We start from the raw sequence: 144,179 nt of genomic DNA on the forward strand, positions 1-144,179 counted from the left end.
TCATCTTTCTGGGGATGAATGGGTTCAATGATGATCGGCTTGGATTCAGTCACTGGCTCACTGCCATGGTTTCAGCCTCTACTCAGTGATGAAATTTGAGATCTTGGATTAGAGATGATAGGCGTAGACTCATACTTTATTGAAACACTGAAATCATATTCTGATGAGGTCGATCTGGTCAGCCAAACCGCTGCCATTCGCACCACCAGCAATCACACCCAAATCGAGAACCATTGCCCTCCTCCGTGGCTGTAAAGAAACGAGCTCATCCTCAGCATCACCATCACCCAACAACATATGAGGAAAGCCTCGCCTTATACCCAATCCCACAAGTCTCCGACGAAGGACACCTCCACTGACCAGCAGATCAGCCAGAATTCTTAACCCCATCAACTTCTCACCAACGAGACAGGTAAGGCCACAGCTCTCACCCACAGAGGAAGTATACCACTACCAGCTGGAGCCAGATCCAAACTCGAATCAAACTTACCTGTACCAAGACTGAACACGGCAAGCACCAGAAAGAAGAAAATCAGAAAACAACAACGCACCAAAGCAATTGTTTAGATCTAAAAGAAATTATAAATGAAATGAACTTTAATCGTAGCAATTGAAAACAAGGTCAGAGAACTCATAAGCCAACAAGCAAGGCTTTCAATCGTAGCACTGATCATATGAGGAGTTCCACAAGCTGGGCCTCCAGCAACCTGTGACCTTCAAAATCAAAGAGGTTGTATTAACATCAAAGCAAACTGAATACATATATAGAGCAAAGAATCTGATCTGTACAAGAGACTTCCCAAATTTGATATCATACAGCTAAGAACAATAGTTTTACTGCTGAGTTGTCCCAGATCTAGGAGGCGGAGAATACAATACATGGCGGCTACCTCCGTGTTGAATCCACCCACTTCCTCACTAACAACCAAAACAAAGTAATTAAAAAGCAAGGGAAAAGAAGAAACCCATTTAATTTCCAGCACTTAACTCTGTAACTAAAGGGAAGGGGTGAGAGAAGAGAGAGAATAGAGAAGAACGAGAGATGGACTGATGGGTTCAGTGAGTTCAAGGAGAAGGGAAGAAGATGAGAGAATAGATAAGATGAGAAACGAATATCAGGTTATGTTTCCCATTAACCTTAATATAAAATAAAGTAATAAACACCCACTCATGAATAAAAAATGAAAAAATATAAATTCTTTAAAAGCTAGGACCATGTCTTGTACGGGTTTGCAGAAAGAAAATTATAACAATTATAAAATAAAACATACCCACACTTTGTGTTTGTACCTGGGAGAAATGGACACCAACTACTCCAATTTCCACATGTCTTTCAGCTCGTGGCAATACAAATGTGGCTGTTGCCCACATTTGTTGTGGTGATGCATGGAATTAAAAACGTTATTAACCAGATTGCTAGATTATAAGTTGTTGACGATTCCTCCTTTTTGCATGTAGGGCGGTTGGGAATCTTCATTGATCAAGGAACTGCCGACGAACTATCGGTGTGATACTGTGACCTAACCATTGAATTAGTACTTTAAGATTAGACTTGTGTATTCTCAAATCAGATGGACAAAAAAGAGCAGTAGAGAAGAAGAATATTTGTGGTCCAACTGAAAGTCCATGTTATACCACAATCAAATGCACGATCAAAATCAATTAAGATACAAGAATAATCCACGATTACCTAACAGAATGCGATCGCCGAATGCAGAACGTTCCGACTTTTTTCAAAATTAATCTGCCCAAAACGAGGTTGCTTGGAAGTGTCATTTAAAAAAAAAAGTCAACAAAATTATTGGGTCATTTAAAAATGTTAATAAACAGAACTAATGAGTTATTAAAAACAAAGAAGAAAAGCTATGATTAGCATTTACAACAATATCTCAAAGTCAAGTAACATCCCATTGCAGAAGGGATTGTCCCTAATCAACTGATCGAGAGAACTCTCTCCCTAGCGCCGCGAGAGAGCACCAAACCCACCAGATTGTTCCTTGTCCGGCGGCGGCCGTCGATGGAGCCGGCTTCGGCCGCATCGTCGTTTGCTGGCTGCCGGACGGGCACTTCAATGCCCCTGGGCTGAGGTCGGGAGAGGAGGTGGCTATGGCTTTTGGTTTGGCGGCCTGGTTTTGACGGCAAACGTGGGTGCACTTTCTGGGCGTCTGTGGTAGTTCTTCTGTGCAGGGATGGTGCGATCTGGCGGCGGCGTTTCGTGGGCGTCTAGGCGACGGCGCTGCTTGCGGCGATCGGGGCTGGGCGCTGGATCTGCAGTGGCTTGGCGCTCGAGGCGGTGCTGGCTTGTAACGAAGCTTGACGGTGCGGCTCATGGCGGGGCTGGTTCACGGCGGGGATCGTGGCGAGGTTGGTTCGTGGCGGGGTTGCAGAGGCGGCTGCAGACGTGGTGGAAGGGTGACTGGGCTTGGGTCAACCTTGGCTTGCTGGACCTTGAGTTGGGCCCTTCTCTGTTGGGCTGCCCATTGGGCTTTTATTTAGGCTAGGGTTGTTTTAGCCCTAAGCCTTTTCTATGTTTTTAGCTTTGTCTATTTACAATAAGGTTCCGTTTTCAGGGACAGTCTAGGTACCTTTGTGCATTTAGATTTCTGCATTTGGTCTGGTCCTGTCAACTTAATTCTCAGTGGATCTAGGTGTACACCAATTGAGGTCTCTAGGCAGCTAGGTTTATTGGTTAAAGAGTTAGGTTAGAAGGGCCGGATCTTTCTAGCGCCTCTGGCGTAGTACCAAAGAGGGATTCCCGCTATGTCTATGTACTCATTGTACAATGAGTGGGTCTATTTTCTATGTACCATTGTGGGCACTATCACTATCTTCTTGTCTGTCTATAGACGGCAGCGGAAGGGTATGTAATGACCTATTCTGGCTTGTGATGAATATATATTCGCCCTACTGGCTCGATTATTCAAAAAAAAAAACAAAGAAGAAAAGCTAACAATCGGTTGTTTTTTTTTTTTTTTGAATAAAACAAAGAAGAAAAGCTAACAATCGGTTGTTTAACATGGGAAGAAAATAAAAATTAATTTAGTCATTTAATAGGTTATTTTAAACAAATTGTAAAAACTCTATATTTACTATTCATATGGCTAAGGATTTAACAATCATGCTTATTCCCCATATAAACAAGCGCCTTTAGCTTAAGTCTTGTCCTATCTGGACAAAAATTTTGAACCCGCCGGTGATCATTGGTCGTATAATTCACACAATGAACTAATGTCTAACTTCAAAGCTGCATGTAATACTCAAAAATACTATAAAGATTAATTGCAATATGTTATAGAAAGTTATTTCTACCCAAAAGAAATCAAAGATGAAGATTAAGTAATATCCAGACGTACACGTTTAAAGAAAATATTGTACAGCCAGCTAGCACTAGGTATGTTTCGATTTCTTTGACCACTGCCGGAAAACGAGTTATTATGAATGTACTTGTTCTAGAATCAAAAGTAATGACCATTTCCATATTTATCTACTAGGAAAAAAGAAATGAATTCCATCACCAACACAAGAAAAAGTAAATATAAAATCCATAATGGAATATAAAGCAGCTAAGGCTAGTCGACTGAGAAATTCCCGGGCTAGGTACGTAGCATTCCTACTGAGAAATTCGATTTGCATTTACAAAGTACAAACCCAGAACAGAATTATTTTATTAATTTTCAAACCAAAACAAAACAACAAATCACAAGCTCACTACTATATAAAGGCGACAATCTCAGATACACTCACAGCAAATCGCAGCAGCAAGCGATTTCCAGATAGACCAATTATTCTGAGACCAAAACACGAACAAGCCAAGTAGAGAATCAAATCGACATGAAGAAGTGCCCAACTCTACTCCATCTCATTGTTTCATTCCTCTTCATATCCACTTTTCTCTTCTCCCTGACCCACGCCGCCGGCGGCAAATGGGAGCTGCTTCTGAAAAGCGTCGGCATTTCCGCCATGCACATGCAGCTTCTCCACAACGACCGCGTCGTCATGTTCGACCGCACCAACTTCGGAAAATCCAACCTCTCCCTCCCCAACGGCGTCTGCCGCAACAACCCCAACGACACGGCGCTTAAAGTAGACTGCACGGCTCACTCGGCCGAGTACGACGTGGCGTCTAACCAAATTCGTCCCCTGTTCGTGTTCACAGACACGTGGTGCTCCTCGGGATCAGTAAACCCCAGCGGAAGTCTGGTCCAGACGGGAGGTTTCAACGACGGAGAGAGAAGGGTTAGGGTTTTTGATCCGTGTCCTACTTGTGACTGGAAAGAGATCGAGTTCGGGTTAGTCAACCGGAGATGGTACGCCACCAATCATATTCTGCCAGATGGAAAGCAGATAATCGTCGGCGGACGGCGGCAGTTCAACTACGAGTTTTACCCCAAAAGTGAAGGCACAATGAACGCTCACAGTTTGCCTTTTCTTGTCGAGACAAGTGACGGCAATGCCATAGAGAACAATCTCTACCCCTTTGTTTTTCTCAACGTTGACGGCAACCTTTTCATCTTCGCCAACAATAGAGCTATATTATTCGATTATGTTGCCGGTAAAATCGTGAAGACGTACCCAACAATACCCGGTGGAGACCCGAGGTCGTATCCGAGCACCGGTTCAGCGGTGATGTTACCTCTCATGAGTTCAAAAGGTCAGGCTGTGGCAGCTGAGGTTTTAGTCTGCGGTGGAGCTCCCAAAGGCTCTTATGTTAGTGCCCAAGGGGGGACTTTCGTGGAAGCATTGAAGACATGCGCTCGGATCAAAATAACCGACCCGAACCCGCAGTGGCTTGTGGAAGACATGCCTCTAGCTAGAGTCATGGGTGACATGACGTTACTTCCCAACGGTGACGTTTTAATTATCAACGGTGCCGGACTAGGTGCCGCAGGGTGGGAGATCGGGCGGAACCCGGTACTCAACCCGGTTGTTTACAAGCCCGATAATGCGGTCAGGTCACGGTTCGAGCAACAAAACCCTAGTACCATACCACGGATGTACCACTCCACTGCAGTACTGCTACGTGATGGAAGGGTACTTGTTGGAGGTAGTAACCCTCATAATCGTTACGAGTTCTCAAACGTGCTTTTCCCAACCGAACTTGCCTTGGAGGCATTCTCTCCTAATTACTTGGACTCGCAATTCGCAAGTATACGTCCGAGCATCTTATCACCTCGGTCACAAGCTAAGGTTGGTTATGGAAAGAAGCTAGCCATTCAATTTTCGATAACGGGGAAAATAGCACTCAACTCGGTGTCTGTTACGATGGCGTCACCTTCATTTACTACGCATTCGTTCTCGATGAACCATAGGCTAGTGGTTCTTGCTTCCGAAAATGTTAGAGAACTTGGGAACTTGAAGTTTGAAGTTCAGGTTACGACTCCGGCTTCCGGTAATCTTGCACCTTCCGGATATTATCTTGTATATGTGATTCATCAGCAGATTCCAAGTGCGGGCATTTGGGTCAAAATTCAGTAATATAGGTATAGGTACAGTTGCTTTCTCAATTTTCGTTTTTCATCTTTTACATCAATTATTCTTACAGTATTTACAAGTTGTAATTTACTGTAAACGGGATATGATTATGAGTAGTCAATATCGCATTATGCCTGGTTATGACAATTGGGCATCCCCATTTTAACCATCTAATCCCTACTTTTCAAATAAAATATAAATAAATAAAATAAAAAAGTTGTAATTTACTGTATCATGGAAATTGTATACATCACGTGAAGTTGAATAAACTGAATAAAGTCAGTAGGATTAATTCGTTTCCTTCACACTTCTTATCAATAATTTCATGATCGATTTAGATCAAACCTATATATACACGTCTTAATAACTTGAATGATTACGTGAGGTTTTTACATAATGCATGCGAGTTTTACGAATATCGATTAATACTTTCGATTTTGGCAAGAGCGAAACACACATCAAATTCAAATTTGGATTTGGAAAATTCATAAAATGAGTATTGAAAATATAAACTAAAAAGCTTACACTCGTAGAACATGTAAGCATAGTAAAAAAAACTACAATATAAGAGGTTGCTACTTTTTTTTTTTTTTCAGTCGGAAGGAAACTTTAATTAAACGCTAGAATTTGTTACATCCATAGCTAAGGCCATAGCGAGCCCATCAGGGGGATTATCAAGCCAGCCACATTCCCTATTACAATCAACTGCATGAGTAGCTAGTAGATGAGCTACTACATTATTTCTACGAGGGATATAAGAGAATCGTACCCCTTCAAACTCAGATGCCAATCACAAAATCAGTATTAGTTATTGTTGTTAGTTTACCTCTGCTTCTCTTTTACCATCAATAGTAACTGGTGTTGTCGTTCTTACGTAAGCTTATAGACGATCAATCAAAATCCTTGACATAAAATTTGTATTCTTTGACCTTATCATAGAACTTAAAAAACAAAATCTCATGTCCAAGGAAGCTTCCAGGATGGCGATATATATTTTCATTAATATTTCATTAGTCATGAATAAGTGGCTCACTGTCAAAACAATGTCACTTTTTTCTTAGATATTTTTGCCGTCTTTGTATAATTATATTTGTTAGAAAGATCAAAGATGAAGGCTAAGGACTGCAATAGGAGCCACGTACTCTCCCAGAGAATGTAATACTGGGTTTTGGGTTTTGTTGATGTGCTGTTGGATATCTGAACTATAAGAGTTCAATGAAAAAGATAAATTGAATTCTGTGATTAATGAATATTTTCAGATATTCTCAATCTCTTGTATTATTTACTGTTATGATATTTAATGAATATTGATTTTTTTTTTAATGTACCCACATTATCCGTTACTGTATAGCTTTAACTTTGAAATTTAGATAAAAGCTTCAGATTAGGGGTCAAGCTGTTTGGCTGAATCATGCACTGAAGAAAATGGACCTTTACTTTTGGTGTGATCTTGAAACTTTTCTCGTGTGTGTTGTAAACCTCGACTGATTTTGATATTGCTGCATGTGTTGTCGTTCTTACGTAAGCTTATAGACGATCAATCAAAATCCTTGACATAAAATTTGTATTCTTTGACCTTATCATAGAACTTAAAAAACAAAATCTCATGTCCAAGGAAGCTTCCAGGATGGCGATATATATTTTCATTAACATTTCATTAGTCATGAATAAGTGGCTCACTGTCAAAACAATGTCACTTTTTTCTTAGATATTTTTGCCGTCTTTGTATAATTATATTTGTTAGAAAGATCAAAGATGAAGGCTAAGGACTGCAATAGGAGCCACGTACTCTCCCAGAGAATGTAATACTGGGTTTTGGGTTTTGTTGATGTGCTGTTGGATATCTGAACTATAAGAGTTCAATGAAAAAGATAAATTGAATTCTGTGATTAATGAATATTTTCAGATATTCTCAATCTCTTGTATTATTTACTGTTATGATATTTAATGAATATTGATATATTTTTTTTTTTAATGTACCCACATTATCCGTTACTGTATAGCTTTAACTTTGAAATTTAGATAAAAGCTTCAGATTAGGGGTCAAGCTGTATGGCTGAATCATGCACTGAAGAAAATGGACCTTTACTTTTGGTGTGATCTTGAAACTTTTCTAGTGTGTGTTGTAAACCTCGACTGATTTTGATATTGCTGCATGTGTTGAATTGTAGTAACTCAATAAGTGGACCTTTGCTCTTTGTTATCATATACTCATTCCATACTACATGCTAAATTAGCTAGCCTTACAAGAAATCATTGTCCATACTCAACAGTTATTCACAAGTGCCATCAATCATAATGTGCAAGATTCACATGTAAGGACAGATTATACAATCAACTGGTCCTTTTTTTTCCAGCCATGCCTAACATCTCAAATTGCTAGCCCTGACCCCAATCTCAACCTTTTTCTAACTAAATTTCAAAACTTTAAGCTAAGCCAGATTGATAAAATCTTAATTAGTCAATTGATCCCATATGACCCCAAAATTCAAACAATTGTCTAAGCTCAAATTCACAAAGAACCCTGAAATTAAAACTCATCAAAATAAATAATCTATACTTCATCAGCTTCGCAGTCAACAGCTGATGTCGGCGTAGATCCCCAAAGGCGCAACCGGGCATTGTTCGTCGTCATCATCGAGAGAGACTAAAACATTATTTTTGCATCGTGGGTCAAAACTGACAAGAACAAAAATATTAATGTCCTAAATTTTTAATTTTTTCTTTTTTCAATATGAAGTCGAAAAGAAATTGAGCCTTTCCTTATCGATCTGCTAGGGAACTTTCACCCTGAAGAAAAAGGAAAGAGGAGAGACGATTCTACTGACATCATCACCCAACGGTCAAAAAATCGACTTTCCTTATCTGCTAGGAAATTACCCTAATTGCCTTGATGTACCTAGTCCCTCTCTTTTTAGCCTAAAGGATCAAACTCTGTCCACAAGTTAGAAAGAGAAACCCTCAACATTTTCCTATTCTGTCTTTCATCTCATTGATCTATATAAATTCAATTCACCTGCATTGATGAATTCAATAGTGTTAGGGAGGTTACTCCTAATGTAGAACGGATGGCAGCTAGGATTACAGAGCAGCTTGATCGTGAAAATGGCAAAACAGGAGCGACACTGCATATTTGGTGTTCAGTGTCAGAATGCTATACATTTTCGAGAAGGGGACGACGGCGCGCCGGAGTCAAACACATCACTTCAACACGACGTATGGGCTTTTTCGGGCTTCTGAGGTCGTTTCGGGCCTCAAAACTGCATTTTACTATTTTTCCAGCAATTTAGGTTTTCTAGTTAGTTTTGGATTTGTTTTTATTTAATCCGTGAGCTTTTAGGCTTGATTATTAGTTGCCCTAAGGTTTGTTTTCTAGTATTTAAGCAACCTTAAATGGCTGCAGACTGCTATATATCTTTCATATTATTATAAGCAATGAATTAAAAAACGCGCCATGAGGCGCGCCTGAGGCCTAAAAAGCGAAAATCCGCACCTAAATTGAGTCAGCTTCGATGAGAAGGCGACGAGGCTCCTGAGGCGGCGAGCAAGGCGCTAAACGCATAAAAAGCGACGCTTGAGGCGTCGTAGGCGTACGCGCAGTGTTTTTTTTTTTTTGGGGTCTTTTATGAAACGACGTCGTTTTGGTTTCTGAGGTTTAAAGACCTATCTAGGTCGCGACATTGAGCAGCGTACATAATTCGCCTCCCCTTTTCAGCTTTCGCACTTCCAAAGCTGATGCAAATCTCATTTCACTCATTATCTTTCTCAACGATTTGGCTGTAAAGGAGACCAAGGAGTTCGAGTTGCAGACTTGGAGTTCGATTATTGGAGCTTGATTTGCAGCCTTCGAGTTCGATTTGGATTTTGGAGTACGATTGGCAGACTTGGAGTTCGATTTTTAGACTTGGAGTTCGATTTGCAGACTTGGAGTTCGAACTGCAGACTTGAAGAGGTGCTTGCAGAGACACTACTAGCATTTTAAGGTAAGATATCTTGAACGAGAGTTAAAATTCTCTGAAGTCCCCTTTAACTTGAAAGTTGAAACTACTGCAAATTGAGTCTTTTAGCCCATACCAAACCGAAATTTCCGAGTTAAATTCTTTACTTGGCCCATTAATGTGATCCTCAAGTTTGATTGCATGTTTGGAGTTCAACTTGCAGACAAGATTTGGATTTTGGAGTTCGATTTGCAGACTTGGAGTTCGAACTGCAGACTTGAATAGGTGCTTGCAGAGACACTACTAGCATTTTAAGGTAAGATATCTTGAACGAGAGTTAAAATTCTCTGAAGTCCCCTTTAACTTGAACTTGAAACTACTGCAAATTGAGTCTTTTAGCCCATACCAGATTGTTTGAAAGTTTGAATGTTTAGGCTCTGCTTTTTAGAGGCTTTGTGAATATAAGATTGTTGATTGTTAGTTTGTTACAACTATTAAGATTGTTGCTTTGTATCATTGACTTGTATCTGAAGTTCTGAACCATTAAGATTGTTGCTTTGTATCACTGACTGAATGCATATATGTTGGTTGGTTGGTGTTTGAACTTTATTGATCTTTGGTGTTTGAACTTTAAATCCTTGATTTCATTTTATATTGGTAATTTTGTTGAATCATATGCTTCTAGTACTTCATTTATTGTGAGTGAATGACAATTAGTAATGTTCTTTTGGTTGAATCATAATGTGGTATGTATAAGAGTAGAAATTACATGAATATAGGTGATTCATAATGTGGTATGTATAAGAGTAGAAATTACATGAATATAGGTGATTTATACGTAAGGCTTACGCCTTATGCCTCAAGCTGCAAGGCTCTCCCGAAAACGCCTCGGGTACGCCTTCAGCGTTTTAAAACATTGATTATAAGTAAAACTTGAGAGTTTTTTCATCTCTCTGGTGGATTCCAGTTCTATCAATTTCTAGGATTTAAAGGTTGTAAACCCCGTTACTTCCGACTGCTTGAACTCCTCTCTTTTCACTCATGCATCTTTCAGCCAAAAAAAAAAAATTTATAATGGCTCTCATCTATCAAATCATAACTTTGGAGGAACTTGATGGGGGTGTTGTGAAGATGTACATTCCACCCTACCGATGCTGAGTTGGTGGGTAACTATCTCTACAACAAGCTCTTCATGGCCCCAATATATCTCAGGCAATCAGACATTCCCTGAGATTGATATATATTGCCGCCTTGGGAGATATGGAGAATCTGTCAGCCATTCAAGTTTTCACACCAAGATTTTATCTATTTCTTCTCCCGGGCCACGAAGGTGAACCCCAACGGTTCACGCAATATTCGCACAGTTGGCTGTGATGGGGCACATGGAGCGAGACCAAAGCTGCAAAGCCACTTTCAGTGGAATTGAAGAGCCCAATTTTGGGAAAGTAAGAAAGTTTTGATACGAACGAACAAAGACAAAGGCTTTGAGCATCATGCTGCTTGGTTAATGGATGAGTTTACCATTAATTAATCAAGCACCAGCTTGGCTTTGTGTCGACTCAAAATTAACGATGAAGGAGGAGTAGAAAGAAAGAGAGGAAATTTTCTGATGACAATTATGAGAAGAATGACAGAAACAAGTCTTTCAAAAACCAAAGACCTGAACCGAGAAAAGATCAAAACATTTTCATCTGTGAGCAACAGAAGGCAGTGCTTCCTTTACTAGTACTAGTACACAACAATTGTCCTCTTCCTCTCATTATGAAGATGAAGATCAGGTGGTTCGATCAGGTTCACTATGATGATCAGATGGTTCAGGTTCCTCACGATGATCAGGTGGTTCATCAGTTCATGAGCACCTCCTCCCACAATGTGGTGATTATGACCAAGTGTTTCAGGTTCATCATGATAATGAGGTGGTTCTGGAGAACAATCAGCAACTCTTCTTTAGGGATGATGATTGTATGGATGAGAATCTGATGTTCTCTCCCACCATCTTGTTTGATGATAACGATCACATGTTGAATGCTGATCAGCTTATGGATTTTGTGGCTCAATGGTTAGCTGGTGATGAGGAACAACAACAAAATCAACAAGAGCAACAACAACTGGCGCCGCTACAGCAATTGCAAATTAACAAGAGATGTCAAGAGGAGGAACAACTACAACAACATGAGCAGCAGCAACAGCTTCTCATTGATAATGATCTGATGATTTATGGTCAACATGACTTTGATATTCCAGTTGATACTCATACTTACAGTAAGATGAATTTAATGGACTCTACACTGATGAAGATCAGGTGACCGCACTGCTGTGGTGGGACAGAGTGATGATCAAAATCAGTATTCTGACATCTTGTAGTTTCTTTTTTATTCCTAGCTGTAGATTTTTTTTGGTTCTGAAGCTACACATACTGTAAATCAATTTCTTTATCTATCAATGAAATCAAATGGGCTCTGGTTTCTCTCTCCTAAGCTTGATCTTACTCCTAAGCTTGATCTTATAGTGTAGTGTACACATGTACAGATTTACTGTAGCTCTCTTAAAGGTTTTCAAAGCACTTGCAAAAATTATCCTACTCAAATTGATTATAAACTGAAAGAAGGGCCAGATCCGTTCATCTTGCTTTTATTTCCAGACTTCCAGTAGATAAATTTTTACTGTATAGTTCACATTATTTCCCTTCCTTACCAAAGATACCCATAGTAATCCATTCAAGATCTTAAATCCTTTTTCTGCATTTATTCACAATATATAGACGCAGTGCAGCCTAATTAATTTCAGTAATGAGGATATCCCTACAAATGGAAAGCATAGTTTCTGTTATGTGTTCCAAAATATCGAGAGCATCACTACTTCCAGCTTCATTCTTGATATTATTGGTATGTTTCCTGATTTGGCTGTGGTGGTTCATTCCAGTGGCACTGAACATTCTTTATGAATGGAGACTGCTTTGCCAGACCAAACGCACAGGTTGGGCTCCCTCCAGACAAACCATAGCAAAAGCAGTAACATGGCAACGTCTCCTTGGTATTACCTCAAAGAAGTGAGCAAGCCAGTCACGTTTTAACTGGCTATTGTTATCAAGGTTCGACAATCCAATAAGGAGTTTACGACCCTTGACTCCCTCACCATTTCTCAGGTTCATGCCCATGCATAATAAGATCATTCCTCTCATTAGTAGAAAGTATATCCAAGTGTTGTACATAGAAATGGAATCCACCTAAATAGCCCTGCTGGATTTTACTATTTTCTCAATGCCATAAGAATTTGCATTGAAACTACTGAATTTAGCTTTTACACTTGGTAGACTGGGAGCTACTATGCTGCTTCTAACAATTTTCAAAAGTCAGCTGTATCAAAAGATTTAAACTAGCAGTCCACCATTCACAATTTCTTGATTAATAACAGCATTCCCATTAGATTCCAGGCACAAGTTGAGGAACAGAGTTAAAAACTTGCTTTACCACTTTTAGAACGAACGTTGTTGGACCTCATTACTACTAGTAAGGTAGCCGCCTGCCAACAATTCCTTGATTGAACACCAGCTTCCACATCCTCATTCTGCAGAATAGTATATTAAGAACCAGTATGAGAGGAGAGCTTAGCACCTTTAAGAGGTTTTGCACAGCTAAGATCCAGAATTACTGGTTTCCGAATACAAGTATCAGCAACATACGAGTCATCAGTAAACATCAAAGAGTTCTCAATGATAAGACTAGCGTCATGGTCAGAGATACCTTTTGTAGCTGAATACTTGAACGATCACATTGGGGCATCAACAACCTGAGTATGGCCTTTTCTTTATGAAGGACAGTGATCAATACCATGACCATAGCCCTCACAACCAAAGTTAGACCAAATGGTAGGGATCACTGCCCTTCAAGTCCTGAGTATGGCCTATTGATTGTTCAACTTTCAAGTCTTTGGAATTTAAGATGGTTGGTCATCTTATAATCTTCAAGGAAAAGAAGAGGCAACTACGAAATAGATCTTTGTCAAATAGAGACTTCCAATATATCATCTGAATAGTTTTTGGAGAAGATTATATCTTTCTCACTTATTTCAAAAGAAATATTCACATATAACATTGGACATAGTATTGATATCATATAAAGATAAACAGTAAGTCTTGCTGTCAAACTATAATTCGTAACAATTGAACTCTTTGAAGTAGTGTAGAACTCATTACTGATAAAAGTAAGTAGGGTGCTCTGCGTTTGAGGTGCTTCTATGTTCTGAAACATCCTAAAATAGTTGGGTTGAAGTGCTGAATTGAAATAATGACTTCAAAATATAGATTCCCTGGACATCTGATACACTGACCTCCTTCTTTACTCTCCCAACCACGTCTGAATTTCCTCAGCAGCATAGGATACATCCAGCAGATTCAAATTGCTTAATTTGAGACTTTAAGAAACAATAGTAAGGAGTCCAAGTTGCTAGAGTACCACTTACAGAAGCTTGGTTGGATGCCTGCAATATTAATTGACATTCCCCAAATTAATGAAGGTTAAAACTGAATCAAAAACCTCTTTGCCCTTCCATTTCAAAATGACCAAAAGAGTTGCAGCAAAAGTAGTCAAATATTTAGGTGTGTGATTTTCAGCTTCAAGGTTAGAGAACAGCCAATGCTCAAACTGTAAAGAAAGAGGGCAGTGAAGGAGAAATCATACCAAGTTAAGACTATATCTTTAAAAAGATGGTAAAGTGCCTGAGGAAATTATCCTGATACTCCACATAATTTTTACATCTAGGACACACTGGATCAGCAGTTAACTTCCATCAGCATCTATGGATATTAGATAGAATTTTTCCATCTTTAACAACCCATAAGAGGTGAAAATCTTAGGAGGGAGATTAATTTTTCAAATAACATAGTAGCTAAAATTCCATCACGAGCTCAAAGCTTTCTCTTCATCAACAGAGAATACTCTGATTTCAAGGGGCCTATGACGTCAATTTTCTCTTGTTGTTGTTCTTCTTTTTCTCTTCCAAAACAGTCTTCTTTCTCACAACAATAGAGTTAATTTTCATAAACATCCGGTAAGTACTCTTATCCCTTACTGGTGTTCCACTTTTTTCAACTACTTCCCAGAAAACAGTCTTCTTTCTCACAACAATAGACTTAATTTTCATAAACATCCGGTAATTACTCTGATTCCTTACTGGTGTTCCACTTTTTTCAACTACTTCCCAGTGATTCCTCCTTCTGATATTCCTTTAATTTTTTTCAAAAGCAACCTTTGTGACACATTCAATTGAAGCATCCCACCAATCACCAACTTATATATTGTCAAATTTTCTGAGTGTTACTTAAACATTAACAAGCCATATGGTCCATATGATGAACAGTATATCAAATGTACTGTTTCCTTTTCATTTTGGATAAAGATGAGACCCATGGCATGAATGAGCATGCATTAAGTGGTGGCCGATTCTTTTAATAGGTTCCCTGATCTAATCCATTACCCTTAAGACATTGCATCTTAACAGTTCATAAGAAGACAGAAAAACTTATGTCTGGTTTGACAATTAAGAAGTTGCTTATATCAAATGTATGTACAGACAAAATTAGCAACCCATAAATCGAAATTGGTCAATAATCTAAGACAAGTAAATACAACACATGAATCAGTGAGCTCAATCCCAAACAAGATATGTTACTCATATCTATCCACACATGTAAGAAATCATTAATATCACAAGGACCAACTCCTCAGAATGTTAAGATATTATGTCCTGTTAGCTAGGATTTTTCTAACTGCTTTATGTTACGAACAATAAATTTTGAAATCAACATGGAGATGAATACATAACATTACTGTGCTCACTTTTTTATTTTCCTCTCTGATTACCCAGAAACCCCTCTTTTGGGTGGGGGTGACCATTGATATGCTCCTCAAAAGTCACACATGATCATCAATAGAATAAGTTAACAACACAAAGAAGCAGTACTTGCTAATAAAGGGTTGCCACTTGACGTCATAACTTCCATTCAAATTTCTTTTCTAATAAAGGGTCATACCATAAATTAGGATAACCAAAGATTTTCAATCCCCAATTTATAATGAGTTTAAGGTTTCTTCTTGATCTCTCATCAATTAGGTTTTGGACGGTGAAAGCATCTCAACCTGCCTATCAAACAAAATTAGCTTTCCAAGTTAATAACTTGCATATGCAGTTCCTTTAAATGTCATTGGCTTTCGTTAAGCTGTCACTATTCCTCACTTTCACAGTTTATCATTGTTGGCAAACAACCTCCTACTGATTAAAAAAGAAAGCCAATACTGAAAGAGTAACTTGCTTCCACACATTAAATGTAACTGATATGTCCTTCAGCTGTAAAACTCAAAATTCAACAAAAAGCCAATACAATCCAAACTACAACACTAAGATTTAATAAACCTTCACTTACCTGAACAGTTAGCTAATTTGTTTTTGAATCACTACCAAATCACTCAAATGACTATCAACATTTTCTCCTCCAGCTTATTAATTCCTATGGAGTATTAATGCTGGTTTAACCCATGGATCAAGGCCTGATGTATTTGCAAAGAATGGGGTCTAACAGTTGCTTGTTAAGAACTTACTTGTATGGATGGCGTATTAAGATGACCGGCTGGAAGTGGTCTGCCGGGGTTCTTGGCCAAGCTTCATAGTTAATGGGTTGATAACAAAGAATACATCAATAACCACCGTCCCCTTCACGCTCTGAATTCTATTCACCACCATATTCCAAACTCTACAGAAGATTAGAGATTATAAGAAAATAAATGTATTCTGGTTGGTAGCAGTATGAAAATCATTTTCGACAACTCCTGGTCCCTGCTTTCAGGATACAGAAGCCAACTAACAACGAAATTTACATTCAATGAAGGTAGAACATTAACCAACTGAGAACAGTCAAAATATACTAGATCTTAGGTAACAAACTAAAGAACTGAAAAATGTTGTACATAAACATACACACCATGTAGGTCAATTATTAGGAATTTATACACATCAAAGGCTGCACAGTTATTGGTTATTGGTATTCCTTCAAAAGTAAAGATTTATAATTCAACCTAGAGAAGTTAGGGTCAAGAAGTTATTTTAATGTTTGGGGGCCAAAGGACTAGTGTGATAATAGACTGAAGTGAAAAGACTATAAACAATTATTTTTTTGATAACAAAGACATGAACATGCACCAACATAAATATATATGACACATACCATCACGAGAAACTAGTACTTCACAACAAGAAAAAGAAAAAAAAGAAAAATGATGCATTCCGATTGTACTATAGGAAAGAGAGAAATAAACTTCTGTCATGTCAAATGGAGCAATGAATGAGTAAGACTACAACCTGCTGTGTATTACAATCCACACCAGATAGCTAACATCCAAATTCAGATGCGAAGCCTAACAAGCAACAACCCTCTCTGGTCAGTATAACAATAAAAGAGTGAAACAAAAAGAGTGAAAGTAGACAACTATTGGTGATTATGGTGTGTGCATTCAATATTAAATTGAAAAGAACTCAATGAAATTGAAACTTTAAAACCGTCCACAAAAATCTGGCGGTATTCAATGATGATTTTTAGAGAGCTTAAAAAAGTTGGATGGTAATCAAAAAGGATATCACAGATCCATTCTAACACCCAAAGGTTTCCAAGGAAGTCAGATGTGTTTATCTCTATTCAGCTGAGAGACTGACCAGTTTGACAAGCCACATGGTGCATATTATCAAAAGCATTTTAAACCAGTTGAACCCATGGGATAGCCCTCTCCTTTTGATGGGAACCATGACCCCAATTAAAATCCATTAAGTGGTGGCTATTGTTATAATAAATTCTTTTAGCACATGAGTCTCAACATATTGCATCTTGAAAATTCAAAAAAAAAAGAAGGAAACACTTATGGCGGGTATAGTTTTAATCTGACAGTAAAGAAGTTGTGCATATCAAATGTACATAGTACGTTCCATAAATCACAAGACTCAGGTCCACATACAGAATAATATCTAACCGATATATCAATATTGTCTAATACTAGGTAAACTCAATCCAAAACGAAATATATTACTCATTCTTAGCAATCCAAACATCTATTAAAAACTGATTAAAAACCAAGTTTACTCAGAGTGTCACGCTATTGTATAGTGAGCTTGGATTTTGCAGGTGCTAGATGTGCCTAACAACCGATTCTGAAATAATCAAACATGAAAATGCGAATGGGGAAACATAGAACTATTGTACTCCCTTTCTTTCCTCTTTTTTGAATACCCAGAAATCCCCCAAACCTGCTTTTTGCTTATTTGGTCAAACTGGGGCCTCCTGCCGAACTCTACAATCTTAACCGGACCCTAATCTTAAGAGACAGGAAACTCTAGCAAATAGCTAGGTAGGTACTGTTAGGGGGCTCAAACCATTAACGTGCTCGTAAGTAGTTGCACATGACCATGAGTAGAATAAGTAACCAACAAAAAGAGACATTACCTGCTCTTTCCATATCAGCCGTACAGAAAGAAGATAGATTGTCTTCTTATAAGATAGATTGTCTTCTTATAGTTTTCAAATGGGATGCTTGTTGCCACTGCTTCCATCCAACTATGTTCTCATGAAGAAGGGTCATTCAATAGATTAGATCTAACCAAACATTTTCTCTTTTGTCACCCTCTGGACGCTTCCACCCTTGAAGTAACAGTAAGAACATTGGCAATGTGTCAACTGAGGGATAAGAACCTTTGGATCTTTTTTGTTACTATAGCTGTACCAAGATTCATAGGACAATAAGTTAATCAAATCTGTACCAAACTATAAACAGTACAGCTCTAAAAAGAAACAAGAAGTACTAGCCACTATGGAAAGATCCAAAATACTGTATCCTATCTTGCAGTTAAGCATTGCACTTACAACAGAATTTATGTGTCCAATTGTTTCAACTATTAGAGATTTACAACAATTATATGCTAATCCTAAATGCAGAGAAAGTCAGGGAAAATAATGAATTTGATCTTGTCAAGAACATCTGTCTACACTCTACACAGAATCTATGACCTCAATATATAATGGACAAAGTACATTTTTATCAATTGTGCCAAGAGAAAAGTTCAGTACATAATATCTTAGATAGTGGTGATACCATGATGTTATTTAGAATAGCACCTGCTTTCATAGATAAGCCTTGGGGTGGGTATTTTTTTTGGTTTGTGTTTTGGGGGGGGGGGGGGGGGGGGGGGGGTAGTAAGTGACATTTACCACTGAATAATTAATTAGATAATGCTACATATGCCCTAGTGTGCTACTAACCTTTCTTATAGAACTTGAGGATATATGATATTGAACTTTCTATGTGCTTCAAGTGGAGTTTGGAAAGGTACTATCAAGAAGGGACTCTGTTAATCAAATACACTGCACAGTACAGAGCCTCACCCCAGAGATGTATGGGTACATGCTAATAAATGAATAAAAGCGCGAGTCACTTCCAAAAGGTGATGGTTTTTGCATTCTGCCGCACCAATTCGTTGTGGAGAGTGCGAGTGCTAGCATGGAAAATAACAGTACTGTATCCGATTGGACTCTCCTGAAGCATCTTGAGATGCTGACATTCAAAATATGACCTCAATAGATTCCCCAGATATCTGATATAGCTCTTCAGTCAAGGATGCTAAGGTAAAATATATATTCTCTGTTTTTGGGTGACTTTTATCACCAGAAATAAATATATGAACTCCATTATCCACATATAACCAACTGCAACCAGCAGTCTTCTTGACCTCTTTCCCTTTCATCTTCTTCCTTAATCTCCCAACCTCCTTCCAGTTTCCCTCAGCAGCATAGAAATTAGCCAACTGCACATACCGATCACCAGTACCTCCTCCAAGTTCTAGAAGTCTCTCCTCTGCCTCTCTAGCAAGTATTGTATTTCCATTTACCCGACAAGCATTCAGGAATGCCCCCCATACACTGGTATCCAATTCTATACGGATATTTCTTATCAATGCTTTTGCCTTCTCAAGTTGATCAGCCCTGCCATACAAGTCAATCATACATGCATAGTGATCCAGTTCAGGCAATAGGTTATAATCTTTTGTCATGGACCAGAAAAATTGCTCACCCAATTCCACCAAACAAGAGTGACGACAAGCTGAAAGAAGTGCTAAAAATGTGACTGCATCAGGCCTAATACCTCTCTTCAACAGTTCTTTGAAGATTTGGATAGCTTTAGTTTCACAACCATGGTGAGCATAACCAGCTAATATCACATTGTAAACGATTATATCTCTGTCAAAAACACTTTTAAAAATCTTTTCCGCATAAGTAATATTCCCAGATTTTGAGTACATATCAATCAAAGCACTGAACAATTTCTTGTCTCCTTCAATGTTATTCCTCAAGATGTAAGCATGAATCTGCTTCCCAGGGTCCAGGGCAGCTTGAATTGCACAGGCACCAAGCACACTAATGAGAATCAAAGCATCAGGAACAATTACTTCCTTTTCCCTGAACTCGCTCAAAAGCTTAAATACAGCTTCAAATTGTTGTGATTTGAGATATCCAGAAAACAAAGCTGTCCATACAACCATACTCCTTTCAGCCAATGAATCAAAAAGCAACCTTGCTTCTACTAGGTTACCTTGAGAGGCATGACCCGAGATCAATGAAGTGATTGAAAACGAATTTCTAATTCCCATTGCTGCATGAACTGACTTTGCATAACTCATATTTCCACACTTGCAATAGACATCAACAATGCCGCTACTTATAAACGGATTAGAACTCATCGCATTCTTCAACACCCAACCATGGACTTCCTTTCCTAGTCTGAAGTTCCTCAAACCAGAGCAAGCACTCAAAACACTAGCAAAAGTATGCTCATTCCATCGAAATCCATCTTCCGCCATGCGAACAAACAAATTCAGTGCCTCCTCTACAAAACCATTCTGCACATACCCTGAAATCATTGTGTTCCAAGACACAGTATCGTTAATCTCCGGTTCTCTCCAAAAAAGATCAACCGCCATATCCAATTTTCCTTCTCTACAACAGGCTGCCACCATTGCATTCTTCGAAACCGAGTCAACCATCCCTCTATATCCACTAAACACGCGCCAAGCATCACGAAAACACCCGCACTTAGAGTACATATCAATTAAAGAGCTCACCGCAAACCCACTCAGATCATTGGCAGTTCTCACCATACACGAATGCAACTGCTTTCCATAACAAACCACCTCTAACTTGGCACTCAAGTTAAGCATGGTAGTTAGAGTAACCTCATCAACTCTAATCCGATCATCCCGCGACTGCATTTCGGCAAACAACCCAAGCGCACAAGCCTCGTACCCTTCTGTGCTTGTGTAGCCAGAGAGCATAGAGTTGTAAGTGACCAAATCTTTGAAAGAAGCAGAGTCGAATAGGTGCCGGGCTCGTTCCAAGTTGCGTGATCTGATGTGGGTGGAGATTATGGCGTTCCAAGAGTAGACGTTTCGGTGGGGCATTTCGTCGAACAGCTTCTGGGCGTCTTGAATGAGGCCATGTCTGGAGTAACGGTGGATGAGTTGGTTGGAGGTGAAAATGCCCAGTGTTAAACCAGACTTTATGGATTGAACGTGGGAGATGAGAGCCTCTTTCAGAGACTGCATTTACATACAATCGAATTCGGGCCAGGCTAATTCGCTGTGCTTTGAGAAATGGCGTTTATTGAACTTGAAAAGGCGGTAAAATCAGGGGAAGTAAACTTTAAAGGAAGTCGGGTCGTATTTAGTGCGATAGAACTAGAATCTCAAGGTGAGCATTACGACTGAAGTGAGCAACATATAGTCTGATCTATCACTCAACTTCTGGGCCCCCTCATCCTTCTCAATAGTCTGATCAGTAATGCAACTATCTCAATCAACCGGTCACTCCACCTCGTGATCACAAAGTCTGCAAGAACCACTCCCATCACCAAGCCACTGACTAACCCCGCCGCAGCAAATATCCACTCCAATTCAACTCCAGTGCCAAAGCCATTTTCTTCTACTGTTGAAGGTGGAAGTTCAATCCCTTCAGGACGTGCACATTTTTTTGGCAATGGATATCCACACAAACCTGGGTTTCCCTCATATCAAGTGTTTTCGAAGGTACTAAACTGGTTTCCAAGCGGTATACAACCTGTGAGGTTGTTGTGCGAGACACTGAATTGTTCGAGGAATGAAAGCTGCAACAGTTCTTGAGGGATCTCACCTGACAACTTGTTCTGTGAAAGGTCCAAAGCTTCAAGATTTTTTAAGTTTCCCAAGGATGGTGGGATGCCACCAGTTAGAATGTCATTGGAAACATTAAGCGAGCGTAACCCCTTTAGGTTCCCAATAAATTCTGGAATCTTGCCTTCAAATCTATTGCTCGATAGATCAATGGCCATAAAGTCTTCATGAATCCTCGGGAAGTATCTCTCTAAACCTTTATTTGTCAATGTGATTGAGTACACAAATCCGTAAAAATTTGTGATATAAAAATCATCATATCCATTTCCTCGCACACGAATCACCCAAGCAACAAAATTTGTGCTCATATACGCCGACTCACTTAGATTGATACCTCGTCTCATAGAAATTCCAGAGAAAATAAATTCATATGGAAACTGACCAGTAAAATTATTTTGAGACAGGTCAAGGATGCGCAAATTGGGGAAACCAAGACTGCTTTGAGGTCTCTGAATAGCACCGTAGAACCCACTATTCCTCATTGCCAAAACTTTTAACTCTGTAAGAGTCTCCAATCAAATGGGGAAAACATCATCGAACTTATTGCTTGACAGAACAAGAGACTCGAGTGCCAAACAATTCGCCAATGACCTCGGTAATTTCCCCTGTAATTGGTTACGACTAACATCCATCATTACCAAACCGCTTCCGTTGGTGGTGCATACTTGAGGAAGAGTTCCATGAAAATGGTTGTTTCCAACCCTTAAACCTTCAAGACTACTACTCAAGTTTTTGAGACAACGCGGAAGCATGCCACTCAACCTATTATTTGACAAATCAAGGGAACGAAGATAGCTCATATTGCAAATCAATGGTGAAATTTCTCCAGTTAGATTGTTGTTTGAAATGTGATAGATTAACGTGTACTGTGAAGGTACCAACAATGGCCCACTAAGCCTGTTAAATGAAAGATCTAGCCCACGAAGTTTAACCCAGGGAAGGACAGCCTGATGCTGGTTAAAGCCTGAAATGTGGTTATGAGAAATGTCCATGAACAACAAAGACTCTCTGCTTGTGTTCCACATCCATTTCGGTACTTGGCCATGCATATATTCCGTTCCCAGAAAGGTTCAAGAAGATTAATGTATCTTGGTATCTCAGGAAATTTGGGAACTCTCTTATGTTGCATGAACCCAATCCTAGAAGCTCTAACTTTGAAATGTTAGATGCGTTCATAGTTCTGATTTCAGTGATCAATTCCAAGTTGTTATCAGATAGACTTACCCATTTTAGATTTGGCAGCTTAAGAAATTTGAGGAACTACTCCACTGTGCCGCTCAGATTATTACCAGCTAGAATAAGGCTCTTGAGAGTTGCAACATTGGATAATGACTCGGGGATTTCTCCCTGAAATTTATTGAAACTAAGATCTAGATTAGTAAGATTGCCTAGACTAGATGGGATTGGACCAGATAATTGATTTGAACGAAGACGAAGTGCTGCGTGTTTGAGCCCAAAAGTATTTTTGGCAAGATCCTTTAGTGGATTCAGCACAGCGGGCCGATACCTGCGGCCCAAAAATAAGACTATTCGGGTTTGGGTTACAGCTTCACCCATTCCGTGATCCATAAGGAAAACGAAACCTTATTGGAGTCGGGTAGCGAGGATTGAATAGGAAACTTCAACCAATAATCCTTCTGTGGCAAGGAGCAGTCGAAACCCTAGGTATATATACCAAGTTTCAAGGACGAATAAAGGACCTCTCGTATATCAATCAATCCTAGCGATTACAAAGCCTCCCCGGAGCAAACCTTCAACCTTGTTGAAACCCGGTGACCGCCCGCCAGTCCCAGTCTCTCCAAGAGCCGACTGTCAGCATCACCAGATCAACCCGGCGACCGTACTTCCAGTCCCAGTCTCCCCAGGAGCCGACTGCGAGCGCAACCGCCACCGTTACTACCAGCGAAGCAAGAGTAACGCCCTCGCAACCCAGCGAAGCTAAAGTCACGCTTTAGCGTAACCCGTGCTTTCTCCAAACTTCCCAGTGATTGCTCTGCTTAGTCTACAACACTAAGTATCGATTCGGTGACGCGAAGAGATCACACCCAAAGTCCTTATCCGTAAGGCACAAAGTCCTTTCCCGGAAGGCTAGAGAAGAACCTTGTGGCGAGGTTGGTGCTCTCCTCGTCCACAACGCTTGAAGAAGAAGTCAGGTCAAGGGACTACCCCGACGACTGCACCCCACGGTGCTGGCACGCCTGCGCACACGCTCAAAAGAGACAGTTTGCAAGCCAACTGGTTTTTGCGCCAAACATTTTGGCACGCCCAGTGGGACCAACTAGTGTCTTTTCGTGAACGTTAGCCATTGGGAAGTCAAGCGAAAACCCTTACAAAAAGGGCTACGCTAACTGCTCAAAGCATAAGACCTCCAGTTACATACCGCATTCTCGTACGGAGTGTCGTGGTCTTTCTGAAGAACAAGTTATTCAAAGATTCTCTCTCCATTCCGAATCCTCCAATATGTCAGCGGAACAAGGAGAGAATCACCAGACCGCTGCTGAGGGTCAAACTACTACTGCTACTCAGGCCAATGAGCCTGTCACTACCACTCTCTCCAACACAGAGGGGAGTAGAGGAATAGCGGCTTTCGTTGCGAAGCCTATTCCAGAGGGAGCAACAACCGAGGTCGCGCTCGCGATCATGAGGGAAAACGTTGAAAATCATAGCAGGTGGATCGCCGCTGATTTTGAAAGGGAAAACGCGAGGACAAATAAGATTATACTTGAGATACACGAACGTCTTTCCCGACAGTCAGTGGAGACTACAGAACAAATCTCGCAAACAGAGAATGCGCTAAGGGCTCATGCTACAAGTATTGCAGAGAACCAGAACCGGAGCCACCAAGGATTGATAGCGATTATTGAGAACCATACGAAGCAGGCAGCGTCTGATATGGCAAGCCTGCGTAAGGATGGAGAGAATCTCGCAACTGAGGTGGCCATGCAAAGAGCCGAGTTGAACCAAGCTAAAGAAGTGTTGAACAAGACGTTAGGTGATCCTAACGTTATCCTGGGTTCCCTTGGCCAACCATCTGGTTCAGGCAAGTACGTGCCGCCGAATCAGCGAGAGAAAGTTAGCGGCAGCACCACTACACCTCCCACAACAGCTGCTGCTACGCCACAGAAACATAAAGAACAAGCGCTGGTTATTGGCGGTAGTAAAGAAAGGGCTACTTCGTTAGGCGGGCAGACCACCAGACAGCGGCAGCAGACATCGAAAGGTGGCACAGTTCCATCCGACTCCACCGTGTTCGCTCAGTACGACAGCGACGGGGCGGAAAACATATATCAAGAGCTGCCAGGAGGTTATTACGGGATTGACCAAGCTGGTAATCCTGTCAAGATAACAGCTTTGACAAAAGAGATGCCTATGCCGGCAGTGACTTTTCAACAGCCCGCTACAACCCGCGCTGTCCAGATGGGAGAAGAGGCAGCAATTGTGAACCAGGCCATACCCACACAGGCTGCTCGCCACACTATGGCAATACCTCCCCCTCCTCTAGGCCCGGAATATGTTAGACGAGACGAAGTCGAAGAAATGATCAGGATGGCTAACCCGAGAGCCCAAATGGATGGGGTCTATGAGGGACCTTTCCCGCCGCATATAATGCTCGCGCCATTTCCCAGGAGATATAAAAACATCATATTTTCTACTTTTTCAGGGGAAAACACCGAGAACGCAATCACTCATCTGGCCAGGTTCAAAGTGCAATGCGGCCAGTACCAGAATGATGACATCCTCAAGTGCAGGATCTTTGGCACTTCTCTTTCGGGAGCGGCTTTCAGGTGGTTTTCCAAACTCCGACCAGGAACAGTGGCAGATTGGCCCGCAATGGAGAAACTCTTTCGAGAAACTTTTGGAGCCATTGAGCCTGAAGTGGATTTGGCTTCTCTCACCCAGATGGCTCAGCAGCCTACTGAATCCGCCGTTGCATACCTTCAACGCTTCCAGATTCAGAAGGCCAAACTGAATGTGATCCTGCCGGGGAAAGAGTTGATCAAGTTGGCGATCAAGGGTCTAGAGCCTCGACAGCGAAAGAAGCAGCATGGCAGCATGATCCAGTCAATGGGAGAACTCATCATAGAGGTGGGCAGCTTCGAGCATCTCCTTAGGGAAACTGATGCAAGGAAGAATGCTTCCAAGGGGACATATGTACCAGGAAAACATCGCACTGTAGCGGCCCTGAGCTACCAACCGGCTACTTATGACCCCTACTATCCCCACCACAGTGAAGAGTTGAGTCAAGATGATGATGAAGAGGAGGATAATGACGTCGCTGCTTATGAGCTGACAAGGAGAAAGAATCCAGCCTTGAACCAGTTGAAAATTTCCAAAGAACCTGTCAAGCTCAAATCAATGGCCTTCACCAAACCGGAATTCGCGGCATATACATATGATGCCAATAAGGCACACGAAATCCTAGATGAGATGATCAACGCGAAGATGGTAAAGACCGATTTTGGACCATTTCCTCGTCCAGACCAGCTAAAAGGGAAGAAGTACTGCAAATTTCACAACCTGTGGAATCATAATACAGCAGACTGTGTGAAACTCAAAGACCAGATTCAGGTATGGCTTAATAATGGTAGTTTGCAGGTAGAGGCTCCAGTAACAGCGGCAGCGCTCGTAGACCTGAACCCTTTTCCTGACACTGGGGTCAACATGGTCGACGTGAATTGGACTAAGCAGAGTCGGAGGAAACCAACCCTAGAGTTGAATGAAAAGGCGAAAGGAGACCAACCTGACAGGGATGAGCCTCCTGCAAAAAAGAAGTTTGAGCCAGTGAGTAAAGCCTCATCTGTGTTCTTATGCTCGCGATGCCAGGAAGAGTGTGGCATTCAGGTGTCATGCGAGGAGGGCGAGCAGACATTTCGTTTTGGTTCTCTCCCACCTATCAAATGGTCATCGCCATCACAGAACTATCAACCTTCCAGTCCAAGAAAAAACGAGAAACTGGAATCGCCACCATCCCCAAAGGATTCCAATCTCTTCCAGAGGTTGAGAGCGGCCGCGGTTGTTCAGAAATCAGAAGAGAAGGCCGTGATCAAGCGCAAGGACATCTTGACCAAGCCCTACATACCTCCTGCTTCTGCCGCCACGATTAAGGAAGGTCAGTGGTACACAAGGGAAAAGGGGAAGGCAGTGGAAATCAGTCCTTCCAAGAAGTGAAAACTGCAGCGCAGATTTGGAGAAGCCAAGCGCGAGCTAGAGGCTCTGGACCAGGGTCTGATCAAACCTTCGCAGCTGGTCAAATCACCTGAACAGTATCAGAAAGAGATGGAGATATTAGCTGCTAAGCCATTAATAACTCCCCGCAGCTTCCAGAAGCAAGCGAGCTCAGCAAAAGGGGCATCTCAGCCCAGTGTTTTTTGCAGGATTACAGACGAGAGGAGACCTCCGCCAGCTCGAAAGGAGAGTTCGCCGACTAGGCGACCACATGTCAGGCGCAAGTTGTCTCACGGCGACTCAGAGGCCAAATCCTCAGTTTTTGAGAGACTGGGGGGCAAGGACAAAGTTGCCAATACGCTACAGTGGAAACCTAAAAAGGTCCAGAGTGTCGTTGTTACCCCTGAGGTGACTACAACAAGCGACCCAAAGTCCAACTCGCCTGAGCGAGCCACCGGGATACCGGGGCATGAGCAATGTGAGGTAAAAGGCCTTACGGAGGAATCATTGGTAGAGCGGCTGGCTAAGCAATTCAATACTGACGTACCTGTCAAAGAACCCAAGCTGAACCTGCAAGAGGACATGGATGAGACAGTTGTGACCGATACATCTTGCAACATGGTTTACGTACTCCCCGCAAGGTATGCGCTACCAGTCGCCGCGCAGGATTGTGTAGAAACTGAGGAGAATAGCGCCCAACCTTTGCAGATTACATCAGCAATCACAACACCTGTAGAGGAGGCTGTCTTTCTTGAAACAGAAGATGCTAACAGCAAAGAATTCTTCATGAGCTTCACCAGGCCTACACCCGCTATGGTTCAACACATGCGACCTTTGTACATCACAGCGGAGATTGGCGGCACCAAAGTTAGCAAGATTATGGTTGATACCGGAGCTGCTGTGAACGTCATCACTACCAGGACCATGCATTTGCTCGGGATCAAGAAAGAGAAAATCCAGTCTACATCCCTTACACTCAAGAACTTCGCAGGGACTGTGACGAAGACCTTGGGATTACTTTTCTTGCGCATCAAGGTTGGTCCTGCAGAGGGTGTTTATGCTTTCTTTGTAACTGACTGTTATGCAGCCTATAGCGCTATTCTGGGCAGGGATTGGATCCACCGGAGTTATTGTGTTCCATCAACTCTCCATCAGGAACTCATTATGTGGAACAGAGAGACAGATAAGGCTGAGGTGATCAAAGCCGACCCTCGTCCATTTCCAGTTTCCACGAATTATGTAGATGCCAGGTACTACTCGGAGCCTATTACTCCATTGCAAGTCAGTGGCATCGATAACAAGGGCCACCCCACAGGGGTGACGGCCTCTGATTTGGCACAGTGGGGGCTCACGCTCGTAAAAGAAGGCTTGGACAGGCCTGGCCACGCTGTGCCCAAACCATTAAACGATTAATGGATTACAACCTTCCAGAGGAAGGGCTAGAGGCCCTCCACTCGCTGTATGAAAGATTATCTTCGTACTTAGTGGAGAAAGAGGCCTATGATCGAGTCGCAACCTTAGAAACCGTCAATGAAGAGTTCTCTGATCAGGAACAGGAAGAGGAGGTAGAAATTCAGCTCGCTCCGGCAGCGCTGGACGACGCACCCCCTAAGGTCAGAGACCTTACTGAAAAGGTCAATCTTGGAACGACAGAAGAGCCTATGGAAGTGGCTATCAGTGCTTACTTGGAGCCTAGCGAAAAACAGAGGCTTATTGAGTTGTTACTGGAATTCAAAGACTGCTTTGCAAAGAAATATGAAGATATGCCCGGCCTGTCATCGGATTTGGTTTGTCATCAGCTACCAACACTCCCTGACAAGATGCCTGTGAAACAAGAACCGCGAAGAATGAATGCAGAAACCCAAGTTCTTGTCAAAGAGGAAGTTGAGAAAATGCATAAATCAGGCATTATCAGAGTGGCCAAATACAATCAGTGGCTATCTAATATAGTGCCAGTTCGCAAGAAGAATGGTAAGATGAGGGTCTGCGTGGATTACAGAGACCTCAATATCGCTACACCTAAAGATGTTTACCCCATGCCGGTAGCGGATATGTTGGTAGACGCTGTAGCAGGACATGAATTATTGTCCTTTATGGATGGCACCGCCGGGTATCACCAAATTCCGGTCGCGGAGGAGGACAGACATAAAACTGCATTCCGATGTCCTGGATTCGCGGGTGTTTTCGAGTATGTGGTTATGCCTTTTGGGCTGAAGAATGCTGGGGCCACTTATCAGCGAGCCATGAACCTGATCTTCCACGATATCCTTGGAAAAATTTTAGAAGTTTACATCGATGACGTCGTGGTTAAATCAAAAGAGAAAGGGAACCACATCATAGATCTCAGGAGAGTCTTCGAGCGAATGCGCCAACATAAGCTAAAGATGAACCCCGCCAAGTGCGTGTTCGGCGTTCAAGCAGGGGATTTCCTGGGCTTCATTGTACATCAAAGGGGAATTGAGGTCCCTGAGGATAAAGCGAGCGCGGTCATCAATGCGTCCCCTCCACAAACTAAGAAGGAGCTACAACGTTTGCTGGGTAAAATCAACTTCCTGCGACGTTTTATTTCTAACTCTGCAGGTAAGATCCAGCCCTTCTCTCCATTGCTGAAGTTGCAAGGACAGAATGAGTTTGTATGGGAATCTCAGCATCAAGAGGCTTTCGACAAAATCAAGGCCTATTTAGCGAGTCCACCAGTCCTGGTTCCCCCGCGAGCTGGATTTCCGTTAAAGCTATATATTTCAGCGGCTGAAGTCTCTATAGGTAGCTTACTTGCCCAAGACGATGAAGAAGGTGTCGAGCATGCCATTTTTTACCTCAGTAGGACACTTACAGATTGCGAGACAAGGTACTCTCCTATGGAAAAGTTGTGTCTCACGTTGTACTTCTCCGCTTGCAAGTTGCGACATTATATGCTATCCTTTACTACAAGCATCATCGCTCAAACCGACCTGGTTAAGTACATGTTGTCGCGCCTTATTCTAAGGGGCCGCATTGGCAAATGGGTATTAGCTCTATCAGAGTTTTCGTTACAATATGTTCCACAGAAAGCAGTGAAGGGACAAGCTATTGCAGATTTTTTGGCACATCACCCTATGTTGGATATTCCCCCAGTCAAGGAATTAGAGATCGCGATCACCACCGCAACTCGACCAGATTTGGCGCACATCCCAGAATATGCAATATGGTATCAAGCCACTGTCTCACTGCAACCCTGGGTATTATTCTTCGATGGATCAAGAACAGAAACATTAGCAGGAGCCGGAATTGTTCTGGAAAACCCAGCGGGCGATCGTTTCTCCTATTCTTTCCAATTGGAGTTTAAATGCACTAATAACCAGGCAGAGTATGAGGCCCTTATTATTGGCCTGGAAGTCTTACTGGAAATGGGGGTAAGGGACGTTCAGGTACGTGGTGACTCTCTGCTCGTGATAAATCAGCTCCAGGAGAAGTACAGGTGCGTAAGCTGTTTGCTCATGCCATATCTCACCCGCGCCATTGAGCTTCTGGATCAGTTTGATGACGCTGATTTGGAATACATACCCCGCGAGCGCAATTTTGCGGCCAATGAGCTTGCTCAATTGGCTACGGGTATTACACTGAAATATGGGGTTCGCGAGCGCATACTGAAAGTTGAGCGCCGCACGCTGCCTTCATGGCTCGCACGGCCTGACCCGCCCGACGATCCGGTCGTCGCTGTCCTAGAACCTATTGACGTCGATTGGCGAATTCCGTTGATCGCTTACCTCAAGCATCCAGATCTTACGACAGACCGGAAGGTTCGTTTTCTTGCCTTGAACTACTTCCTCAGGGGCGACGACGTGGAGAAGATGGCATGGACTTCAGATGTGTCTATGGCAGAGAGGCAAAACAGCTAATGCGCGAGGTCCATACAGGAGTATGTGGCTCCCATCAAGCGGGCCCTAAGATGCGTTGGCTTATCAGGAGACATGGCTACTATTGGCCTGGCATTTTGAAGGATTGTATTACGTTCGCAAAAGGATGCCAAGATTGCCAGGCACATGGTCCAGTGCAGCACATCCCCAACATTCCCATGCAACCTATTATTAAGCCTTGGCCTGCGCGCGGTTGGGCATTGGACTTGATTGGGATGATTCACCCCCATTCTTCCCTTCAACACAAGTTCATCATCGTGGCCACAGACTTTTTCACCAAATGGGTCGAAGCTGCACCTTTAAAAGAGGCTTCTGGTGCCACCATTCGCCAATTCATTTTCCAGCACATCATCTGCAGGTTTGGTATCCCTGAGGTGCTCGTTTCCGACAGGGGGGCAGCGTTCATGGGCGGTGAGGTCGAGAAACTTGTCAACGAGTTGGGCATCCAGTTCGTCCACAGCACTCCATATTATGCTCAGTCCAACGGTCAAGCGGAAGCCAGTAACAAGATTATTATCACCCTTCTCAAGAAGATGCTTGTTGAAAACCCTCGCCAGTGGCACAGCACGTTGTATGAGACATTATGGGCTTATCGCACTTCCAAGAGGAATCCCACTGCTACAACGCCCTATGCACTCATGTTTGGTCATGACGCAGTTTTACCCTTAGAAATAAACGTTCAATCCTTGCGAGTCCACGATCAGCATCACTTGATAGGCGAAGACTATGTCCAAGCAATGTGGCAAGAGCATGAGGACCTCAGGGAGCAGCGCTTAACGGCTTTGGATAATTTGGTAATGGAAAAACAGCGTGTTGCTCGCGCCTATGACAAGAGGACGCGTGGCCGTAGTTACAAAGAAGGTGACCTTGTTTGGAAGGCTGTTCTTCCCTTTGGTGAGAAGTTGACAGGTCGCGGTAAATGGACCCCGCGATGGGAAGGCCCCTTTGTTGTTCACCGCATTCTGGAGCGCGGGGCCTTTCACCTCAAAGATTTGGACGGTGACATCCATCGCAACCCCATCAACGGACGATTCCTGAAGAAGTATTACCCTAGTGTTTGGGAGTTCGAAGACCCTCCAGATTCCCCTTCTCAGACTGGGGGGCCAACATAGTCTTCGTCAGTTCCCCACATCCTTTTTCCTCAGGCCTTTCTTGTGGCCTTCGCATCCTGTCTTCCATTCACCTACGAACACTATGGGGGGCAACATCCTATATATTCAGGCCTTCATAGAGGCTGTGTATTGTAGCAATACTTTTTGTAGCAATTTATTTTCAAATTTCTTGACAAGATGTGTTAAGAATATATATATATGTAATGGCCTATATATGAGGCCTTATTTTATAACAGTTTCTTTTGCAATAATACTCAGAAACTTTCATTCATAAAGTGGCTTTGCGGCCAGAAGCAATACAAATCGAAACTATTACATTTGCAGGTTACAAGGCCAAAAGTGGCCCACAAATCATAAGAGTTGTTGAAATCTTGAATCTTGCGTTGACAAGGGGGCAGTGCTATGATCAAAAGTTCTCTTCCTCTCCCTCTCTTCACCCACATGTCTTATCTGATCTGAGTTGCAGCTGCTCTCATTTGTACTGAAGATGGAGGGAAGGAAGTAATCCATTACCCTCCGGGATGGAGATGGTCTGCAGGAGAGCGCAACTCACAACCACATCTACCTCTAGGGGAAAAACATAAGTCAGACAGTCTGGCCCTAGAGGTAGGCTGCGAAAGAAGAACGCTCGGCCTTGAGTGGCCGCCCGCTCTTCTCCCGCCTTCTCCACGCGAGAAATCTGAGGAGAGGGATCACTCAAAATCTCTTTCCGCCGCGTCAGGAGCGCCGCGTGTTCTTCAGCCTAACTGAAACCGGAGATTCCTATCCGGATTTCCAGAGACCAAAGACATGCGGATGGACCTGAGATTAGGCCATGAGACCTACTCAGGTATTGAGATTAAGCCATAAGACCTAAGGATTTGGGTTTGAGGCTGAGATCGTAAGGAGAAGATTTCAGGAACAGAAGAAAGAGAAGTAGGGTTTGTGACACTATTACTGGGAAAGCCATATTCGCTTGAGTTTTTTCTTCTCACAAGCACAGGTATTTATAGGACCAGTTTCAGTGGTCTCGACTCTAAGAAGGGCAGTTGAAGTACGTTCAACGCCATCAATAAGAGTATCGATGGAATTGAATGCAAAGATCTCGGAAATGAAGATGATTGAAAGCGCGTGGGAAGCGGGGCGATTTTCAAGGAGATAACCGCTTTGTTTCGAGAATATCTTTTCAAACAGTTTCAACAGCAATAAAGGTGGATTGAACGCTAAACTGCCAGAAAATCTGAACATGTATTTGGGCCAAGAAAGGTGGGCTAAATATTTTAGATATTCATAATAATATTGTTCATACAGATATGGGCCCAATAACGGAATAACTAGGGGCCTAAAAATCTCCGGCCTGCTCGGGTCAAGCGGAGAAAGAGTTCGTCCAGTCGAAAGTTAGCATCCGCAGCAGCTTGAGCGGCTTGTTGGGCTGCCACACGGGCTTGGGCCAGTTCTTGGGACAGCGTCTCGAAGGCAGCGAGGGGTTGTTCCAATTGAGGCTCCGCGTGGGCAAGCATAGCAGTAACCTCGATCAAACGGGCTTGAAAAGAAAGAATCTGGGATCTTAGGTGGTTCCTCTCGAGTGTCAGATCCCTGATGAGATCAGCCTGGTCGCCCAAGTGACCGCGAGCATTGTCAGTTTGATGAGTAAGAGCTTGGTAATGTGTTTCAGTCTGTCTAGCCTGTGCGTTAGCAACTGCCCTCTCGTTAAGCCCTTGTGGGAGATCTCGCAGCAGTCCATCAACCTCTTGGAATTGTTCTTCAGTGACCGCGCCCTCGCGAAGAAGCACCCTCAGATACTCCAAAACTCTCGCGGGCGCATCAGGAATCAGTATATCGGGACCCAAGAGGCGACGGAGACCTTCCCTAGCTTCATCTATAACCCCAGGTGGGGTCACTTCGAGCACGCGAGCTAAACGTTCTAAAGTAGATGGAGTAGGGGGTTCAGCGCCAGGGGCCTCAGGAGGCTCCGCGACGGGTATAGCTTCTGGTACTGGTTCATGAAGTTCTTCAGGTTCCCCAGCTTCAATGACTTGGGGGGCATGGGGGGCAGGTTCTTGGCCAATCACATTAGGAACAGGTTCAGCGGGATCCTCGTTCGCGATTTCTTCTGCTGCTACTTCCGCGTTTGGACCCTAAAAAAGAAAAGATATACTTTCAGAATAACCAAGCCAAAAGGAAAAGATAAACATTTTTGATTAAGAAAGTTACCTCTTCAACTGCTGGCTCGCGGAAACCTACCATTGGCGCTAGAGCAGCTTCACCAAGGATTGGGTCCAGGTCAAGCACCGTCGATGCCAGAAGGGGAATGGGTTCCTCGCGGAAGGTAGGAAGGAGAGACATCCTGTCTTCAGCCTCAGGCGGACCGTCAAGTGTAACTGGTTCTGGAATTACAACCAGCTGCATTTGGTTTGCCGCATTGATCGCAGAGGGAGGGCCATCGTCGGTCTTTTGGGCATTTGTACCAGATACACCCTCGCTGGCAGCAGAGGATCCTTCCCCAATTGGCCTAGAAAGCCTGCGACGAACCTGAAGCAGAGAAACATTATGAGCTATACATAACAAGACAATGCATCAGTGTCTCCGGGAGAGAGGCATTACCAGTCGATCAGCGGTTGGTTCGTCTTCTGCCCATGGGTCAGTTCTGAGCTCAGCGCGACTGCGTTTGCGTGCCAGAGCAGCGGCAATCTGTCAAGATTTAAACAAAGTCAATTAGACGTCGAGGGCTGCTAAAATAACAAAGAAGGTTCTAAAGCGAGAACCCTTACAGTTTGAGGATCGTCATCGTCAGAAGAAGTATCCTTTACTTCAGGCCGGATCAGTACTACTTTTTGCTTAGCGGCCGGACCAGTGGCCGGAGGAACACCTATTGTGCCACTGCCTGAAGGCGGCGCGCGTCCCTGCTATAAATTTAGAGTTAGGAGACAGAGGTGGAGGTGACAAGGGAAACAAAGGGACATATCAAGGCAAGTACCTCTGGAGGTTGCTCGCGAATGACAATACCAGCTTGAACCAAGCGCGGGGCTCGCGCGGGTCGCGGAGCCGGTTCGGGTGGTGGAGGTCTTTCTTCGTCTTCATGAAAGCGAGCGAGTGCTTCAGTATCAGCATCATAAGGGTACCTCAAGTCTTCGAAGATGGCCGCGAAGAGCGCGTCGTCCCTTTGCCTCCAACAGTTGACAGAAACTTCTTCCCACCATTGATCATAATCTTCAGCGGTCCCATCCACGGGGACGATGTTATTAGCCCAGTTTGGGAGGTCGACCAGCGCGAACATGCTTTGCTCTGGCGGAGCCCCATCAGAGGGACCAATTCGTCGCCAGGAGGTATAAAAATTCCAGGCATCATAGAGGGGAAAAGGCACCAGCTGAATAAGACCAAACTGGCGGGCAAAATGGTTGGGGGCATAGAGCTCATAACTGAGTTCATCAGCAGCAAGCCTAATGTCTGAACAAGAGATCGCGCGGCGAAAAGCCAAGCGCGCGCGATCATTATAGTTGGGAGCCCCAGGAAGGAATCCGTTTTGAAGAGGAGCATGGTATCTCCTACTGAGTATTAAATCACAGTATGGCATTTCGTGTAGGAGATACAAGTATGAGAAACATTCAAAATAGGGGGGAGATGTGTACCTCGCATCGCGACAAAACCAATGACCAAGAAGGGCATTAGTCGGTGGTAGGAGTGGAATATCGTCGCGGCGGAAGAATGAAAAATAAGTTTGAATCCAGAAATCAAGAATCCAAAAAGGGCCAGAGATGCTGATCTCAAAGGGATGCATAGTGGCCTGATATAGAGTACGGTAGAGGGCGCCCAACACTGGTTGTCCTAATCCCACGTGGCGGCCATTGTAGAGGGCTGTCGCTAGAAAAGTCCAAGCACCAGTGGGCTTACAGGAAGAAGTACAGAATATGAATTTACAGAGCCAATACTCCAGAAAAGCGATGCCGCCAGTAGCATTGCGCTCCTTGCGATAGAAAAGCAACCACCGCAGGTAAGAGCCGCTATGAGCACCGCGACCAGTTTGGTTCATGGTTGATGCGAAGGTGTCAAAATCGAATTGGCCATGCAGATAGGGCTCGCCATCGATGGGCAGTCTAGTAATGGTGAGGATGTCCAACAAGGTTATACTCATTTGACCAAATCGGAAATCGAAAGTATTGGTAGCAGTATGCCAGAAGCAAAGGAAAGCAGCGAGTGGTGAACGATTCCCACCGCGAGGAAGGCGAAAGCATAAATCGATAGTGTGGGTAATACCTGCTTCGTTCCAGCGAGCCAAATCTCGTGCTCTTACTTCATGATACCAGGAGATCTCCTCTTCGCTAATTTTGGATGGCCAGTGCCCTATTTTTGCCCTATGATTCTGCGCACCCCAACTGCTGAAATCCGCAGGGGTCCTCCGGAGGACTTGAGTGGGTCTACGAATGGGCAGGCTATAGAGAGGGAGAGCGTCAGCAGGAATAGAGTCTCGCGGTGTTGGACCCAGTCCGGCGTGATGATCTGAAAGCCTGAGAAGCAGAGGCCTCTCGACAGAGGTATGGATTCGACAACAGGCACCGATGTTGGCTCCCCAAGTGCGAGCGACATTCTCAGTGAGCTCTTCTTCCTGATCAATAATCACCTTCTTTGGGGGAGCCATTTCTGGGTTTCTGTAAGGCGGGTATGGAACGAGAGATTTCTGGGTTTAGGAGACTGGAAGGGTTTCTGATGTGACAGGTCTCTATTCGGCTGCGGTATTTAAATAAAAGATTTTGTGAGGGAAACGATGCGACGAAAATACGTTTTGCCAAGCGAATAGACGCTACCCTCATTAATGACATCGTTTCGTTCACCAGGCATGTCGTTTTAACCCCCTTCTATCAGTTACATCTTAGTGGGCCTGATATCGGGGCTTGGGGGGCAATGTTTGAGCCCAAAAGTATTTTTGGCAAGATCCTTTAGTGGATTCAGCACAGCGGGCCGATACCTGCGGCCCAAAAATAAGCCTATTCGGGTTTGGGTTACAGCTTCACCCATTCCGTGATCCATAAGGAAAACGAAACCTTATTGGAGTCGGGTAGCGAGGATTGAATAGGAAACTTCAACCAATAATCCTTCTGTGGCAAGGAGCAGTCGAAACCCTAGGTATATATACCAGGTTTCAAGGACGAATAAAGGACCTCTCGCATATCAATCAATCCTAGCGATTACAAAGCCTCCCCGGAGCAAACCTTCAACCTTGTTGAAACCCGGTGACCGCCCGCCAGTCCCAGTCTCTCCAAGAGCCAACTGTCAGCATCACCAAATCAACCCGGCGACCGTACTTCCAGTCCCAGTCTCCCCAGGAGCCGACTGCGAGCGCAACCGCCACCGTTACTACCAGCGAAGCAAGGGTAACGCCCTCGCAACCCACCGAAGCTAAAGTCACGCTTTAGCGCAACCCGTGCTTTCTCCAAACTTCCCAGTGATTGCTCTGCTTAGTCTACAACACTAAGTATCGATTCGGTGACGCGAAGAGATCACACCCAAAGTCCTTATCCGTAAGGCACAAAGTCCTTTCCTGGAAGGCTAGAGAAGAACCTTGTGGCGAGGTTGGTGCTCTCCTCGTCCACAACGCTTGAAGAAGAAGTCAGGTCAAGGGACTACCCCGACGACTGCACCCCACGGTGCTAGCACGCCTGCGCACACGCTCAAAAGAGACAGTTTGCAAGCCAACTGGTTTTTGCGCCAAACACTGCGAGCTGGGTAAGATTTCCAAAAGAACATGGGATACTGCCACTAATTTTGTTCTGTGTAAGTGATACAAATGTGAGTTTGGTAAGATTTGCAAATGAAGCAGGAATTTGGTCTAATTGACTGGTGAGATAGTTGTAGCTTGCAATAAGAACTTTCAAATTTTGTAATTTAAAAATTTTTGTTGGGAATTTGCCAAACAGGTCGCAACCACCAAGGAGGAGATATGCCAAATTTGACAAATTTGCCAAGGTGTTGGGTACTGTGGAGGATATATTAATCGAAGTAAGATGAAGTTTTTCTAGGCCAGTTAAGTTTTGAGCTAGGCTTCTCAACAATTCATTGTTGGAGAACATCCCACCATTTCCAGGCAGATTATCATTGCCAGATAGATCAAGGGACGACAACTTGGTCAGTTGTGAAATTTCAGATGGGACTTGACCAGAAAAATAAGATTGAGAGAGATTGAGATACCTGAGCCTTGGAAAGTTTCTAATGCTAGTAGGAATTTGAGAGTAATTAAAGTCATTATCAGCAAGGTTCAGACTCTGAAGATGAAAAAGACTGAATAAGGTGTTGTTGGGGATGAAAAAGCCATAGAGATAGCTGCTACTAAGATCAAGAGTTCAAGACCAATCACATGACCTGTCTTCACATCACACTCGACTCCATCCCATGAGCAACAACTGATGTTTTGATTCCCTGCTGATTTCCATGAAGAAGTCTTTGGATAAGCACCATCATACCGTGAAGCATACTTTCTAATGACAAAGCTTTGCTTAAATTGCAGCAAGGCAGAGTTCTCGTGTAACGTCCCGAACCAGAATTCACCGGTTTACTTGTCATTTGGACGGTAAACGACCTTTACTTTCACTTTTACTTTCGGTTTAGTACTTTTAGTGGCCCTAAAGGATGACTTTTTGTTTGGGTCAAAATTTGAGAAAAGTTTCTTCACGAAAGTTGTAGAGAATGTTAAACCGAGCGCGTGCATATGTGGTGCGTAAAAATTGGACTTAGTATGAGAAAGTTATGGCCGAAAATGTAAAAGTTACTGTTCATGGTAACAATTTTTATAAAAAGGGGAATTTACTGTGGTAGGTTTCCAAAACCGGAAACCCACCATTTCTCTCTCCTCTCCCCCGACTCTCTCTCTTTCCTTTTCTGTCATTCGGCCTCTCCCCCGATTCCTCACCGTCCGGCCATCAACCGGCGAGCAACCGGCCACCACAGGAGCGCCTCCTTCCTCCCTGCACCCTACCGGCCGTGGGTTGTGGCGATTTGGCCCAGAAACCTCGAATTGAGGCAATATCGTTCCCGGCTACAGTTTGGAGTTTCGCCGATTTCCGGCGATTCCGGCCACCTCCGGTCACCAGACGGACATCGAAGGCCGGGTTTTTGACAAGGATCATTTCCCCTAAGGTCTTGCAGTCCGATTTGCGTTGTGGAGGGAGAATTGATCGAAACCCAATTCTAGGGTTCTTGGAATTCTGGGTTTTCTTCACCGGTTCGATTCGATCATTTAAAGGTAAAATTGTGAGATGTTGTAGTTGAATGAATGGTTGGGTTTGTTGAGTAGAAGCTACTGTCCAAATTTGGTGGCCATCGGAGGTGGTGGCCGCCGGCGCGTGGGCCCCACTCGCCGCCACTGTGGGTGGCGCGTGGGGCTGACATTTAATTCCGGTTTTTAGCCCATTAAATCCTACTAATTGTGTAGAGCTTGTATGTGAAGTTTGGTAATTTTTGGAGGAGTTACGAATTGATTATGAATTTCTGAAATTAAGGGTTTCGAATATCGATTTCCGAGAATCCGACCGTCGGATATCTCTCGGTTCTGCCTTGGAACCTTTAAATTAACGAATTGGTATTAGTGGTATAATTTGGGCTAAATCCGAGGAGAATTGGGAGGTGAAATTATGAGGAGTTGATTTTAGGAATTGTATTAAATTATTGAAGAATTATTCACGGAATATAATTGTGTACAGGACGACGTACCGAGCTATTGCTCGATGACGGAACACGAATGCGTGATCGTCGGAATAGTACTGTGAGTGGACTTTTGTTTTTAAGTAAATGATGCATGCATTTATTTTCCTGAAATAATAATTTATTTATCATTTTATTATCGAGCATAATATTTTGTCTTGGATTATAATTTTGAGATTGTTTTTCCATATAAATTTCGGATACGAATTTATTATGCTCGGAGTTGGATTTACTTGTTTTCGGGAATACGATTAAATTTTTGGAGATTAATTATGAGTTATTCTCAATTATGATTTAAGAAATGGATTTGTGATATATTTCGTGGATACTAAGCTTTTGGTGTTTATATCCGAAGTATTTCCGGAATTTAAAAGTATAATTTTATTCGTCGATTTTAAGATTTTTTTTTTCTGGAATATCATTGGAATTGAGATTTCTCGAGGGAATTATTATATATTATTCATTGCTTCTTCAATTATGTTTTAGAGAATATTTTTGGCGTGTGGGACACGCCGTCGTTTCATTATTATTTTCTCACTTATATATTTTAAGTTTTGGCGTGCGGGGTCACGTCGTTGGATTACATTTTATCTCGTGAGAAATATGGGGAAGCCTTATGGATTTACTGGTTTTTGAATGTTTTTCCTCACCATACTCGGGTCATTCGATTAGGTCTCCTCCTCACTTACTTTGTGTTTGTGAGTGGCAGTTGAGGTAGCTTATTCTCCTCCTCACGTGGGTGGCAGTCGAGGTTATTAGTTCTCCTCCTCGCACAATTTATGTGTGAGTGGCAGTTGAGGGTAGGTAGAGCCTGGGAGGCTCCATTTCCCGTATGGTGATATCTCTTCCCCATATCCTATCATTTCTCGACTAGCGGGGCCTAGTCTGATTTCCGTGTAACCAGCGGGGCTGGTCTTATCCTGTTGAGTATTGGAGTTTCGATTCTTTCTCTCAGTTGTTTGTGACTAGCGGGGCTAGTCGGTTTTTCTTGAGCGGAACTTCTCGTGATTTGTTTTTCTAAACCGTTGCATGCATCGAGAGTTTTTAAGGAAATAAATGGGGAAAGTATAAAATTTCTTTCGTTTAGAATTGTTTTTTTTTTTTTGTTCACTCACACTAACGTGTTTTCAATACTTTTCCCCTGGGCCCTTCGGTTTCAAATGCCCAGTTTGCAGGCGAATTAGTTGAGGTCGGGCGTACACGAAATTGAGGTATAGTCAACAGCATGGCTTTCGCATCTGCCTTTGAATTAGGTTTTCCTCTTATACATTTCTGTTAGAATTGCTCTGATTACCTATGGGATTTATGTTATTCAAGTTGAGATGTGTGTTTTGTGAATTGGATATTGATGTTGATTTGGAGAGCAGGGTGGCTCCAGGAGGATAAGGATGATTTGATTGAGAAGTGTAAATGTTTCCTACAGGTTTGGGTAGCCCATTTTAGGGGAAGTTCCGTCAAATTTTTGGTAGAATTTCTTCTAAGGTGGGCCCCGCAGGGTCACTTCGGATTTCAGGGTGAAATCCGGGGCGGGTCCTGTCATCTCGGCATCATGGCAAGTAGGAGTACATAACTGCAAAGAATCAGCCACCGCAAGATGGAACAACACAAGTTTTGAAAGGATAAAAATGGACGCAAATGCTAAACACAGAGATGATAACCCCATAGTCTACGTTTAGATTGATGAATCTGGTTTGCACTCGGAGAAAATGAAAGGAGGTATTTATAGAACTGTCCTGCTACAAATTATTGAATTAATTAACTAATTGCATCTACTACTGTTTAAGAACAAGTGCATGAGCCCGCCGCGAGAAAAATGCCTAACGTTTTTTCTTCTATGTAGTAATTGAAGTCATGGAAAGAGGAAAGACAGCATCACTGATTGAATGAAACTTTAACCTTTTTGACGAAGACTGGGGTCTTTTGGAGTTGAGTCGCCTCCGGGTGGTTGGGTTTGCCGAATTGTCGTGACAGATATACCCTCGAAGACGACTTCAATGGTCTTGAAAACTAGGCACGCGTTGCACGCCCTTAAACAAACAAATGGCAGTGGATTTATTTACAACCCACTTAACGGTGAGTCCCCATGGAAGCAAGAGCATAGAAGTAACTTGCTGCAGCTGGTAGCTAATAGATGAGTTTTTGTGCAAGTTGTGAATAACGTGCGGTCAGAGCATCTCCAACCGGTGTAGTCAAAAGTAGGGCTGGCTTGAAATGCCAAACCTGCCGAAACCAACCGCAAACCGGCCGAACCGTTGCAATCAGCGTCGAGAGATTTGGTTACCGAAGATATGGTACGGTACTGCCGTACCGAACATATGTTCACGGCTCGGTAGTGGTACAGCAAATTAGAGAGGTTCGGTATTACCGAACCGACCGAAATGGGTTCTTATAATTTTTTAATAATTGTTATTAATAGGATGATATGGATCGTTCATCTCTAGCAGCAATTAATCACAATCGTTGGATCTGAGTGGAGAGTGGGAAAACCTAAGGGGTTGAGGCTCAGACCTCATTCCCGAAAGAAACAGCCGCTCTCTCTCTCTCTCTCTGGACTCCATACTCTTTCTCTCAGAACCCAGCCCCAATTTTTTGATTCTAACCCCAATTATACAAAGATCTTTGCAAATCCAGTCCCAAAAACACAATTTAAGCAAGATGCGAAGCTCACCAACATAGATTTCAGCCTAGATATCCTTTGATTTTCGAAATCCCCAACTCTTTCGAAAACCTAGATTAGTTGCTTGGTTGAAGCGGTTGTTCAGAGGCTTATATGGTGTTCAACTGGTGGTTCAGAGCACAACGAATTAGGTAAAATCTATTATCTATCTCCTTTTAGTCTTGTCTAATTTGTATGATAAAAAGGTAATCTATTAAGTGATTTTGTACAGGCCAAGATGGTGGGAAACGAATAGCTCTGAACTTTGATAGAGTCAAGTAAGTAATCTTCTTCGATGTCTCAATTAGTCTGTTTCATTTTTCGTGAATTGTTGTTGTGGAGTACTAGTTCACTTACTAGAATTTTGATGCTTTCTGGGTCGTTCATGTGTCTCATTAGACACTGAGATATAAATCTTCAACATTTACTATGACTTGATTATATGCTTGCTTATTGTTCTGTGTATATAATCAAACAATCACTTCCAGCTTGCTTATTTAGTTCAACTGGGATCTGTATCATTTGTGCTTTTTACCTGAATATAACTTGTATACCATATGCTGCCAACATGAATGTAACTTACTGTCAACGATTATCGCTGGTCATTGCAAATCAGTTTGTGCAGAAGCATAGAGGAGATCGAGATCTTTGATTAGGTAAGTAAACTTGTATGTGCTTGGTTGTGTTTTAAGTATTTGAACTGTGATTATGTGTAAATGACTTGCTTGTAAAAAGTTAATAATCTGAAAATATTAACTTTGCATATTTATATATTTTCATCAACTTGTTACTATATTGACTTTGCTGTTTTTATTCTTTTTGTGGTTTTTACTTTGAAGGAACTGCTGCACTGAGTTTGGGAGGTGCGAACTCTTCTACAACAACCACTACTTGAAGATTTGGATGTTGCAGACCTCCAATTCAAAGATATAGCTGCTGTGTTTTTTTTGTTAAGTGATAAGAATCATCAAATCACTAGCAGATTTTTGTTCCTTTGAATATTTATAGTTCCTAACTTCAAATAGGTAATATTTAAATAGTTTAGACTTAGAAATCAGTGACATATGATTTGTGAACTTGTAAATTGTAATGTAGAACTGGAACATTATTAACTATAGGAGAAAAGCTGAGAGAAAAACATCAAGTCTAGAACTCACATCTTCATAAGAAAGTGAGGAATAGACTTTGATGAAGAGGTATTTATTCAGAAAAATTGCAGAGAGTTGAGTATTAAGTATTTGGTAAAAACTGCCCAGAAAAAATGGGCTTAAAACAGGCTAGAATGAATAATTGGGCTGAAAAAATACCAATTAGTATTGGGCCCATTCATCTATTTCGGTTGGGCCTGAACCGAAACTAAACCGACCGAAAAGTCGGTAACCGAAAGCTTCGGTACCGACTTGTTTTGGCACGGTAGTGGTATTGAGTTTGAGCATACCGACAGGTTTCGGTCAGTAGACGGCTCAGCCCAAAAAACATGGTAACCGTGCCAAAGCCAGCCCTAGTCAAAAGCCATTTTGGCTTTGGCTTTTTTTTGGGAGCATCTCCAACCAATCACTATGTGTAGTCATTTTGACTTATGAGTCAAAAACTTAGCTATTTTGGCTAAGGAATGAAGAACGAAAGCCAAATGGCTTCAGATGGGGGAGATGTGGGCCCCAACCGCACATGGGATTAATTAGACTCCAGAAGCAACACGCCTAAGGGAGGCTGATGTTGGAGAGGAAAGATCCCACATTGGAAAAGTGACAAATAAAATATAACTTATAAGTGGGTGGCTCTTACCCAATTGTACCGAGGCCTTTTGTGATTAAAACCCAACACCTAACGGGTGGTTAAGTTGGGACAATATCTATACAATGGTGGGTCAGGGGCCACGCTTGTCGCTGTTTAACAACTGACTTCCTTACTCTCGCAAAAAGACAAAACAACTGTGAGAATTGAAGAAACGCGCCTTACACAAAGTAGCCGATAGAGGGGCCCGCTTGTGACAGGAGCTCCATGACTTGATACACATTTACGCAAGCGTACGTATCATTGTCAAGATAGGGAAGTATTATGCCCAAAGTTTATCGTACCACGGGGATTAGTGGCTAACCCACAATCCTTGGGTAATCGGAAATAAAGACACTTAGCAAACAAAGAAAAGAAAAGAAAAATAAATAAATAAAAAGGCTAATCTAAGGCACCAAGCCTTAGCAATGCTCGGCTTTGGTTTTCACCAAAGCCTAATCAAAACTAAGAACCTAGTGGTGGATATGCACAAATGAGTGGAAGAGTTCAATATTTGGGAGTTGTTTTCAACTTAACAAAAAGATAATGAATGTAAAGCAACAAAAAAAAATGAAAAAAAATTAATAAAAGCGTGAACAATATAAATGGGAATGTCGGGTGCTAGGGAGGCTCCTTCACCCAAATTCTATGTGTCGGAAGCTAATCTAATGTAGATGCAAATTTCTACTTTGGCGGTAGTCGTATCCAAGGCGGTTCAAGGCTCAAGGACCGAAATTCCCTTTCATGGTATTCCTACTCCGGTTCAAGGGCCGTAGGAACTCACTTGACATGAATTAGAGCCGGTTCAAGGGTCACTAATTCACATCAAGAGGCGTAGAGATCGAGGAATTAGACTACTAAGCGACCCGCCCGCGCAATCACGCAACGGGTGTAAATCACCATGCTTATAACCCCTCGAATACGAAATTGAAGGTTTCTAGCTTAGGAATTAGAGGGGGTCAAGCCTCTAACTCCGTCCTAGACATGCTCAAAATACACACCCTAGAGTTGACTAGGCTCCTAGACATGCATGTTAACCCAACAATAATTGAAATAAGCATCCATCATATGAAAATTGCATCATTACATTAAATTAAACATCTTTTACACAAAATTTGAGTTAGGGACACAACCCTAATCCCCAACAAGGGAATTACTCACAACTCATACTTATAGACATCAAGATTACAAAATTCAAAGAGAGAAGAGTATAGAAGTGTGGGAGAAAACATGGGTAGCCACAATTAGCTAGAAAGCTAGCATGACTTCCCTTGAATTACAACTCCTACAAATACCTAAAACTTGAATCTTGTAGCTCTTGATAAATCTTTGAAGCTTGTGTGAGAAAATCCTTCAAATCCCTAAAATAAAACTAAAGAAAATATGGAAAATGGAGGAGAAGAGGATGGGAGAAGAGGATGGGAGCAGCCCAAAGGGCTGCCCTGTTTCTTGGTGCGGCGCTGTAGCTCTAGCCTCTAGGGTTCGCCTCCAGATTAGCTGAATGAGGGTATATTTACTATATACTAAAGCTCCTACACTGTTCCTAAGCACTGTTCATCACTGTTCCTAAGCACTGTTCATCACTGTTCACATCTGCCATCGTTCTGCCAGACGCTACCGTCGGTTTCTTCTTTCTTCTACAGCAGTATAACCGTATAACCACGATTGCTCTCTCAATTTGGATCTCCGCCGTGAATCCGACTCTCAGCTCTCCCATATCAATATCGTCGACGAACAGGTAATTCGCGCCTTCAATTGCTCCAAAATCTTCCATCAATTTTCAGTTTTGACATATCTCCATCTGAACTTTTCAGAAAGTGATAGAGATAGATTGAGAGAGAGAGAGAGACGGAGGTTTTCTGTGTCTTTTGGGTCTTCTCACTCTTCTGCGAGAGAGAGAGAGAGAGGAAGTGAAGGCTAATTCCAGGGAGAGGAAGAACAGGAAACAGGAAGAGGAAGAAGAATTTGATACACCAAGTTCATGCTGGGAATATGTGAGAATTGAATTTCAGAATTTGCTTTTTTTTTTTTCTCTGTTTGATGAAAGCTCTGTGGGTTTTGAAGAAGAAAGAAGAACAAGAATATAGGAGCTTGAAATTCTTCACTGATTGGTAAGGTTGGTAATTCAATTCCATTTGTTTCCCATAATTGGAAGAGCTGAAGTTATCTGATTGGTAATATATGAAATTAACAGTTGAAGAAGGTAGATAACTCAGAGAAAAGGAAGAGAGGGACGGGAACAATCGGTTTTTTTATTTTATTTTATTTTTTTTTCAGAATCACAGCTCTATCTGTTTGTGGCTATTTGTATTTTTTTTTTTCGTCGAGTTTTTGGGGTTGCTGTGTTTGTATGGTTTTTGGGATCATTGATTTTCTGATCTAAATGTCTGTGTTCTAGGTGTTGGTGGCTGTGATCTTAATTTCAGAGCCAATTTGGACTCTAGAGCTTGGAATATCATCTGGGTTTTATCTGTTTTGAGTGTTTGAGTGTTTAATTTTGAGATGGGGTGTAATGATCTTCATAGTCTCTGCAAGCCAGATCACTGGGACAGTTAGCAATGAATTTCTTGACTTCTCTGTTGTGTGCAATGTTGGGAGCATATTTTCATTATTTGTTGACTGATTTTGTTCCTCCCATGTTTTTTTTTTTTTATATTATCATTCTGTTCAATCTTCTTTTTCTTTAGAACATACTCAACATACTAAACAAATACCCAAGCTAACAGATGATGCGCCCTGCTCTTGGGGTCTTCTTATGTTTCCTGTGATATCAATAATTCAGATGCTAAAGTGTTTAATCCCAGATACTTAAAGACCCAAAAAAGAATTGATGATACTTCTAATGTGTACAGAACATTTACATTACTTTGTAGTCAACTTTGGCCTTCACTTATTAAAATCTAAATTTGTTTTGTTGATGCAGCTTTGGCATCATCTGTATTTGAAGTTTGATCATGTGTAGCTCATAATTGTTGTATCGAATCGTATATCCCAGTTTCAACTGTACCAATGATAGCACAGTGAAACAAATGTTCAATTGATAGGTCATGCATCGATCTTGGGGCAATCGATGTGGAAAATATTCTGTGTTTCTTCCTACTACTAAAATATGCTTTTGGATACATGTTCAGGTGCATCAATATGTGATGGAAGAGAAATCCTTTTAAAGGTAATTTTGAAAGACATACCATGCTAAGAACTTAACTTTTATAATATTCAGTTATAATATTACCTTTGGTATTTTTTTTAATATTTTTTTTTTATAATATTCAGTTATATGTATCAGTAACTTTAACTTTTCCATACCAGTTATACTCATACATTATAGTATTTAAGTTACTCATATATATACTTATTTGGATTAGATTAGGCTAAGGTTTGATTAGTAAAGCTGATTGTATGTTATGCTCTTGGTTTTGGTGCAGGAAGCTTGCTGATCAGTATACTGTCATTGCAGGTCAGCTGTATTTTTGTTACTGTTTTCAGTTTGTTATTGTGGAGCTCTAATGTTCTTAAATGAATACTATGTAAATGAAGTGGCTGTAGAACATTTGAATTTCGATTCATTGTCCCATTTATTTCTGTGGTTATCTATGGCATCACATATGTTGCACGGTCTGTTTGATTTTGCATTCCATCTTATGAGTATTTTTTTTTTTTAATGTTCAATTTCTTCTGATTCATTCTACTTCCTGTTTTTTTTTTTTTTTTTTAATATCTAATTTTTTTAAATTCATTCTTCTTCCAGATTTGTAGGAGACTATTTTGAGCTACAAATTAAGTGCAATCACAACAGTGAAGTGGTCTGCTCATTATTTTCTTTTAGTAGTAATGAAAGTATGATATGTAAGTATAAATATTGACGTGATACAATGAAATTCAAGAGACTCAACTATAACATACAAATTTGAGACAAAAGAAAACCCGCAGCATCGCGCGGGAGAATAATCTAGTATATACTGGTGGCTGTCTTCATCGAAGAAAAAGGTGGTGGTTAATTAAACCATGGGCTGGGCTTGAATGATGATTGGGTCACTTGGGTCTTCACGAGAGAAAGGAATTCTCTTCGTCATTCCGCTTCTGTCCGGCAATATGGAATGAAATGCATAAGGAGGCACGTGCTGATGGGTTTGGCAAATGAGTGAATAGGTTGATGATTGCCAAATGTCAAGTGGTAATTGACCAATGGGTAATTAACCCATCATCCTTGCATGCTGCACGTTTTGCCAATTAAGCTTAATTAGTTAATTAACCAATTAAGCTTAATTGCTTAATTAAGCTATCCATCATTTTCTTTTTATTTTGCTCCAATTTCGCCTCGTTTTCTTCCGGTTTCAGCAACTCCACTTATTTTCTACAAAATAAATAAAAGTAGATTAATTACATAATAATTGACTTGAGGATTAACTTATTTCTAGTGTTTTAGATACAATTACATGCATAAAGATGCGTGTAATCACTCCAACGGTCATGAAATCAACGGACGTGGAGATTGAAGCTTGATTAATTCTATTTAAAATGAAAGGCCCAGATTAATTTGTTCTAAAAATAAAAAAGTAAATATATATTTACTAATTTCTAATGTGACGGTGGAGAAAATGGCATGGATTAAAATCAACGGTTATTAATAAAGTAATTGTGTTTTACACCAATAAAACCTTAAAAAAATAAAAGAAAATTTTCTAAAAAATCAGAAAAAATTCAATTAATGGCGATATATTATATAAAATAATTATGTATGATATATAAATTCATATTGTAGTTAAATAATTATCTAAAATGATTAATTTATGAAATGACTTTGGTTTTTGACTAAAAATGGTTGGAGACGCAAAATATGAATGAATAGTGATGACACTAGGGGAGTCATATTTTGCAAATAACTATGGCTTTTGACTCCATTGTTGGAGATGCTCTGACAATTGCTAATTAATAAGGCACAATCACAGTTGATTATAGTTGCTAATAAGGCTGCACAGTTATTGGTTATTTACCTTCCTCCAAAAGTAAAGATTTATAATTCACCCTAGAGAAGTTTGGGTCAAGAGATTATTTAAATGTTTGGGGACCAAGAATAGACCGAAGGTCAATTATTTTGTTGATATAACAAAGACATGAACAGATTTGCTCACCTAAGGGATAGTTTTAAGGGACTGTGAGAGACAAATGCATCTCAACCACATGTATTAAATATAAAAGCAGAAATTATAACAACTTAAAACTGTGCATTTATTTTCAGCCGTCAGATTCACTTGTCCCTCATAGTCCCTTAAAAACTGTCCCTTAGGTAAGCAGGCCTTAAGACATGAATATGCACCATCATAAATATATTTGACATATACCATCACGAGGAAGAAATAGGAAAAAAAAAAAAAAAAAAAAAAAAGGTCATCTACCCAAAGCACAAAAATGAGCCAAAATAATCTCACTTACTCCAGCAATAGATTTTTATTCCCAGCTACCCAATTTAGTATTCAATGACAATTTTACCCTCAACCTAATTAATAAATTACAGCACTGTCACTCTCTCATCTCTCTCACTCCAGCACGACCCTTCGCGGGCACCCCTCTCTTTCTCTATATGTAACAAATGGATGAGGGCAAAATAGTCTAAAATAATAAAAAAAAAACTTAATTTGGTATTAGGGAAGACCTTATTAGATTCTTTATGGATAAGTAAGTAGGGTGGTGTAAGGGAAAAAAAATCCTTAGAATTAGAATTAGGGTGGTCAAAATCCCAAAGAAAAATGATGCATTCAGATTATAGAATATGAAAGAGAGAAAGAAACTTCTGTACGTCATGTCAAATGAAAAAAATAAATGAGCAAGACTACAACCTGCTTTGTATTACTATCCAAATTGGCTAATAATAAACATAAAACCTAGTGGTGACTCAGACCATTCAAAGAACCAACTTGACTCAGAGTACCACATTATTGTATAGTGAACCGAACCCTAACTCTAATAGACGGGAAACTCTAGCAAATATCTAGTAGGTACTGTTAGGGGACTCAGACCATTGATGTGCTCGTAAGTAGTTGCACATGATCATGAATAGAATAAGTAACCAACAAAAACAGGCATTATCGGCTCTTTCCATATCAGCTACATGTCCCCAGCTTTACAGAAAGAAGATAGATTGTCTTCTTATAGTGATTGTTTCTGTGGAAAAATTGGGGTGATAAGGACCAACAGAACCACGGAATGATGAGCTGCCATCTTCGAGATCCATACCTGCCATTTTCGAGTTCCATAACTGGCAATCATGAACAGATGTCAGAGGGCTGAAGACGGGGCTTGCCGGCCTTCAACTCTCCGATGCCTGAATCATTTACATATAAGTGGAGAATGGTTGCTTATCTTGAATGAGAAGAGATGCATGTATATATAGTGTAGGTTTGGGGTTGTCATCTTTTTCTTTTCCAATGTGGGCTTAAATGTGGCCTACCCAAGTAGGTGATTTGAAACATATCTGATCTGATAGTGAGTACTTGTGGTGTTTCTACTCAGCGTATAGCGGGTATCAGTAGTGATCAATGCGATGCTTGTTGCCATCGATCGCTCCCATCCAACTATCTTCTAGTGACGAAGGCCATTCAATAGATTAGATTTAACCAAACATTTTCTCTTTTGTCACCCTCTGGACACTTCCACCCTTGAAGGAAATTTGCCAACTGAGGGCATATGAGCCTTTGGATTCTTTTTAGGGTTTTTATCCATCTACCCCATTTCTAGAGATTTTTTTCCCACTTACCCCATTAAATTTTTTTAATTCCCTCTTACCCAAAACACTCTAAAGAGGTCTTCCCTAATACCCCATTAAGTTTTTTTTTTTGTTTTTTAATTTTTTTTAATACCATTTTGCCCTCACATTTTTTTTTCCTGAATAACCTCACCCCTTTGTTATTTGGGGCATTTCATTTTACACCCAAATTTGATTACACCTATTAGATTAAACCCATCCATGATTTTTTTTAATATACACCCAAATCTGTTGATTAGGTTGAATACATAAATAAATTCTCATTAACTGACATAGAAAATAAAACATGTTTTTGTCAAAAAAATGTCTTAATATGCCACAAGCTCTAAACAAATACACTTGATCGATGAACTAGACCCTTGATTGAAGCTCTCGTAATCAATACCTACATCGAGGTTTATATATGATTTCTCTATTTCGTGGTCTATTTTTCTATATAAAAGGTATTTTATATTTTTCATATAAACACTTGAATGGAAAGCAAACATAGGTTAATAACATATTATACAGTTGTTCTATTTGTAAGGTATGTACTAAAAAGGTACCTGATCATTAGAATACATTTTTTTTTTCTAGATAATTTGATTTCAGGTATGTATCTAACATATAGGAGGCTTAGTTTTTGGTTTATACATTCGATTACAGCCTAAATGTTAATAGGTTTTGTATAACATCTCTGTATTAGAATTTATTATTATTTTTTGTATCATACATGTTTGTTAGATTTTCTATTATATTATACCTATGATTGTATAAACAAAAATGTTACACCTATGATTGTGGTGTATATCATTGCGTGTCGATCTCTATTAAGCGTGAACATTTCTATTATTTAAGCCCTACCTACATATACATATTTAGTAGGTACATTAGACATGAATTATTTGAGAGAATGTAAATGGGCAAATTAGATATACATGAAATTAAATAAGAAAAAATATTGATTATAGGCATATAGTCTATATGGAAGGTTTTCTTTTTATTTATTTTTTTATGAATCACTCTATATAGAAGGTTTATTAATGTGATTTGGGTGTAAATTAAAAGAAAAGTTTGTATGGGTGTTTTTTAATAGAAGGTTGAATTTTTGGGTTTATATGTAATTTTCTCTTGTTATTTAGAGAGAGAGAGAGAGAGAATGGAAGAGAGAGAAACTATAGGAGACTTCGCCGAAGCCCGGTCACCGACCGCCGGATTCCGGCAAACTTTCACCGGATTCCGACCAACTTTCGCCGGATTCCGGTCACCGGTCACCGGCCACCGGAATCCGGTCACTGGTCACCGGATTCTGATCACCGGCCGCCACCCACAGGAAAGATTTACTGCCCCAATAGACATCTATTGCCCTCAAATAGAGGGGCAATAGACGTCTATTGCCCTCCAATAGACGTCTACTGCCCCCCAATAGACGTCTATCAGCCATGTATTGCCTCCCAATAGACGCCTATTGCCCTCCAATAGAACTTTCGGTTGCCAGAATATGAACTAATCTCCTAAAATTTAGACAATAAAACTTTGCTTAAAGAAAAAAAACGAAGAGATTAATTATATCAATTTAAAAACGTCTATTGCCCCCAATAGACATTCAAAACTGTGTTTTTTTTTCTTTTTCTTCTGTTCCATTACTTAAAAAAAAAAAAAATGACTGAAACAACAACAAATCGTGGTGACTGTGATTCGATTGCCTAGGAATGTGTAGAGAAGGTCACCACCAGAAAACAAAAAACTGCAATTCAACAACTGACCCTTCCCTATCTGGCCCGCCATCCAACCCAACTCCGGCAGCCCCGTCCTCGAAAATTACGGGTTCGCCCTCCCCAGCCTCACCCACCGCTCCTTCCTTGCTCCGACCCAGACCTGGTCGGGCCCGATCTGGGCCCGTACAGGCAGCTCCCACTCGACCAACCACTTCTCCTGCCTCACCAGCGACTGCGGCAGCAAACTAGAGTGCAACGACGCCGGCGCAGCCCCCACAACTCTTGCCCGGTTCGTCCTCCACCACGGCCCCAACGACAATGGACAGTAGAAGGATGTAATTTCTTAATTAGATTAAGGGCAAAATGGTCATTTGGTGTTAAATTGGGTAGATGGGAACAAAAATATGTTGCTGGGGTAAGTGGGATAACTTTGGCTTATTTTGGTGCTTTGGGTCAAGGACCCTTCTTTTTATTATTGTAGTTGTACCAAGACTTATAGGACATAAAGTTAATGAAATTTGTACGAAACTATAAACAGTACATCTGTGAAAAGAAACAAGAAGTACGTACTAGCCACTATGGGAAGATCCAATATATTGTAACCTATCTTCCATTTAAGCATTGCGCTTACAACAAAATATGTGTCTGATTACCCAATGGGGTTGGTCTAGTGAAAGCATGCTAGGCTGCAAGTGGGGCGGACGCTGCAGGGCCTCTCTCGATAATAGGAGGTCTCTGGTTCGAACCCCAGCTTGTGAAAAATATCTCTTGAGGAAGAGCCATACCCAAGTTACTCTCGGCCCCAGAGTGATAGCTCACTTGGCCACCATTTTAGAATATGTGCCTGATTGTTTTAATTATTTGCGATTTACAATAATTATATGCTAATCCTATCTGTCAAAAATGTCTACACGGAATCTATGATCTTAAAAATGGACAAAATTACATTTTTATCAATTTTGCCGGAAGAAAAGGTCAGTACATAATATCTTAGATAGTGCTGATACCATGATTTTGTTGTATAGAAATAGAAAAAGCAACTGTTAGTAGCCTATAGGATCAAACATTGATTTCATAGATAAGCCTGGGGAGGAATCTGACATTTATCACCGAAGAATTAGATTATCCTACATGTGCCCTAATGTGCTACTAACCATTCTTATGAAAGGTAGAGAGAACTTGAGGATATATGATATTAACTTTCTATGTACCTACATCCAGAAAATGAAGGGTGAGGGCTTCAGTTGTGTTTGGAAATGTATCGTCTGAGATGAGACGTATGTTGCTGATACTTGTATTCGGAAACCAGTAATTCTGGATCTTAACTGTGCAAAATCTCTTAAAGGTGCTAAGCTCTCCTCTCATACGTACCGGTTTTTAATATACTATTTCACAGAATGAGGATGTGGAAGCTGGTGTTCAATCAAGGAATTGTTGGCAGGCTGCTACCTTACTAGTAGTAATAAGGTCCAAGAATATTCGTTCTAGAAGTGGTATAGTAAGTTTTGAACTCTGTTCCTCAACTTGAACCTGGAATCTAATGGGAAAGCTGTTATTAATCAACAAATTGTCAATGCTGGACTGCTAGTTTTAAATCTTTTGATACAGCTGACTTTTGAAAATTGTTAGAAGCAGCAAAGTAGCTACCAGTCTACCAAGTGTAAAAGCTAAATTCAATAGTTTCAATGCAAATTCTTATGGCATTGAGAAAACAGTAAAATCCATGAGGGCTATTTAGGTGGATTCCATTTCTATGTACAACAGTTGGATATACTTTCTACTAATGAGAGGAATGATCCTATTATGCATGGGCATGAACCTGAGAAATGGTGAGGGAGTCAAGGGTCGTAGACTCCTAGTTCTGATATTATTGGATTGTCGAACCATGATAACAATAGCCAGCTCCAGTTAATTAAAACGTGACTGGCTTGCCCACTTCTTTGAGGTAATACCAAGGAGATCGATGTTGCCATGTTACTGCTTTTGCTATGGTTTGTCTGGAGGGAGCACAACCTGTGCGTTTGGTCTGGCAAAGCAGTCTTCGTTCATAAAGAATGGTCAGTGCCACTGGAAAGAACAACCACAACCAAATCAGGAAACTTACCTATAAGATGAAGAATGAAGCTGGAAGTAGTGATGCTCTCGATATTTTGGAACACATAACAGAAACAATGCTTTCCATTTGTAGGGATATCCTCATTACTGAAATTAATTAGGCTGCACTGCGTCTACGTATTGTGAATAAATGCAGAAACAGGATTTAAGATCTTGAATGGATTACTCTAGGTATCTTTGGTATGGAAGGGAAATAATGTGAACTATACAGTAAAAATTTATCTACTGGAAGTCTGGAAATAAAAGCAAGCTAGATGAACTGGCCAGAAGATCCTTCTTTCAGTTTGTAATCAATTTGAGTATGATAATTTTTGCAAGTGCTTTGAAAACCTTTAAGAGAGCTATAGTAAATCTGTACATGCGTGCACTATACTATAAGATCAAGCTTAGGAGAGAGAAACCAGTGCCCATTTGATTTCATTGATAGATAAAGAAATTGATTTACAGTACGTGTAGCTTCAGAACCAAAAAAAAAATCTACAGCTAGGAATAAAAAAGAAACTACAAGAGGTCAGAATACTGATTTTGATCATGACTATATCTATCCCACCACTGCAGTGCGGCCACCTGATCTTCATCAGTGTAGAGTCCATTAAATTTATCTGAATGTAAGTATGGGGTATCAACTGGAATATCAAAGTCATGTTGACCATAAATCATCAGATCATTATCAATGAGAAGCTGTCGCTGCTGCTCATGTTGTTGTAGTTGTTCCTCGATCTTGACACCTCTTGTTAAGTTGCAATTGCTGTTGCGGCGCTAGTTGTTGTTGCTCTCGTTGATTTTGTTGTTGTTCCTCATCACCAGCTAACGATTGAGCAACAAAATTCTTAAGCTGATCAACATTCAACATGTGATCGTTATCATCAAACAAGATGGTGGGAGAGAACATCTGATTCTCATCCATACAATCATCATCACTAAAGAGGAGCTGCGCACTAATAGTTCTCCAGAACCACCTCATTATCATGATGAACCTGAAACACTTGGTCATAATCACCACATTGTGGGAGGAGGTGCTCATGAGCCACCTGATCATCGTGAGGAACCTGAACCTTCTGATCATCATAGTGAACCTGAACCACCTAATCTTCTCATCTTCATAATGAGAGGAAGAGGACAATTGCTGTGTACGAGTACTAGTAAAGGAGACACTGCCTTCTGTTGCTCACAGATGAAATGTTTTGATCTGCCTATACATTGATCAAAATCATCTAGCATTTAAAGCTTGCTGGAAACACTCCAACAGTCATTCCATGGTCAATTGGTGGCTTCAAACCTTAATCTTTTATAACAACTACGAAAAATCTGGCAGTTTATTTTATTTATAACTTGGAAAAGCAAGAAGGAAAATGACATTAAGTCAACCATTTAGGAATTTCTTAATCTATCATCAATTAGGTTTTGGACGTGCTTATCAAATAAAATCACTTTAAAAGTTGCATATGCTGCATTGGCAGTTCCTAATTAACGACATTCTCCCACAAGTATGGTTAAAACTTCTTTGATTACAACCTTTACAAGCTGAAATTATTGGCGATCAAGAAACAAAGCCAATCACAACAGAGTAACTTGCTTCCAAACTAATATCACCTTAATTAGCTATAAAAGCCAAACCAGACCACTACATTCAGGTTCCTTCACTAACCTCTTGTAAAGGTTAAGCAACATCTTGTCCTTAAGTTCATTTTTCCTGTAATTAATTGCTGTGGAGTAATAATGACGATTTAACCCATGGATCAAGGCCTGAAGAGTGGAGATTACAGAAGATGTAAAAAAGCAGTAGCTTTAAAGAATGTACCTAAGTTAACAGATAAATTTTACTGTTTAGTAGCTGCATACATCAAGATTAACATAGATGCACAACATGAACTTATACAACTTTTCTTAGCCACTCCCATCACCCCTGGCTTTGGCAATAATGGGATTGCAAATGTTCTCTAGCCGTTTCGTCTGATCCCTATATTCGTCAAATTTAGCAAGCTGGTTTTCATTGAGCCACCGTTTTGCCTGTTTAATCGCATTCCCAATTTTCTTCTTGTCCACGAGCTCGAGCTTTGGGAGATGAGAAACTGTGTTCCTCATGTCATTTGCATAGTTTTCCAATGCCATTTTAGCCTCCACTTTATTTTTGAATTCCTCATCCTCTAACTTGTACTTCTCTGCCTCCTTGACCATCTTCTCAATTTCCCACTTGGATAACCTGTAATTGTCTCTTGTGATTGTCATCATTTTCTGCTGCCTTGTTTTTTTGTCCCTGGCAGAGACAATCAAAATTCCGTTGGCATCAATCTCAAAGCAAACAAGGATTTCAGGCACACCCCTTGCAGCTAGTTGGAGGCCTGAGAGCACAAATTGACCCAACAATTTGTTTTCTTGAGCTATTATTCTTTCACCCTCATATACCTTAGTCAATACTTCTTTCTGATGATTACAGACGGTTGTGCCGATCTTTACTTTTTTGGTCGGAATGGTAGTGTTTCTTGGGATGACAATAACCATATCTCCTGCATCACGCTCATAACCAAGGGAAAGCGGAGTGACATCCAATAAGAGCAAGTCTTGAACCTTCTCAATGGAACCGTTCAAAATTGTAGCTTGTATGGCCGCGCCATATGCAATTGCTTCATCAGGATTGATGCTCTTACAAAGCTCCTTACCGTTAAAGAAGTCCTGTATTACTTCTTGTACCTTTGGAATTCTAGTAGATCCACCAACAAGAACAACATCATCAACAATGCTTTTATCCATTTGAGCATCCGTCAAACACTTTTCGACACACTCCAAACACTTTGTAAAAAGATCCAGGTTGAGCTCCTCAAATTTTGCTCTGGTTATTTTAGAAACAAAGTCAATACCATCACATAAAGAATCGATCTCGATGGTGGTTTGAGCAGTTGAAGAAAGAAGTCTCTTTGCTCTCTCACAAGATGTTCTCAACCTTCTCAATGCTTTGGGGTTATTGCAAATATCAGTTTGGTGCTTCCTCTCAAACTCTTGTACAAGATAGTTCACCATTCTATTGTCGAAATCTTCTCCCCCAAGGTGGGTATCTCCAGCAGTAGATTTCACCTCAAAAATTCCCTCTTCAATTTTGACAAGGGACACATCGAAAGTACCACCACCTAGATCGATAACAAGAACATTCTTCCCACCAAGAGTGCTGTCCTTTTTGTCCAAGCCATATGCAATTGCAGCGGCTGTAGGCTCATTGATGATACGCATAACATTCATCCCGGCAATAACACCAGCATCCTTTGTGGCTTGGCGTTGAGAGTCACTAAAGTAGGCTGGAACAGTAACAACAACATTCTTTATAGTTGTTCCGAGGTAGGCCTCTGCTATTTCACGCATCTTAACAAGAACCATTGAAGATATCTCCTCAGGAACAAATCGCTTTTCTTCATTCTTGTAATTGACCATAATTATTGGCTTATCCCCAGGACCACGACGTACCTTGAAAGGCCATAGCTTCATGTCACTCTTAACTGAAGCATCACTGAATTTCCTGCCGATCAATCGCTTTGCATCTAAAAATATTAAGTTGAAAAATATATTAAGAGAGGTATATCAGGAAGAATATATATATGCATGGATGGCCTGAAAACATATTAATTCTAGCTTTGAACAACTGAATGAGATGACGTTGATAATGTTAGGAGAATAGTTATTAGTAAGTATGAAGATAAACGTACCAAAAATAGTGTTGATGGGGTTCATAGAAGCCTGGTTCTTGGCAGCATCACCAATCAAACGCCCGGTGTTGGTAAAAGCAACACATGACGGCGTCGTTCTGTTTCCTTGATCATTGGCTATGATCTCAACACGATCATGTTGCCAAACACCAACGCATGAGTAAGTTGTTCCAAGGTCGATACCGATAGCTGGACCCTCACCTCTTGCAGCCAATGCCATTGATTTTACAACAAAATAGAAAGAGAAAGAACTGATGATGGGATTTAAGCTATATGGGACGGATTGTTACAATACATATAAGTGAATCAGTGATCCTTGATATAAGGATTGGACAGTCTTTATAGTAAATCTAATTAATCCTTGTTTAACTAGAACAAAGAAACCCTAATATTGACATATTAGAAGATCGATTTCCTTAATTTTGTCCTTGTTTAACAGCACAAAGGAATCCTTGTTTGAAAAGAAAAAGAGAAAGAGGGCCACGTGGACAGGTGATTTCCTCCCACATGGGGGTTGAGATAAGGGTGTGCGCCGACTGCCATTGGTTAGTGTTAGACACATTGGCCGACAAAACCTCAAGTACTTGAGTTGAATAGTATTTGGGGTAAGTTTGGTACGATACTACTGCTGCTCCTTCTTCGAAGGAGTCAGTGATGTTTACCAAAAATATATGTGAAGCTGTAAATAGGAGCTCCAATTGGGTAAAAATACTATAATTAATATAAAAAAAAAAAAAAAAAAGGAAGGAGTTGCCCTTTGGTTTGTTTGTTTTTTTTTTTTCATACATATATCTCAACCAGCCGCTGTTTCTCTTCTCCGAGACCAAGAGCAAGAACAAGAACAAGACAAGAAGAAGAAAGTAGTAGAGGCAACTATGGATCTCCATCTCTCCATCTCTCATTCTCATTCTCGGCTCAATTGCCTGCGTCCTGAGTTTAGTTTTCTGTATGGGAATTTGTTTGTATTACAAGAAGAAGAAGAAGAAGAAGAAGAAGAAGAAGCAGCAGCGAGATCTTGGTGCTGTGATTGCCGATCTCTTTCACTAGATAAGGTATAATTACTTTTTTGTTATTGAAATGGACAAGAACTCAACAAATATGTAGGATTCATATGGTTTTAATTGTTGTAAAGATATATTTCAATTTCCTGAGCTGCCTCCGAGTCTGCTGCTCCTTGGTGCATCATATGGTTTTTTATTTGTATCTTCTGTTAGCAGACAAGGAATTAAGGTTTTGATTTTCTTCAAATTTTGATTTCTCAGATCGATCCGCTGCAACTCTCAATAGATCAAAACATGTGTGCTGTGAAGGTTCAACAAATATAAAATTCATGTGAAACAAGTGGTGACATAATCTTTTCTGGAAAGGTTTTTGTCAATGTTTGCCGGAATTCTCAGAGTGCAGATTCTAAGGACTTGAGTCTTATCTTCCTGATTGCACAAGTGTATCCGTGCAAGATATTGTTTCCTTTGCTCCATATTGATGAATGTCTCAAGCAATACTTGTTGAAGCATGATGTGAAGATATTTCAGAGTTTGGCAAAAGCAGGTGTCAGACTTGGAAAAGAGCTGATATGCAAAGAGTCAACTGTCACTCGGGGCTTCTTTGGTGGGAAAGTACTTCTGTTAGTCACAGCATGGATGAGGCTACACTTTATCAAGATTTGCATATCACACGTTTCGTTGATAAATCTTCAGAGAAGGTAATGTACTATTTTCACTTGCTCTTGTTGATATGGCTCTGGTGGAGGTGACAAAAATTGTGAGGGAAATAGTTTCTTTGAGATGCTTGTAGTCAAGTGCAGGTAAGGGAATTCTTTGTGTTGTTTGTGTGAAAAATGATAATTCAATTGAATATTTGAAATTGGCATTAGAAAAGGAAAAAGGGGACTAGGTTATTGTTTGAAATGTTAATGGTGAAAAGTCTTTAGTATGGAATCAGGATCTTCCTGAACGTGTAGCTGAATTACAAACTAGTTGGCATAGTTAGTTATACGCGTATAATTGAAGAAAAACTTCAGTAAGGCGTATTGTAATTGTAGGCTTGGTTTTTTTTTCACGTATTATTGAGTTCGACCTTTTTAAACACGTTTTATACGCGTATTCATTTTATACGGAGTAAAAATACTTGGAAGATAAAAAAAACCTAAAGTGATGGTTAGTTAAAACGCATATAAAACTTCAATATGCGTATAATTAAAAAAAAAAAAAAAAAACTCAGTATGTCGTATTGTAATTCAAGTGCCTGATTACATTATGCTTGGGTATCTTTTTTTTCACGCTTTGTCATATATCATAAATGATATAAAATAAAAGCAAGAGTTGAGAGTAGATTATTAGTTATTTTGTTACAAAAATAGTGTCTTATATATCCCTATATTTGAACTTGTTTTTTCTACTACTTGCTGAATTATACACGTATAATTTAAACTTATAAATTTGCCGTATCGCATTTTTTTTTTACTGAATATTTGACCGTATCGTTAGATCAGGTAAATCGAATAATACACGTACATTTTTTTCCCGAATTATATGCATCCCCTTTTTTACTAACTATGCTAGTTGGTCTATTATTTATAAGGGCTTCATTTATTCACTGGCAAGCACACTTAAAAATAACATGACCAACCATTTTGTGGTCTATGGTTTCTAAGTTTTTTCTTGTATGGATGAGAAACACACACACACACAACTCCAAACACACCCTATGGGTGTGGATAATTACTTGGGAAGTTATTCTATAGAATGTGGACAAAATTGCTGCACATATTTTGCTTTTGATTTTTGATTTTTTTTGGTTAATTTTCTTTTGTTTTTCTTTTATTTGTGAATTGACCATTTTGTCTTTCTCAAATACTTCAGTTCAAATGTTTTTTAATATTTGAGGGATATTTTAGTAAAATTTTTCTGCTTTGGCTGACAAACTCTCTTCTCTTAATAATAGTACACACACACACACAGAGGAATTTGTGCAGTGGCACATTAATTTTGCAAGCATACGTTGATGGTATTCGGAAACTGTCAATTTAAATTGCACAGCCTAAGTGTGTCCCGTCTCTTTTAATGACGTCCATAGTAAATAGTTACAGCAAATAGTAGAGGCAACTATGGATCTCCATCCCTCATTCTCATTCTCGGCTCAATTGCCTGCGTCCTGAGTTTAGTTTTCTGTATCGGAGTTTGTTTGTATTATAAGAACTCTTCTTGGTGCTGTGATTGCCGATCTCTTTCATCTGATAAGTTATATTTACTTTTTTGTTATTGAAATGGAGAAGAATTATGTTAGGAATACAAATAGTAGGATTCATATGGTTTTAATTGTTGTAAAGATATATTTCAATTTCCTGAGCTGTCTCCGAGTCTGCTGCTCCTTTGTGCATCATACAGTTTTAATTTGTATCCTCTGTTTGCAGACAAGGAATTATGGTTTTGATTTTCTTCATATTTTGATCTCTCAGATTGATCCACTTCAACTTTCAATTCTGTGAAGGTGTATATGACAGATATGATACACTTCATAATATCGGAATTTGTACTGCTCTGGTGTGTCAATATTGCAAGTTAGGTCAACTAGATGAGGTGACAAGGTTATTATGTGATGTGATCAAGCTTTGTTTTAGTCCACCTATCACTGACAATGGCTTCTTGAATGGTAATATTGGTGAAGAAAACTTGTCTGCTGTTGATAGATCCGAGAAAATGCAAGTGAATTCTGAAACGGTGCTGGAGGAAATATGGACAGATGGAAATCATGAGGTGCTGCTGAAATTGTGGTAGAACAAGCGAGAGACAAGGAGCGGAATGTGGAATTCATTACTAAAAGTACGCAATTTTTGGCAAATGTAATGGAGTGCAGGATTCATCACACTAAAGCTAAGGATTTGGTTATTGGTGTCTACACTGTTAAATCATGATGGAATGATCACAGAGAACAAGCTATGTATTTCAGATTTTGTTACTGGACAAGAGAGACGTATTCTTGCTTGGGTGAATTTGATTAAGATATTATGTGAACTACTTACTCAAGTTTCTCTAATATGTGAATGTTACAGAGACTTTACGAGGTTCAACAAATATAAAATTCATGTGAAACAAGTGGTGACATAATCTTTTCAGGAAAGGTTTTTGACAATGCTTGCCGGAGTTCTCAGAGTGCAGATTCTAAGGAATTGAGTCTTATCTTCCTGATTGCACATGTGTATCCATGCAAGATATTGTTTCCTTTGCTCCATATTGATGAATGTCTCAAGCAATACTTGTTGAAGCATGATGTGAAGATATTTCAGAGTTTGGCAAAAGCAGGTGTCAGACTTGGAAAAGAGCTGATATGCAAAGAGTCAACTATCACTCTGGGCTTCTTTGGTGGGAAAGTACTTCTGTTAGTCACAGCATGGATGAGGCTACACTTTTATCAAGATTTGCATATCACACGTTTCGTTGATAAAGCTTCAAAGAAGGTAATGTACTATTTTCACTTGCTCTTGTTGATATGGCTCTGGTGGAGGTGACAGAAATTGTGAGGGAAACAGTTTCTTTGAGATGCTAGTAGAGTTTATTAAGTGCAGGTAAGGGAATTCTTTGTGTTGTTTCTGTGAAAAATGATAATTCAATTGAATACTTGAAATTGGCATTAGAGAAGGAAAAAGGAGACTAGGTTATTGTTTAAAATGTTAATGGTGAAAAGTCTTTAGTATGGAATCAGTATCTTCCTGAACATGCAGCCGAATTACAAACTAGTAGTTGGTCTATTATTTATAAGGGCTTCATTGATTCACTGGCAAGCATACTTGAAAATAACATTACCAACCATTTTGTGGTCTATGCTTTCTAAATTTTTTCTTGTATGGATGAGAAACATATCTATACAATACATAGGAATTTGTGTAGTGGCACATTAATTTTGCGAGCATATGTTGATGGTATGTCGGAAACTGTCAATTCAAATTGCACAGCCTAAGTGTGTCTCCTCTCTTTTAATGACGTCCATAGTAAATAATTACATCAACCTTATACTAGCCTCTTGGCAGTCACCACGAGTCAATCAGTTTTTTCTTTTTGTTCTAGTTGAAGGAATTTGTTTGTGTAGTTCAATTAGTATCGATCAGTCTGTTCAGTATTTGACGAGTATAAAATCACTGATTCTTTTGTTAGTTGTTTTAGCTTTCACCTTTGATTTGTTTTAGTACTTCTCTTTCTTGACATGAATTATTTTTGTCCCTTCAGTTTGGTTTATTAACCATTAAAGCCGGAACAAAGAGGATAGATAACATATATGTGGGAAAGAAGGTGCAATCTTCCTCAAAGCTGGGGAGCTTTTGCCGACCACTATTCGTCGGCATAAGTTGCTGAGTGATAAAGTTGGACTTGCCCCGGTGTTGAAGATGAAAGGCTTGGGCTGTCCGTATCTGAATCCAAATTCAAAATCCGAGGAGCACAATTCCACGAGGTAAAATGAGAAAAACACTTACTCTGATGAAAGTAGTATAACTAATAAGTTGTAAATGATAGATGTACGAAATTTACTCGTTACCTTTGTTCACCAAATTTCGCATATGATCTACATACTTAGGTAAATAAATTTCACACATAAATCGGTTATCGATGTGCTTGTGCCTAATGTAGTCACCTTTGTTCACCAAATTTCGCATATGATCTACATACTTAGGTAAATAAATTTCACACATAAATCGGTTATCGATGTGCTTGTGCCTAATGTAGTCACATTAATTTTCAGACTAAATATACAAAACAAATCCATTTAGATGAGACGAAACATATATGTGCATAGCATTACACCAATATATACTTTGCGTTACAAGATTAAACCATAGTTGCGTTACTTTTTGTAAATTTAGATGAAATTTTGTGACATTTATGCAATTAGAAATAAAACCCGGGTAGTTCCTAACATTTAATTTTTGTGTGAGAGGGGAGGGGCCATATATAAATAGGTGAGTCTGGATTAGGGTTTTTACCAAACCTTTCATTTCTGAGCACACACACACAGAGACTGAGAGCAGTGAAGAATGGGCAAGACTAAGATGATGATGAAGGGACCAGTGATGTACTCCGCACCAAGTAACATCCGCAGCCGGCTTGACGACAAGGCCACTCGGAAGTTTCTGAGTAAACTGTATCGAGCCATCAAGAAGTTCATGGAGAATCCACCTAGGTATGGCTGAGGCAATCATGTAGCACCTTGGGACTACTTTGAGTTAAAATAAGTAGACTATGTGGATTTTGGTTTATTGTAATCTCTGCACCTGCTATTGCTATTATATTAAGACTATATTCTGCGTGTGATGATGATTGTTCTATTTTTATTATCTTGTTTATTTTTTGATTTGATGATCCCCAGATCTTGGCCCCATTAGTTTAATTTATACCAATATATGCTCCCACTAGCTATTAGAGGGTTTGCTCCCACTGGCTATATTTTTGGGTCTGGCGTGATGTTGCTAGAAGGGTTTTGATTTTTGAAGCGTGGGTTGAGTCTTGTGCTGCCTGTGGCAAACCCTCTTGATTCATGTGTATTGTTGTGGGAAATTTGTGCTTGCTAGGAAGGTGTTTGATGAAATGCCTAGGAGAGACGTCGTGTCGGGTTGTGGGTAGCTTAGGTTTGGGGATCTGAATATGGCACATGTGGTGTTTGATGTAATGCCTAAGAGAGACGCCGTGCCGTGTCATGCCGTGGGTATGGTAGGTTTGGGGATTTGAATGTGGCACATATGGTGTTTGATGTAATGTCTGAGAGGAATGTGGTTTCTTGGATAGCCATGCTTGGTGGGTATTGGAAGGGAGGGGAGGGAAGCCGGGCTGTGCTCATGCCATCAATCTAAATCACTTCGCTGCCCACGTATGGGCAGCACTTCCTAGCCATTTCTTCTCTCTGTAACACCTTATAACCCATCTCTTCTTCCCCATAGTTCTAATTCCCCATCATACCGACCGACTCGAGAGAGTGAAAGCTCACAGGAGGTTGGAGGTGGGTGCTCGGGAACGACCACGGTGGTCATCGAACAAGATCGAGGAGGGAATGGAGGAGAAGAGCTATTGCTGCCAAGATATACTCTCTACTCACAGCTCAGGGTAGCTACTAGCTTCAAGTATAATGACAACAGCGAGGTCTTTAATGCTTTTGTGTTAAAGCTGGTTGGGTCCTTGAAGAAGATGCCACTACTGTGTGAAGAAGTGGAATGCAGAACTGATGGGGAAGAAGAGGAATGGTTGTGTTAAAAACCAAAAACTTCGTCCGTGTTGTTGTGTTTTGGGGAGACACATGATGAGGGATTGGTTAGCAAGTGCTGCCTATTATCCCTTTTCGTAGTCTTTTTTTTTTTTTTTTTTTTTTTTTGAGGTAAAAGAGGTCAGCCTTTATTGAGAATTTGGAAAATTACATATGATAACGTTCAGCTGCAATAGCAGCTAATAAGAAGGAAGGAGGAGAAAAATAAAAACATTCATGTACTAGAGAACTAGCATGCGCAGCCATTAGGTGTGCAACCTTGTTGGCATCTCTTCTAGTGTGAGTAATCTGCAAATTGGGATTTGAAGCCAATATGGAGTTCAGATCCTCATAGATACGGCCCAGCAAGGAAGTATTAGGCCCTTCGGAGTTGCATAATTGTCGTTGCACCATCTCAGAATCAGTCTCTATTACAGCAGGTAACAAATTCTTATCTAAAGCAAACTCAATTGCCATCTTACATGCCAAAACCTCTGCATGTTCTGGCGAAATTAATCCAGACAAAGGACGCCCACCACCAGCAACCATACTGCCATATTCATCACGAACCACAAACCCAGCACTTCCCATTCGTGAGACATGGTGAAAAGAACCATCCACATTTATTTTCAACAAGCCAGATGAGAGAGCTTTCCATCGAGCAATTCTAGAACGACCACTCGCTTGAGTAATCGGTCTGGTATTATGAAATTGAAACTCATGCAATCTTGCAGTAGACTTAAGAAGCACATCAATAGCATGGCACCTTTTATTGTCCCAAACTCTGCTATTTCTCTCCTTCCAAATTCCCCACAATAGATAGATAAATTCCCCCAAATGCAGTAACGAAAGGTCATGGACACATAAACTTAACCAATGCAACAAATCACAAGATATTGCATAAGAACTTAAACATACTTGGGCCAACACTCCTTTACTTTGGAGAGCCTGCCTTGTAAAAGAGCAATCACGAGTAATATGTAGTGTAGTCTCAACTGCACTATCACACAAAACACATACCTGTGACTCCAACACCACCCTTTTAGAAATGAGTCTTTCCATGGATGGGAGAATGTTATGGCACACTTTCCACATGTAAATCTTCGCCGAATTAGGAATCTTCACTTTCCACAATTTTTTCCAAAAATCAGTGTTAACTGATACACTGATAGCTCAAAAGGTACACAAGAAGGAGAATGAGAGAAGGAGAACCTGTAAGCCGTTTTAACTGAATATTTTCCATCTCTTTCCAATTTCCAGACCAGTCTATCATCCACCCTTCTCAAACTTAGAGGCACACTTAAAATGGCCTCCACTTCTTCTGAAGAAAACAATCTAACAATCATATCATAATTCCAATCACCATTAGTAGTACGCAAATCAGAAACCTGAGACACTTCAGCAAGACCTGCTGCAGTCTCATGAGGCCTACCTCTAGACAAGCTTGGCAACCAATTATCATTCCAAATATTGACCTCTGTCCCAGAACCAATCTGCCAATATGTGCTTTGCTTCAATAGATCCCTTGTAGAGAAAATACTCCTCCAAAAATATGAAGGAAAAGAATGATTGTCTGCCAACCAAAATGAGCTTGTAGGGTAATATTTTGCCTTAAAAATTCGAGCAACTAGAGAAGTAGGGTTAGAAATTACCCTCCAAGCTTGTTTAGCAAGCATCGCCGAATTAAAGCTAGCCAAACTGCGAAACCCTAGTCCCCCTTCTTATGTTAGAGAGATTTGTGTAACTGAAGATCTGTGCAATCAAAACTGATCATCAGTTTTGACTCTTTGTATTTATATCATTGAATAGTGTTTATAGCTGATTGTAACAGTAGTGTAACAGTCAATTAGCTTAGCTATATAATTGTACATTGTAATCAGATTGATTCAATACAGAAAACACATTTTCTACATGGTATCAGAGTTTAGGTTGCTTACCTCTTTCGATCCGATTCCTCTTCCTTCAGTCCTTCTTCCTAATCAGCGCCTCCCCTCCCTCATGGCCACCACCACTGCTTCTTCCTCCTCTCCCAACACTTCCAGCTTTATCAAACTCACTGAAACCAACTATCGAGTTTGGCTTCGGCAAATCAAACCTTACCTCAATGGCAATGATCTCTGGTGCTATGTTGACGGTTCCAAACCTGCTCCCCCATCTACCATCATGTCCACCCCCTCTGATGGCCAACCGGCTGTCTCTATCCCCAACCCAGCCTACACCAAATGGTTCAAAGAAGACCAAATCATCGTCAGCACCCTCACCACCACTCTCACTGAAAATATTGCTCAGCTGACCATTGGTTTCGAAACATCCAAGGACATCTGGGATTGTCTTCAGCGCCATTTTTCCCAAAAATCTGTTGCCAGTGCCTCTACCCTCAAAATGCAGCTTCTGGATCTCCAGAAAGGCAACCAATCAGTTGATGCATATCTCCGCCAAGCCAAGACCATTGCTGATTCTTTAATCTCCATCAACAAGCCTGTCTCTGATGAGGACTTGGTTATTGCTACTCTCCACGGCCTTGGACCTGATTATGGCATGCTCCGCACTGCACTCACCCAAAACCCACCTCTCCCTGACTTCTCTGAGCTCCGAGCTCGCATCCTATCCTTTGAAGCACAGCAGATTGGTCCATCTGCCACTGGAATAGCCACTGCGCTCTTCCATCATACCGCTCCTTCCCCACGCCGTGACCACCGCTCCTCGGCCCCTCGTCCTTCTCACTCCGGCGGCCGGTACTCCACAGGCCGGAATCGCCGCAGCGGTGCGCGTCCGCCATTTCCCCAGCAGCAGCAGTTTGTGTCACACCCCTTTCCACAGCACCAGCAGCAGTTCACGACCCAACCTGGCCCCTTTTCTTCCCCTGCATGGGCCGCACGTCCTGGGCCTCCTGGGCTTCTTGGCCCGGCTCCTCAATGGTGCCCTAATTGCCACTCCAACCAACATGGGCTCCCTCAATGCCCACACCGATTCCCTGGCCCAAGTACTGCTGCTCCGTTTGCTGGAGTCCACTATGCAGTTGAACCCACTTGGTACCCGGATACAGGCGCCACTCATCACATGACTGCCATGCCTGTTCATAATCCTCAAGCCTATGGGGGGCCTCATAATGTTTATATGGGTAATGGGGACTCAATGCCCGTTTCCCATACCGGTAATCTTCCCTTGTCATTAGGATCTTCCAAATTCACTTTACACAATGTCTTTCAAATTCCATCCATTCGTAAAAATCTTCTCTCTGTAGCTCGTTTCACTAAGGACAACCTAGTTTTCTTTCTTTTTGCTCCAGATTTTTATCAAATCTATTGCTTACGTACTGGTCGTCTCTTGTTTCAGGGCCCTTGTAAAGATGGTCTCTATCCGCTTACTCTGTCACCCGTCTCCGCAACTCCACAAGCCCTTGCCTCCGTTCACTCCTCCATTTGGCACAATCGTTTGGGCCATCCCTCTTCCAATGTCTTAGCTCGTCTAGGTTCAGCAATTGGTTCCAAATTATCTTTTCGTTCCTTTTGTAGAGATTGTGCACTTAGCAAATCTCATCAATTACCTTTTAATTCCAATAACGATTCTGTTAATTTTCCTTTTCATATTATTCATAGTGATGTTTGGGCTTCCTCTACTCTTTCTGTTAGTGGCTTCAAGTATTACGTTCTTTTCACAGATGAATTCTCGCGTTACACTTGGATTTACCCCATGCGTCGCAAAAATGAAGTCCTTTCTCATTTTCAAACCCTGGTAACCATGATTCAAAATCTTTTTCACCATACCATAAAGTTTCTTCAGAGTGACAATGGGACTGAGTATGTTAATAATGCCTTCTCTCTTTATTGTAAATCCTTGGGAATTCAACAGAGATTTTCTTGTCCACATACACCACAACAGAATGGACTTGCTGAACGCAAACATCGCCACATTGCCACAATGACTCGTAGTCTTCTCCTTACCTCCAGTGCTCCCCATAATCTTTGGGTCGAAGCAGTCTTGACCTCGGTTTATCTCATTAATCTTCTTCCCACTCCCACTCTCAATTGGGATACCCCCCACACCTGTCTTTATGGTAGTCCGCCTTCCTACTCGTCTCTAAGGGTGTTTGGTTGCTCTTGTTTTCCTCATCTTGGGTCTTATGTCTCTGATAAACTCTCCAGTCGTAGTATCGAGTGTGTGTTTTTGGGTTACAGTCCTCAACACAAAGGTTACCGTTGCCTCGATCCAACACGTGGTCGTGTCTATGTCTCTAGGCATGTTATTTTTAACGAAACTGTTTTTCCCTACAAGAATTTGCAGGTACCATCAGTTTCTGACCCTGGCTCATTGGAATTCACCCTCTTGACCAGCCCGGGTATTCATCACTCTCAGCCCAACACTCCTGGCCCAAATCCAGTTGATGAGCTGATCCCTTCTTCTGCTGTCATCCACGACATCACGAGTTCTCCACCTCCTTCCTCTATAGTTGACCTTGTCGGCCAAAACCCAGCAACCAGCGCGCCTCCGCCATCCGCGGCCGCTCCGTCGTCGCCTCAGGCGCCCAGCCCTGCTCCGGCGCCCGCCCACACCTCCATCCGGACCTACCAGCGCCGCCGACCCATGAATCCAGATCCACCTCCTTCTGCTCCACCGACCCATCCGGACCTACCAGCTCCCCCGGCGTCACCACCTGCTTCGGCGGCTACCCCTCCGCCACCAGACCACCCAGCTCCACCACCGCATCACCCAGCTCCACCACCGGATCCTCCCCGGCGAACCCGTCTTCAAAATGGCATTGTTCAGCCTCGCATACGAACAGATGGTACGGTAAAATATCTCATCTCTCGTGCACTCCTCACTGCTGTTGAATCTGCAGAACCTACATGCTACTCTCAGGCCTCCAAACATGAGGTCTGGCGTGCAGCAATGGTTGAAGAGATCAATGCTTTGCTGAAGAACAATACCTGGACTCTCGTCCCCCCATCTCCATCCCAGAACCTAGTTGGCTGTAAATGGGTGTTCCGTGTTAAACACAATCCGGATGGTACAGTTGAACGTCACAAAGCTAGACTTGTGGCCAAAGGATTTCATCAGCACCAAGGTATTGACTACGATGAAACTTTTAGCCCTGTGATTAAACCTGCCACTATTCGTGTTGTGCTCTGCCTTGCTGTGTCTAGAGGCTGGTCCCTCCGTCAATTAGACGTTAAAAATGCCTTTCTTCATGGCTTTCTTAAAGAAGATGTGTATATGACTCAACCCCCAGGCTTCGTTGATCCTGCACAGCCGTCCCATGTCTGCAAGCTCAACAAGTCACTCTATGGTCTCAAGCAGGCTCCGCGTGCGTGGTTTCACCGTATGTCCTCCTTCTTGCTCTCCGTTGGGTTTGTACAGAGTTTGGCTGATTCTTCTTTGTTCATTTTCCATTTTGGACCTCATACTATTTATTTCCTCCTTTATGTGGATGATATTGTGGTCACTGGTAGTGATGATAGCCTTCTCCAGAGCTTTATTGATGCCTTGGGACTTGGCTTTGACATCAAGGACCTTGGCACTCTCCACTACTTTCTCGGTTTACAAGTTACAGCTCAAAACCAAGGCATTCATGTTAGTCAATTCAAATATGCTTATGATCTCCTTGTGAAGCATGATATGTTGCTTAGTCAACCTGTTAGCACACCGTTGTCCGCCAAGTCCATTCTCACTGCTCATGAAGGCGATCCCCTTCCCAATCCCTCTGCCTTCCGGGAAATTGTTGGCTCTTTGCAGTATTTGACCATCACTAGACCTGACATTGCTTTTCCTGTCAATTCCATCTCCCAGTTCATGAGTCACCCACGCACCCACCATTTGGTTGCTGCCACGCGCATCCTTCGCTACATCAAGGGCACCCTTGATCATGGCTTGTATTTCGGTCCTCAGCGCCAACCTGCTTACCTTGCTGCCTATGCTGATGCTGATTGGGCTGGTTGTCCAGATTCCCGTCGTTCAACATCTGGCTACCTTGTATATCTGGGCACCAACTTGGTCTCTTGGTGTTCTAAAAAGCAGCCCACTATTGCTCGTTCCAGCGCCGAGTCTGAGTATCGTTCCCTTTCCCATGCCAGTGCTGAGTCCACGTGGTTAGCTTTCTTACTCTATGAACTTGGTGCTCGTATTCAATTCCCCATCCTCCTGCATTGTGATAACCTTAGTGCTACATACATGGCCTCTAATCCGGTGTTTCATGCCCGCACTAAGCATATTGAACTTGATTATCACTTTGTTCGTGAGAAAGTCGCCCTTGGCAGCCATCGTGTTTGTTTTATTCCATCCGTTGACCAGCCGGCAGATCTTCTGACCAAACCTCTTCATAAGCGTCGTCATGCTTATCTTACTGGCAAACTTGTTCGCGCAGGCCCGTCCAGTTTGAGGGAGGGTGTTAGAGAGATTTGTGTAACTGAAGATCTGTGCAATCAAAACTGATCATCAGTTTTGACTCTTTGTATTTATATCATTGAATAGTGTTTATAGCTGATTGTAACAGTAGTGTAACAGTCAATTAGCTTAGCTATATAATTGTACATTGTAATCCGATTGATTCAATACAGAAAACACATTTTCTACACTTTCGGATTACACAAAGCATTCCATGTTTTCCAATGAATCTTTCTTTTATCCATTGTAGATCCCCACCAAAACCGAGCACAAAGTTGTTCCAAATCTTCACAGAAATTCTTTGTCAATTGGAAGACACTCATAGCATAGGTAGGTAACGCTTGAGCTACTACCCTGATCAAAATGTCCTTTCCTACACCACTAAGCAGCTTCCCTTGCCAATTAGATAGCTTCTTAGCCAAATTTTCCTTAATGTACTGAAAGGTTGCAGTTTTCTTTCTCCCTACATAAGTAGGTAATCCCAAGTATTTTTCATGGGAGGCAACTACTTCTACTCCCAACAAACTGGATATTTCTTCTTGTATAGCAGAGTCCACATTTTTACTGAATACCACTGAACTTTTGTCAAAGTTAACCAATTGTCCTGAGGCTCTCCCGTAAGTTTCAAGAACTTCTTGAATCTGGTAACAATCTTCCAAAGAAGCTTGAGCATATAACATACTATCATCGGCGAATAAAAGATGATTTACAGAAGGGGCTCCATCACAAACCTTAATACCTTGGAGCAAGCCTAACTCTTGTTTCTGGCGCAATAAAGCAGAGAAACCTTCTGCTCCAATTAAGAATAAATATGGAGACAAAGGATCCGCTTGTCTCAGTCCCCTGCTAGGAATCACAAGCCCCCGAGGCTTTCCACGGACTAAGAATGAATACCGGACAGTACTAATACATTGCATCACCAAATCAATCCATGAATGAGCAAAGCCAAACCTATCTAGAACTTTTCTCAAAAAGCTCCATTCCATGCGATCATAAGCCTTGCTTAGATCCAACTTCAAGGCCATAAAACCTTCATTACCCTCCCTCTTATTATGAACAAAGTGAGCAGTTTCATTAGCCACAAGGATATTGTCAGTAATCAATCTGCCGGGAACAAAAGCACTTTGATATGGAGAAATCACCTCTGGTAAGATTAGCTTTAATCTGTTGGCTATCACCTTAGAACAAATCTTGTAAATAACATTGCATAACGCAATAGGCCTCAGATCTGACATATTTTCCGGATTATCTACTTTGGGAATTAAGCAGATATGAGTAAAATTAATTTCACGAAGAAGTTGACCTGAATGGAGAAAACTCTGAACTGCTTCAGTAATGTCTGCACTAATAGTGTCCCAATAATGCTGAAAAAAGAGCGGAGGCATGCCATCCAGTCCTGGGGATTTGGTGGGATACATTTGAAACAAGGCAGTCCTCACCTCCTCCTGTGTATAATTAGCACACAATTATACATTCATTGCCTGTGTTACACATGGCTGTATAGCTGCTAAAGTGTCGTTCACTGCCTCAACATCAATATTCGAAGCTGTAAACATCTTTCGAAAATAAGTAGAGATAACTTGTTCCAGACCTGCGTCGTCATCACACCAATTCCCATTCTCGTCATAGAGGCCATGAATGAAGTTTTTCCTCTTTCTATTAGCAGCCTTTCGATGAAAAAAGCTTGTGTTCCTATCCCCCTCCTTCAACCATGTCACTTTGGACCGTTGCTTCCAAAAGGATTCTTCTTGTGAAAGAAGCCTCTGCAACTTGCTCATCAGCTCTTTCTTTTCATTCTGCACCTCCACCGACACAGGAACATCTAGTAACTCCTCAAGACGAGCACGCACTCCCAACATCTGTTGTTGCCTAGTCCTAAAGGTTCTCTTCTGCCAATCATCAAGTTGTATCCTTGTGAATTCAATCTTCTTGGTTGCACAGTACATAGGACTTCCAGCCACGTCTGTCGCCCATGCTTGCTTCACAACCTCGTCACAATCATTATGCTAAAGCCAGTAAGCTTCGAATTTGAACCGGTGCACTCGTTGTCTTTTGGCCAAAGGAACAGAGCTGGCTTGTAAGAGTATCGGTACATGGTCAGAATCACTGGGCGCTAGATGACGCACTCGTGCATGCCCGTAAATATCCCACCAACAGGGTGTACAAACTGCACGATCTAACCGGAGTTGTGTGTCAGAATTCCACCATGTAGACATAGCACCCTGAAACCCTAAATCAAGAAGGTCACCATATCCAAGAGCTTCGCGAAATCCACGCATCTGTTGTTCCGATCGAAGCAGACCATCAATCTTTTCTCCATTATTCAGGATTTCATTGAAATCCCCAATAACAGCCCAAGGTAGAGAATCGAGATCACGTAAATCCCTTAGCAGTTGCCATGACTGATCCCTTTCTATCGTCCTAGCATACCCATAGAATCCCGTTAGCCTCCAACGAGGATCTCCAGGACCTCCTACGATCTCCAAATCGATGTGATGCGCAGAGAAAGTCAAAACCTTCGCTTGTACATCATCATTCCAGAACATCACCAAACCTCCTGATAGACCATCACTCAACACCTCCTTTGAGTGTGGAAATCCAACAGCCCGGTGCAATTCACGGAAATCAGCAAGAGTGCTGATCTTCGTCTCACAAAGAAAAATAATTTGAGGATGATTCTGGGAAATTAAATCCTTCAGCGCCCTCTTTGTCATGTCATTGCAGATCCCTCGGCAATTCCAACTAAGTATCTCCATATCCATGGTAGATCAGATCTTGCTTTCTAGAACCCTAGAAAGTAAACCCTAGCAGAGGAGGCTAGGTCAAAGTTTTTTTTTAAAACAGGTTCCTTTTTCGTAGTCCTGAATAAGCCTGTGTTTGGTGCTTAAATGCCGAATATCAAACTAGTTCTTATAGCACGAACTTGATGTATAATGCCCTCTTTCAAAGATTGCCTTCACATACGATTTAGGACAAGAATTTCCTGTGCTTTGAGCCTTCGAGAATGGCAAACTTTCAAAACGTTTTGGCACAGAATACGCACTTTTATACTTTCCAATTTCATATTTTCGCCAAACGATTCATCTACGTGACATTAGTGTATTAATATATGATATCAAGTAGATTAATTTCATATAGAGATAGACTAGCTCTACATCTCTAAATTATGAAAATTAAACATAATGTGCCTACCGAAGACCTATATTCTCCTTGCAACAAACCCTGGCAATTTCGAACAAAGCCACTACAGATGACACCTTTGAGCCTTTATGGAGGTTCAACAAATTAAGAGCATGAGGTCATCTAATGAAATTAGATGGAGAATGCGAACTGAGCTTAATTTTCTAATTTCTCAGTAAGACTTGTAGATCCTCCCTAATCCAATTGCAACAATAGCAAACAAACTGAGACATGAAATACGAACTTCAAGTACAATAAACCGTCACGAAGATGCATCTTTCATGCATGTACCAATTTGGCTAAAACCTTACAACTCCAGACTGTTTCAACGATATAGAAACTTGGTAGTGAAGGTTCGATTATGCAAACTTGCTTACTAAACTCTAGAACACCACAGTATCAAGCATTGTGCCCAAGGTCTGGACAATGTTTGAGGACATTAAGTTGGAGACATGCTCTTCGAGGTGCTTCTTAGCATCTTGTCTTCCCACATTTGCAATTGCAAGCTTCTCTGGTGGCAGCTCATCCTCCTCCTGCACTGCCTTGTTGTATTTAACAGCTAGATTTAACATCTCCTGCAAAACCCAAATGACGAAAGAATCACTAACTTTAAACCGATGTAGCATTTACCCATGCATTAATCAAAATCAGCTAGCATTTAAAGCTTGCTGGAAACACTCCAACAGTCATTCTAGTGAAGCAGGAGATGACACATGATTAAAACCTCATCTATATATTTTTTTTTAATAACAAAAATGAAAAATCTGGCAGTTTATTTTATTTATTACTTGGACAAGCAACCATGCAAACGACACTAAGTAGACCACTCTTCTTATTCTATCATCAATTAGCTTTTGGACAGTGAAAACATCTCAACCTGCCCATCGAATAAAATCGCTTTTTATAGTTGCATATGCTGCATAGGCAGTTCCTAATGAGCATTCTCCCACAAAAATGGTTATGAAAGGTTGTCGAGCCCATGGGAGGACCTAAAAGTGCTTTTATTATAAGCTGACACCTACTCCTCACCTTTCCAAGTAAACATTATCGGCAAATAACTAATCAAGAAAGAAAGCCAATGCCGACAGAGTAAATTGATTCCAAACTAATATGACCTTAGCTATAAAAAGCCATTACCTGAACTGTTTGCTCATTTGTTTTTGAATGAGTGTCAAATCGCTTTAGTGTCAGCCCATCTGTCCATTTCTTCTTGTGAAGGTTAAGCAACATTTTCTCCTCGAGTTCATTCTTCCGATAATTAATTGCTATGGAGTAATAATGACGATTTAACCCATGGATCAAGGCCTGAAGAGAGAACATTACAGAAGACATCAAAATGCTGTAGCTTTAAAAAATGTGATCTAAAAGTTGCTTGTCAACAACTCACTTGAATTGATGGCTTATTTAGATGCCCGAGATTGGATGTGGTCTGCCGTGGTTCTTGGCCAAGCATCATAGTTTGTGGGTTGATAAGGCGGAATGCATCAATGACTACCTTCCCCTTCACGCTCTGAATTGGATCCACCACTACAGCTACAGCCCGTTGATTCAAAGCTTCAAAGCTCTACAGAAGATTAAAGGGTATAAGAAAAGTATAATGTAATATGTAGGTAGCAGTATGAAAATCATCCGAGACAACTCAAGGCCCCCTCTTCTCGGGATACGTTAACCAACCAACTATTAACAATCATAGTCAATGAAGGTCAAGCATTAAACCCATCAAGAAGGGTCAAAATAGACTTCATCTTCGGTAACAAACACATGAACGAAAGAATGTTGAACACAAATATACACACCATCTAGAAACAAATAGGAAATTTAGATACATACATCAAAGGCTGCATAGTTAGCAGTGACTGTCCTTCATTCAAAAGTAAAGATTTACAACTCAACCTATATTGTTTTGGGTCTCAAGGTTTTCTAATTTGGGGGCCAAAGGAGAAGACTATATAATAGCTGAAGCCAAAGAACTATGAACATCAATTATATTCTTGTTAACAAAGACATCACAGGAACCAACATGATTACATATGACATATACCATCAGGAGAAATTAATAGTTCAGAAAAACAAAACAAAAAAAAAAAATGACCCATTCTTACAGATTCTTCCATATCAAAAAGAAAAATAAACTTCTGTCGTATTAAATGAAATAAAAGATGAGTTAAATTACAACCTGCTGGGTATTAATGTCCACACCGGATAGCCAACATCCAAATCCAGGATGCGAATGGTACCACCCAACTACCATCTCTGGTCTGCAGTGCCAACAAAAAGAATGTTAACTAAAATGGGGCAGAAGTGCACAATATGGTCATTATATCAACAAAATTGCAAAACACAGAATGAAAGGAAACAATTATCGGTAATTACCGAATGAAAAGATTCAATGAAATTGATACTTTCAAGCCGTGCATGCAAGTTGCTGGTATTCAATTATGACACTAACAGAACTTATAAAAGTTACATGCTATCCAAAAAAAAAAGAATAATAATAACAACAGCCCAAGATTTCTATATGCGTCATCAGACATGTTTTACTCTCCACCTGAGACGGCTAATTTGTGAGATGGGAAGATTAACAAAACCGGCTCCACTCAATTCAGCAGAACCTGTTTCTCTCTAACTGAGTTCCAAACCAATAATTGCAGTACTCTCTCCCAGGTAAATCCTCTCATATTGTTCAATCTCAATTCATAATTCTGAGGTCTAGATATTTATAATTTACTTTCTACAATACCACATCGAGGCGCTACCCTATTTTGCGTTAATGGTTTCTGTTGCAAGTGTTGTGCTAGGTTCCATCCAAATTAAACAAGAGGTTGAAGAATAATCAGGGGAGATAGATTATGAAATGACAGCCACCAATTGAGCAATCTATTGGATGCCGGCCTGATTCATTAAAAAGAATGGGAAGGCCCATGCTTTGCTCCCATGTCATCTGGGGTTCGAACTGCCTAAACAAACTACCTATCTAACTGCTCAAGATTGTAGGGTTCGGCAGAAGGCCCCAGTTTCTAAACCAGGTCTGCAATGCAGCCATGTGCAATTGCTGTGTATCAAATAAACAAAAGAAAATGCTATCATGCTTCTATGGGGACCCTTTATCTATTTAGGATTTTGGGAAGGTCAATATGATAATAGAATGCTAGCCTATTCAGCTAGGAGCTATTGAGGCTGCATCTACTTGAAAGGCCTATAATAGATCCAGGGCTTGTGGCATCTCCTCCTGAAGGCCTATCCTGTCCAGTTGAGCAGGTGATGATTGCAGAACATCCTCATCAACAGTGCCATAGGAAGTACGGGCAGAGGGAAAGGAAGAATAGGAGTGTCTAGGTGGTGAAGGTGACTACAACATGAATGGACAACTTGCAAAACTCTATGTTGACACCATGTAGGTTACTGGGATAATTACAAAAGTTCTTTGCGCTCTTCATGAACTTGCAAAATTTCATTGAGTGATGACTACAAAGTTCAATCAAATTTAGATTTCACAACTTTCTTCTCAAGCCGTGGAGTCTTGGAGAATGCATCAATTCCCACTAATAAGAGTTTCATACGAGAAAGAGATGCAACATGATGTTGTGCATGCAGTAAAATTCACGTTAATCGGATTCCATACGGGACAGATATAACATAAGTTCTGCATGCATAAATGAAACAAACACTGTATGCATGCACAGAGACTTATGCTCTTATCTTTTTTCAATAAGAAACAATCTTTATTCACAAACCAAAGAAAATACAACACAGAAGACAAGGAGTCAAATGGACTGACAAAAGAAGAAGAACAAGGAAGACAAACAAACAGCAATTCCAATTATAAAGAATGGCCTGAAAAGAGTAATCTCTAAACTCTGAAAAGAAAAATGCCCAAAGAGATGTCCATAAACAAACTCTAGACCATAGTTGATTCACATCCTCACCCCCATCTTCCACAGAAACTCTATGCTCTTATGTGTGCCTCCTACTATAAAGTGACAGAGTTTTGCATCATCGTATGTCACCTCATGGCTGCACTTTTGGGTTTACCTCAAGTTATTTAAACTAGAAACTTAGCACAAGCAGCCTGGCATGAGCATATACAAATGCTACATAAATTTATTTTTGTATTGATGGCTCGAGTGTTTTGTATCTACTAGAATGAATGAATTTTGAAATTACTATATTCCAAGAGGTAACAACAGGAGAAAATGGTTGTTTCTCAAATCTTGTGCTGCCTCCAGTACACATGAGATATGTGAGATTTCAGCTTCTTTTGTTTCCTATCGATACTGCAGCTTCTAAGCATACTATGGTTGCTGTATCATATAGAACAGAGTTCCACATTATGCAGCCTATGTTTATCAGCATAAGAATAAAGGAAAGATCGATGATTTTGTAGCAGATGAATTCATATATCTACCCTTGCTTTTAGCAAACTCAATCGCACAAGATCCTTAAAGGACTTGTCTAATTTGCCGCAAGCAATCTGAATGTCACATATGCACCATCCACAAATCACACATAACTATGTCTTAAAATTTGGAAAAACAATGCTAGTTGTAAAAACTCATCTTCCACAATTCAAAGTGAAAGAAGACATACCGTCCGGTCTGCTTAAGCATATCAAGCATATTAGTCTGGAAGACATGATCGACGGCTTCGACACTGACACCAGTACCACTCTGCGGCATCGCAAAGACGTCAACAACACGAACAGTGTATTCATCCACAAACTCTCCCAGCATCAATCCCATGACCTCCATAGGAACCCCAGCTCTTCCTATTAAGTATCCAAATCCAAACGAACTAGTGAGAAAAACTAACCTAAATGAGCCAACAATAACATGTATCGGCATATTTCGATGAACATAGGAGCCTAGTTTAGGGTTTTTTGAAGTCCGTGCATGAATCCGAAGTTGAAAAATCAATAAAGCGTAGAGTTACCGTGCTTGAGCATTTTGAGGAGCGCCAAGGAGGAGATGTAGACCTGCTCGGAGGAATCGAGGGTGGGGGAATCGGGCGGCGGGTGGCCCAAAGCTCCTCCGGCACCGGCGAACATTCTCTGCAGCCTCTCCATACCTGACATGCTATGCTCTCGCTCTTTCTCTCTCTGTTTCAGTTTGCGTGCTTGGTGTGTTTCCTATCAGATCGTAAATTAGAACTCTGGGGTATTTCAATTCAATACTCGCTGACGTGGGTGCCTTTTATGTAATACGGTGTCGTTTTACATGCGAAAGCATTACAAATTTCTTTTTGCTTGGTTTTTTAGCAAAATTTCATTGATGATAATGTAACATTGCAAAAAGATTACTGGACCTTAAATTATGCAAAATACGACAAACTTAGAAGTACATTTGAATGACATGCAGATTCGGAAGAAAAGTAAAGAACTATTGTGAATGTAATCTCTATAATTCAATTTCGCATTTTGTAGCTAAATTTTTAAGGGTCACATTCTTTTTGTTGGATATAGTGCAGATACCATGAACATTTTCAACTTTCAAAGATTGAAATGGCAACCTGGAATCCAGTGAGACCCAAAAAAGGATTCTATTAGAGTTCAAAAGAAACCCTACTTCACATGATGAAGAATATATCCATAGTCCATACACGGACCGTATAATTATGGCAACCTCTTGTAATGAAGCTCAAGGCCAACTTTAGTGCCTATAGCAGTTTCCAAACAAAAACGCAAAGATCAACACCACAAGTTTCTGTAAAAAGCTCGTAAAAATTAAAACTTGGAGCCTTTCATGGAGCTTCAAATTTAGAAGCACATCCATGAAATATAGACAAAAGGAGATTCAGTGAGTTCTCCAGTTCCATTACAAGCATTAGCCATGCTTGGATGCTCCGTCTTCCAACTCAACAATAGTAAACAACTACCCTATGCAATTTTATTATTCAGACAGAAATTTACATTTACAACGGATGTAGAGGTTCAATAACTGGCATGAAAAGAAAAATCTCAATTCCACCGTTTCACAGCATTGATTGATGGAATACAACTTCAGCAGCTGAGTATACCGACCTTGCATCATCTGCATAGAAAAGAATAGCACAACAATCAGTACATCCAGCACTAGGCCTGTAGGGCTTGTCTTAGGTGAGTAAAATGTGTTACTGACTTGATGCTAAATACATAAGAGCAAAACAATAAGTTTTTTTTTTTTTTTTTTTTTTTAAATAAGGGCCGGTGCGGCTGCCCTCAAGCCTTGATTAGTGAAACAGCGGAATACATGGGGGGGGGGACATGAGACCTAAACCCCAAATAAATGACATAGAGAGAACATCCTGAGATAATGACAGGAGCCTCAACTACAAACATGTATCCAGAAACAATAAGTATTTAAATACCGTTGAAATATGGGTACATAAAATTGGTTCGACTTATGTAAATGAGACATAAAGTTGTGTGCTCACTGGTTTGATGATAACTTGAAATTCTACAATAAGGGATTGAGCTATTAAGTAAAGTGTACAGATAGTAGGGCGAAAATGACTCCAACCTATTTTCATACTCGTTCTATTTCCTTTTTATCAATTATTTACTAGTACGTATCAATTTATCTTTCTTTTTGCAAAATAAATATTCAAATGCAAACCTGCAATTGCAGCCAAATTAAATGCGGAAGGGACATTGGTCTTTGACTCAACTGCAGCTTTGGAAGCTGCAATACCAACTGCTACACTTTGCATGATATCTAAGCCCGCACAAAGAGAAGAAATTGTTCCCCCAACCAGACAATCACCAGCCCCTGTAAGCCTAACCACTGATGCAGGAAGCGCAGGAAAATGCACAGCAAACAGAAAAGAGCTTCTCTCAGAATCCTGAAGACTCGAAAATGGTTTTGGAGGACAACTTGCAGTCATAGTATTGAAAAATATTTCATTCGGGTTACATGGTTTGATTCCATCGCAACCAACTCTCATCAAGTTCGGCCCTCCTTTAGAGCATAAGAACACTCCATCTGAACCAAGTGTCACAATAACTATTTTGATGCCATTCTCTAGCAGAACCCAAATGGCAGGTTTCAGCATATGAAACAACTTTTCGTTTGAACGTTTACTTGTGCTACTTTCCCTTTCAATTGGACAAAACACATTACCACCAGATAAAGTATTTGCCATAGCAACAAGTTCATCTTCATTGGGAGAAGCAAAACTTATCTGTACAGAAACTCAGTATGTTAGCTGCAGAAGGAAGGAAAAGAAAAACGAAAAGACCATATATATAGGTATTCAGCTAAAACAAAAGAAAACTATGAGCACCAGCATTCGGAATAATAACTACTCTTAATTGTTATAGTTACAGTAGTGTCTTTATTAAAAGTAGTGTTGCACGTGTAATAAAAGATGCCGAGAAATTTAACCCATATAACCCAGAACCCCAAAATCAGAAACCTCTGTAATAGTCATGTGAAAAAAGGTGCAAGAGCAAAACACTCACATACTTGACAACTGAATTGATTCTTCTTGATTTTTCTACCGAAACCGGCTCAAACCACACAGGAATTTTAGATTCTGCTGCCACTGTAAAAAACTAAATAAATAAATAGATAAGAAAAAGAAAAATGTAAAACTAAGTCTAGAACTCAATGACATATATATTTAATATGAGAGAGAGAGAGAGAGAGAGATCTATATTAAAATGCAAGAATTACATTGGCAAGAAGACCTTAGAGCAGAAGGGTTCAAGTTTGCATCAACCATGACCACTGTAGCAGAACGTATATTGCATCTGAACCGCTCAATCCACTCAGGTGTTAGAAATTTTTCCTGTGTCAAGCCATCATGTAAGCAAATAATGGTTCTAAAGATTTCATTCTGCTTTGTTTAAGTTTTTAATTTCAACCCACTCTCATAAAAAAAGAAACACCATTACTTCTATCACAGACTTACAATAGATTCTACACTTGCAACAGCAGTTGCCAACTCCCCACTGGTATCAAGTACGCTACAAACAACAGCAGTCTCGATATTTTGGTGCTTCCAAATTCCTACTCCATACATAATCACATGTAAATAAACTAATATGAACAATAAACCATGTTTTCAACCATTGGAAGATGAGGGAAAGGAATACTTTAGGAGATACAATTAAAACAGAATATTCATGCCAGAGAGCCGATGTCTACAAATCAGTGTTTTCGAAATTACTCCCAACCATAATCACAACTAATAGACACTCCTGCAAACATGTTTTAAACCATTTGAAGATGAAGGAAAGAAATAAAGTTCAATGGTAGAGTATATCTGACATACATTAATATACATACATCAGAATGTTTTGGGGGATATCAATTAAAAAATGAAGCTTCAATACAAATAAGGCCCCCTGTAGGCAATGTCAAAAAAGAAATGTTTTCTCAGCCTTACGAAGACTTTTAAGTTTTAAGTATTCTCCTATTGAAATCGGGCGATGTACATGTAATCCAGAATCACATGATTGTCGAGATTAGGGCTTTAATTTGGCGGGTTCTCAAGAACATCACATGCAATCCAGAATCCAAAAACATTATCCCTAAGATTTACTACTCTTCATGAATTATTTTATCACTTCAATCAGTATACTTTTTATTGGTATTTTCAACAGAATACACAGGTTATAGAAAGTTTTATATTCTTTGGAAATATCATAGTTGGATGACTAAATCATTTACACTGGACACCCAAATTAATAACTCTGCTAGGGCAACAAACAGAATTTACAAGATGCTAACCCAACCATGAGACATCCAAGCTGCCAGCATTTCTCTTAAAACAGTAAACTATAATGATTCAATAGGACTCAGGAAGCAATAAATAAGTAAATCTCAATCAGTTTGGTACTTGAACAGATTTAGACATATGTAAAAAGTTATTGAGTTGGCTCTCACCTTACAAATATTGTCAAACTTTGTTCAAATATAAATAAATATAATAACTGACCTTCGGTTGATAGCCCAGCAGACTCCCAGTGCTCCAATAATAAGTTTCCTAGTTACAAATAAACAGAATCTGTCAGTTTCACTTCTACAAATACTTTAGATTAACATATTTGAAAAAGAGTCGGAACGTACTGGTTAAGCCTGTCTGAGTTAGAGATGTTATTTAATCCGTGAAATAAGGTTTATGGGAGACATTTATACAAAATTCACAATCAGGTCCCGATTTTCACCTTAGTACAAGTAGCTATATGCATTTCTACATGATTTTTGTCAGACAGATATAATGGACTGATAAAGGCATGTAGGATTTATATGCATAGAATATGTAGTTCTTTGTAATTTACAAGGATGATTACAATGAGGGCTCCAACTCAGATACATCACTTCTCAGTTTACCGGAAACCTCGCATCCATGCATTTTGATTAACCAAACAAGTTAAGTCATAAAAGTAATGCAGCCCTAAATGCAACCTTTCATATTTGATAATTAAGCATCCAAATAGTTGTTGTACTCATATATGAGAAACAAAACTTTTAGTAGCATAAAGAAGGAAAATACACAATAGGGGACAAGGTGTCCACTGACAATCTAAAAAACTTAAAAGGAAAACAACTAAGAAAAAGAAAAAAAGAAAAAAAGGGGTTTTAATTGAAAAGAACCAGGAACACATTAAGCTGGACTACAATAGCCTTCCCATCTGATAATATAGCAAGGGAAGAGCAATCTCTGAATTATATACACATGCCCAAAAGCGACGCCAGATATCTACCATCCCACAAGTGATCCACCTCTGACTCCTAGCTCCTCCCTCAAAGTCCTATTTCTTCACACCACCAAAAAGTTACCAACACAGCACATCCATCCCTCTAGCACCATTCCCCTCTTCCTCCTCCAAATAACTTATACCTCTCACACTAAAACCTGCAACAGGCTGGAATATCCCATCTTACATTAGCATCCATACATAATTTCTACCAAAAGGCCATTGCAATGGGGAGATGAAGGTGAATATGAACTGCAATTTCAGCAGCCTTTTTACACATCACACACCAATAGCGACACCAAGAAGGTCATCTCCTCTGAACCATATCATAAGTATGTATCCTCCCCTGAGCAATGATACCAGCTAGAGCTCAGACCTTAGGAGAAGAGTTATCCATTAATTACTTTAAATACCACAATATATGTACGCTCCAACTTCCGCACTCTTCAAACCAGCCTAGATGTAATGCATTATATCTTCTAAGTGAACAAGTAAGAAGAAGGATTTGACAAATAGCAATGAAGGCATTCTGAAATGCAAAAAAAAAAAAAAAAAATCTGTATAAACGAGAAAAACGGTCAGATAAGGCTGTTTCCCCCACCACACTGTTCCCAAACCCTCACTTATCCCCATTTCCCATCCCCATCAATTTTCATGTAGTCTATAGTTCTATACTTACTTTTGATGACAGCCTACCAGCGGACATCTATCTCTTCACAGAGACGTCGCAGCCATTTCCAAAGCAAAGCTTCTTTCTTCTTTCATTAACTAGTGAGACCACATAAGCACTTGAATAAATGATCCTTTTCACCACTAACACCCCTTCCAACCAGAAATTCCTCATTACACATTCTATCCAGATAATTATTATGAAGTCACAAGCTCCTATTTCGATGATGAGACCATCTTGACTCTTGAAGAGGTCAGAATACTATTGATTGTAATGCTAAATGCAGAAAGGTCACAAAATCACCTGCCATGTCAAGCCCCAAGGCACTAATCATGAAGGGTTTTGCTCCCAGCTTGGCCATGCACTCGGCAACATTCCTTGCCACCCCTCCTAATACATAGCTCACCTGGATAGACAATTACGATAAGTATCAACTATCAAGTAATTATTCATCATTTCAAGAACTCACTGGCTCCGGGTTCCTATAATTTCATCATTTAAAAACACCCGAACAAGTGCAGTGAAAGTAACGCTTAGGTCAATTTATATTCTAAAGGAATTAGAGATTCAACAAACTGGAATCTCACATACCAATCAACTAACAACAATGATAGCAATGCTGGATATACTATTTGGAATCTCCAATTTGACATAAAAATCAAAACTTCGTATAATGGAAAAAATTCATCAAAATAAAAAAAAGTAGTGGAGAAGTGAATACCTTGCCTGGAGTAGTGGTTCTGGGATTTGCAGGGAAAGAAGGAGTGGCATGAATGTCCAACACCATACCCCCTATCACCACTGGCTCTGCCTCTTCATGCTTCAATCCCCCATTACTTGATAACACCACCTTGCAGTCACCAATTTATCAATTTCAAAATTTTAGATTGACGAGTACAACAAACAGAGACTGTGAATGAATCAAATATCGATTCAACTGTGAGTAGTTTACCTTTTGAAGGCCATGATTGGATTGAATTGGCAGAAGGAGGTGGCGGGTAATTGAATCCAATCGCCTCTGTGCACTGCTCTCCATTACCGTTGTTTAGCAAGTAGGACTACTGAAGACCGTCTTTGAAAAACCCGCTTCCTTTGTAATCACAGTTTTCAGGTTTGGGCTTTGACCCGGCCTGTTTGTATTGTTTCCTGCCCACTTTTCATAAATTATTCATGACCCAAAAGAGAGGGAAGAAAAAAAGAAAAAAGAGTCGTTTGACAATCCATGAGTGTTCATGATACCAAGTTTTCTGTGGCATTCCGTAGGGGTGGTCCTACAGTGCCATGATCTCGAACCAACGAGAAACCAACACGTCACATAGGACATCCTGATAACTAGTCAACTCGAAACTGCAAGACCTTTTAAGTTATTGGTTTGTAAGAATCACTTTAAAGACAATAGAAATGTAGCAGCTCAGAAATATAAATTTAAAAAAAAAAAAAAGGGAATTAAAATGGGCTAAGGACTTTGAGCCCACAATCGGAGCCCCATTTTGAAATGCGGCTCTCTAAACTACTACAAACATGAGAGATGCGCCCTATTCAACTTAGGACCTCCACAATTGGAGAGAGGAGGTAATATTGAACATTTGAACCAGTTAGCGCAATCCACGAATGTCAAATGACATTTCTTTTTTCCTTTCAAAATAAGTGGCTTTTTTAAAAAAATTAAATAATAAAAAATTAATGTTAGAACAAAACTTAAAAATAATAATGGTAGGAGAAGTGATCATGCGGAAAATTAAGAGCTCAGAGTGACTTAGAGCAACTCCAACAGCTTCCCCATATTTTGATTTTTCTCTACTTTAGGGAAAAATGAGCATCTTTCGCTCCAACAGATTCCCTATAACTATCCTTATTTTAGAGTAAGTGAGGAAAAAGAAAACCAAATTCTTTATATATATAGCAATCTCTAAAATTTTAAGAAATAATATGGAGATTTTAGAGATTGCTGTAAAATAGGGAATCTGTTGGAGTTTGAGAAGAAAAAGATGCTAAAGTTTTGACTTTTACTTCCCTATTATACAAAAATTATAGGGAAGCTGTTGGAGTTGCTCTTATGCCCCAACTTTAGATAGGTGGGATTGTGCCCTAACCGACCACCAACATTTTCAAGCGAACTCAAGTATACATTAGGAGGTCAAATTGGTCAGGTAATTAAACACTTGATCAGTTTCTAATTTGCTTAATTCAACTAGTGCAAACACTAACTTAGATATCCGAGAGTTTTATTAAGGCATCCTGGCCCCTCTCATCTCTACCAATGGTACGTTGCAATTCAAGCTTTCATTTACAGATGCTCAAGGCACAACATCGACCAGAATCTCAATAGTGTTGCATTTGGAGACGGCATTTGTCATTTTTCTTGTCCTTGCATGTGGCGATCATCTTTAGTTAGTTGAAGAACCAATTTCTGGTTGTAGATGTTACGACAGCAATGGAGGTCATACTTGAAGGATTTTGCCACAGTGATTGATCTCAACGACATTCTGCTGCTAGATAAAAACCTAGATTCACTTTCACGCTTATCTTCCTCGTCTGCATTTGTGGTGCACAATGGGTGTGAAGTCGTGGCTTTAGCGAGTAGCGACTCAGGAGATGATGGTGGTGATTGTGTGTTGTAAACAGTTTGTAGCGGGGACGTTCCTACTTCCAGCATAGTGAGGGGTTTTTGCGGTGGTGAATGGATGGGGCCTTTGATTTGGATTGAGGAAGGTCCCCTCCCCCCAAATGGTTTTATCACAATAGACTAGGAAAACTACTTATCTGTTTTGATTCCATTCAGAGCGTCGATAGCAACAAATGAATAATGAAAATACGTCAATAACTCCCTTCATCAGTCATCACTTTGTGTACAACATGAAAAATATAGATGCTTTGGAGTAAGATACTTAAACATTATACATTAATGATCAGAAGATGGGCCAAAAAACAGAAATGATCACTCAAACTCAAAAGAACGTCCATTTTGTCTTTGATCATTTAGGTAGCAAATATACCTAAAAACTAGTTAATTTTGTCTATTGCGGTTGCACAACCCTAATTTGACCTATTTATTTATTAATTAGTTGTGTTCAATGTTGTATGTGTGACTGTCGTACAATTCATCGAAAGATTAAGGACTTATATTCTATTTCATTCTTTCACTCAAAAGCTTGTCCAAATCAATAACTGAATTACTCAAACTACAGCAAGTCGACGTCCGATAACGAAATATAGTGGTGAGTAGTCAGTAGTTACTGATTTCTCTTCGATCTTCTCAAAGTGTTCCAGAGTTGATAGAAGACGAAGTTTCAATGCACGTTTGCAGGACCAAGATGCCCATGCAGTGCCAATTTTTCAAACTCTCACAAGCACGTGGCCGACCTAAAGAAAATTATTGAAGAAAAATATGCACGTATTTGGACCCGGGTTTGGAAAAGACACCCAGTTCTTTCTTGACCACTCTTAATTACAAGCACCACTGCACCAGGAATAGCCATGTAATCTGGTTAACAGCCAAAACCTGCCAGAACTGAGATGTTTCGATTCTATTGGTCATTTAACTTGACAAACTAGTTGAAGGAGATGGGGACTTGAATTTGGTCAAGTTTGACATGATTTATCGATCAGTCTCTGAAAGATTGAGTTTGAGCTTCATACGTTGTTGCTTGCTTGCTGCTGTTGTTATTGCTATATTTTATTTCTGTGTTGTTTTCATGTATAAATATGCTATTGAAGGAATGAGATGTGATAATTAACTACTAGATCTTTTGTAATTAACTGCCAGCTGATCTTTTGTAATTAACTCCTCAGCTTTGTTTGAAAATTCGGGATCGATGCGTACATCTTCGTCCCTAATTAATGCAAGTGTGTCTATCAGTGATGATACGCAAGTTTTAATAACAACTTAAAAAATGTTTAAGTGAAAAGAACCAGGAACACGTTAAGCTGAACTACAACCACTTTCCTATCCAATAATATAGCAGGGGAAAAGCTATCTCTGAATTTTAGACAAACACATGCCCATAGCAACGTCCGATGGCAATATAAGGGACCCCAATTCGGGCTCAATTAATTAATAATTCAATTCCCACATTGGAAATTGGGACACAAGTCTCATATTGGATACTTGGTCAATAAAACAATCTAAGACCCACATTGGACACTTGGTAACAATCCAATCAGAATATTCCGATGGCAATATAAGGGACCCCAATTCGGGCCCAAGACAATTGGAGACGCAATTGGAGAGGGACTCGCTCTGATACCATGTTAAATAGCGACAAGCATGGCCCGTGGCCCACCATTATACCTATACTGTCCCAACTTAACCACCTGTTTTTAATTACAAAATGTCTCAGTACAATTGGGTGTGATCTACCCACTTATAAGTTATATTTTATTTGTCACTTTTCCAATATATAGGATCTTTCTTCTCCAACAACTCATCCCCATCTCCCATTCCCATCAATAATCATGTAGTCTATACTTTTGCTGACAGCCTAGCAGTGGACATCTATCTCTTCACGAAGATACCGCAGCCATTTAAGCAAAGCTTCTTTCTTCTTTCATTAACTAGTAAGACCACATAAGCACTTGACCAAATGATCCTTTTTGCCTCCACCACCCCTTCCCATCAGAAATTCCTCATTACACTTTCAATCCAAATAATTATTATGAATTTCACAAGCTCCTATTTTCATTATGATACCTCTTGAAGAGGTTGCAATACTATTGATTGTGATAAATGCAAGAAGGTCACAAAATCACCTGCCATGTCAAGCCCCAAAGGCACTAATCATGAAGGGCTTTGCTCCCAGCTTGGACATGCACTCGGCAACATTCCTTGCCACCCCTCCTAATACATAGCTCACCTGGATAGACAATCGCGATAAGTATCAACTATCAAGTAATTATTCATCATTTCAAGAACTCACTGGCTCCGGATTCCTATAATTTCATCAATTAAAAACACTCAAACAAAGTGGAATGAAAGTAACAACTTTCCATAAGCGTATATCGGTCAATTTATGGGGTCGTCTTGGGTACCTTGGTGTTTGTCATACCCTTATTTTTTTTATTTTTTTTACTTTTAGTAAATTAATATAGTGGAAACCTACTGAACTGATCAACATGTTACCCAATTAAATATCGACATGTGTCATTTTTAAAAATAAAATTTACCATATTAACAACACACTCTTTCTTGATATGTAACATTGTTAAAAATCATGTAACAAGTATTGTCAAAATAATAAATTACACATAGTTGAACTACAATTACGACTTATGACAACAGTTGTTGTGGTCATTGTAATTAAGTGGTCAAAGATGTAAATATCATATTTGGACAACTTTTATCAAATTTAGAACCTTGATTATCAAGTGGAGAAGCTCCTTACAATACTGAGTTGTTACATATCTTTTGGTCTAATTTTAATTTAACCATTTTCACAACACAAATGTTGTCGGAATTGTAAAATGGTTGGTAATCTTGTAAATGGTATAGTTTTTGAAGTAATTACTACAATCAGAACAAAAGTTACCGCTTTTACACCAATAGTTGCGAGTTATGGTAAAATATGTAGTCATTGAGTAATTATTCCATTAATGATAAAAATATAAAGATTTACCACTTTGACAACAAATTTGTTGTTGCACTTGTTAAATTGTCCATAAATTAGTACATTAGTTTAGGTTGAGTAATTACTATAAATAGGACAAAAGTTACCGCTTTTACATCAATTGTTGTGATTGTGGTAAAATGTGTAGTCATTGTAGAAATAATTTCATTAATGATAAAAACATAAAGATTTATCACTCTGACAACAAATTTGTTGTCATACTTGTTAAATTGTCTATAAATTAGTACATTAGTTTAGGTGGAGTAATTACTACAAATAGAACAAAAGTTACCGTTTTTACATCAAGTGTTGTGGGTTGTGATAAAATGTGTAGTCATTGTAGTAATAATTTCACTAATGATAAAAACATAAAGATTCATACATGTTTTATTTTATATAATATTTACCACTTTGAGGACTCATGTAACCACTTTGAGGACACATGTGGTAATTAGAAAAAAAATCCGCATTAAAGTAAATAAGGTCTTCGTTAGAGAAAAGTAGGTTCTCATTTGAGTAATTAAGTCCTAAAAGTGGTAATTGTAATAGGTTCTCATTAGAGTAAAGTAGATTCTCATTTGAGTAAATAAGTCCTAAAGTAGGTTCTCATTTGACTACATTTAAAACAAATATTATTTATTTTTACACTAATTGTTGTCATTGTCGTAAAATGCATGTAAAAAGAATTATTTTTGGTTAAGGAAACTACTAATGATATAATTAATTGGTAATAAAGATTACTTAACTAATACTAATTTTTTTTTTTTTGAACAAGTGCCGGTGCGGCTGCCCTCAAGCCTTCATATATGAAACCAAACTTAATAAGGAAAAAATGTAATTTTCAATTGTGTAATTGTCCATTAATAACAAGCATTAATTCACTAATAATAAAATTAATTAGTAATATAGATTATTTAACTAAAAGTAATTCGGTGAACCTAGGATAGAAGGTTCTTTTAATTTTTTTTATAAAAGGAAAAATCATAATTGTCAATTGTCAACTGATAATCAAACATTAATTGGCTTTATTGTTTTCACTATCTTTATTGTTTTCAATTCAATTAGTAGTTTGTGTTACCAAAAAAATTAGAAAGGCTAAGGGCTAAACAAGTTACCAATTTGTTAAATATTTTGAACCATTGGATATATTACTAATCTAATGGTCCAAAATATTTAACAAAATGAGGGTATGGCAAACACCAAGGTACCCAAGAATTCTCTGTCAAGTTATAGTCTAAAGGAATTTTAGCACAAGAACTTCTGCACTGGCTTGAAATAATTCAACAAACTGGAATCTCAAATACCAATCAACTTACAACAAAGATGGCAATGCTGGATATTCTATCTGGAACCTCCAAATTGACATAAAAATACAAACTTTATATAATGGAAAAAATTCATCAAAATAAAAAAGTAGTGGAGAAGTGAATACCTTGCCTGGAGTAGTGGTTCTGGGATTAGCAGGAAAAGGAGTGGCATGAATGTCCAATACCATACCCCCTTAATCAGTTAATTACAGGTTCAATCTATATATAATTTTTTTTTTTTTGCAGCTATCTATAATCTGTATATAGATTGAATCTGTAATTAACTGATTAAGGATGTTGAAAGTATCTACCGAAGCCCCAACCTGTATATATATATATATATATATATATTTTTGCAGCTTTCAACATCCTTAATCAGTTAATTACAAGTTCAATCTATAACCAAACAGAAGAGACTTTTCTTTTACCTACAATGGAATTTTTTTTCCCTCTTTTTTTTTCTCTTTCTCTACAAACGTCGCATCTTTAGATGCATTAATTGGAAGTCAGAAGTTGCAAGTTGATATGTTGATGTATACGCTTTTACAATTGTTGCATCGCAATCCTGGTTCTATTGTTCTGTGCTCGAATGTTTATTGTTTAAAGTTTTACTGTTTCACATATGACAAAAAAGAAAAAATTATATGTCTATCTATGGGATAGTTAGGCACCAAAATTTTTTTCGTCTGGGGCATCAAAAATCTCAAGACCAACACTGCTTGAAGGATTTTGCCAGAGTGATTGATCTCAACAACATTTTGCTCCTAGATGCGATAATACGTACGATTAAAAAACCTAGATTCACTTTAACGCTTATTTTTCTCGTCTGCATTTGTGGTGCACAATGGGTGTGATGCCGTGGCTCTAGCGACTCAGGAGATGATGGCGGTGATTGTGTGTTCTAAACGGTTTGTGGCGGGGACTTTTTCCTGCATAGCGAGGGGTTTTTGCGGTGGTGAATGGATGGGGCCTTTGATTTGGATTGAGGAAGGTCCCGTCCCCCCAAATGGTTTTTTCACAATAGACTAGGAAAACTACTTATCTGTTTTGATTCCATTCAGGGCGTCGATAACAACAAATGAATAATGAAAATACGTCAATAACTCTCTTCATCAATCAGTCATCACTTTGTGTACAACATGAAGAATATAGATGCTTTGGAGTAAGATACTTAAAAATTAAACATATATTAATTATCAGAAGATGGGCAAAAAAACAGAAATGATCACTCAAACTCAAGAGGACGTCCATTTTGTCTTTGATCATTTAGGTACCAAATATACCTAAAAATTAGTTAATTTTGTCTATTGAGGTTGCCCGACCCTAATTTGACCTATTTATTTATTAGTTGTGTTCAATGTTATATGTACGATTATGTCGGACAACATACAACAAAAGATTAAGGACCAATCTATTTCTTTCTTTCACTCAAAAGTAAGTCCAAATCAATAACTGAATTACTCAAACTACGGCAAGTCGACGTCCGATAACGAAATATAGTGCTGAGTACGTTGTAAGTAGTTACAGATTCCTCTTCTGCAAAAAGTGTTCCAGAGTTCAAATAAGAAGACGAATTTTCAATGCACGTTTGCAGGACCAAGAGGCAATGCAGTGCCAATTTTTCAAACTCTTACAAGAACGTGGCCGACCTAAAGAAAATTATTGAAGAAAAAAATGCACGTATTTGGACCCAGGTTTGGAAAAGACACCCAGTTCTTTCCTTGACCACTCTTAATTACAAGCACCAGGAATAGCCAAGTAATCTGGTTAACAGCCAAAAACTGCCAGAACTGAGATGTTTCGATTCTATTGGTCATTTAACTTGACAAACTAGTTGCTGTCTTGGAATGAAGTTTAATTAAGCATATAATAAATAAAGCTGAAGGAGATGGGGACTTGAATTTGGTCAAGTTTAACATGATTTATCGATCGGTCTCTGAAAGATGAGTTTGAGCTCTGTACGTTGTTGCTTAATTGCTGCTGTTGTTATTGCTATATTTTATTTCTGCGTTGTTTTCATGTATAACTATGATATTGAAGGAATGAGATGTGATAATTAACTACTAGTTGTTTTGTAATTAACTACTCAGCTTTGTTTGAAAATTCGGGATCGATACGTACGTCTTCATACTAATTAATGCATGTGTGTCTATCTGTGATAGGCAAGTTTTATCATAACTTTTTGTTGTTTCTATTAATATCTATTGTTGATGGAGTGAACTAAAAATAGCCTAACTCTCGTTTGGGCAACGAGAGAGATCCGTTGGTTTTGATACTTAAATCCTGAAAACAGCCTTCGTAGTTATTTCCAAGAATTCATATGATGCAAAAAGAAATATAAGACAGATAAAATTGTACTAATAATATCGCATAGCTTCTAACGAAAACTATTAAAATGAGGACTTCATGAAATTTTTTTAATCTATAGTTGTGAGATCCATTTTTCAATCACATTCCACAAATCAACCGTTAGATGTTTAAATATTCATGAGTAAATCATTTATGTAAATTTCAACCAAATTAAAAATCATTAAGACATTTATAATCGTGATTTATCATTTTATGAACAAGAAAGTTTTATGTTTGACAAATTTGATTCGTCTATTTATTTGATCTAGTCGATACCTTAATGATTAGTAATTTAGAAGAAAATTTTCAGAAGTGATTTAGTACTTATGCATACATAAACATTTAAAGATTGATTTGCCCAAATATAATTGAAAAGTGGGTCTCACAGTCATTAATTAGAAAGTTCACATAAAGTCTTCATTTTAAAGATCCTCATTGGACACCCTCCCTAATAATATAGAGAATCACAAGCAACAAAGTATAGATGGATACAACACAAGTTAAAGTCTAATATCTCGATAATTCAGCTGGCTAAAAAATCTTAAATAAACCAATTCAGTGTCCCGCCTAAAAAATAGAGGAGTGAAATTCACACTCTAATTTGTAATCCACATTCCATCTTTCTTTGAATCAAATTAGCTCACCACAACACTTGGTGGTGGTCCACCACTCGATAGGATTATGCCATGCGTAATGCACTATAATTATTATTATTATTATTATTATTATTTTGAATAGGAATTGATTTCATTAGTAATCAAGTCATGAAAACATGCCAGAATCTAACAATCTAACATAACTTACATAAGAAAATCTGAAAGAAAAAAAAACCGGATAACTTATTTAAGCCAAGCTAAACTAATTAAAGTCTAAAGGGGCGCTCGCTGGAAAGCAAACCTAAAACAAGCAAGAACAACCTCGCTTTCCTAAGGAAAAATCATTCATCTAGTCTAATCTGCCAACACGCAATTGTGGTACAAATAACAACTAAAAACATCTTAGAAAAACTCATAGAAATTACTCTAACTTTAGAAGGTGTAGGTACAATTCATGTACATGTCGTGTTGGCATTCCCATACAAAGTTGTGACAAAATCCCTTTACTGATCTCGGAGAATCACAGGTAAATGCATCTGCATATGCATGGGATTGCAACGTGTGTTGCAATCCCCGAGTCAGCAGTCAGTTTTATGTACGGAGTCCGATTTTGGAAAGTAGGTTTTAGGTTTTATGTATTTATGTCTTTAAAAGATTTTTCTGAGTGTTAAAATCGTGGTGTTGATGCCCTAAGGTTTTTAGGACTTGTCTATTCCTAATTGATTTTCCTTAAGATTTGTTGAATTTCTTATATGGAAAGTTTCTTTCATAATTAAATGAGAATTATGTTAGAATCTTTAGGTCAGAGGTTTTTGCCGTTGGTACTGAATATATTTGAGAAATTTACACGGCAGAATGGTGGATATCTAGAGAGGCAAGAATATTGATAGAGTCTTGCATGTTTACTTGAGTTTGAGTCTTCACAAAGTGTCAATACGCTTGGTCCATGTATAAGTGTTATTGATCATGCTTTCATATGCATAAAAACTCTCTTGAGATCAGTAGAGAGATTGTGAAGAAAGAAGAGCAAGGTTTTGTGATCGTTCAAGTGAAGGAGTTCAAGAAGATAGACAAACTTTGTGTTAACTTTTGTCTAAACATTGTAGCCGAGCTAGTGCTATTCAAGTTTGTAAAAGAACGTATCCTTTTGAATAAGATGATTCTTATTTTGGGTTCTCAAGAGTAAGAGCCCCGCAGTGTTTTTAATCTCATATTTGAGGTTTTCACTGCGTAACCAAAATCTGGTGTTCTGTGTGTTATTTTAGTTTCTGCTGCCCAGTAAGGATTGATCCATAGCTTGCAATCCCCGTTTTCCAGAAAACAGTTTCTATCCTTGTATTTTCAGAAGGCTTGTAACCAGATGTCTAATAGCAGAGAGATTTAAGAAAATGCTAATAGATTAGCATGGCTTGCTAGGTGCTCTTATATTAATGAGTTTTGGTTAGCTGAGAGTCCTGCTATTATTCAGGATCTTCTCTACAAGGATTTTTGTCATGCTTCTAGTGATGCCCGGAGTATAGGTTCTTTGTCCCCTCCGCGGCCTACTGATGTTTCTATTCATGATTAATAATATTGTGTAGGTGTCTTCCCCTACCAAAAAAAAAAAAAAAAAAATGCTAGCCCCATCCCTTTAGGGTTGGAGCCAACACCGTACTCAGCCTCTTCAGGAGCCAACAACCTCGGCATCAAGTTGGTCTTGCTCTTCTTTTCCATTGCAGTAGACTCCTATAGCCCAAGCCTGAACTCAAGCCTAAGTCCCAAAGCCCAAGCACTCCTCAGTCCAAGTTTGAGCTTAGGCCCAATGACCCAAGCCCAAACCCGATCAGAAGGGGGAAGCCTAACCCTCTGATGTCGGGCCGCCTCACCTGCAGCCAGGTCCCGCGGCTTCCACCCTTCCATCAAGCGTCAATCAATTATCCAAGTCGAATCCGGCAGAAAACTGACTATTCCTCAACTTGCACGATCTGCCCTCGACTTATCACACCTTATAGGCAAAGGAATCTGACCGAAGCACACTGTTTGATCAGCAATCGACGTCGACTGCCTGTTTTGACCTTGATTCGTGCGCCAAAAATCAATACTAGGCCAAGACACCTCGTCCCGATCTTTGTCTCCTCTACGCCGCGTTGAGCCTTGGCTCCCAACGTTGCACGACTTTCGACAAAGTCTCGTCGGTGCCTAACAACAGACGGCAAACAGAAGATTTTCCACCGCTGCTTTCCACTCAAAACCCTAAGGCTCTGCTTGTCTCTTTGATATAACTATGGTTTACTATAATTAATTTAATAATTAAAAAAATTATCAGTAAAGAGAAAAATAATATAACAAATATTTTTTTATATTTTACTTCCCTCTTATCAACACTCATCATCTTCTTCTTCCTTAGCTTTGTCTTCTTCTTCTTCTTCTTCTTCTTAAGAGATACGCAAGTGAGAGAACTCTCTCTCTCTCTAGAGATAGAGAGAGAGCAAAATGGCCCAAGTGAGCAAAATTTGTAGCAACAGATCTCAAAGCTTCAATCATCTACTCCATGTTTCCGAACCCCAAATACCCCAAATCATAAAATCCAATCTCGTTGAAGTCACAATTAGGTTCATTGAGTTCTTTGAGTTTGAAGCTAAAAAATGGGTTTGCGGGCAATTGCGCAGTTGATAAAGTTAAGGTTGTTTTCCTTATCCTATCATATTATGCTTATTATTGATTTGGTGAGGTTGGAGATTGAAGGTTTGGATATCGCTGGCGGCGTCAAGGTAGTGAATGGCTGATTCCAAGAGCTAGTCGTCGACAAAGATGGTGGTTAAGATCGATATGTTTTGCGACGGTGGGGAATTTGGGTGGGGGTTGTGGTGTTTGGAAAATAACAATTAGATTTGGCTGTGAGCAGCCTTGAGATGGTTGAAGAGAGTAAGAAGATGTGTAGGGAAGAGATGAAGAGAGTAAGGACTAGATTTGCCAATGAGACTGTTTGGGGAAAAGAGAGAACAAAGATGGAATAGAGAAAGGGATCTACAATTAATTAAAAAATGTTTTAGGGAATCGATATTTGAGAGAGAAATTGTTGTGCTTTCATTGATAATAGGGGCCTCTTTATATAGAGGATTATAAGGCATAGAATCATAGTTGTACAAGGAAATGTAATCATACATTGATTGGATATCTCTAAGCTTCTCCGAGATTATCTCTAATTCTAACCCTATTTCAACTAGAGCAAGTAACCTCGAGTTTGGGCCAAACACAAATTATGGATTTACTTGAACAAAAAACATATTTTTATTATTATATTATTGTGTAAGTTTGATAAAAATTTGAAACTTGATAAAAGGTAACTATGGTTAACTTATTTCACATGTGTTAGTATCTGAGAGGATGGTGATACCACCACCCAAGTATTGGTGGTGAGAAAATTCAATTCCTCATTCTTTTTTTGATCAAAATTCTCATAAAAAAGACAAAATTTAAATTTGTAAAGATAAAATTTAAGTTACCAAAAAAGGAAATATGGAGTGTGGATTGTAAAAATAAGCAGTGTGCATTTCACTCCCCAAAAAATAAGTAATCCTCCACCTAAAATTATTCTCTTTATTATTTTTAAAGCAAGAATCATAGATCAATATTTCAGTTCATATGGGATGCGACAAAAATTTCAAATTCAGAGCTGAAAAACACATAAAAGGTGAGTCTAATTAAATTTGAACCCCAAAATTTGTCGACCTTGAACCCACATCCAGAGTTCCAGACTCATAGAGGACTCAAACCGAATCCAGTTAAAGCATGTAACCTAAATCTATATCAAGTTACAACCTGGATGTTACAAAAATCTCAAATTCAAAGCCGAAAAACACACAAAAAGTTAGTCTTATTAGATTTGAGCCCCAGATTTTGTCGACCTTGATCCCACATCCAGATTCATAGAGGACTCAAAGTTGAATCCAATTAGAGCCTATAACCTAAATCTAGATCCAGTTACAACCCAAATGCCAGACTAGAATGTCAAATGGGCACTTATCTCAGTTCCAAATTTAGACCTAGATATGCCAAGATTGACGTCATCAAAATGCTGCTCCGATCCCCTAGATCAAGTGAGGACCGTTAGTAGCCGAAAACCACAACCAACAGAAGGATAATCATGCATGCCAATGAAATCTAACAATCAAAGGATCGAGAGAATCCTGTCATGTAAACACGAGGAAGACCGACGATTGAAGTTGTCAGTTGGGTTCGCCAAACAAAAATGTCAGGGAGAATTTTCTTGTCGCAAGGGGATGCTCATATTCAAGTTAGTGAATTTGATTTATCTTACTCCGACAATTTCATTCGATTCTGTTATGTTATATACAACATAGAGTGAATTTTCTTCATTTTAAGAAAATCCTAAGCTGTGCTCCCTAAGCTGCGCTTCCAAGCTACTATAGCCACCATTGATAGTGCCTTACGCCCTGCCCCGCCGCCGTATCACTGCCTCTCTCCTCATTCTCCTTCATCTTTGTGTTTAAATGGCTTCTCTTGTGGAAGTTACTACATGCTTCCAGGCGTATCTTGCACTTGCAGGAGATGATGTGATTGATATCATGATGTTGTCGCGTGGAAGAACTAGACAGAATTTTCAAGCCTACCTGTTGGGACGATCCCTCTCACCCAAGCTTGTTGAGATCAATGACCTTCGTCATCATTTTCATAGGATTTTGGTGCTGGAAAAAAACTTCAAAATTCAAGAGAGATCAAATTCCATTGTCCTCTTCTCTTTTGATCACTGTGGTGATATGCGCAAAGTATTTACAGAAGTGCCTTGGAATTATGCTCAGGCTCCAATGGTGTTAATGGAGTATGATGGTGTGACACCAATTGAAAAGATCCTTCTGAACCTGCTCTACTATCTCTACTATTGGGTACGTATCACTCATATCCCTCCTGCTTATGAGAAAAAATAAATTATTATGGATATTGCTACTGTGGCTAGTCATTCCCTTGAACTAGATGGAAAATTCATTAACAACAAAGGTGAGATTGGGGTTAGCCATGACATTCTCAAACCAATTTTTTTGAAAACAAGAATGTCTAAAAACTAATGTTGGGGTTGAAGAAGTGATTTGCTATCACTTTGACAACCTCTTTGGAAGATGCAAGGATTGCGTATGGGTCTTCCATCCTACTGTTTTGTGTACTGCTGATACAAAAAAAATTAAAAAATTAAAAAATTAAATTAAAATTAAAAAAATAAAATTTGGTGCAAACTCATGTACCAATAATTGATTTTCTGAATAGAAATTTTCTGGTTGATGGCATGCATTTACTTTTAAATCCTTTATTCCAACTGCTGTTGTTGTATCACCTTTTGTGAATCTGAAATACACAGAGGTTCGTAAGGCCAAAAGATTTATTGTGCTTTGTGATCCTAAAAAAGACAAGACAATGTGGTTTAGCTATTGTGCCTATTGAAGAACAGATGTCTGGCAACAGAGGTAGACGTACCCCTACCCGTTCACCTCAAAAGGTGCAAACCCCAGTTCAGATTGTTGAAAACAAGGGACAAATGACTCAACCAAAGAAGCTCAAGATGCCTGCATTGACCACCACATTTACTGCAAAATCTTTGGGGCTTCATGAAGTACCAGGTCGGATAATGGTGCCAGTTGAAGTTGTAGAGGCAAAAAAGAAAAGAGGGCGTCCTCTTGGATCCCGAAATAAAAATCCCTCAAAGACCAAGAATGACAAGGAAGCTATTCCACCACTGAGTCTAACGTATTCCCCAAGTTCTTCTAGCCCTACTAATAAGGGCAAGGGGAAAGAGATTGAGTAATTTAGTAAGTTTGTTTTGGCTTGCATGCTAAATTTTTCCTATGTTTTACACTAAATATTTGAACCTCCTAGCGCACCACAATTGCGTGCATTGGCAAAAGGAGTTTCAAGTCACAAGGTATTTTGAGTAAACTTAGTTTTATGTTTAGTTTTTTGCAAGCTCTTTAAATAATTGAGCAAGATTTGTAACCGTGAATGGTACTAGGTGTCCTTTTGGACAGTTTGTATGTGCTGTTATGCTCTTCTTCAATAGAATCTCTTTGAATTAAAAAATACAGCATAGAGTTTAATTTTCATTTATATATATATATAATTATATATATACAGATCCTATCCAGAGTGGAGGTCCGCTTTGAAATTAAAGTGTGAACTTCAAGTTTTGGATCGCTTTTCGGTCGCATATCCACATCTCGACCGTCCAGTTTTTAGGTACTAATGTATAGATCGTCTATGCAAATTTTCAGCTAAATTGATGACCGTTAAGGCATTGATAACAGCCTTAAAGCTAGTACGGTTCAGGTTGGACAGATTCAGTCCGTCGATTGGTTTAAGCGAGTTAGATACCTTAACGATCATCAATTTGGCTGAAAATTTACAGGGACGATCTATACACTAGTACCTAAAAACTGAACGGTCGAGATGTGAATATGCGACCAAAAACTAGAAGTTCACTCTGTAATTTCAAAGCGGAACTCCGCTCTGGATATGATCATATTTTATATATATATATATATATATCATTGTTCTTTAAGATGATCAATTTGATATATCAATCATATAATATGATTTACTTGAATATATTTTATTAGACGACATAATTAACCATTGATCTTTTCCTTACGATCCGTGTTTCTGACACATATGCTACTTCATTGTAAGAATCGATCACCATAACAGAACATTAGTAGTTCTATATATTATCATGCAATCAAAGAATCTCACAAGTCACAACACCGCGTACCATGTTTATAAATTTATTAGGCTTCGTTATTTAAAAACAGGTGAATCGTCGTGACATGATGACTAGATTAATCTTAAAGTTTGAAATTATCGATCACGAGAAGGCAGTAAGGTGATGATCAGATCAATCACACGTACTATAATCTCAATATAAAATAACTAGAGAATAATGGACCAAGCAAATTGTATAATTAAGCCACATAACCCTATTTGATGCGTAACTCACATGCAGTGCTACTGTCGTATCTGTCTGTCCAAGATTGAAACTAGTTAATTATTACGTATTCTTAAATTTTATTCTTCCTACAAATTTTTTCACCTAACTTGTGAAATCATGCATTCTTGTTGTTTGTTCGTTATAATGGTAACGAACAAACAACAAAGAGATCGATCGACTTTGTGCTTGATAATCCTTAATGAACCTATTTTGCATCATACTAAGCTTGGTTAGGAGCCATCCAATGTTAGGTTTTCCATTCTATTTGCAACACAGAGACTGTAGGTGTTTGGTTGTCCTACCTCCTTTCATCTTAGATTTACTACGAATCAAGTATTCTTTGTCGATCGTCAAAAATGGGTTTGTTGGAGTTTTTGTGCGTTGCAATTTAATTTTCTGGTTGCTGTTCTTGCGTGTCTCTTTGATCGAGTTTATTCTTTAGGTGCATTGCCTTGGCAATTTCAGTTGCTGGGGGTGTTTGGTTTTTTCTGCTCACTCAACCATTTTTAATTTGGCTTCCTTGCTAATTTAAGAAGTCAAACCCTTTGTCCGTCTCTTGATTTATCTGATGCTTATTTATTAATAAAAAAGGGATAGGGGGTGGGTTGCTGGCTGTGATAGTCGCCTTCATTGTTATGTGAATGATTTGCGTCTCTGTAGACTATTACTATGTTGCATATATAATTATTATAATTATCACTATTTGAATTAAAACAAAAGAGAAACGTTGCCAAATAAGATCAAGCAACATTGAATTAGAACAATATTGAATTCGATTACTTGTACCACAAGCTAAACAACTATTTTCTCAATTAGTAATTAAACTGTGGCAATGTCCAAATCATTCCTGCAATTGTAGCATGCAAAATTACAATTCATCAAAAAAGATAAAGAGCTCATTTGGGCGAGAGTTAAGGGGAGAGAGATTGAGAGACTTTTGAAGACTGATAGTGGGAAGGCTAGTTATAGACTTTATAGAGTAGGTTAAAATTTCCTCCTGTACTCTTATTATTATTATTATTATTTTGGTTTCTAATTGTGTGTTGGATCACGTTAGTCCCATGAGTATAACCATGGTAAAATCCGAATTTTTACTATCAAGGTATCAGTAAAGTCATTATGTCTCAAAGACATTCATCAAATGCATTGTCCTCTCTTTTAGAGATGGTCTTTACAAATAGCCAAATGGAAGTCAAATTGCATATTCACTTTGTATTAGAAATAGCAGAAAAAATAACATAAAACAAATAGTTTTTGTTAGAAATTCAGAACAATAGATTCGTTGAATCTCATTATTATTGTACGTTCTGTCAATACATTTGAATATATATATATACGCTGTAATTGCAGTATGCATCGGTGATTGTATAATTTGTATTCTACTAGCTAGGGCCAAGTATTTGCGATCACAGAGATCCAAAAATTGCAAGTGGCTGATGAGAATTTAGCTTCTTGTGAGTTGTAAGTTGTAACTAATCATTTCATCTATGAATTTGGACAATAGAACTGTACAATCGGAGGCAGCATGATATTGATGTAATTAGTCTTTTCAATTATATGCAACTAAGAAGTTTAGTTCGTGTGTCCACATATCAAGAAAGTTCAAAAAGAAAAAGTTGAATTGTCATTTTCGTAAGAGAAATTCTTGCGTAGGGGCACCCGCACTACGTGGCGGTGCAGCCCTCCAATCAGAAGAAAGAAATTTTTTTCTATTTTCCGAAACTACCCCTGATTTTAATGTGAAATACCTAAAATACCCCGATTCTTGAACACTGATTGGGCCGCCGCACTGCCACGTGGTGCAGGTGCCGTACGAAAGTCTCTCTCTTTTCGTAAACCTTTGGTAACCAATAGTTTAGGGTATCTAATATAATAATGACTAATTAATCAAACTCGGTGACGAAAAGGCCAAAAAGGGTGGAAGATTAATCAAAGTCGCACGTTTTGGGGCCAAAAGATATGATCTGTCAAATTCAACCAAGTGGCTCAAGATTTTCAAATTATTGACACAAATGAGTCAAACAAATCGATCATTTAATATTTCTGGACCCAAAGAAAATTCAATCTTCTTCCTTTGGATTACGATCCTTACCTAGCAGCTGGTGGTAGCTCAAGTCTCGCAGTCATCTCAGAATGCAGAAAAATCTTCCAGCATGACGATGGCGATGATCCATTTTATTTTGTCTTTCAAACTCGGCTAATAGCTAGCTCCAGAATCATCCTATGTTTTTATCTTCTTGATGATTATTTTAGAAGATTATTAAACTTATGGTCAAATAAACATAGTTATCTTCTTGAAGTTGTGGCTTTGGTCATATGGTGGACTTGGATGAGTCAAATAAGTGTGCATGTGTATTACTGTGTACGTGTACCCAGAATCCAATTGTTGCGGGATTTCAGAAGTATTATTGTGATGAATGTTCTTTTTAAATGTAGCTTGAAAGGAAATGCACCTCGAATAAGTTACCATGAATACAATACTAAGAAGCTTAATTATTTGCCCTTATGTGATAGCTACGTTGCCCAACGGTAATTTGTGGCAGAAAATTAGTATGGCCGATGTAGTTTTGTAGGGTTTCGATCAACTCTGGTCCCAATAGTAGCAACTTGTAGTTATAATGCATGAATGATACACATTATGAGAGATATGCAATCCAAAGATATGTACAGAATTCCAAGAGAGAGATATGAATAAGACTCTGAAAATACCTGATAATAAAGTTACTCTAATAATACTTCTACAAAATACTCATCTATACACCTTACTCACTAGACTAGCCTTTTCATATAGGCCTACACTAGAAAATGTCATACGTATAACAAATACAATTGACATGAATATTAGAACGTTACAATAACCTACGACCTTTTTTTTTTTTTTTTTCTTTTTTTCCCTTCTGTTTTTAGAACGTTACAATAACCTACGACCTATGAAAGCATTAACTTTCACAATTATTCTTATCATAATTCTCACCATTATATTCATCATAACTCTCAACACAATTCTAAATTAATTTTATTTCTAACATCCTCCTTTAATTTTATTTTCAAGTACTCCTTCATTCAGCTCGCAACGTGCAGTTGTTGAGCCATCACATCTTGCCACAATTCTTTAAACTAAGAGAAGAAACTTCAACTTGCCCAAATCCAAACAAAAACAAATCAATGAAATGTTCAGTTCCAAAACAGATGGGGGCAGAGAATGCAGAAGAGAGAGTAAACGAGCCTAAGGTCTGCAAAAGATTCCCAAGATTTTGATATATCAACTAGCCCCTCATTGTTGACTACTTTTTTTTTTTTGGAGAAGACCTCTTTGTTGACTACTTACCCATCAAAAATGGAGAAGGAAAATCGATCCATGAGGTCTCCATCCCCTTTTGTCGTTTTGTCTCTCGTTGACTATCTTGACTTAATTGAACATCTGACTTCTGAGGTTCATGAATTTCGTGACCAAATATTTCGTTGCTTAGAGAATGTGTATGGAATTTGGAGCTGGAGATTTACGTAGTCGACTAGAATGTAACAAATTAAGCATATAAAAATACATATAACTGCTAACAACTCTAGTCGAATGTGTTTAGAGTGTGACAATTTGGATTTTGGAGTGCTCATTTTGATGACTGGAAATGATCTCGACTTTCGTAGAGTTTTAATTTGGTTTGTTTTCTAAGACTTAAAAAACTGTACGGACTATAATTTTGTTGCATCGATATTAATACATTTTTGTATATCAGTTTCACATAATAATATTACTATCTTAGAGCAAGTGCACCGGTCTGGTTTTGACCGGGCAAAAGCATGGAATGATGATGTGGTGACCGGGCATGGTGATTTCCAGTCCTCCACCGGGCTGCTTTTACCCAGCCAAAACTTGGCTTGGGATGACCGAGGGGAAGAAAAAGGGCAAAGCCCTGACTAATTTCTTGACCAGTCGAAGGAGAAGCCCAGCTGCCACGTTGGAAGGGGAGAGAACATGGCTGACGTCACAGAGCCTAGGTTGCTTCGATCTCGGCCTGGGTTGCTTCGATCTCGACCTAGGGGCAGCGTCTGGGCGGTTTGACGCCACAGAGCGGCCGGACGAGGTGAGGCGACTTCGGGGGTGGCCGGGTCCTTGGCCGGAGGAAGACGGAGGCCGGAGAAAAATTCGGGTCGGGTCGGACGAAACCCGCCAGTTCTGGGGGCGCGCGAGAGAGAGAGACCGGAGGGGGAGGGGGGGAAATGAAAATAAGAAAAATTTTCGTCCTTTGAAATAAAAAAAGAATTTTTTTTTTCTATTTATAGAAAATTTTCAGATTTCAAAAATTCATAATAAATTCATACAAACTCCGATTTTTGCATTCCACATATGCACGAACTCGTATCGACGATCTCTATAACTTTTATGAAGGAAGTTTTCCCAAATTATGTATGTGTAAAAAGTCGATTTTCGAGACCCCCCTAAAATTATATAATAATGAACAGTGTTGACCGGGCAAGAAAAACAACGGGTGTAAACCCATGTCCAGTGGCAGTGAATAGTAACTTGACTAGTCGAATTCTCGTCTTCTCGACTTTGCCTTTTCTTGACTACGGGTGCACTTGCTCTTATAGCCCCCTGGACAAAACTAATCTACCTCTTTCGCTCTTTCTAATTCAAAATATTGAGGGGGTGCAACATGATAATTAGAATAATTTAATTGGATGATGAATAAATTTTTTTTTTTTTTAGTTAAAAAAATAGTATATTCATCACAAGCCAGAATAGGCCCGTTACATACCCTTCCGCTGTCATTTAAGGGCATAGACAGTCAAGAAGCTAGTGGTAGTACCCACAAGTGGTACGTACATATAGTCCTACTCATTATACATTCACATACGTAGAGATAGCGGATATCCTCCTTCAGTACTACTCCAGAGACGCTAAAGAGACATTGGGTGCACATCAGTGCTTAGGTTCCTAAATACAAGGAATTTATTGTAAAATACAAAGCTAAAACATAGTAAAGACCTAGGGCAACAAACCCCAGCCCAAAATAGTAGGCCCAAGAGCATCCAAAGGAATAGTCCAACTTCAGAGCCCATTAAGCTGGCCTGGCCCCAGCCCATCTTCCCCGACGACATGTCGTACGCCACAAATCCAGCGCTCCTGACGACCCGCTCTGCCACGACCGTGTCGCTCCGATTGACGCCTCCGCGACCTCTCACCGCTTCGACCCAAACCACCGCGCCCTATGCCGCCACAGCGCACGCCAGAATCAAGCCGACACAGCTCACGCTGCCCGGAATCCCGCCGGTCTTTATCAGTACAACTACACCGCCGGTTGAGATGTGGCCAGAAAACCGAAGGCCAAGCCATCTGGAAACTCTCCGGAGCGCAACCACCCATGGATGATCCTCGGACTCAGATTGAATGCCCGTCCGGCAGCAAATCCCAGACAAAGGCGAGGCCGAAGGCCAGCACCGATCAGGGCGCTGCCGAACGAGATCTATTGATGCGGAAAAGACAATTAAAATTGGCATCTAAATTGTGATTCAATATTTATGACAATTAAATTGGCATCTAAAATATATAGATCCTCTCTAGAAAGCCTCAATCAAAATATATATATATATATATATATATATATATATATATATATATATTATATATCCTATCCAGAGCGACGCCTCGCTCTAAAATTAAAGTACGCTTTTAGAGTTTATGGTCACTTTTCAGTCGCATATTTACATCTCGACGTTTAGTTTTTAGGTACTAATGTATAAATCATCTCTGCAAAATTTCAGCCAAATTGATGGTCGTTAAGGCATTAATATCTGCCTTAAAGCTAGTACTGTTTAGGTTGGACAGATTCAATTCGTCCATTGGTTTAAGCGAGTTAGATACCTTAAAGATCATCAATTTGGCTGAAATTTTGCAGAGATAATATATACATTAATACCTAAAAACTGAATGGTCGAGATGTGGATATGAGACCGAAAAGTGATCCTAAACTCTAACCTCGCACTTTAATTTCAGTTTAATTTCAGAGCGAGGCCTCGCTCTGGATAAATATTACACACACACACACACACACACACACACACACACACACACATATATATATATATATATATATATATATATATATATATATATATATATATATATATATGTTTCCAAGTTCAAAGATCACATAACAAAAGAACCAAGAATATATCTTATAGGAAACCCTAAAACTCTCTCTCTCTCTCTCTCTCTCTCTCTCTCTCTCTCTCTCTCTCTCGCCTCTCTCGAGAAACTAAGGCTGAGGCAGCGTAGAAACTCCACCTCTCATCCGGTGGCACTCCGACTGGCAGCAGTGTGAGCAGTGTGACCTTGGTCGCGTTGCTGTCATGACGTTGATGTCGGACGGGTAATGAGTTATATGGCTGGGCCCTTGGGTTGGCTCTGCTCAGAGGCTGGATGTGGCTCTAGCTGGCATGGTTTCTGTTTTCGTTGCTCTGAGGCAGTGATGGATGGGAGTACTCATTTTCGATTCAGAGACAGGCGTGCGCGAGCGGGGCTGTTTCCAAGTAGCGGAGGCGGTGCAGCGGCGTCTGCTCGTTTGGCGGTGTCAAGGTGGAGCCCTCCTTTTGATGGCGGTGATGGTGATTGACGGTGGTGCTTCTGACGAATCTGCACGAAGAGTGAAGCAGGGCTGCGTTGGGGCTATTTTGTTCATTGGGCCTCGAGCTGTCCTTAATTTGCCCAAAATAGTTAGACTTTTTTTCTTTCTGTTATTTCTTTTGTTTGGGAAACCCTTTATTTTTAGATTTTGTCTAGTCACAATAAGTTTCCTTGGATTAGGAACCTAGGCACTTGTGTGCACTCTAGCTATCTCTAGCGCATCCAGCGTAGTACTAATAGAGGATATGCACTACCTCTACGTATTTGATTGTATAATGAGTATGTTTATTTCTATGTACCACCGTGGGTACTACCACTATTTTCTTGTTCTGTCTATAAATAGCAGCGGAATGGTATATAACGGTCTATTCTAGCTTGTGATGAATATATTATTTCGCCCATTAGCTGGATTTAAAAAATAAAAAAAAATACGCTAAGATCGAGATGGATGGTGAGTTAAAATTCCCCAGCAATCCCATTCTAAGTCATATCGTTTGTCTTACAACCACCAACCTTAAAGTCATTAACTACGTCGCTCGCTCGTTAATCTTTGTATGATATTTTTATCTGATTTCAAATGTTTGATCAATTGATACATGAAAACTGGTTGTAGGAATGACAGTTCTTAGGTTCAATTTAGGCCTCATCAACGGGCCGGGCCGAGCCCGGCCCATTAGTAGCGGGCTTGGGCCGGGCCGGACTTTATTGTAAATTGAAGGATCCAAGCCCATCCATTTAATGCGGGCCTCGCGGGCTTTTTCGGGCTAGGCCGGGCTAAGCCTTGCGGGCTTTTTTGGGGCGGGCCTTGCAGGCTTTATTTACAAATAAATCTTTAAAGATAATATTTTTTATAAACTTATATTTATATATCATACACTCCAAAGAGAAACCTCTATCAACTTAAATAAAATAGGAAACCCGACCGTTGGATGAGATTATTATAATAAATTATGAGCGTGGTTAAAAATTTAGCCAATTTCACCATATTTTCGAATCCGATCGAATTAGTCAACCGTCGTCACTTATTTGTTTTCTTAGTTGACCGATGGCATGACGACGCGAAACGTGTTTATTTTTTCACATCACGTCTGTAAATATTCCATCTATGGATGTGCGTAGACATAAGATAAAAATTTCAATTTTAATTACAAAGAAGTTTGCCTATATCAATTTGCCTCCAAAAGTTGTATGACTTGTATATTGCATTTAAATTGTTGAGGTTCATTCTAAAGCAACCATGAAGTGAAAAATGAATTTAGAGAAATCAACCGCTCGATTGAGAGATTGTAATGTTTTATGGTGATTGTAAAAAATTCAGCTAATTTGATTCTCGTTTCGAATTCGATCAACTAGGTCAAATTTAGTTACTCTTATAAACCTATATTTATATATCATACACTCCAAAGATAAACCTCTATAAATTCAAATAAAATGAAAAAACCGACCGGTGGATGTGATTATTACAATAAATTATGAGTGTGGTAAAAAATTTAGCCAATTTCATCATATTTTCGAATCCGATCGAATTGGTCAACCGTTGTCACTTGTATGTCTTCTTGGTTGACCGATGACATAACGACCGCGAAACGTGCTTATTTTTTCACATCACGTATGTAAATATTCAGTCAATGGATGTGTGTGGACATAACATAAAATTTTCAATTTTAATTACAAATACGTTGGCCTATACCAATTTGCCTCCTAAAGTTGTATGACTTATACATTGCATTTAAATTGTTGAGGTCCATTCTAAAGCAACCATGAAGTGGAAGATGAATTTGGAGAAACCAACCGCTTGATGGAGATATTTTAATGTTTTATGGTGGTTGTAAAAAATCCAGCCAATTTAGTTCTCGTTTCGAATTCGATCAACTAAGTCAAACTTAGTTACTCTTATAAACCTATATTTATATTTATTATTTCAAAAAAAAAAAAACCTATATTTATATATCATACACTCCAAAGAGCAACCTCTATAAATTCAAATAAAATGAAAAAACCGACCGGTGGATGTGATTATTACAATAAATTATGAGTGTGGTAAAAAATTTAGCCAATTTCACCATATTTTCGAATCCGATCGAATTGGTCAACTGTTGTCACTTGTATGTCTTATTGGTTGACCGATGACATGACGACCGCGAAACGTGCTTATTTTTTCACATCACGTATATAAATATTCAGTCAATGGATGTGCATGGACATAAGATAAAAATTTAAATTTTAATTACAAATACGTTGGCCTATATCAATTTGCCTCCTAAAGTTGTAAGACTTATACATTGCATTTAAATTGTTGAGGTCCATTATAAAGCAACCATAGAGTGGAAGATAAATTTGGAGAAACCAACCGCTCGATGGAGAGATTGTAATGTTTTATAGTGGTTGTAAAAAATCCAGTCAATTTAGTTCTCGTTTCGAATTCGATCAACTAGGTCAAACTTAGTTACTCTTATAAACCTATATTTATATATCATACACTCCAAAGAGCAACCTCTATAAATTCAAATAAAATGAAAAAACCGACCGTTAGATGTGATTATTATAATAAATTACGAGTGTGGTAAAAAAAATTGCCAATTTCACCATATTTTCGAATCCGATCGAATTGGTCAACCGTTGTCACTTATTTTTTAGAATATATATGCACATATTCTATATAAAAGTATGAGAACTTCCACACACACACACATATATATATATGTGTGTGTGTGTGTGTGTGTGTGTGTTTATATATATATATATATAAACACACACTATATATATAAACACACACACACACAGATATATATATATATATATATATATATATATATATATATATATATAAAATAGTTTACGGGCTTTTACGGGCCGGGCCTAGCAGGCTTTTGACGGGCCGGGCCGGGTTTTTGCGGGCTTTTTGGCCGGCCTCCATCGGCCCACCGAGGCTGGCTTTTGCGGGCTTTTTAACAGGCCGGCGGGCCTCCATCGGCCCACTTGATCCGCGGGCTTTTTGATGAGGCCTAGTTCAAATTTAGGGTCAACATACTCGTTTACCTCATTTGTGCTAAGCAAATGTTTGCTGTTCATATTCATAATCGAAATTGTTTACTGTATTGAAAATCAATCAAAACGAAGATTATTTGTATTGCTATCTAGTTATATTCAAGAATGACTTTCAGAACAATTAATGAAGAACATAATGTTGAGATATCTAATTTGATGGATTTTTTTGGCAGAGATATCTTTAGATAATGTTGTAATATGAACCAATTCCATTCTGAAAGTGTTATATGAGGATTAATCGTAAATCACAAGTGTATACGAAGAGCTTAATATATGTATATGTCTTCACTACTTTACTGCGTACCCTTTTTGAAGTGACCCCTGGTATTTCTTATGTACGTAATTAGCGGAGATTATAAAGAGATTAAAACCGTGATGTTAAAAGCAAAAGCCAAAATTAGGGGGATTCATGCATGCATATTTGTCGTTAAGCTATAAATCAGAGACAAATATATCTTGTCATGTGACTGCCAGGCACAAAAGCCAATTTGCATCAGTATTAGCTGTTAAATTGGTTTACATGATAATCATTATTCAATACCAAGCAGCCTACGAGCTATATATATATATATATATATATCATATCCAGAGCGGAGCTCCGCTTTGAAAATTAACGTGTGAAGTTCGAGTTTTGGGTAATTTTTTTGTCGCATATCCACCTCTCGACCGTTCAGTTTTTAGGTACTAGTGTATAGATCGTCTCTGTAAATTTTCAGCCAAAATGATAATCGTTAAGACATTGATAATTGCCTTAAAGCTTGTACGGTTAAGGCATTGATAATTGCCTTAGACAAGGGTTCTAATTGTGTTTTTTGTTTTTGTTTATTCACCTTCAGTAAACTATATATATATAGCTAGGGCAAAAAGCCGGTCCATTAAGTTTTGATCTCGTGCCGGTGGTGTTAAACGACTATGACAATTGCTCCAATCGATACTATTGTTCGTCTGGACGATTTCAGTTCACATCTTTGGCTTCCCGACGAGCTTCCTCACCTTGCCCGCCTGTCATTCTCATTTCATCGGCGAGTCATTGGATTCGGTTTTGGATGTTGGACTGGTTAGAGTTTGTGTGCATGGACTTGGCTATGAATAACAAGGTGACGATCTAATGCCGATTCTAGTTGACTCCGGTGGTGGCGGGTATCAACTTCAAGTTTGAGAAGCTAATTGATTGTTGTTAATTTAGCCTCTGGGTTGCTCAACCATGTTGGGCGCTTTCAGCCCTTGACAGACTCTGCATTATATATAGTGCTACCGAAGACTAATCCTAGCAAAACCATGTCACCACTCCACTTTTTATATGCGCCCTACAATATTTTAGATGATTGATATTGACACTTCATTTAATGAGTCACACTAAATATGAAATGAAAGTTTCAATCCCCATCAAAGAACTCAATTTTAACAAGAAAGCAAAAATGTCTATTTATGCTTTATTGTTAAATTAAATTTGATCTCGACTATGAATCGAAGGTAATAGAATTGTAACCAAATCGTACTTGCATTCTTTTGCAGAGCTCCAAAGAATCCGGAGTGCCCTAAGTCGAGGTTTTGAGAACTTCTGCTCGTTTGGCTCTCGGGATCGGTGAGGGTTTGTCACGCCGCTATTAGGCCGTTGCTAGACGGGTGTTGAACGCTATTTGCTCGGGGAGTTCAGAGGGAGAGGCTTCTGGCTCAAGGTGTTGGACGGGGCCTGGGTGAGTTTCTAGACCAAATCACTGGGTGTGGTCGCGTTGTGCAGGGATGGCGGGTTTCGCTTATGGGCTTTGTAGATCTCGGCAGCGTGATTCTGATGGTTTGAGCGACAGCATAGTTCTGAGGAGCTGTGCGGCAGTGAAGATTTGGAGGATCCAGGCGGCGGCTTTTGATTCTGGAGGGGTGCACGGCGAGGCCAAGTGATGGGCGTTGTAAGCTGGGTCGGGCCAGCACGACTTGATTGAGCATGGGTCGGCGCGGCAAGCTACAGCGGATTGGTGGTGGGAGCGGACAGCGCTGCACGGGCATACTTACGAGGGAGATGAAAGTTTGGGCCTGCTCCAAATCCTGCTGGGCCTTGTGTTTTTGGGTTTCTTCTCTTTGGGTTACCCTATCGGGCCTTTAATTGGGCTAGGGCTTTGGCCCTTGGTCCAAACCTATGTTTTTGACAATTTGTCTAATCATAATAATTTCCTTGTATTAGGATCTAGATCTCTAGCGCTTCTGGCGTAATACCAATGGAGGATCCCGCTACCTCTACGTATTTGGATGTATAATAAGTACTACTGTGGGTATTACCACTATCTTCTTGTCTGTCTATAAATAGCAGTGGAAGGGTATGTAACGGTCTATTTTGGCTTGTGATGAATATATTATTTCGCCCGCAGAGCTTGATTCAAAAAAAAAAAAAATCAAAGGCTAATGTATTAATAAAATCGTAGACTTACAAGAATTTTTTTCCCTATTCTATTATCTTTGAGATGCTTTAATAACTTTCATTTTTCGATAAAAAATTGAGAAGTTTTAAATACACACCCCTAATTACTTAATACACATTCCTTACTCAATACACTTACCATTTAATTTCTCATTCTAATATTTTACTAAATACACAACCCAAATTACCCAAAATATCCTTAAACTAAAAAACCTTGAAATACTCTATTATTTAACTACATTAAGGCTACTATTTAATTTGATTGGTATATATAATTGACCATATTAATTACTTGTGTTAGTTATCGAGAAATCCATAAGGATTCATTATTGTTCCTTCAAATAGATGCTTAGAAATATGTTTTGTATTATTTGAGTTCTTATCCACCAAACACCCTTTTTTTTTAAAAGACCAAACACCCTATTAATCAAGTATAAAATTTTGAGTCAAACATTCAACCAAAATTGTATCAGTAGTTTCTCCACAATGGCGGAGCTATGAAGTTGTCATTGGATGGTCAAACAAATTAACAATTACAAAGTTTTATACTTGTGATGTTTTATATTAAATAATAAATTGACTAATCATAACTTTTAGAAAGAAAAAAAAAAGAACTAAAAAGTGGGAGTAAAGCGATATGTTTTAAAAACCAATGACATTAAATATTTTGAAATTCTAAATTATATGGTCTCTCACCCCATTTAATTACAATTTATTTAAGGAAAATTTAAATTAGATGGTTTCTAACTTTATTCTTGTTTTGAATGAGGATGTCATGTATAGAAATTCATTGTGTTTTATAATTATAGAATAATATATGGAAGATATGATTATTATTATTTTTCTTCTAATACATAGATGTCTATTTTTGTCATTTAATCTACCTATAAAATCTGATTTAAAATATAAAATAATAAGGATGTGTATTAAGTAGTTTGGGGTGTGTATTTAAAATTTCTCTAAAAAATTACACAACTATTTTTTTTTTTGAGCATGCACGTGTCAAAATTTTAGTTATTATGTACATGTGTATTGAAAGACTTTAAGATGAATAATAAGTTCTAAAAATAGAGGAAGAATCCAACTTCGAGTACAATCATAACTCTTATTTTGATCACGGAGAGCAATTCCAACAACTTAACTATAGTTTTCTGTATTATATATAGGAAAGCGAAAATCAAAATCTACATAACTTTTCTGCTTCAACTCCAATAGATTTCTTATTTTACAGTCTTCATAATTTTTTCCTGTAAATTTAGGAAATTTTATTTTCTCTTTCATCAATATCCCTAAAATGAGGATAGGTATATGAAATTTGTTGGAGCGAAAATGATTCATATTTATGAAGAAAAATCATAAATATGGAGAAGCTATTAGAGCTGCTCTGATATGCCACATTTACCTGGTCTAAATACACTAAAAGTTGTATTTATCTCTCCAACGCAAAGAATAATCACATAATGCATTATTGATGGAGTATCATAGTATAGTATTTCTTTTTTGGTCGTATATATACACACACTAAATAATCAAATAGCGTCGGCTAGCTGGCGCATGAAGATGAAGTTGCAGCTGTGATACCTTGTATATTGTACGCTCACGAGCAGTGCTCAATTAGTCGATAGCTTAGCTTAAATCAGATTAATTTATCTAAGTTTGTTACAACCAATTAATCTACGCCTGCTGTGAAAACTGAACCCATTGGTCCACTTGAATGATGTAAGATTAAGACTCTTACGGTCCACTGTTACGAGTCGTGGTGGCACTACCTGATGTGACCAGTATTTTGGGGTCTATATATACCCACACTCCTAATAGCTTAGCTCTAACCCAGCACTACTACTCCACAGTTATTTCATCCTCCTCAAATTAATCACCACATAACCAAATCTCTCCCTATAGCTCCGAGTCCATCTCCAGTTTATTAACGAGATGGCTGACCGGAGAGCTGAAGAAAATGTCGTCTCCGGCCAACCCATCCAGAAAACCATTGCGGATTTCGATCCCGCTCCCAAACCCAAGAGAAACAAGTACGCTTTTGCTTGTGCTATGTTGGCTTCCATGACTTCTATCCTACTCGGTTATGGTAAGTAATCGTTTATGTTTCTTTCATTTTGAAATATGATATTCGGGGAGGAGAGACTTGAACTCGAGATATCTTCAGAACTGTGTTGTCTTTATATAGATACACACATACACGCACATACATATGCATGTGGTGGTTAAGTTTTTTGTGTTATCTATAGATATTGGGGTAATGAGTGGAGCGGCGATCTACATCAAAGACGACCTCCATGTCTCCGACGTGCAGATCGAAGTTCTAGTAGGAATTCTGAATCTCTACTGCCTCATCGGCTCCGCCGCCGCCGGCAGGACGTCCGACTGGATTGGACGTCGGTATACCATAGTCCTCGCCGGAGCCATCTTCTTCGCCGGAGCTCTTCTCATGGGCTTCGCCACCAACTACTCCTTCCTCATGTTCGGGAGGTTTGTTGCCGGAGTCGGCGTTGGTTATGCCCTCATGATTGCTCCTGTCTACACCGCCGAAGTTTCTCCGGCGTCGTCTCGTGGTTTCCTCACGTCTTTCCCTGAGGTAGGTTTGTTCGTTTGTTTAGTTAAATCAAAATCTTTGAAGCACTTATCAAGAAAGCTTTAGAATATGCTCTTGGATTTTACCCAACAAAGCACCAAAGTCCAAAGGCAACACCATCCTTTCTCTGAGTTTTGGTCTTTTGGATATGGTTGGAACTTTTCTGACAATATTGAAAAACCGTTTATTTTCAAGTCACCACTTTTGTTCTCCTCTTTTTTTTTTTTATCAAAATGAAATTTATCAAACTCAATCAAGAGAGTACAAATCAGGCCAATAAACTCTCCTTTTGGCCTCTAAAACAATTAATTTGCTTTTAACAAATCATATAACCATCTTCAATAAGTTCCTTTCCAGACCATGAGCTACTTGGTTAGTTTTTTTGCGCACGTGCTTCCAAGTCACAAATTCAAACTCCCGCAACAGAGATCGGACTCCATCCAAAACATTATGTAAAGAATTTATAGTTGTTGGCTAACATATTTCGTAAGCAATTGAATATTATGTATAAAACTTTTTTGGATTTGTTTTACAAATTTATCTACACATCATTATGGCCCATTTTACTTGTAAATTGCCTCACATCATTTAATAAATAAATTTGATATACAAATTCAGAATACTTATCAAATTCTTATTGGTCGAGTTGAGTTTGTTGTCTTGTTTTTTTTGCTTTTTCTGTATAACTCGTTTTTTTTTTTTTTTTTTTGAGGCAAACTCGTTTTTTTTTTTTTAAAAGCGTTTAGAGTTGCTCGATCTATGCCCACGAAGTTGGGAAAAACTTTTTGGGTATCATACTTACCTAATTTTTTTTTTTATGCTTTCATCTCTAATAAAGTACTCTTTTTTTTTCTTTTTGAGAACATAATAAAGTACTAACCGATGTTTGGTTGTTTGAAACTTTGAGCAGGTGTTTATCAATGCCGGAATCTTATTGGGGTACATATCCAACTGGGCATTCTCCAAGCTCGCACTTAACCTAGGCTGGCGTCTCATGCTCGGCGTCGGTGCAATACCCTCCGTCTTCCTCGCCCTCGGCGTCTTAGCCATGCCGGAATCCCCTCGCTGGCTCGTCATGCAGGGCCGCCTCGGCGACGCCAAGAGAGTCCTCGACCGAACTTCAGACTCCATGGAAGAGTCCAAACTCCGACTCGCCGACATCAAAGAAGCCGCCGGAATCCCCGAGCACTGCAACGAGGACGTCGTTCAAGTCCCAAAACGCAGCCACGGTGAAGACGTCTGGAAAGAGCTCATACTCCGCCCGACCCCCGCCATCCGTCACATTCTCATCGCCGCCGTCGGTATACACTTCTTCCAACAAGCCTCAGGCATCGACGCCGTCGTTTTGTACAGCCCGAGAATCTTCAAAAAGGCCGGAATCAAGGCCAAGGACAAACTCCTCCTCGCCACCATAGCCGTCGGATCCGTCAAGACAGTCTTCATCCTCGTCGCAACGTTTCATCTGGACAGGATAGGACGCCGTCCTTTGCTTCTTACCAGCGTAGCAGGGATGATAGCCTCACTCGGTTGTCTCGGTTTCAGCCTCACCATCATCGACCACAGCGACGAGAAGATCATGTGGGCCCTTGTTCTCTCCATCACCATGGTCTTATTCTACGTCGCGTTCTTCTCCATCGGAATGGGCCCCATCACTTGGGTCTACAGCTCCGAGATCTTCCCGTTAAAGCTACGAGCTCAGGGGTGTAGTATTGGAGTCGCCGTCAACAGAGTCGTCAGTGGGATAATCTCAATGACTTTTATATCCCTGTACGAGGCCATAACTATTGGCGGAGCCTTCTTTCTTTTCGCCGGAATTGCGGCGGTTGGCTGGGTGTTCTTCTATACAATGCTACCGGAGACACGAGGGAGAACCCTTGAAGATATGGAAGTCCTTTTTGGGAAGTTCCACAAGTGGAAAGAGGCCAATGCCCTGCTCAAAAACAAGCAGGTGGATCCTAATAGTAATGGAAACGACACCGCCAGCGGCGGTCAGGTTCAATTAGGAACAAAAGGGCAAGATTAGGGTTGGTGATGGCAATATATATATAGTAGAGAAGAAGAAGCTCAACCCATAGTCTGAAAATTTTTGTATGCGTGCGGATTATATATAACCGGCACATACAAAAGCTTATCAGAAGGCAAATGGTATAAGAATGGTTGATGGCTCGGCCCTTTCAAGGAGAAAAATCAAATGCAATGAAGAAAACAAAGTTTTATATGTGTATTCATTGTACAAGGTTGTGCTTGACATTTGCTTACCATTTGTAGGTTTTTTATTTTTTCCTCTTTTGGTGACTCGTGAGACTGTATCTCAGAAACTAGCAATAATAGTAGTCATGAATGAATTATCATGAATGTGTCTTCAGATCATGAATGAATTATCAATTTTTAACTAGTAACCAAAAAAAAAAAAAACAAATTATCAATTTCTTAACTAATGTCTCTAAGATCTGGACAAAAATTTGTATCGACCTAAATATTTGACAACGCGATTATATGACACCAAATTGAGTGTTTATTATACCTCTGAACCCAAAAGTACAATTATGGATACCGTTTGTGATAAAAGTTCTTAATAGGGTGTTTCTAAATGTACCCAGCAAATCAATTTTACATGAAAAGATAGTTGTATCCTCATACCAAAATGACATTAAAAGTCATGGTAAACTAAGATAATAACTTATAGTTGAAACTCTTTTTTTATTTGTACCCAGCAGTTCACGTTGTTACGTTGTTTCTTCCAGCAAAACTTCAAATCCAAATTTCACTTATTATTATAATTGTCTCATCTTTGCTATAAAGTTGTGAGTGCAATTATGATTTAGGAAGTGGCGATGACGACGAAGATCGGCTCAAATAGACAGCTAGCAGCTAAGGATTAAAAGATCGAAAACATGAGTCAGGTCGTAGCAGCACCAACGGGAGCAATAGCAGCAATTATTTGGGAGGAGGAGCGGCAGATCAGTTTGGGGACACGACGTGCACTGAGGTGTTTGTTGAAGGATTGGCTTGGGAGACCCAGAAGGAGACCATGAAGAGATACTTTGAGCAGTTTGGTGACATCTTGGAGGTTGTTGTCATCACTGACAAAGCCACCAGCAGATCCCAAGCTTACGGATTTAAGCGTATATACACCATATCCTTCTCTTCCATTCATCCATCTCTTCTTCAATTCTTTTATTTTGATCTTGTTATCAGGTGCATTTTTTTTTGGTAAATATTAGATACATGATTTCATAATTGTTTTTTGCCAGATCTTGATGAAACAAATACATGATTATATTTAATTGATTATGATATTAATTTGGTTAGTTTGTACCAGTAGCTATTTCGATGATGTTTATACATATGATGACAATATATATGTGTGGGTAACCTTTCGGGAAGCGGAAGCAGCGATGAAAGCTAGCTTGTGTCGAGGCAGCCCCAAAAACTTAATATAGGCTTTGGTAGTTGGCCACCAAACTAAATAGGAAGAGCGAAGGAGGTAGCGATGACGATGAAGTCTAAAATGGAGAAATTCTTGAGTTTGGGACTGGGTATATATGCATCCTTGTTACAAGATCAGTGTTAAGTAGGTTAATATAAACCATCTCAGAAGAAGGAAGTAAGTATTTGCTGGGTGTGATAAGTTTTTGCTAGGGGTAAAAATAAGGATATTATTGGAAAAGTTGATGGGTGTAGTTAGAGATTCTATGATTTTGTTGGGTGTAAAAGATATGCTGGGTATACTTAGATATTTGCTGAGTACATTTAGAAAGACTCTCTTAATAAGTCATTAACTGTACGTATAATTTTGGTCTAGAAAATAAAGAAATAGTGAGGCAATGTTAATATTTGCATTCAAAACATTCTAAGGGGGGTGTATTGTATTTGGATTTGTGCAGACTTTTTTTAAATGACAGACTTTTTGAAAAGTCCACAGATTCTTTAAAAAGTTGATAGACTGTTATGGATTTCTTAAAACCATTGATTTTAGCAACAGACTTTTATTGATTCATGAAAATCTATATACTTTATTATGAATGACTTCTACAGATTTCCTAGGATGTACAAAATATAAAAATAAAAAAAAAACAAAAACAAAAAAAATAATAAATAAATAAAACAAATGCAGCCCAAACACAAAACAAAATAATAACTTGTTGTCTCTTCAATGCTTCAGTATCTTCTAATAGAAATTGACTCAAATAAATGATTGTTAGTCTGTCTAGCGAGTTTGTTCTCATTCCTAATCTCCCAACAACATAAATATACAATATAGATCACTTGATGTTTATGATTAATTCTCATCAATTTTGTTTTTGCCGATTAACATATATTGTAGCAATATTGGTCAATGTCTTGATCTATAATCAATCAATTGAAATTCAATTGTTCAACCTTTTTTTGAACCATAATATAAATTCAAATTAATGAGAATAATTAATTAATAAGATAAAATTTAGTATGGTTCAAGGTCTTAGGGTTAGACCACAATATTTGAGTTTTAGGGTTTCATAAATCATTTTTATTGCTATTAGGGTTCGAAGTATCACAATTGAAAAAAAAAAAACAAACAAACAAACAAAAGCAAAAATCACATTCAACAACTACAATGAACATGTTGGGTATCAAAAAAGGTTGATATCATAAAAGATTAGAGAAAAGACAAAAAATTAAGAAAGAGAGATGATGAAGGACAAACTTCTTCGTGCGTAGAGAGAAGAACTTTGATAGACTTTTTTTTTTGAAGAGGAAACTTTGATAGACTTTTTGAAATCTTTGGTCTGGAGATTGGAAAATTATTGGAGTTTGGTATGTATAGTTAACACTACAAAGTCCATGATTATCCATGATTTTCTAATTCCATAAGTATGAATGATATTTTGAATACCTCTGTACTTTGATTCATTTTAAAAAATCCTAATTGAATACCCCTAGATTTTGGTGGAATTCATAAAGTCTTTAAAAATCCTAATTGAATACCTCAAGACTTTCATGGACTGTTAAAAGTCTATATTGAATACACCCAGACTTTTAAATTCCATAGATTTCTTTAAAAGTTCCACTAATTTCATATACAATACACCCCCCTAAAGAACCAAATACAACGATCCAATAATTGGGAAGGGAAGGCTGTGATGAATGAAAGGCTCCTGTCCATGAATGAAAGGGGACCTGCATTTAATAGTGCCATTCATGCTTTTGTCCATGATAGTTCCTTTAATGTTGATGGCGATTATTAACTCACTGTCAGTTTGGGTCTTTTTTCTTTTTCTATTTATTTTTGTGATAGAGAAAACACACTTCATTAATCTTACCTCTTAAAATTGGTGGTCCATTTCTGGTTTCTGGTGCAAATATTGCCTCAATTTGGTAATTTGGTTGCTTAAAAATGACCTCACAATTTTCACATCACATATCATTTTGTTATGTCCTTTTCCCTTTCCTTATTTATGTAAACTAAAATCTTATACTCTCGAATTTCGATCTGGATTCCATGCATAAACCATGTCCTTCATTAATTATTGGACTGCAGCTACCTTAAAAAGGAAATGCTCATTTCATTTTTGTTGCACTCAATAAATCTCGATGCTACATTCATATTTTTGGGTTTAAGTGATCCTTCACAATCCTTCAATGCGAGCTTTCTGACGAGTCTTAATTACCTTGATCAATAGTTCTTGATCGGAAATTGGCTATCTACAAACTGGCCAAACTTGTTTGTTTTTACCTTTTTAATTGCGGTGAAGAGAGAACCAACAAACTGTACGCAAAGTACTTATGCCGCATTAAAAAAGACTTTCCAAACAACCTTGAGGTGTTACACATGAAACTCAAAGGCTATTGTTTGCTGTTGTGGTAAGATGTGCTGCAGATTAGCCCTAGAGTGAGGATTTGCGCGCCACCAAAGGATAGAGAGAGCTCTTGATATCTTTTTACATACGGAGTAGCTATTATGGCTTGATGAGATGATTAAATAGTGCACATTTTTGGGAAATTTTCATCAACTTCACAATTCACATATAAATCAGCTTCAATTTATGTACTTTCAATTAAAGAAGATGTCAATGTTTAACATATTTAGAGCATCTTTAGCAATGCTAGCCATTTTTGAGTCAAATTTTAGCCAAAATAGCTAAAAAGTTATTTTAGCTAGCCACTTTAGAAATACGTCTGTATCAATGCTCTCTATTTTAGCTAATTTTGAATTTATATTACTTTTTAAATGAAGATTAAATAGTTTAAATGTATTTATAATTTATATAAAATAACTCAAAATGAATGTTTTAAATTATAGAGAGTCTCATCTCGCTCTTTGTATTTAGGAGCGAGATAGCTAAAAGTTATAATGGAGAGCCACTTAGGAGTCTGGTGCAACTGCTAAAATAAATAAAAAGCTAAACATGCTCTCTAAAATAGCTAAGGAGCTAAAATAGAGAGTCTGCTAAAGATGCTCTTAGCATATACATGAGGTAAAGTAGAGAAAATACAAGATAGAATATTCTGATTTGCTAAGCATCACTAAATCGATATATCCCACACGAACTCAAAAGATATTAGGTAATTTAGGTTCATAAGGAAACTAGAAAGTACCAACAACTTGACAACTTGTCAACTTGTAATACTTGCTTGTATATTATATAATAATCACATTATTAGATGAAACAAATCAAAATCATATCTTCCCAAAAAAGAAAAGAAAAAACATTATTAATCAGATAGAACATGTCTTTGTCTTTAACATATTGATTTATGTCTGAGAATCTGACAACTCCCTAAGTTAAAGATCCAGTGAGATCACACCTTTCTTGGTACCTATGTTTAACTATTTAATTAAGGACAATATTAGCTACATATTGGCCAATTGGGTGAGGCTCAAGTTGGGTCAGGGGTTCGCTATCCTTTCACGAATGCATGCATTTCATTGAACATCACCTTCATGAAAATGACCACAACCCTCTCCATTAATTTCATAAAAAAGAGTTTGAGTACGGTGGGGGGAGTGGGCTGGTTTGGTCTGGTCATGTTTTTCAAGAGTTGGGATGTAAATTTGTGGGGACTGGTGAGATTTTGGACGTTTGTGTAGTGTCATTTGTCATGGAATTTTTCGTGTTTGTACTCATTGTAGGATACTTTGAGTGTATATATAAAACTCTTAAGGCTGTTGATCATGAAATTTGTGGTCACTATTATTGTTTTAAGGGTTTTTATCCATTTACCCCATTTCTAGGGATTTTTTTCCCACTAACCCCATTGAGTTTTTTTAATTCTCTCTTACCCAATACACTCTAAGGGAGTCTTCCCTAATACCCCATTAAGATTTTTTTGTTGTTTTTAATTTTTTTTTAATACCATTTTACCCTTCACCCCTTATTTACTTAGAGAGAAAGAGAGAGAGAGAGAAAATAGAAGAGAGAGAAACTATAGGAAACTTCGCCGGAGCCCGTCACCGGCCGCCGGAATCCGTCACCGGCCGCCGGAATCCCGTCACTGGCCGCCGGATTCCGGCCAACTTTCGCCGGATTCCGGTCACCGGTCGCCGGAATCCGGCCAACTTTCGCCGGAATCCAGTCACCGGCTGCCGCCCACCGGAATTTGTTGAAAATCTCACCGGAAAGTTTTTTTGCCCCCAATAGACATCTATTGCCCCCTAATAGAGGGGCAATAGACGTCTATTGCCCCCTAATAGAGGGGCGGCAATAGACGTCTATTGCCCCCCAATAGAACTTTCGTTTGCCGGAATGAAAATTAATCTTGCTAAAATTAGACAAATAAAACTTTAATTAACGAAAAAAAAATAAGAGATTACATCAATTTAAAACATCTATTGCCCCGCAATAGACGTCTATTGCCCCCCAATAGTCGTCTATTGTCCCCCAATAGACATTCAAATTTTTTTTTTCTTTCACTGTCCCGTTACTTAAAAAAAAAAAAAAAAAACTGATTGGGCACCCAGAAAATGATCTGGGCACCCAATCTTCTTCTTCCCCAATTGACCGGAACCCTCTCTTCTTGCTGCACCAAATCCCCCAGTCTATCGAAAACCATACTCTTCGTTTCAGCCTCACCTTCTAAAGCACCGGACGTTCGTCCACGACTCCTCCTCTAGCGCTGAAAGGATCGAATTGGAGACGAGGCCTGAATCGAATTCGATTTGGCTGGTCACTGAAACAAATCTGAACTCGCCGGAGCCCGAGGCTGAAATGACGGCGGCTGGTGGTTCTGCAAAACGGAGCTGAGGCCCTCGCTGGATCGGGTCTTCGGGTCGAGCGGTGGAGATCGATCTCATCGAAGCCGGTGATGACCTCCTCAACGATGTCTCGAGTCGGACAGATCCCTGCCGCCGTTCTGCAAATCCTCCGGTCCAAATCAGACGGCGTCGAACAGTGTAGAGCCATGGGTCTTCTGCGTCGTCTCCGTGGTTGAATTAGTCGCCGTCCAGGAAGAATAGATCTCCATGTCACCGTGAAACTTTCTCCGGTGAAGGTGGTCGGTGATCTGTACGTGATTATGGAGAGAGAGAGAGAGAGAGAGAGATGAGAGAATGGCATAAAATGAAGTTGTTTAATTAGACTGAGGGTATATTTGTCATTGTACTCTGAATTGGGTTAGTGAGAATAAAAATCTCTTGCTGGGGTAAATGGGAAAAATTTGGCTCATTTTGGTGCTTTTGGGCAAGGACCCTTGTTTTAATATCAATGGTTGAATTTAAAATACTTAAAATTTTTGCATTAATTCAAGCTATTGATATTAAATCTAAAGAAAAGCAACTAAAAATTCTTAATCACTTGGTGACCAAGTAAATAGTGCCCATTAATTGTGACCTTGTATGAATCCAAGAGGCGAAATTGCACCTCGTATAGGCAATATATAAGGACACAAATGAGTTTTGGAAAAACTATTCTATAAAATTCAAAGTGTAAAACAGTGTTTTCTTTTCGTTGTTTTCTCTCATCTGGCGGCACAGCAACTAGATCTGTAGGTGGACTGATTTTGGAGTGGATCGACCTAAAATTCGAATCCGTTTAGTAACAACAAAATTCAACCAGACCAAACCCAATCCCTTAATCCGGCGAATCGTTAATAGCTCAATCCAAATATCCAGCGGATTAACGGATTACCGGTCCACTGGTCCGATTCGTTTATTATAATGAATATTCTTAATTTTTAAATAATAATATTAAATCTTTTATTATGATACTTCATAAAACTTTAATGAAGAAGTAAACACAATATTGTATTTATAAAAAATATAATATTGAACAATATAAAAAGTCAAGGTTCTAAAAAACGCTAGGTGCTAGTCAGGCGGTGGCCTAGAGATTAGCACCTAGGGTACAAGGCAGAGACTTGTGAGGCCCCGAAAACTTTATTTAATTTTTGGAGATAATTTTTCACCAATAAGATTTTTCGCAATGTGATTCAAGTGAAGGAATTGATTTTGGAAATTTTTTGGTGTTGAGATCACAATTTGGGCAGAAGTTCTTCCAATTGGGCCTAAAGGGTTACCAAAATTAATCGAGACAAAGAGGTTTATCAAAGTTGATCAAGAGTCTAATTGGGTTTAAGTAAATTGATTTTTGGGCCTACGACAAAGTCGAGAAATAACTAAGTGAGTATCCAACGAAAAACGAATAAAAGAAAAGTTACGAGCCCAAAACCCGAAAGTAATCAGCTAGGAGAGTTTCGTAATTCGTCGTAAGAGCAAAATGGGTATTTCACGCACATAAGTACAAATAGGAAGTAGGGTGAGAAAACCCTAGAACCCTCCCCAAAACTCTCTCTTCCTCTCACCCGGCCGCGTCCCTTATCTCTTTCTTTCTCTCTCTCCCTTTCGCTCTTCTTCCTGCCTTGGCCGGAAAACACCATTTCCGGCCACCACAAAACGTCACCGCCACCACCAATCGACGCATCACCTAAACCCGATCGAAACCTGAGCCTCACAGTTGACATGCACAGCCTACAGCCACTGTACACGAACATCACAGTCGCGACATCACTGATCTTCAGACATTTCTTCAGCTTACCGCCGTCACCAGCGCCTTTAGCCTGAGCTGATTGTCGAGGTCTTGAAGCTTCACTGACAACCCGACATAGGGTGACGCCGTACGTGCCATCGCCGGAGATGCCGAGTTTGTGCTTCTCCGTTCTCCAACCTCCAGTCCAAATTGAATCAAACCATCACCATAAATGGAGTCAGCGCCTCTCCCTTGACCAAAACCCCATGGCCCCGACCTTCGACATCGATCACAGTGGCCGCATGCACTGCACCTGCCGCCGCTGGCGCTTGAGCCACCACAGCTTCGCCGCTCATGGATGCTGGATTTCCAGACAGTTTCGAATAGGTAATTATCGTACCATCTTTTGGTTAAAACCCCGAATTTCGATGTGGATTGAGAAACCTTAATCTAGTGCCGTTTGATTTGAGAATTGAGGTTTGAGGAGTTTTGCATTTTGGAGGACTTTAGGTCTGTGAAGTTCGGAAATTTGGAGTTTTGGAAGAGAGGAGCTGCTGGGTCAGTTAAGTTGATATTAAGGAATGGTAAGAAACTTGAGACTTTGTTTTGGATATAAATTAGTTGAGGGTTGATATTAATTATGTTATGCTGCTAGGAATTTGAAAGGCTAGTGCTGATAGAGTAACCGATTCAAAGTAGCAAAAATGGATTCATCCTTTTTAGAAAAGAAGAAGTACAGTAAGGGTCTGGCTATCTGTTTTGCCATGTAATTTTTGTACTTGGTGGAGTTGTGGCTTTGTGGATTACTTGAGATGAAATTGGTTGAATGTATGGACAGAGATGGTTTTGTCAATTAAAAAGTTGTATCTGGTTTTGGAAATGTCATTTTGCTGACGAGTTTAATTTGGTGGTAATTGAGAATTAAAACTCGATGTGTTGAATGAAGTCAAAGAGATTAAGTAATCACAATTTTTTGAGAAAAAGATAATGAAAATGGTGAATTTTATTTGATTGAGTTAAATTAGGATATTGGATTAAAGTTCATGAAACAATTTACAAATTGGAGTACTCAAGTGTTGCCATATCCCGGACCAAAACGAGATCATTCGGGAATGGTAATTAACATTCACTTATTTACGGTAGAAATGCTAAGTAATGGAGTCAAATAGATTGACCCGGACCGTAAGGAAGAAAGAGGTATGATCACCATATCCCGAATAACCTTACTATGTTAAGTGGATTATTTGGGAATGGATACCATTATTTATTGGCTAAAGAATAAATTGGTAACCTATAAAGGATTTGAACAATGTGAATTATGAATCGATTACTTATCGGATTTAGTTTTTGGTAAAGGGACTCGAGCGTGTGCACTTGGATTTGGACAAAGGATCGAAAGTAAAGGAACAAATCCAAATGTGGATGAGCAGTCTAATTCCATGTAGGGTGAGCCGTCCCTATCTTGTTAGTGGCTTTCTTGTGTGTGTATATGCTTATAAATTATTATATTGCCTGGAAAAATGTTTATGGATGCCATAGTCGATGCCTCGATGACTCTTATTGCATTAATTATTAATTGTCGAAAGTGAATGAAAACCGAGGCTAGACATTGCTTGTTATGATGAGATTGATATGATTGTTGTGACCTGAGAGTGATAAGAGCGATACTTCCTACGATGTCGAAACCGTGAACCTCCGGAGGGGCGATATGACCATATGTTGTGTCGAGTTAGTGTCACCTTAGTAGTGTACGTAGGAAATCAACAGTGACGTCATATGGCATTGGGCCAGTAAATGGACACTCTCGCTGCCCATAGCCGGTAAGAAAAGTGAATGAATGATATTGATGGATTTGGTTATGATCGGCAGTTGACCTAGTTTGCCTGGGATCGGAAACCAGGGTTTCGGTCACAAGTGAGTTGGAAATCCTGCAGGTGAGTATCTCTGAGCTTAGGTTGCTTTAGCATACTGCATATGATTTATAAAAGAGAATAAATATTTGTGGTTGCCTTTTTTTAAAGTATTTTCGATAAACGTGCACAATATTACGTAGTAAATATTTTTGATTATTATTATTTTCAAACCTAGCATGGTACGGTTGGCCTTATTGGGCAAGCGAGGACGAAAGCTCACCCCTACAACAGTGTGCAGGTTTCGAGCATGTGGTCGAGGAGCGTGCAAAGGAGGCATATGGTCCGTCTTGGTGTATTTCTCTTCAATTTTATCAAACTAAGGTTTTGGTCCTCTTATCGGACTTTGAAGTCGCTTATTTATTTACTCATTTATTTACTTCCACTAGTTCTTTAAATCTGAGAGACCCGTAATCTCTGGGATGCGTCTCTCATACTTGTAGTCACTTAAGGAATTGTCGAAAGTTGGGTCTCGTTTGTGAGCCCAAAGTTCATAGCTACTTTAAATTTCATTTTTGAAAATATGTTGTTGGGTTGCTATAATGGTTTTCTCAAAGGAAAAATGTTTTGTAAACCAACAACCTAAACCCAAAAGGCCTTGTGGTTTTGGGTGAATGGGTTATCGGGATGTCATTCTTGACATGTCGGTTTCTCATTGGCTCGGGATTGCGGCTCTGTGGGATTCCACCTATGGGATGTTGGTATCAGAGCTCTAGGTTCCGAAGTACGTACTCTTGAAATTGTTTTAACAAAAATAGCAATCCTTTTCAAATGGTTCAAGTGTCGAATTTGGTCGAGCAAAATGCTTGGTTACCTTGGACATTCAAAACAAAGAAAAAAAATGTTTTGGCAAAAAAATGTTTTCGACCACTCCTTTTTATTTTACTCTTTTCAGATGATACCTTTAGGCCTCATTTCACTTGCAAATATTTTTCTTTGCGGCTACTTTCGAGTTGTTCAAAGAATTATCATTGGATTTGAAAAGTAAAGATAACTTTGAGATTCCTTGAAAAATTATTTAGTTTGTCTCTTTGTGGTGCTTTAAAGTGTTGTTCAAATTTTAATTTGCCAATGCCGCCATGATGCCAACCGACCACAAATGCTCCAGAGGTAGTAAGTAAGAATATTAGATAAAGTATTGGGTGGTGAATTGGGGTTTGAGCACTAACGAGTTAGTAAAGTTATTTTGGATGAAGTGGTACCTGAAAAGGTAAGTAACACTATACCACAAAGTTAATCAGACAACTGTCGAACGACTGTTGTCTGAATGAAAAACCTGTTGTTGTCTAGTAGCCTGATGTCTGATTGACCTCGTTCAGACAACTGTCGATAACAGTTGTCTGTTGCTCAGTCACACAACACATATAAGCCAAAATTTGTTGTCTGAATTTACCCAAAATCTAATGCGTGTTAACTTAGACAACTGCTTGTTATTTTGGTGTTGAGTGAAATGAACCTCAGACTACAGATACTTTTTTCCCTGTTGTCTGAAATATATTTAAGATAACAGTTTGAGAGATGTAAGTGTTGTCTGAATGCGTATGAGATAACAATGTGCCGGAAGAATCTGTTGTCTGAAATGAACCTCAGACTACATACTTTTTTCTCCTGTTGTCTGAAATTTATTTAAGATAACAGTTTTCGAGATGCATGTGTTGTCTGAATGCGTATGAGATAACAAGGTGCCGGAAGAATCTGTTGTCTGAAATGAACCTCAGACTACAGATACTTTTTTCCCCTGTTGTCTGAAATTTATTTAAGATAACAGTTTGCGAGATGTAAGTGTTGTCTGAATGTGTATGAGATAACAATATGCCAGAAGAATCTGTTGTCTGAAATGAACCTCAGACATCAGTGATAGTGTGGTCATGTCGTTGCAAGGAATTGCACACAATATGTCCTTTAGTAAAACTGTTGTGTGAATGTTCCTAAGACAATAGGTATTATGTGTGTAAATTTATGTGTTGTCTGATGATACTGTACTACCATATTTAATAGCCTTATATATGTTGTTTGAATTGAATAAGCACTACAAGTACTGATTTTGGAAATAGGCAAATATGAAACACAAATTAGTTCAAATGTCATTTACTATAGCACATCATTATCATACATTGCCAAAACACACCGAAACTAGAAATAGAGTACCCAATTGTTAAAGTATTTCTTACATATCAATTCAAAGTACTAGCTACTGATCCTGTCCAACCAAAACATAACCACAAACTTTGAACTAGGTTTCCAAGAAGTACCAACACAAATCTTACATATATGTTTTAACCACAAACTTTGCCCACTCAGTTCTGACCACATCGATATCCTCCTGGGAATATGCTGCTTTACTTCTTCTCTCCCACTGAAACAAAATGGTTTGTACTTAGTAGTTGACATAATTCCTAAAAAGAATCTAAAGAACTCAATTGTGCAACAACAATGAATCTATGCATATATATATATACAAGCAACTCTAACCAGCCAATAAAACAAGATTCTATAGAACTTCTAATCAATACACAGGTAATTGACATGAAGAGATATCATATATATCTATACTGTATCAAGGCCAAGATACATGGACTAAATATAAGAACATTAATTGCCAGTGAGCAATCAACAACCAAAACTATATATACATATCCACCAGAATACATGCAAAATCACAGTAACCCATATTTCAATAACCATAATCCAAGTGACCTCAACTAGTTTTACTTACCTTGCTGAAAATGTCCAAGGTTAGAGAAGGTGGGGTGGGAGGCTAGAGAAGGAATAAGCAGAAAGATCAAAGGCTGGCTTTAACTGAATTTGAATCCGCCATGGAAATCGAAAAAGTCCACTAGATCCAACGATCTAACACTACTAGAATGTTTGTTGTGTCAAACACAGAGACAAAAAGCATTTAAGCACTATGCCAAAAAATGCTTCAGACGACAGACCATATCTGTCGTCTGATGAAGTAAAAATCTGTTGTCTAAGTGGCTGCCGTCTCTAAGCCATTCAGACGACAGATATTCTCCGTTGTTTATAATCTACTCAGACGACAGATTCAGTTTAAGTTCTGTCGTCTGAAGTACCTAATATTGAAGAATCGGAGTCTATCTGTCGTCTGAAACACTATACCACTACATATTAATGTTGTCTGAAGTAGTATTCAATCTCATTTTTCTGTTGTTTGTTTGCACTTTCAACCATTGTTTTAGTTATGTTCTGTTGTTTGAAGTTGGTAGAAACAACATATCAACACCTACTTCTGTTGTCTGAAAGCAATTTGACCTCTACTTTTCTGTTGTTTGAACGTGCTAGAAACAACATATCAACACCTAGTTCTGTTGTCTGAGAGCTATTTGAACTCTACTTTTCTGTTGTTTGAGCGTGATAGAAACAACATATCAACACCTACTTCTGTTGTCTGAGAGCTATTTGAACTCTACTTTTCTGTTGTTTGAGCGTGATAGAAACAACATATCAACACCTACTTCTGTTGTCTGAGAGCTATTTGAACTCTACTTTTCTGTTGTTTGAACGTGATAGAAACAACATATCAACACCTACTTCTGTTGTCTGAGAGCTATTTGAACTCTACTTTTCTGTTGTTTGAACGTGATAGAAACAACATATCAACACCTACTTCTGTTGTCTGAGAGCTATTTGAACTCTACTTTGCTGTTGTTTGAACGTGATAGAAACAACATATCAATCACCTACTTCTGTTGTTTGAGAGCTCTTTGAACTCTACTTTTCTGTTGTTTGAACTTGATAGAAACAACAGATGATCATTTGTTTATGTTGTTTCTATTTTCTTGATACAACATAAACCTGCATATATCTGTTGCCTTTCAACCATTTCAACTATATCAGTCATTTACAATCATCAAAACCATAAAATTGGACTAAAATCTGCATTGAAAATGATGGCTACGTTTCATTAATTGCATCAACATCATCCAAAATACAATCCATAGTTCCAAATCTAAACCTAGCCAACAGTTACATAATGATCAAGAGAACCAAAAAACCATCTCATCGATCTCATCATTTACCTAATATTGCACTAAGTCAAAAACGACCTATAAGGTCAAGAAAGAGTAGCTAGGCAAAGCAACTGCATGCATAATTTAGGTTCATCAACACTTTCCATCAGTTATATATAAATGCACAAAAGCAGTTGCTGGTGCTACTCATCTACCTTAAACAGAACCAAAGTTAGAACTTCATAACATGATTTGCCCATTCAGCTCGAACCACATCAATATCCTTCTGTGTGTAAGCAAGATTTGATTTCCTTTCCCACTGAAACAAGCAAATGCAGCAAGTTATTATGATGCAAATGCAGCAAGTCCATTATAACTTGGTAGCAAACCTGAAATATGCCTATAATATGAACCTTATCATGTTGCATTTGCTTCTCAAAGTTACTTGCAGCAAGTCCAGTACCTTATTATGTTGCATTTGCTTCTCAAAGTTACTTGCAGCAAGTCCAGTAAATCAACCTTATTATGCCTATACTGGACTTGCTGCATTTGCTTCTCAAATTTACTGGACATAATAAGGTTCAGTAACTTTCAGTAACTGAAATATATATGCCTATATGCAGTTGATCATTCTTACCTTGGTAGCAAACTCCAAGTTCTTGTCCTCCACAATTTCTTTCATATAACGCATGACAAAATAACCACAAGTCTTAGAATCAGTTTGCTCCGGAATACCCTGAAAATAATAAATTAAGATTAACCATATGAGGAAGTACGACTTAATGGAGACTATAAAAATTCCAACCAACTTACAGCAAGATTCTTCCATTGGATTATTTTCCTTCCTTTCCTACCCTTTTGGGCATTGAAGATTTTAATAGAGCTTGAAAATGATGATCACAAAAATTATAATTAGCAAGCAGCAAGTTCAGTACATGAAGAAACAACATCAACTAATCAATATGGTAAAAAAAAAAATTGGGAAGTAGACTTACTTGTCGACAATACTTTTCCATTCACCAGCACAAAGTCGCCTTTTTAGCGGATCCATGAAATGCACGGCTTCTTCATCCGGGTTCACCACCGACAACATCCAATGAGCACTATAGAAAAAGATGTAAAAATTATTTTTTGATAAGTCCATTACATCTATACATAGAAGCTATCAACAAGCAATATAACATGCCTAACATTGTAGTAATACTGATTACATACCCTGAGTTATATGGAACCAAAAATATTTGCCCCGGTTTCCCTAACATGTACCGATTTGACATAGACCGTGCCCGTTCAGTGGGATTTCCACACCCAATTATACCGGTGTGTGCAGGGTCCATAAAGCCAACCATATCAAGCATCTTAGACTTCTTCAGGACTCCATAAATGTAGCTACAAATAATATTGCAATATTAAAGGGCTAAATAAAAAAAAAGGCTTCTGATTATGAAGATCAAGCAGAGTATAGTCAATTACTGAAGATAAGAATAAGGTAATTGAAAACTGATATGTACCTCATGTAAAAAACAATGACTCCTCCAGATACTTCCAGCATGTTAGCCATGTTATAGATATCCCTTCTAAAGATGACGGCTTTCCTAGAATGGCCGAAAATTTCCCCACCAAATGTTGTGTGGATTGTGGCGCCATCCATCAATTCAGTCTTGGCCCACATACACAAGTCCTTTACTGGTAATGGCAGATTCGTCGGCAAGTTTTCCAGGTCTTCATTGTCATCATCAAATGAATCTCTGATTCTCTTCTTCGGATTAGCACGCTTTGTTATCTAATTTTGTAACGATAAGACTACATGTTATCAACCCTTTCCAATATTAACATATACTATATATATGAAACAAATTTGCATATTAATTGAACATGAATAAATAAAAGAAGAAGATGGACTATAAATGAATTAAGAATGAGTTACTTTCTGCTCAATGGGTTTAGGGGGTGCCTCTGGTGCAGGGATAACAACTAGCTTTCTTGGCCAAGCAACACAAGTCCCAATGGCGTCTCCGACAGTGACTATGTCAGCATCCTTCACTGGAAATGGTAGCAAGGCATCATGCACAATGGTTCCAATGACTGAGACACGCACATTGTCCTCTCCCAATGGAACCCCATGGATCTTCTGATTGCCTTCCTCAACATTAACTTGAATGACAGTACCATAAGCTTTTTGATGGAATTCCCACAGTGGTATCATCTTCACGGAGCATACGTTCTGAGCAAAACTCTATAGCCTCTTCAACAATATAATTCTCAGCAATACACCCCTCAGGAAAATGGCGACTTCTCACATACCCTTTGAACACTTTCATGTACCTCTCAAATGGGTACATCCATCGAAGAAACACCGGACCACATAACTCTACTTCTCTAACAAGATGAACTGTTAAATGAATCATTACATCGAAAAACGAAGGTGGGAAGAACTTTTCAAGCAAGCAAACTGTATCAATAAGGTCAGCTTGCATCTGTTGAAGTTTTGAAACATCTATCACCTTACTACAAATTGCCTTGAAGAATAGGCAGAACCGAATAATAGCATACCTAACTGGCTTTTCTAAAATTGATCTTAATGCCACAGGGAGAAGAATCTGCATAATAGTGTGGCAATCATGTGATTTAAGACCAACGAGTCTCAAATCTTCCATTGAAACCAGATTCCTTATGTTTGAGCAAAAGCGCACAGGAACCGTCATGTTGAAAAAGGAAGAGCATAATATTTTCTTCTCATCTAGCAGCAAGTTCCAACTCGCCAAAGGCAACTTTGCCCTTTTCGGACCAGGTGTAGGCTTCAAATCAGTTCTGATGCCCATATCAACCATGTCCAAACGAGAAGCAGCTCCATCCTTGGTCTTCCCGGGAATGTTCAATACGGTTCCAAGAATAGCATCGCAACAATTCTTCTCAATGTGCATCACATCGAGAATGTGTCTCACTGGAAGATGTTTCCAGTAATCAAGTTCAAAGAAAACCGATTTTTTTTTCCAGCAAGGTCTGTTTTTCGCTTCAACACCCTTGTGAGGGGGACAAGGTTTTTTTTTTCCCAAATGGTATGTTCAGACCTTCAACTCTTGACAACATCTCCTCTCCACTTAATGGTGAAGGAGCGACATCTTCCTCTATGGTATTGTCAAAAGCTGCAGCCTGCCTTCGATATGGATGATGTCTTGGCAAAAATCTGCGATGTCTCATGAATGCCATTTTGTTACTATGCTTCAACCTGTATGGTCGGGTTTCATCAACACAAACTGGACAAGCATTGTATCCTTTGGTAATGCTGCCCGAGAGGTTCCCATATGCGGGAAAGTCGTTAATAGTCCAAAATAGGACTGCCTTCAGTTTGAAGGACTCTCCTCTAAGGGCATCATACACTTCAACCCCAACCCACAGTAGTTTCAAATCATCTATCAAAGGCTGCAAATAAACGTCAATATCATTTCCCGGCTGTTTGGGTCCAGATATTAACAATGTTAACATCATGTGCTTCCTCTTCATGCATAGCCAAGGAGGAAGGTTATATGTAACAAGAATAACAGGCCAGCAAGAGTATCGGCTACTTAATGAACTGTGGGGATTAAACCCATCTGAGGAAAGGGCTAGCCTAAGGTTCCTCGGTTCGCTACCAAATTCTGGCCACTTTGTGTCAACTAACTTCCAAGTCGGGGAATCTGCTGGATGCCTCATCATTCCATCTGTTTTCCTATCATTGGCATGCCAAGTCAAATCCTTAGCTGTCTTGGTCGATTGGAACATCCGTTTGAATCTCGGGATTGGTGGGAAGTACCACAAGACCTTCCCAGGCACCCCTTCCTTATTAGTATTATCTCTACCCAGTTTCCAACGTGATTCACCACAGGTTGGACAACTTGTTGCTTCTGCATGCTGCCCTCTATAAAGGATGCAATCATTTGGACAAGCATGAATCCTTTCATAGCCCATGCCCAATGCAGCAAGTGTTTTCTTAGCCTCATATATAGACCCAGGTACCTCATTCCCTTCAGGCAGCAACATGCCAATCATGATTAGCATGTCAGAATGACAAGAGTCTGTCATTCCGTGTTTTGCCTTCAAATTGAACGTTTGTATCAAACCATTTAACTTTGTAGTCTTAGTACAACCCGGATACAAAGGCTTATCTCCATCCTCTACAAACCTAAGAAACTCATTCGAGTCACTCGAAATCTCATCATCTTCATCCCCTATCCCAAAATCAGTACCCATATCTACTGTTTCGGATTCACCTAATATATCGGCATTCATGGCAGAAGGTTCTCCATGCCATTTCCATTGCTTATATCTAACATCAATACCATTAAAGTATATATGGTCCTTGATCACTCCAACAGAAAATTCATCATTGTTACAACACTTCAAACAAGGACAGCATATTTTTGATATGTCGCGTGCATTTGCTAAAGCGAACTTAAGAAAGTCTTCAAGTCCTATCTTAAACTTCAATGATCTTCTATCAGCATGCATCCATGATTTATCCATCTTATATATAAACACATTATACAATTAGGAACTATATTATCACCTAGGATCAGAAAGCTTAAAAACGTACATATCACTATTAAACAACTTCACCACACACACACATACACACACATATATATATATATATATATACACACAGAGATACATGAAGCAACATTAATTCATAAACATACAGCAGAGCTTAATTAACATTCGAATGTAGCTACTCCATGACAAACATGAGCATCAATATAACAGAAAATTCCAATAACTCGTGAACCTAACTCTAGGAGAAAATAGTTCATTCCATGAAAAAAATTCAATTCTATAACACAAAATGAAACATTGTAACCAGAACTATAAAATTCCAAAAATTCATGTGCTTCTAGAACAGAAAGTTCACAAAAATAAAATGAAGAATGAACTATGTGATGATTATAAATGCTTACCTCAATTTGTTTAAGTCAGAGCTAAGCCAATCATCCGCTTCCAATGCTTGCCTAATGAGCCTAACTCCAAGCTTTCACTACATAGCACCCACAGCAAAAAAAAAAAAAAAAAAAAAACATGATCAGCAGTATGTAGTATAGAACAAGTTCAGATTGCACAAATAGAACACGACAAAAAATGAACTGGATGTAACAGAATAGCTTAAGGGAAAGATATATTTCTATTTGGATATGCGTATGAAAGGGAGAGCCAACTAGAAAGTGCTGAAAGTGCTTTTTTTATCAGAAAACAGAATGCTGAAGCATGCAAGTCTGCAAAATGATTTAAGTGCAAACCAAATGAAATGAAGCTCAACAATAACTGATGAAAGTGTATTTCATGAAATAACTTGAAAGGCAGTTCATCTATGTACTTTTACAATATGACTGCTTCATGAATTTGAATCAAATCCATTGTTCATGGTATTCAAGTAAAATTAGTTTGCACTCTGTCAATACTAAAACTTAAAAATCATAATCTCACATAAATGAAAAACACTCAAGTCTCACCAAGAAAGATAAAATGTCGTGCTATAATCTTCAAGTTATACTGATTCATTCACTTCACCAATTAAAACTAAATTGGGTGAACCATGCATGCAGAAGGATGTTACGACAGAAAAGTAAACAAAAACTAACGATCAATTCCAGTTATTCAATAAAAGGTTCACTTACATTGGCTGCTTCACCCCAGATCAAACAGTACATGGAAACAAACAGTAGCTTTTTCTCCTTCCTAACTGACTGCAAACTGCACAAAATTGATTGATTCCATTAGTCACTAACTCACTATCATCAATCACCATCATTTAATAAACAAGAAAATATCAATTTATCATCGGAAGAGTGAAGTAAGAAAGGATATATATGAAATCAGATCTAGAAGTCCATACTTGCTCCAAACTGGCTGAATGCACAAGTAGTTACACCACTTTATATAGTTGTCTAGGGACTTTAAAAATATATTTTGCACCGCAGCCTCATCCAATATCTGCGCAATACAAGGACACAAGTCACAATTTGTGATAAATAAATTAAATCTTACAACAAGTCTTCAATAACACATGGCACTGTAATGAAATAACTAGAAACCTCATGAAGAGGTCCAATAAGTTCTTATGGAGACTGTTGAAGTAAAATAAGATGTGTACTTTTGTTTAACCACCTTTAACGATATGAATATCATATTAAGATAGAAATTTCATTTTATGTAAACCCCCACTGAGGCCAGCACGTCAAAGACAAACTTGTCCACAAAATTTCTTGTCTTTTCCAAATTATAAAGTGCAGTATTATCATGTCATGTGTCTGAAATACATGAAGAGCTTCTTATAGATATCACTTTCGCATAGGTACCAGACGAGTAGGTAGATATAATTCATTATATTCAAGTTTAAATGATGTATATGCCATTAAAATCATGGATAGCTAGCATCAAAAATAAGATTTACAAAAGATCCCCACCCCATCCTTTACTTCCAATAACACTAAACTCAAGACAAAACATATATTCATTGGCAACACAACAATGCCGCCCCATCATGTACTTCTCAGTTAACTATCTCAATTAGCATGGAATATTGATGAGAGACTTACAGGTTCAGTTTCTTCAGGAATGCGAGGACGAGTTCAAGGTCAGCAGAGCCTCGGGGCTGTCGGAGGAGGAAGTCGAGAAGCGTCGGGCGGTGTACGGATGGAACGAACTGGAGAAGCACGAGGATTAGTCGATCCTGAAGCTCCTGATGGATCAGCTCAGCGACACGCTCGTCCGGGTTCTGTTGTTCGCGGCGGTTCTCTCCTTCGTTCTCACATGGTACCGATCTGTTGGTCGTCTGGGATCGGAGATCGCTCTGATCTGGGTTGGTCGTCTGAGATCGGAGATCGCTCTGATCTGGGTTGGTCGTCTGAGATCGGAGATCGCTCTGATCTGTTGGTCGTCTGGGATCGGAGATCGCTCTGATCTGTTGACGATTTGGGGTCTAGCTCTGATCTGGGTTCGCTCCAATCTGTTGCTCAATTGGGTTCTAGGTCGACTGCTGGAGGAGAAGGGTTCTAGGTCGACTGCTCGAGGAGAAGAAAAGAGGCGTCTATTTTTTTAACTAAGTGTTATTAGAGAACTCGGGGTATCTAGCGCTAGGTCATTTAGTTCAGCCAGTTTTTTTTAACCAAGTTTTAGTTCAGCCAAAAATGTTTTTTTGTCCAGACAAGGAGAAATAATTTCTCCCTTTACTCAGACAACAGATTCTGTTGTCTGAATTTTCTAAATTATAACAAACTTGAAAAAGTTGAATTGGTGTTGATTTTGATACCATTTAGACGACATAAATAGTTAAATCTGTTGTCTGAAGACGTTCAAAAAAATCAGACAACAGAAAAAACGTCTTCTGTCGTCTGAGTGGTATGGTCTGAAGCATTTTTTGGCATAGTGAAGTGATCAGATATAAATTAAAAATTTCACAACTTCCATTTGCAGAAATCTACAGAGACCCCAGGCCCCAAAGTTAATAATCTAAGAAATGGAAAATACTATATATACCACTTAGTATAAATATAGGGAAAAAGCAATCTGTTACCTGTTTTCTGTATATCTTTTCTTCAACAGTCGCACAAGTCATTAATCTATATACAATGACCTTATCTGCCCATGCTAATTCGATATGCAATATCCACACTCTAGCTATCAGTACTGCAAATATAAGAAACATAGCATAAACCACAAATTAGACCATTATATTATTGCTAATGGATGAACTTGGCTTCCTGTAACATACTGAATAGCAGAGTAAGCAGACTGTGATATGAATATTAACAAATTGATTTTATATTCAAATCTCGTTATTTGGGAGCTAGGCTAGGCTAAGTCCAGGGCTAGAGACAGAAGCAAAGAGAGGAAAAGCCGCGCATGAATTGATCGGCTTTGTAAAGATGGGATGATAGATAAGGCAACAGAGCTTTTCCTAGAAATGAAAAATAGAGGGATTTTTCCAGATGTGGTTGTATATAGTATTCTGATACATGGTTTGTACTAGAATGAAAAACGGGAAGCTGGTACAGCTTTGTTACATGAGATGATGGATAGCGGTATCCATCCTGATTTGGTAACATTCAATGTGTTAATAGGGGCACTTTGCAGAAGGGGAAATGTGAAAGATAGCCGTGACTTGCTAAAGTTGATGATTCGAAGAGGCATGAATCCCAATATTTTTACTTACAATACTTTGATGGATGGCTTATGTTTGGTGGGTAATCTTGATGAAGAAAGAGAGCTATTTCATTCTATCTCAACTAGGGGGAGTGAACCTGGTGCAATAAGCTACTCTGTGTTAATCAACGGCTACTGCAAGTATAGCAAGATACAGGAAGCCATCAATCTTTATGAGGAAATGATTTTCAAAGGAGGCAGATTCCAAAGAGAAAGTCTAGATTCAAAGATCCCAAAGAGAAAGTGTAGATTCAAAGATTGGGGACTGGAAACAGAGAACAAGGTATATTTAAGAGATCGAATTGGCAGTGAATCGAACCAAAAAAGGCATCGGTTGACTTACAACATTGCCGAGACCGACGACGTTGAAGAAAGTTGAGGAGCGGCGAGAGGAGGCAGTAGAGTCTTCGTCGGCGAGGATGGCCTGGCCTTAGCGCATCGAGTCTGACAGTTGCAACAACTCTTCAATCGCCTCCATGGTTGAAGTAGATCAAAGGAGATCTGAGGGAGGAACATCCTGGTTTGTACTAGTAGTGTCAGTGAGTTTTGTTCCAATTATGAAAGTGGAGTACCTTCCATACCAGCTGCTGCATCTCTTCTTGTACCATAAGATGGAAGGGGTTTAAGCACAGGCCACTCACTGATTATAAAGAGCTCGTTTCCGTAACATGTAAGAAGCACAATAACAGCTGTGATGTAAAAAAGAACAATTAGAGTGCAAATTGCAATCAACAAACCATCACATTCAGACTTAATTGAAAATAAGGCAACTGCAACGATGCATCACAGTATATATAACAATGCTTACCAGAAACAAGCAAAGCAATAATCTGCACAAGAAGCAGAACAAAAGAAAATAACAGTTGATGATTAGATTAGATGCAGTTCCAAAAAAAAATATATATCAAAATTCATACATCGAAAATAAAGGAAATTGAAGTTTAACCATTTGATATGATACAAATTGTCAGATTTCAAATGAACCAGTCCATCACCATTGTTCTTCTGCTCTGTCCCATCCAACACCAAACCTCTAAATAAGTTCCATGACTTTCAGTCTCCCCATTTCCTAAGGTCCTACATATAAAATGATCAGAAACTGGTCAGAGGACAAAACATATTAACCTACAATTATGCAGTGGACAAAACAGTCATAATCATCCAAGTCCAATTCTTTGGACACAAAACACCACAACCTCTTCTTCGAAACTGAATCATACCCACCTTTATGAACAGTGATGAACAGTGAACCGAGCTTTAGATATATGTATAATATCTGAGCAAATTTCACTAAATTAGGTAGAAAAATTGGAAGGGGGGCAAAAATAGCAAGTTTTCCATAGATACTCATCTCTCACCTACACAGCAAGCTTTAAATAAAACTCAGAATTGTACCCCAAAATTCTGAAATCACAGAGAAAGTAAAAGCCTTTTGTTTTTATTCTTGCAAGGAGAAGATATGCACCTACCCAGAGCTCATTCAAAACAATAGCAGCCATTACCAAGTGCAATCCTACAAATCCCAATAGCCAAAAAATGAAATCAGAAGACCATGCCAACAAAACATAAAAAAGACACAAATATGCAGAGTTCAATGATCATACTACCCAATCACCAAAAATACATCAGTGCTATATCAAAATCATGTAAAGAATAATACAGAGCTTATACCTGATTAAGTAAAAGAGGCTGAGATGATTCAAAACTCCAAACGCAATTGGGTCGAGAGCAGTGGCGGATCCAGGATTGGAACCTTGGACGGGCTGGATTTCTTAAACAAAAAAAAAAAATATATATATATATATATATATATATATATATATATATATATATATATATATATTATGGAGAATCTCAATTAAACTTCAAATTCATCAATTAAACTTCAAATTCATCAATTAAACTTCAAATTGCAGATTTGCTGATTTGCAGAACCAAGAAGACGGAGAGATTCATTGAATTAAACAAATCTTACATTGAATTCTGCAGAACCATTGCCCCAAATTAAACAAAATTCAATTAACCCACTTACCCACATCAAACTTCAATTAAACAAAATCTGAAAATCTTACATTGAATTCATTGAATCATTGCCCCAAATTGCTGGTGATGTCTTGATCTGCAGAACCATTGCCCCAAATTAAACAAAATTCAATTAACCCACATTCATCAATTAACCCACAGACCCACTTACCCACATCAAACTTCAATTAAACAAAATCTGAAAATCTTACATTGAATTCATTGAATCATTGCCCCAAATTGCTGGTGATTTCTTGATCTGCAGAACCAAAAGTGGAGAAGCCGAGGAGGAGGCGACGAACTGGAGATTTGGAGAATCGAATACGACTGCCGAGTGCCGACTGAACTGGAACTGGACGAAGTCGAAGTCCTGGAGAGGGTGAAGAAGGTGAGCGCCGAGTCCGCCAACTGCTTTAAGAACGAAAGAGAAGAGAACTTCAAGAAGTCTTGAATTGGAAAGGTGAGGAAGAATCAAAAGGGTCTTGAATTGGAAGGGAGAGAAATAGTGGGTGAACGGGATTGAGTGTGAGGGGGATTGATAGTGAGTCAGAACGAGGCTGAGAGCAATGGTGAGTAAGAGAAAGGCTGAGAGCGATTTTGGGTGGGAGAATGACCTAATTTTTTAGCTAAGGGAGGGAACACGATTTTGGTGAGTCAGAGAGGCTGAGAGCGATTTTGGGTGGGAGAATATGACCTAATTTTTCAGCCAAGGGAGGGAACACGATTTTGGTGATCAGTCCAAAGAGGCCGAGAGCGCGCGCGGTTTGGGTGGGAGATCGAATGACCTAATTTTTTAGCTAAGGGAAGGAAACAAGATTTTGGTTGTAAGTGTTTTGAGTGGAAAAAAATAAATGTAAATTAATTGTTTGTTTGTTTGTTTTTTCCATTATTCAGACAACAGATGTCCTTATAACTGTTGTCTGAAATCTCTCAAATTTAACAAATAACGATGTGTTGGATGAGTAGAGGGTGAAACGACTGGTTTAAAAAATCTGTCGTCTGATTAACTCAGACAACAGCAAAAACTCATGTGTTGTGTGATGACTGTCGTGTGATTAACTTATTCTAGTAGTGTAAGAGACAAAGGGTGAAACAAGAGTTACCTACCTCCATGCTAGTGTTATAGAATAAATTTTATTGATGGATTAAACTTAATGTACTACATATATTGTTGCACGTATGGAGAAATATAAAGTATTTGGCGGATCAAAGTGAAAATTAGAGTAAAAAGTGAGATAATGAGCCCCATATAGTCATTTGGACGAGTGGTGTTCATAATTTCACTCGATTTTCCATTCTTTCTCATGAGTGATGGTCCGACTGCAGCG

The 144,179-nt window shown here is 39.3% G+C and overlaps 9 protein-coding genes and 2 long non-coding RNA genes across 33 annotated transcripts; 5 read left to right on the forward strand and 6 right to left on the reverse strand.

Annotated features, from left to right (window-relative positions):
* Positions 1 to 3,768: 3,768 nt before the first annotated feature.
* Positions 3,769 to 5,475, forward strand: LOC133735225 (aldehyde oxidase GLOX-like). The gene has a single exon (XM_062162634.1). The coding sequence runs from the start codon at positions 3,832 to 3,834 to the stop codon at positions 5,473 to 5,475; it is 1,644 nt and encodes a 547-aa protein (XP_062018618.1). The 5' UTR covers positions 3,769 to 3,831.
* Positions 5,476 to 13,166: 7,691 nt separating this feature from the next.
* Positions 13,167 to 21,777, reverse strand: LOC133736779 (putative pentatricopeptide repeat-containing protein At3g18840). 3 transcript variants are annotated; one of them, XM_062164378.1, is made up of 5 exons: positions 18,832 to 21,777; positions 17,896 to 18,166; positions 16,764 to 16,819; positions 16,007 to 16,158; positions 13,167 to 13,889 (listed from the first exon to the last, which is right to left on the reverse strand). In XM_062164378.1, the coding sequence occupies exon 1, from the start codon at positions 21,042 to 21,044 to the stop codon at positions 19,008 to 19,010; it is 2,037 nt and encodes a 678-aa protein (XP_062020362.1). In that variant the 5' UTR covers positions 21,045 to 21,777; the 3' UTR covers positions 13,167 to 13,889; positions 16,007 to 16,158; positions 16,764 to 16,819; positions 17,896 to 18,166; positions 18,832 to 19,007. The 3 variants fall into 3 exon arrangements, with proteins under 3 accessions (XP_062020362.1, XP_062020361.1, XP_062020363.1); XM_062164377.1 differs by having other exon boundaries at positions 18,709 to 21,777; XM_062164379.1 differs by lacking the exon at positions 16,764 to 16,819 and having other exon boundaries at positions 18,709 to 21,777.
* A 7,894-nt stretch (positions 21,778 to 29,671) lies between these two features.
* Positions 29,672 to 30,691, forward strand: LOC133737296 (uncharacterized). The gene has a single exon (XM_062164890.1). The coding sequence runs from the start codon at positions 29,672 to 29,674 to the stop codon at positions 30,689 to 30,691; it is 1,020 nt and encodes a 339-aa protein (XP_062020874.1).
* A 2,010-nt stretch (positions 30,692 to 32,701) lies between these two features.
* LOC133736781 (uncharacterized) lies at positions 32,702 to 34,236 on the reverse strand. The gene is made up of 2 exons (XM_062164381.1): positions 34,015 to 34,236; positions 32,702 to 33,938 (listed from the first exon to the last, which is right to left on the reverse strand). Exons 1-2 carry the CDS (start codon positions 34,207 to 34,209, stop codon positions 33,135 to 33,137), a joined length of 999 nt encoding a protein of 332 aa, XP_062020365.1. The 5' UTR covers positions 34,210 to 34,236; the 3' UTR covers positions 32,702 to 33,134.
* An 11,112-nt stretch (positions 34,237 to 45,348) lies between these two features.
* On the forward strand, positions 45,349 to 47,869 carry LOC133736783 (uncharacterized). Of its 3 annotated transcripts, none has more exons than XR_009859718.1 (5): positions 45,349 to 45,659; positions 45,736 to 46,037; positions 47,053 to 47,090; positions 47,347 to 47,378; positions 47,670 to 47,869. It is a non-coding gene; the product is annotated as an uncharacterized LOC133736783 (long non-coding RNA). The 3 variants fall into 3 exon arrangements; XR_009859719.1 differs by having other exon boundaries at positions 45,736 to 46,032; XR_009859717.1 differs by lacking the exons at positions 47,053 to 47,090; positions 47,347 to 47,378; positions 47,670 to 47,869 and adding an exon at positions 46,845 to 47,046 and having other exon boundaries at positions 45,371 to 45,659.
* An 8,514-nt stretch (positions 47,870 to 56,383) lies between these two features.
* On the reverse strand, positions 56,384 to 58,396 carry LOC133737297 (heat shock cognate 70 kDa protein-like). The gene is made up of 2 exons (XM_062164892.1): positions 58,192 to 58,396; positions 56,384 to 58,026 (listed from the first exon to the last, which is right to left on the reverse strand). Exons 1-2 carry the CDS (start codon positions 58,214 to 58,216, stop codon positions 56,384 to 56,386), a joined length of 1,668 nt encoding a protein of 555 aa, XP_062020876.1. The 5' UTR covers positions 58,217 to 58,396.
* Positions 58,397 to 58,988: 592 nt separating this feature from the next.
* Positions 58,989 to 64,547, forward strand: LOC133736784 (uncharacterized). 2 transcript variants are annotated; one of them, XR_009859721.1, is made up of 5 exons: positions 58,989 to 59,243; positions 59,454 to 59,893; positions 61,649 to 62,647; positions 63,414 to 63,636; positions 64,198 to 64,547. It is a non-coding gene; the product is annotated as an uncharacterized LOC133736784 (long non-coding RNA). The 2 variants fall into 2 exon arrangements; XR_009859720.1 differs by having other exon boundaries at positions 63,414 to 64,493.
* Positions 64,548 to 75,172: 10,625 nt separating this feature from the next.
* On the reverse strand, positions 75,173 to 80,115 carry LOC133736782 (26S proteasome non-ATPase regulatory subunit 14 homolog). The gene is made up of 6 exons (XM_062164382.1): positions 79,906 to 80,115; positions 79,564 to 79,741; positions 77,153 to 77,234; positions 76,364 to 76,540; positions 76,114 to 76,281; positions 75,173 to 75,551 (listed from the first exon to the last, which is right to left on the reverse strand). The coding sequence occupies exons 1-6, from the start codon at positions 80,045 to 80,047 to the stop codon at positions 75,360 to 75,362; spliced, it is 939 nt and encodes a 312-aa protein (XP_062020366.1). The 5' UTR covers positions 80,048 to 80,115; the 3' UTR covers positions 75,173 to 75,359.
* Positions 80,116 to 80,543: 428 nt separating this feature from the next.
* LOC133736780 (pseudouridine kinase) lies at positions 80,544 to 86,427 on the reverse strand. The gene is made up of 9 exons (XM_062164380.1): positions 86,278 to 86,427; positions 86,047 to 86,175; positions 85,629 to 85,731; positions 83,893 to 83,940; positions 82,864 to 82,961; positions 82,626 to 82,740; positions 82,412 to 82,494; positions 81,567 to 82,131; positions 80,544 to 81,002 (listed from the first exon to the last, which is right to left on the reverse strand). Exons 1-9 carry the CDS (start codon positions 86,359 to 86,361, stop codon positions 80,944 to 80,946), a joined length of 1,284 nt encoding a protein of 427 aa, XP_062020364.1. The 5' UTR covers positions 86,362 to 86,427; the 3' UTR covers positions 80,544 to 80,943.
* Positions 86,428 to 116,054: 29,627 nt separating this feature from the next.
* LOC133741398 (polyol transporter 5-like) lies at positions 116,055 to 119,184 on the forward strand. The gene is made up of 3 exons (XM_062169303.1): positions 116,055 to 116,325; positions 116,486 to 116,832; positions 117,740 to 119,184. The coding sequence occupies exons 1-3, from the start codon at positions 116,172 to 116,174 to the stop codon at positions 118,850 to 118,852; spliced, it is 1,614 nt and encodes a 537-aa protein (XP_062025287.1). The 5' UTR covers positions 116,055 to 116,171; the 3' UTR covers positions 118,853 to 119,184.
* An 11,560-nt stretch (positions 119,185 to 130,744) lies between these two features.
* LOC133738229 (uncharacterized) lies at positions 130,745 to 143,662 on the reverse strand. Of its 18 annotated transcripts, none has more exons than XR_009860019.1 (13): positions 143,064 to 143,660; positions 142,902 to 142,948; positions 142,501 to 142,600; positions 142,299 to 142,342; positions 141,776 to 141,906; positions 141,638 to 141,659; positions 141,173 to 141,518; positions 140,201 to 140,313; positions 139,224 to 139,660; positions 138,521 to 138,618; positions 138,303 to 138,378; positions 137,589 to 137,665; positions 134,358 to 134,437 (listed from the first exon to the last, which is right to left on the reverse strand). XR_009860019.1 is itself a non-coding variant. In XM_062165692.1 (7 exons), the coding sequence occupies exons 1-7, from the start codon at positions 134,858 to 134,860 to the stop codon at positions 132,887 to 132,889; spliced, it is 1,089 nt and encodes a 362-aa protein (XP_062021676.1). In that variant the 5' UTR covers positions 134,861 to 134,970; the 3' UTR covers positions 132,580 to 132,886. The 18 variants fall into 18 exon arrangements, 1 of the variants encoding a protein (XP_062021676.1); XR_009860018.1 differs by having other exon boundaries at positions 139,224 to 139,714; XR_009860020.1 differs by lacking the exons at positions 134,358 to 134,437; positions 137,589 to 137,665; positions 138,303 to 138,378; positions 138,521 to 138,618; positions 139,224 to 139,660 and adding exons at positions 130,745 to 131,039; positions 131,400 to 131,542; positions 142,054 to 142,105; positions 142,188 to 142,199 and having other exon boundaries at positions 143,064 to 143,656.
* Positions 143,663 to 144,179: the final 517 nt, after the last annotated feature.

This window comes from Rosa rugosa, chromosome 3 (assembly GCF_958449725.1).
Source record: "Rosa rugosa chromosome 3, drRosRugo1.1, whole genome shotgun sequence".
In the NCBI taxonomy this organism is placed as follows: domain Eukaryota; kingdom Viridiplantae; phylum Streptophyta; class Magnoliopsida; order Rosales; family Rosaceae; genus Rosa; species Rosa rugosa.

Excerpts from the sequence above, each read along its gene's own strand:
- LOC133735225 (XM_062162634.1), top strand. The coding sequence starts at position 3,832 with ATGAAGAAGTGCCCAACTCTACTCCATCTCATTGTTTCATTCCTCTTC.
- LOC133736779 (XM_062164378.1), bottom strand. The coding sequence starts at position 21,044 with ATGCAGTCTCTGAAAGAGGCTCTCATCTCCCACGTTCAATCCATAAAG.
- LOC133737296 (XM_062164890.1), top strand. The coding sequence starts at position 29,672 with ATGGAAAAGTTGTGTCTCACGTTGTACTTCTCCGCTTGCAAGTTGCGA.
- LOC133736781 (XM_062164381.1), bottom strand. The coding sequence starts at position 34,209 with ATGCAGCTGGTTGTAATTCCAGAACCAGTTACACTTGACGGTCCGCCT. Across the intron at positions 33,939-34,014 it reads GCGAGCCAGCAGTTGAAGAG|GGTCCAAACGCGGAAGTAGC; the intron begins GTAACTTTCTTA and ends TTTCTTTTTTAG.
- LOC133737297 (XM_062164892.1), bottom strand. The coding sequence starts at position 58,216 with ATGAACCCCATCAACACTATTTTTG. Across the intron at positions 58,027-58,191 it reads CCCCATCAACACTATTTTTG|ATGCAAAGCGATTGATCGGC; the intron begins GTACGTTTATCT and ends TAATATTTTTAG.
- LOC133736782 (XM_062164382.1), bottom strand. The coding sequence starts at position 80,047 with ATGTCAGGTATGGAGAGGCTGCAGAGAATGTTCGCCGGTGCCGGAGGA. Across the intron at positions 79,742-79,905 it reads CCTCAAAATGCTCAAGCACG|GAAGAGCTGGGGTTCCTATG; the intron begins GTAACTCTACGC and ends GATACTTAATAG. Across the intron at positions 76,282-76,363 it reads TAAATAAGCCATCAATTCAA|GCCTTGATCCATGGGTTAAA; the intron begins GTGAGTTGTTGA and ends TTCTCTCTTCAG.
- LOC133736780 (XM_062164380.1), bottom strand. The coding sequence starts at position 86,361 with ATGGAGAGCAGTGCACAGAGGCGATTGGATTCAATTACCCGCCACCTC. Across the intron at positions 86,176-86,277 it reads CCAATCATGGCCTTCAAAAG|GTGGTGTTATCAAGTAATGG; the intron begins GTAAACTACTCA and ends GGTGACTGCAAG. Across the intron at positions 81,003-81,566 it reads TAATTTGGCTGCAATTGCAG|ATGATGCAAGGTCGGTATAC; the intron begins GTTTGCATTTGA and ends TTTTCTATGCAG.
- LOC133741398 (XM_062169303.1), top strand. The coding sequence starts at position 116,172 with ATGGCTGACCGGAGAGCTGAAGAAAATGTCGTCTCCGGCCAACCCATC. Across the intron at positions 116,326-116,485 it reads TTCTATCCTACTCGGTTATG|ATATTGGGGTAATGAGTGGA; the intron begins GTAAGTAATCGT and ends TGTTATCTATAG. Across the intron at positions 116,833-117,739 it reads TCCTCACGTCTTTCCCTGAG|GTGTTTATCAATGCCGGAAT; the intron begins GTAGGTTTGTTC and ends AACTTTGAGCAG.
- LOC133738229 (XM_062165692.1), bottom strand. The coding sequence starts at position 134,860 with ATGATACCACTGTGGGAATTCCATCAAAAAGCTTATGGTACTGTCATT. Across the intron at positions 134,044-134,165 it reads GTCATTGTTTTTTACATGAG|CTACATTTATGGAGTCCTGA; the intron begins GTACATATCAGT and ends TATTATTTGTAG. Across the intron at positions 132,974-133,291 it reads ACTTGGAGTTTGCTACCAAG|TGGGAAAGGAAATCAAATCT; the intron begins GTAAGAATGATC and ends TGCTTGTTTCAG.